Source organism: Mauremys mutica, chromosome 14, assembly GCF_020497125.1.
Source record: "Mauremys mutica isolate MM-2020 ecotype Southern chromosome 14, ASM2049712v1, whole genome shotgun sequence".
NCBI lineage: Eukaryota > Metazoa > Chordata > Testudines > Geoemydidae > Mauremys > Mauremys mutica.
Genome location: NC_059085.1, coordinates 33636486 through 33780664, shown reverse-complemented (window position 1 = coordinate 33780664; position 144179 = coordinate 33636486). Strand labels below are relative to the sequence as shown.

Genomic DNA, 144179 nt, shown 5'->3' with positions numbered 1-144179 from the left:
GTTTATTGATCAACAGAAGATACTAAGCATCAAAATAATACAAAACACTTCAGAGTAGATACTTTCTGGCAACTATGAAAGAGAGAGGACACATCCTTAGCCTGACAGACAGCTCTTTTTAATATGAACAACTCCTCCAAGATCCTACTCTGATGTTTGGTCTCTCACCACTAAGTGTAGGCTCTCTCTATTTATAGCAGGTGTGACTTGCCAGCTGCAGTCACATAGATTCATAGATTCATTGACTCTAGGACTGGAAGGGACCTCAAGAGGTCATCGAGTCCAGTCCCCTGCCCTCATGGCAGGACCAAATACTGTCTAGACCATCCTTGATAGACATTTATCTAACCTACTCTTAAATATCTCCAGAGATGGAGATTCCACAACCTCCCTAGGCAGTTTATTCCAGTGTTTAACCACCCTGACAGTTAGGAACTTTTTCCTAATGTCCAACCTAAACCTCCCTTGCTGCAGTTTAAGCCCATTGCTTCTTGTTCTATCCTTAGAATATCATGCGAGACTGTATCAAATGCCTTACTAAAGTCTAGGTATACCACATCCACCGCTTCTCCCTTATCCACAAGACTTGTTATCCTATCAAAGAAAGCTATCATATTAGTTTGAGATGATTTGTTCTTTACAAATCCATTCTGGCTATTCCCTATCACTTTACCACCTTCCAAGTGTTTGCAGATGATTTCCTTAGTTACTTGCTCCATTATTTTCCCTGGCACAGAAGTTAAACTAACTGGTCTGTAGTTTCCTGGGTTGTTTTTATTTCCCTTTTTGTAGATGGGCAGTATGTTTGCCCTTTTCCAGTCTTCTGGAATCTCTCCTGTCTCCCATGATTTTCCAAAGATAATAGCTAGAGGCTCATATACCTCCTCTGTTAGCTCCTTGAGTATTCTAGGATGCATTTCATCAGGCCCTGGTGACTTGCAGGCATCTAACTTTTCTAAGAGATTTTTAACTTGTCCTTTTTTTATTTTCTCTTCTAAACCCACCCCCTTCCCTTTAGCATCCACTATGGCCTTCCTGAATTCAGTCCCCTCAGTCTAAAAGGGCCAAGTCCAGTGTTGCCAAGACTTGTGATTTGGTGTTTCTCTTAGAGCCCCGGCTGCCAGAGCTGAGTCAATCCAGGAGAATCTGAGCTTTCATTTTAAAAAACAAAAACAACAAAAAAAGCATGCTTCTAGTTTCCACAGTTGTGGAAAAAAGCTAGAAAATGGGACCCAAGTGCATCCTAAAAATTCAAACACGAGCAGGCAAATAATAAGACACTCCCCCATGCATTTTTAAAAAATCTCATTTTTAAACCAATCTCATGATTTTTGAGTGCCTGACTCGTGAGTTTTTAACACATGGGGTTGGCAATATTGTGACCCTTGGAACAGTGCAAGGATGTGCACATATGCCCCAGGACCAGCACCCTGTCTCTCCGCCTACTATATTTAATAGAACATATGGGGGACTGTCACTACAAAAATATTATTTTAAAATACTGGAGTAAATATATTTGGCCACAGTGTGTCTGGGCGCTGTGCAGTCCAAAAGTGGCACAGTGTATCCCCTCCCATTACATCCCCTGCCTGGGCCCAAGCCCACCCGAAGTGCTTGTGTTCACCTCCCTCCACTTAGTACTTCCTCAAAGGGGGCAATGAGGGGTGTGGAGGAAGCTTGGCCATGTGCCCCACCCACCCCCAACCTAGCCATGAGGGGTGTGGAGCACGTAGGCTACGAGTGCACACTGCACTCTCGTGACGGTTTGACTCCCCACTTGCTCTACTACAAATCAGTGTCTTAATGCCCTAATAGAGCCTGTAGCGTTTAACAGCACCACCATACTGAAGCTATTCAGATCAGGCAATATAGAAGAGAAGCAAAGGATGCTAAAGGGAGAATGCAAAATACATGGGCCTCATTCAAAATCCATGGATTGTGTGGGGTTGTGGGCAAGGACCTACAGCGAGAAATGTAACAGAATTATAAATAAATAACGAAAAGGGCAAAGCATACTGAAGAGACGGTCACAAATAAAAAGTAAGCAGCTACTATCCTTCTCTTTCCTGGCCTTGCCCCCTCCTGCCCCCACTCTGGCATACTGAAAGAGAATCAGCAGATGAACACCCGCCTCACCACTACAGACCCACACAGCCACACATACACTGCAGCTGAAAAATGCAGCTCATATGTGTTTTGCTTTCTCTGGCGGCCCCCACCTTTGTACAATAAGCATCAAAGGCGGACGGTGGTGTATTGAAAACTGGTTGTTGTGCGTTAGGGTTCCGGATTCTAAGAAAAAACGAGTGGTCCGTTGCAACCTTTCCAAAAGAGAATTTATGTTTTTCTTCTCCTTCTGTGTGTGTGCGTGCCACGAACATAGCACTAACAAGGCATTTTGGACGCTTCATCGCAGCTGCTATCCCCTTATTGGCATTAACATTCTAGTCAGAAAGGCAGCACATTCAGCCACCTCTGAGATCACCATGTCGGCCTATAGCCATGCCAGCAGGGGAAGCTCATAGAGGATTATGGTCGCCATGCCAGTTCTCCCTCTTGCTACTCTCACCCCACAGACAGACACACACACCTGGAGATCACATGCTTCCTATTTTTATTGAAAGAACGAATTAAAAATTGACAGGGCCGTTATTTTGCTTTTCCAGTTCTTGCTGCAAAGACTTGGCCCTAGCGTATTGGGAAGGCAAATGCTCTCCGCCATTATTTCACATGTTGCGCGCGCGTGCACACACACACACACACACAGACAGTATTAAGTAAGCTTCAGTTGACAATATGAAAGCCCTGGGATTTACATATCACTAAAATGCCACTATAGCATATGGGCCTCTTCTCTGATAGCTTCTGCAGAACAGTACCCTGTTAGAGCACAACATGACCTCTCATGGGATAAACCTGACAGGTAAAGACCTGCCATGCCAAGCTCCAGACTGTTCTTTTTTTAGCAGTGGTATCTGGCCTAGCTTTACAGCAGGCTGCAACACCTGGCTGCAGGGAGACTGGGATGTGCTGTGCTAAGGGAGGCCAGGCTTGAGGCCCTGAGAGTTTCCTGTGCTGGGTTCAACTCTCGATAAACCCTCCTCTTTTATGCTGGCTGAGAGTCACTCCGGGCTAGAGAGCAGGGTTGCATCAACCCCTTTGGGGGTGAGGAGGCCCGGGGGGTCCAGAGTGCATGGACTCCCTGAGGGGGCCCACGGCGAGAAACAGGTGTGCTAAGGCTCAGAGAGGTGCGGCTCCAGGAGGTGGAGGGGCCTGACCCCGAGAGAGAGTGGACCGCCGAGAAGGGCTGTCGCACTGAAAGGGGCACCCCCCACAGACCGCACGGGGCCACGAGTGGGCACGATCTGTGAGTCCGTGACTGATACCAGGCTGGCTGATATGCCAGCCCTGGGGGTGCTATTTTACATCTTTGTATCCTCTTGATGATCTGAGAGCCACCCATAGCGCATCCAGCTGGGCAGGCCTAGCTTTACAATCTGTAGTTCTAATGAATGATTAGGGAACAAAATATGTGATTTTATATAGTGGAAGCCTGTTTCACTTTCTCTACCATCCCCAATCCTGATCTCTGGTGATGCTGAGAGAAGCTCCAGTTTTTCCATTGATTTCAATGGGCTTTGAATCAGGGCCCAGTACTAACAAGATGAACCTGGCTAGTATGTATTATTGTTATTACAGGCAGCACAGGGAGTGACACACACAGTTAAGGTTGTTTGAGACTTTCCATGATAAGACTCTATTTTCAGTTGCTTATAACTTTGTCAAACTTAAACCATTTGCGTCAAAATTCTCCATACCAGGTGTCCGCCTCAGGCTGACTGTTCTTGGAAAGTTTCAGCTAAAATGGTTCAGCCATTTCCAAGAATGTGGTTAGGGAAAAATATGTTTTGCCCAAATAAAAAAAATAACATCCTCCTCCTTATTGTGAACGTCTAACACAATTTCAAATGAGAAGAGCAAGAGTCTCTTTCCTATGCTCTGTGTCCAGGTAAACAGGTGGGATAGGAGTCTGTGGGTGGAGATGGGACAAAGACAGCAGTGTGATAAGAACACCGTGTGTGTATGTGTGTGTGTCTGGGGGGGTGGCGGTGAAGAGGTGGGTTGGGAGGGACAGAGCCAGGGAGGAGGGAGGATAGGAGATGGTGGGGGAGAAGGAGACCTGGGAAGGAGCTGGTGAAGGGAGGGACATTTTTCCATAGGACCCCTTGCTTCAATCAGCGCACAGACCAGACTGTGGTCTGGGGAAGGATCAGGTCACTGTAGAAAATGAGGCTGTTGGCTGTAGGACCTCTGCCTCATTTGTTCCTGAATTTGGCAGATGTGTAGTGAAGGAGGTAAGGGTCTGTAAGAAGAGAAAGGACAGGCTCATGGTTCAGGCAGCTGAATGCTGCCCTGGAGAATTGAATTCTATCCCTGCCTCTGATACAGAGTTCCTGTATGGTGCTGGGCAGAGTCACTTAAACCAAACTTCTCACAGGTGGCCACTAACGGTACATCTATGGAGCCCATAGCAGGGAGCTCCCAGCTTGGGTTGACAGATTTGGGCTTGTAGGGCTCTCATTACTGCTCTTTCTAAAATAGTGTATAGACGGTGCTTTGACGTTGCAGCTCAGGCTCTGAAGCTCACACTGCTCCCTAGGCTTCAGCGCCTGAGCTCTAGCTGGAGCGGCAACTTCAAAGCGCTGTCTCCACAGCTGTTTTAAGAGCACTAGTGCAAGTCCTGCAAGCCCAAGTCTGACGACCCAGGCTGGGAAGCTCACTCCCGTGGGCTCCCAAAACGCTGTGTAGGCATATCCTAATTGTGTGTCGGTCATTTTCTGGGTACCCAGCTGGAGACACCTGCCATGTGATTTGCAGAAATACTGAGCATTCACAACTGCAGCTGAAGTCAGTGGGAGCTCTGTTTTGTCCATATAAAAGTGCTAAGTACTCTGAAAAATCAGGCCCCCGGCTTCTCAAATTGGGCACCCCAAACCAGTTACTTTTACCATTTAAAAAGATTTTGGAAAAGTTCTTGAGGAAATTAATAATTATGTATTCAGTGCAGTGTTGGATGGTGTGCAGTATAATAATGCATGGAACCACACAACGAATGAGGATAATAACAATGATGATTAACTAACTACCCGTTTAATGAGCACCATTCATTGTGTGCTCTGACAGAGACAGAAGTCCTGTGAAAAAAAATGGCTGTATCATAATGCATTATGCACAAAGGGATCAAATTAGTGTTCCACAGGCATCCTTAGTTCTGGCATTTCCTAACTTTTGCATTCTTGACTTTGTAACCTTAACATTCTTTTAGTGTAGGGTTTTTGGGTCTGATGTTATTAATTTGTATTGTGGTAACTCCAAGAGGTAGGGGGCTATAGAATGCTAGATGTTGTACAAACTAATAACAAAGGATGGTCCCTGTCCCAAAGAGCTTACAGTGAGAACATAAGAACAGCCATACTGGGTCCATCTAGCCCATTGTCCTGTCTTCCAACAGTGGCCAGTGCCAGATGCTTCAGAGAGAATTAACAGAACAGGACAATTATCGAGTGATCCATCCCCTGTCATCCAGCTCCAGTATCTGGCAGTCAGAAGCTCAGGGACACCTAGAACATGGGGTTGTGTCCCTGACCATCTTGGTTAATAGCAATTTATGGACCTATCCTCCAGGAACTTATCTAATTCTTTTTTGAACCCAGTTATACTTCTGGCCTTCACCACATCCCCTGGCAATGTGTTCCACAGGTTGACTGTGTGTTGTGTGAAGAAATATTTCCTTTTGTTTGTTTTAAACCTTCTGCCTATTCATTTCATTGGGTGATCCCCTGGTTTTTGTGTTATGTGAAGGGATAAAGAACATTTCTTTATTCACTTTCTCCACACCCGTCATGATTTTATAGACCTCTATCATATATCCACCTTACCAATCTCTTTTCCAAGTTAAACAATCCCAGTCTTTTTAATTTCTCTTCATATGGAAACAGTTCTATACCCTTCATCATTTTTGTTGTCTTTCTCCGTAGCTTCTCCAATTCTAATATATCTTTTTTGAGACAGAGTGAGCAGAACTGCATGCAATATTCAAGGTGTGGGCAAACCATGGCTTTTTATAGTGGCATTATGATATTTTCTGTTTAAGTATAAGACTATGGAGGACAGGTTAATACAACAATCAGATGTGGGGAGCACAAGGAAAAATGTTTCCCAAAACACTAGCATGGTGGTCCCTTCTTTCCTATACATAGGATGTCTGCCCTTTATCTAAATTTAAGAAGACCATTAATGGTGACAGATGAATAGAGAGTATTTGGAACTACAAAAGTGGAGCACATCTCAACAGGATGATAAGAGTTTTCCTCTGATGTACATACATTACTCAGTGCCAGTTTTGTTTTGGAACAGAACAGGTTAAATGGAAAGCTCCTTTTCTCTAATCATCACAGTTGTGAAGAACAAAACCCAGTTCCCAAACTGCTATTTTCTTTAATAAAATCTTTATTTGTCTCATATTAGAAAAACAAATCACCTTGTACCAGTCCACTGAAGCAGCCAGCCACGTACCATAGGGTGTCCACTACAGGAGGGCTCTGAGGCTGGAGCCACCCAAAAAGTTGAGGGAACTGCCCCACTAACAACTTTGAAACCAAAGATTCTTGAGACCTTCTTAAGTTTCCCTATGAAATTCTGTCATGCTTTTGCTAACCAAGCAAAACAACAAAGTACAAGTCCACACATGTCAGAGATCTGCAGGAAAACCTGGGGCAAGTTAAAAAAGAAGAATTCCAATGTTGGTGGGCCCCAGAATTGTGAATGGTGTAATAATATGACCAAGCAACCCATCTAAAGTTCATATAGGACATGTAAACAGTGAGCCATGTCTTCAGAAAATGGATTGGGTTCCTTCTGTGGGGCTGTTGCTTTAGCCAGACCACATACATGATCAAGCAAAACATAATCTCTCTCTTTTCTTGGCCTTGCTTCTTTCAGCAGTCAGCTTGGTCTGAACCTTGACACCAGGGGGTGACAGGCATTACCAGAGAACTGCAGGCTGCCTTCTCACACATGCCGCAATTCGCTTAGACCTGCGTTTGTAGTGGGGTTTTCCCAGCTTTGCTTCAAAGCTGCGAGAGGCCTCTGTGCTTAACAGTGATTTAAAATGCACCACAATAGAAACAGAAAAGCAAAATCACACATACCCAGGGTGTTTAAAAAAATACACATCCATAAACTATACATTCCCTCCTGTGGCAACAGTTCCTGCCTAGCTGGGATCAAGTTATACTGCACTGTTCTGTGAGTTGTCTGTATGGAAACAGCTGATGTTAACAGTATCCTTGAGTAGCAATTGAGGAACATAGGACACTTCTGTGGGAAAATTCATGGAAAGGAGCCCTGCGGGAAGGGGATTGGATGTTCAGCCCCCAGACCACCGTCCTCACGGATCTTCTAGAGGTCAGAAATATCCCTGTACTTCTGCACTGGCTCCTAGACCTCTCCTCCTTCCTGTTAGCACCACTGAATTAAAGCCATACTCCCCAGGCTACAGCTCCCCCCAGAACTCCACTTTTAGGGGGAACTTTACAACATGGAGGAACTCTGCAGAAAAGTTCTTACAGACCCATCTGTAATAACTTCCCCACTCGGGCTTCTTGGTGTATGTGTCCTTGATCTGACACCAATACCTGCACAACAGGCTCTATGTGCAGCATGGATCACAGTAATCACCTAATATAAATATTAAATAATAATTAGAGACAAAATTGAATGGATTGTACCAGTCTACACTGCCAAATGGAGGCATTGTGTGGCTCACAGGATGGCCATAGCAAACATCTAGACCATAGATGTAGTAAGTGATACATTTAATGCTAAGTAATTCAGCTCTGGAACCCACCCCCTCATAATGGTGATGTGTTGAGGAACAGTTCCATGCTGCTTACCCTTTCTTCCTCCCAAGAGATATGCCATTATCTCCTAAAACCCTGTGATTGCTCTGCAAGAAAGAGCGACTGGGAAGATGTATACAGGAAAGTGAGTTTCACAGAGGCCTCTTCAAACGATGAAGAAGTGGTGAGCTGACTATATGAGTCTATGATTCTATATGTCTTTTTGACATTGCTACACGATTCGTGAAGACAAATTCATAGAATGATTGTGTTTATATGTGAGTTACACTGGAATGAACCAAGTTGTGGACTCTGTACTAAGATTCGTTAGGTTTCCCATTATGATTTTAATACCCCAATAAGAATATTATTAATTCTTTTTCTAACTATGCATTTTATGTAGCTTTAAAAAAATCCTTTGAATTTATCTCCAGTCATTTGCAGGGGGATTTTAATGGTGAATGAGACATCATTTTCGATCTCCTTTTGTGGTTCTATTACTGAGGGCACAAGGAGGCAGTGCGCTCTTTGCCAAAAAGCAGAGAACAATGCCCCAGGGAGGCAGGAACAGACTGTTCTTCCTAGGGATGGTATTTTAAATAAAAGGCTTTTATTGTACTGCATTTTCTGACTGTGTGAGAATGGGCTGTGTATTGTGTGAATCTGGTTTTCTGATATTATTTTCCCAGCAATTAGTATTTTCTTTAGTGTCCTGCAGGAATATGTGGATCATGCATGGTGCCTAAATCAAGGAAGAGTTGAATGTGGCTTGGAGAGGGACAGGGTGGAAATGGAGTGCATGAAAGCCTATTTGTCTTCTAATGTGGGTTAAGGGGCAAAGTAGAGTGGGAAAAGATTCTTCCCCGCTATTGTGTTATATAAGACTATTTGGTGAAAGACTGTTCCTTTTCCTTTTCTCTTTTTCTGTTGCCCACCCAAAAATCTAAACATGTAAAAACCTCAGTTTGAATAGCAGAATGTGCATTGCATTCTTCTCCTGCCTGGTGGGACAATATGTGGGATTGCTGTGGTAATTATTTATTGACCTTGAGTAGCCCTGGGAGCTTATTGTAGGAAATTCCAATGTAATGTATTGTGTCAAAACTTTGGTTAATTTATTATTTAAATTAATGAGCAGTTTCTACCCCTCTATCAGTATTGAAGAAGGCTAAGGAAACACTTGATAACAGCATATGTGTTGTGAGGACCACTCTTTTCCTCCAGTGTTTTAATAGAACTTTAAATCATGATTTTTGTTTCAGAGAGAAGAGTTTTCCCCTGCAGCAAAAGCAAGTCTCAGAAATGATGGCTCATTATAATACCAGAAAATTAAATTAAGAGATAGTATATTGCCAAGCATACCGGCTGCTTCTGTTGTGTTCCTTTATTGTAAATGCATAACTATCTTTTAATTTTTTCTTTACTGTGACTAAAAAACAAAAACAAACCCTAATTGAACACCCATTTGTGTAGAAAACATCTTTGGCTGGAGTTTGTTCAAATTTCAATTTTCCAACAACATTTTTCATCAAATTTTTGAACTTTGATGGAAAAAAAGGAAAAACAATGTTGCCATATTTGTCTTGAAATATTTTCCTGTTTTTGTCACCAGTTTTAGAATCATAGCAATGTAGGGCTGGACTGAACCTTGAGAGGTCATCACAGTCCAGTCCTCATGCTAAGGCAGGACCAAGTATACCTAGAGTAGCCCAGACAGGTGTTTGTCTAATCTATTCTTAAAAACCTCCAGTGATGGAGATTACACAACCTCACATGGAAGCTAGTCCAGTACTTAACTATCCTTATAGTTAGAAAGGTTTTCCTAATATCTAACCTACATTCCCCTTGCTGCAGATTCAGCTGATTACTTCTTGTTCTACCTTCAGCAGACATGGAGAACAATTGATCACTGTGTTCCTTTTAACAGCTCCCATGCTTGTGGCTGATGTTTTTCAAATTTCAAAAAACTGATTAAAATATCACCAATAATTCAAATTTTGATGAAAAAATGAAGATAAAACAAGAGAAAATATTCCAGCATTTCAAGACTCCCCGCCTCAATCTATACATTTCTCCCCCACCCCGGTTATACATCTGACTGACACAGCAGAACCCTCAGACAATTCCACAATAGTGCCACATTCTGCTTTGCAATGGACACACATGGTGTCCATTGAAATAAGTGAGAATTCCCTCATTCCTATTGCTCTTCTGTAACAAAGTCTTCTCCAACCTGCCTCTGCCTCAGCTTCCACACTCTTATGTAAGGTGGTGAGTCAACTCACTGGCCAGTGTGCCATTGACATTCTTACCACTACCAGTATTTCATTTTCTTCTCCAAGGGATGCATTTACTGTTCAAATGCAACTCAGTACCAGTCAAGACATGTCCTGCTCCTTCAGTCACTTTCTCTTAAAGCCTCTGCCCTTGCATATCCCAGCCAGGTCTTTCACCTACCTGGTAAAGCAAGCCCACTTTAAGGTCCTTTCCTTGACTCAGGGTCTCCTACAGGAGCCTTCCCACTCCCTGAAGCTCTGACCGTTAAGTGAGCTGCTTCTTGGCCTTCTATCTCACCAGCTGATCAGTTACAGGTGGAGGCTAAGCCCATCTGCCTTAAAAGGCCATTCCTTACTGTGGCACCTTCCAACAGTTATCTGCAGTTGTAAACTTCATTCTCTTGAGATGAAATCTACGGTGCTTACACTTGGAAGAAGGGGGCCAGAGAAGAGAGTTGGGGGTCACCAATTTAACAATCTATCCCAAAGTTGACAGGTTAGGAACCACTAAGAATGGTCAAGCAGAGAAATTTGCTGTAATCAAATTATTGATGATTTTGCAAATGTATGTAATCAGATTTAAAAAAAAAATACAAATTAGACATGATTTTCATTTGCTGTACTAGAGAAAAAAGAAATGTAATGATTCATATGCATGCAAGGCATTACATAAATGATGTAGAAATTACATCCACATATCTCGAAGATGTACAACTTCTGTAGTACATGTGGTCAAATTTGGTAGATAATTTAATTCATATGTTTTGTGGTCATTCTTAAACAAACAAAGATCACAAACAGGGAGAGGGGTCTCAATATACCCTCATGATTTATAAGGAAAACTTTGAGCCTACATAAGCAATACCATAAATTTGACACAATAGATATACGTAAAAACAGACATTTTTGTCTTACAGTTTAATGTAACTGTATCCTATAGCAACAATCTGAAAACTCAAGCAGCTGTTCTTCAAATAAATTATTTCATGAAATCTGCTTCTCAATTCTTTTAGTCTTTGGAGGGGAAACGTCCATGTTGGCTTGATTCAGAAGGAATTCCTGCTGAGGAATACACACATGGTCCCAATGGAGTTGAGAGAGCTGTTTATGGAATAAGGTGCTACCCATCATGTGAAAGGGGATCAGAATCTGGCCTTTTATCTCTAGAGGAAAAGGAGAAATCCGCTTGTGAACTGGAAATCTGAACTTCTGTTTTGTAGGTTACCCTGTTCCATGCCAATGTCTCCTCTAGGTAGAAAACAAGCGCCTGTTAGCTAAAGAGGCTAAGTCATTGCTGCTGTTAGACATATTAACCTCGGGGTGGATATCAGCTACCTCTGCAGAAGAGCACGCCCAGACGTCCCTTTGCACCTATCCCCTTAAATACTTTGCGTCCTGTCTTGTAATGTAGAGCTCATACAGATGGATTCGCAAGGGTTACCAGGCAGATGGTTACACTGCAGCAGAGCCAGTGCTCTCCCACAACTGCATCCCTCTCCTCCAGACCACATGCAATGGATTTAGATCTCCTCTCCACTTACAGACACAGAGGGAACAATCACACTTAGATTTTAGTTTCATTACTAGCTGAATATTAGATGTTTAGGTGTGTAGTACAGCATTTTGTTTGAATATTGGAGTCTGTTGTGTATTTGGTCGTCATGGTTTTGTTGCTATGGCAACTGAGTTAGATTATTATGGGTTAGCTCAACCGGTTCAACCGGCTGAGGAGCTCTCTGTATATATGTAAATAAAATGGAGGTTTTGGTTAGCTGCCTGCTCTCTGGCCTCAAGTGATTGCTTCCTACACCGGCTGCCCCAAGGATATAACACTGGCGACGAGGGTGGGATTCCGGTGCTGCTCCAGTAACAGAAGGAAGTAGAAGTTAAGGTAAAGAACAAACAAACAAAAAAGCTGCTTGTTGCACTGACTGTGAAAGTGAAACTAAAAATCATGGCTACTCTGACCAGGCCCCTGGAGCCTTTTGATGAGAATACAGAGCAGTGGCATGTGTATACTGAGCGTTTTGAGCTTTTTGGTATTGCAAATGACATTACAGAAGCGAAGAAGGTGCCAATATTCTTAACTGTTGTAGGGGCTAAAACCTACTCTCTGCTACGCAGCTTACTACACCCTGTTAAGCCTGAGACTAAATCTTACAGTGACATTGTGGAAATCCTGGGGTCTCATTTCTCCCCAAAACCACTGGTAATTGCTGAAAGATATAGGTTCCACAAAAGAGACCAAAAGGAAGATGAAACAGTTGTACAATTTGTAGCCATTTTAAAAAAGCTAGCAGAACACTGTGAATTTAAAGAAATGTTACAGGATGCCCTGCGTGACAGGTTAGTGTGTGGCCTGTACAGTGAAGCTATACGGAAGCGCCTACTGACAGATGCTCAGCTTACCTTACAGAAGGCTGTTGATATTGCTGTCTCCATGGAACTGGCTACAAGGGAGGCACAATACATCGGTGCACCCCCTAGGGTGCAAAAAGTGTCACAAGAACCGACCCACAAAACTGTGCAGAGTCAAGAATGTTACCGCTGTGGTAAGCCGGGTCATCAGGCATCAGAATGCTGGTGTAAGGACCTGGTGTGTCGACACTGTGGCAAAAAGGGACACATTGAGTGTGCCTGTAAACAAAAGAAAAAGAGGCCTGTGGTCTGGCCGACAAAAAGAGGAACCCTGCATACCCTAGAGCAGACCCAGGATGATCAAGGTGACACCTCATCGCAAGAGGAAGTGCCACTGCATGTTTTGTCTTTGGCAATGGGCTCACATGAATACTGGGTAACCCCGTTATTGGATGGCAAACGTATACGCATGGAACTGGACACCGGTGCAGCCGTCTCACTGATCTCCGAGACTGTGTATAAAGAAAAGCTACAGCATCTTCCGCTTAAGGCAAAAAAACTGTTCTGAAGACGTATACGGGAGAAGCTGTGCCTATGCTGGGCACTATTGATGTTAAGGTGGAGCTCAATGGACAGGTGGCTAAATTGCCACTGTTTGTGGTGAGAGGTAACTACCCAGCCTTAATGGGTAGGTCTTGGCTTGGGAAGATTCAACTGAACTGGGCAGAAGTGCACCGGATGACTAAAGAAGAAACCAGTCTAACCCCTATACTAAGGAAACATGCTGCTGTTTTTGGAGATGATTTGGGAAGTATGAAGGGAATCACTGTGACATTGAACATTAAACCTGGCAGTCCACCAAAATATCTGAAAGCCCGAACTGTGCCATATGCCATCAGGCCAAAAGTTGAAGCAGACCTGGAGCGCCTGGTCACCAATGGAGTCCTAATACCAGTTACCCATAGCTCATGGGCCACTCCTATCGTTCCAATCGTGAAGAAAGATGGCTCTCTCCGGATTTGCGGTGATTTTAAAGTCACTGTCAACCCAGTGTTGTGTGCAGAGCAATACCCGCTTCCCCGCATCGATGACCTCTTCGCAGGCCTGGCTGGGGGACAAAAGTTCAGTAAGATTGATCTGAGTCAAGCATATTTACAGATGCACGTCGATGAAAAGTCCCAAGAGCTGTTGACTATTGTGACTCATAAGGGGCTTTATCGATACTGTCGTCTACCCTTCGGAATAACATCAGCAGCAATATCAAGTCATCAGACGGGCACCCAGAGCAAAAGACCGAACCTTTAGCCCGGGACAGCCAGTTTTGGCTCGGAATTATACTTCCAGAGCTAAATGGGTTCCGGCCACAGTCCTCACTCAAACAGGACCTGTTTCCTACACAGTCCGGACTGCAGAGAATCTTACCTGGCGGCGACATGTAGATCAGCTGTTGCCAGGTCATGCCAGTCCTCAGGACCCATCTGCAGTTGAGGGGTCTGACTTCACCTCTTCTGGTGAGGGATTGAATCACGAGTCACCTGTTTCTGACTGTTCTCCTCCATTACTGCCGGCGGCTGAGATACCCCTTTGCCCAGCACGAGCTGATACCACCTCCTCACCTGTTCGTGCTGCGGACCCTGAGCCCCTAGTGCTTTCGGGTGCAATAACACCAGTAGTTCGCCGTAATCCACCTAGAGACAGAAGGCCTCCTCATCGGCTGGATCTTTAGCTAGGGCAAACCCACGGTTATGGGGCAAAATAATCCCCAGGGTTTAGCCGGGAATGGAGGCAGTCTACCCTCCTTCTCTAGTCTAGTGTGTGTTTTATTTAGGGGATGTTCTTATTAGGGGGGGAGGAATATGTTGTGTATTTGGTCGTCATGGTTTTGTTGCTATGGCAACTGAGTTAGATTATTATGGGTTAGCTCAACCGGTTTCAACCGGCTGAGGAGCTCTCTGTATATATGTAAATAAAATGGAGGTTTTGGTTAGCTGCCTGCTCTCTGGCCTCAAGTGATTGCTTCCTACACCGGCTGCCCCAAGGATATAACAGAGTCAGTGTGCCAAATTCTGCTCTTAGTTACAACTGACTTCAGAGAGGTTGCAAGGAGGGGCAGAAAGCAGAGCCACTGTGGTTAAGGGGGACATTTTCTGCACAAAAAATATAAAAGAATGAATCAGATCTGAAGACTCTAGGCTAGACAGATTAAAATTAGCTTCACAGCTTCTCATCAGCAAAGCTCCACAATCCTCCTTTGCTCCACAGCTATAACTGTGACAAGCAGTAAACCATTTTCCCTTTCTTTGGTGGCTCAGAATGCAGCCCTCCAAGCCTCCAATACGACAAAAAATTGAGCCATTACCAGTGGATTTAGGGTGATCCCCCAGGGCGTTCCTCTTTGTCCTAACACTGTGCATGGATTGTTGCTAGATAATTTGATAGGTGTGTCTTAAAAGGCACCATCCATGGAAAGATACACATCCATGTCTGCCTCTCTGATTTCATAGTAGCAGTCAAGGCACAACAGTAGGATATACAGATCGCCCTGCATATTTTCAGGGAAATATATAACAGCGAAGAAAGGAAACATGAAGTGGCCTAATCCACCACCCTTTGAAGTCAAAGGAAAGAATCTAATTGATGTCAATGAGCTTTGCTCAGGTCCTAAGGGATCAATGGTCCTGGAAATTGAATAAAAATAACAAAGAGCTTTAGATTGTTTTATGGATTGAAGGAAAGGAGGTGGTAAATAACCCCTTAAACCAGGAGGATTTTTGTTCCATGCCCACTGAAAGAAAATCCTCCCTTGTTGACAAAAATTCACAGGACAAGATGGAGTTAACACAGTCTGTAAAGTTCTGTGTTGCGAGCCATAGATCCACTCAACACCTTTCCATGCCTCCAACACTTTTTTTTGAAAAGCCTCTGTGGGCAGGTGGATTTCAAGCTGAATCAGCCAGCTGTGCATGAAGCCAATTTTTTAAGACCTTGCACACCACTGAAGCTGCAAAATACTTTTGTCTGGATAAAACTCTTGGAGTCTAGTGAAGGTTTTGTTTTTTATGTTTTTTTAACCTCAAAAATTAATAAAATGTTTACAGACTCCTAAGGTTATTGGCATGTTGAGACAAGTAAGGAGTTATTTAATCAGTCAAATTGCAGAAAATGTTTTGCTTAATCCACCTGTTGCTTAATTACAGCCCCTTCAAATATAAAGTGGCGAATACTTTTGGGAAAGATTGTGCAGTTAAATGTTTTCTTCATTATATGCACGTACCGGGCTTAGCACCATGTGACCCTCATCCTTGATCAGGAACTCTAGGTGCTACCAAAATGCCAATAATAATAGTGACAAAGAGTCCTGTGGCATCTTGTAGACTAACAGACGTATTGGAGCATAAGCTTTTGTGGGTGAATACCCACTTGGTCAGATGAATATTGTAGCCAGGTTGGTCCCAGGACATTAGAGGGACAAGGTGGGTGAGGATTACTTTTACTGGACCAAATTCTGTTGGTCAGAGAGGCAGGCTTGAAGAAGCCTGAATAAGAGCTCTGTATAATCTCAAAAGCTTGTATCTCTCACCAACAGAAGTTAGTCTAATGAAAGATATTACCTCACCCAACTTGTCTCAGTAATAAACAATGTAGTATTATTAATTACTAAATAATATTTAATGATCATTTGTCAGTCACTGCAATCCCCATACTGGAAATATGGGAAATATTCAGCTTACTCTAAAAGAGTGAAACTCACCCCTAATATGAGGATTTAAATGGGACATAAATGGGATGCAGGCCTTGGCCTGGGTCTCTGTGAAGGGATGAATTTCATCTGGATTGTGTTAACGGCTAAGCAAACCTCTTGCATTACCGTTTCTGGGAGAGTCTGACAGATACTATTTGTTAAGAGCTGTGTGATCTCAAAGGTATTTGCAGTGCACAACAACAACTTTATTGGTCCTACAAACTATTCACATGACTGGGCCCTAGCTGGGGGAGAAAAAACATAGCAAAACTGAGTTGTTGATAGACTCTCAGGTTCAAGCAGAGAGAATTTCAGAGATCCCTGGCTTGATTTTTGACAAGTAAGATACAATTGCTAAGTGTAAATTTATATTTAATCTTTCCAAAATATCAACTTGTGGGAAAAAATTCAGAAAGCTCTAAATCTGGAAAAAACAAAACTAAATAAAAACCTAAGTTTTTTTTTCTTTAGAAATGATTGTCTGTTTGGAGGAGATGTTTATTTAATTATCAGCATCAGACATCTCTTTCCTGTTTGGCAAATGGGTACCATTTTTTATTCATTTTGATTTGATTAATTAGACCACAATGAAGACCCTGGAATAAAATGGACTGGTTACTTCTTTTTCTTTTATTTGAAAAATAAACATTTGGTTTGAGACCACATTCTTCCACTAGAGCACATGAGACTATATTTTCATATGCTTTGATTTTTGAAGATTTATTTGTGAAATGTCAAGCATGTTTCTGCTTAGCTTGCCTTGTTTGCACTTATGATTTCTTTTTTATTAATGTGTATTATCAAACCATGGCTAGTTTTCTTTAGAAGTAATGAGTGAACTACTCTGTGCATGAACTCTCGGCTCCTGAATGTTCTGTTGACGGGAATACACTCAACAATGTTAGAAGAAGAAAATAAAGAACCCATCAAAATAAAATGCTCTTCAGAGACTTTAAACCTTCACATCTTAGAAGTTATAGCTGGCATCTCTAACAATTGTTAGGGATTTTCTTTGTTTTGTCTGAAGACAGATTTCATGCTCTGGATGAGAAAAATCACTTTGTTGCTGATCTAATAGGAGTCAGTTAGTTCCAATGTCAGTCCTTCCATCCAAACTTTAGGTGCTCATTCATATACCACATGATGATGGATGCTAGATACTCAGATAATGGAGGGGAAATCCTGACTCCGTTGAAGTCAAGTGATTACATGAGAATTTCATTTTTCATTTAACAATGAAATTTTAAAAAGTGTCTAGTCCTTGTAGTTGTGGAGAAAAGCTTGGAAACATGAACCCTAAAGGTTGAAAAAGCAGAAAAATCTATTTTTTAAAAATCCTATGACTTTTAGGGCTGAATGACTGATTTTTGAATGTTTGGCATGAGTGGATAATACTATAAGATAAGTGTGGCATAGACCTTATACTAGCTCTCTGCACAGCAATGAATTTCATTCACAGAGAGTATGGAGCTGTAGTTTGTAATAATATAAAAAATTCCTAGCACCAAAATGTACCCTACATGGAAATGCTTCATTCCCTCCATCTATGCCCAGGACGGTAGGCCTGAATAGCTCTGTAACAACCAGCTGATGAAATTTCCTAAGGTATCTCAGAAACATTTATTCCTAAATAAAGGAACTAGAAAGAGTACTGGTTATTTCAGCACATGAATTGCAACTGAATAAAAATGTTACTTAGCCATGGCCCCTAGCAATTCTGCTGATATAGTGTACGAGTTCTCAATATTTGCTCTCCCAAGGGGATTTGAAAGAAAGCCAGAGCTTTGTTCTTAAGAGTTCATCTAGCTCCTGATGTTTAGTCCCCAGCAGGATGTCATGAAGCTGATTGTGAGATTGCAATTGGTTTGGGGACAACTGGCCAGGCCTTCAACATACCTCCAGCCCTATACACAGGGAAGAGAATTGCCTTAGTGTCTTCTGAATTGGACAAAGTGCTGCAGATGTTCCTAATGTGTGTCTTCAGCTGTTTTGCCCTTCCATTCTTTAGGCTGGTGCTGGAGCTGGCTCAAAGTTTCAAGGTTAATCCCTTAATTATCATACTTAGGATCCAGTCCAAATCCCAATCAGTCTTTCTACGCTGTTTCAAGAGAGTTAGATGGGGTCCTTAGAGAGAAAATATGTCCATCAGTTATCTCCATTTACTTCCAATTATTAATTTCTACTCTTCATTTATATTTCATTAGACTGAAGAAAACCTCAAATCATCACAGCAGCCACTTACATCTCTTAACAGTGTGCAAAATATTTATTAAAATCATTAAGCCCAGTGGTCCCAGTAGCTAATTACAAGAAGTGGATGTTTATGGAAATAAACCCGACCATGAAGATTTAACTTAAATGAGTGCTAAAACCCCCTTGCCTTTGGAGATTTTTGTTTTTCATTTTTAAAATTTGTCATGTTGTTTTGTAAAGCGTCCTTGTTATTTGGGTAATATTGGCACTGTTGATAATAACAGACACTGTTTGTCTTGGACAAAGGCCAGTATTCTAAGTATGTATCTAATTTGTCCAGACAGTTTTAGGTTCTCTTGAATTAAAATTATAAATTTAACATAAAGAGTTGTAATCTAATTACAGATTACAATGCCAAAGGAGAAGACTCTAAAGAAATAAACTTTGACATTAAAGGCACTGTACAAATGTACTAAGTATAAATATATACCATGAATAAAGAGATTCAAATAGAGGTTTCAAAGGATTTGGAGAAGTTCATTGATAATTATTTACTTAGGGGGAAAGGATTGGTTGTGAGTTCAATCTTTGAGGGGGCCATTTGGGGATTGGTCCTGCTTTGAGCAGGGAGTTGGACTAGATGATCTCCCAAGGTCCCTTCCAACCCTAATAATCTATGATTCTATGATTCAATGTTCTTTCTTAAGGAGCTCACCCAATCTAAGATCATTAATTTTGCCTGCACAACACATCAAAGAACTTGACAAGTAATGCTACTGGCTTCTTGGAACCTCAGAATGAAAAGAAGCTGCATACAGAACCTCATTAATTCATGACTGCAGATTGCTGGGTTTTGAAAGTTAAAGAGAGATTCGCTCTCCCGGACTGAGCAAAACTCAGCTTTGCTGGAAGGGGGCTCATGTAGCCAGCACAAACTCCTTGATCCTTGGGGCCAATTCTGAATCTGATGCCATTTAAGGCTGTTGACAGGCAGCTTTGAGTTGTCTTTGAGTCCATTAATTGAGTTCTAAACTAGTGCAGGATTGATATGGTAGAGCAGAGCTATGCAACATCCCGTACCTGTCTTGCTAGCTTTTCTCCCCTCTACCATGCCCACTACACTGGGAAGAAATGGGAGGGTGGGGGTAGACGCTGCTGGGCTTGGATCCTAGTGCATTTGTTCTAGCCTGGAGTTTCCCTCTGACAAAATAATTCTGTCTTTACAAATTGCAGCATGTGTTGGTCTTGTGCTTTCTGAATGGTGCAAAGGTGCCAAAAACTGATTAGAGACCCTTTGGAAAATCCCACCCAAAGGGTCTTTGCTTTAGATGCCTTTATAAATACAATCCTCAACTCTTCACCACTGAAATCAATGGTAAAACTTCCACTGATATCAGTGGTGGAGGCTCGGGCACTTGAGTGATCAAACCATTACAACAAACCAAAGGTCCTGCATCCCTCAGCTCCATTTGTTAATTTATTTTTACAAGTGTAGTTTAAAGTTCTTGTTATTTATTTGTTACAGTGTTTCACAGCATCAGATGGATGCATTAGTAAATTCTGTCACAAGGTATGAGCTCTTGCCCTTCTCCAAGCCTCACAACCAAGTACGTGCATAGTTAACGGTAACCTCCCACATGTCATTAGCAGAAGTGTAGATGGCAGCCTTTGCAAATTAAGCTCTCTATTGCAGCACTTTTCCCCTTTCACCATTAGAGGGAGTAGAGAGCTTTTTGCTCTTTGGAGCTGCTGGTCATCGCACTTACAGGATAATACAGGTTGTTTGTTGGTGCAGCCAATACAAGATATCTGGGACGGATTTGAATACCCCCTTAAAGTTCTTTGCAATCCCTGGCTAAAATTATCTGCTGATTTACATTGCTCCAGCTCTGTAGACTTGAGCAAGTGTGAAATTCCGTCTAGTAGTAGATGGCAGTGAAATGTGACTTCAGTGGAGCTGTACCAATTCACACCAGCAGAGAATTTGGCACCATGATCTCAGAAAAAAGGCTGCAAGGAATGAGGGCTTGTTTGGAGTTAGGGTTACAACTCCTGTGGGTAGGGCTCCCTGCCCTAGGGTTTCGGTAATGTGACACTCAGCCATGCTATGAATATCAGGCATGTGGATCAACAAAACATAAATCAGGAAAATTCTCCTGCACAGGGAAACTCTGCAACAAATACTGGCATCCTCTTCATGCATGTATACAATCCCCGTCCATATTAGCAGATGTCATGCGACTGCAGCAAGGGGAGATTAGTGTTTCTTGGGGCTACTCTTAAAGTTCTCTTACATGCATCATTGCCAACTCTTGTTTGCAAATCTCATATCTGGTGATCATCTTAAAGCCCCAGCTCCTGGAATCATGTTATTTCATGAGAATCTCAGCTTTCATTTATTTATATAAAAGCAAGTTCCTGGCCCCTATACTTGTGGACAAAAGCTTGAAAATGAGACCAATGTGAATGTCAAAAGCTCAAAAATCAAGAGGGAAATAAAAAGAACCCCAAATGTGTGTGTGGGGGGGATGAGTTATTTGTTTGTAATTCTCAGTATTTTTAAACCAATCTCTTGATTTTGGGGGCCTGAGTCATTAATTCTGAATGCTTAGGATTGGCAATACTGCACTTGCCAGATTTCATGCTGACTTCAATAGGAGTTCCAGAGTTGGAACATCTGCAGGACTGAGTCCTCAATTGCTTTGTGTTGGATGAGACCCTAATGCAGGGTTTCTGAAACAGGGGTCGCCGCTTGTCTAGGGAAAGCCCCTGGTGGGCCGGGCTGGTGTGTTTACCTGACCAGTCCACAGGTCTGGCTGATCATGGCTCCCACTGGCCACGGATCACTGCTCCGGGCCAATTGGAGCTGCTGGAAGCAGTGCAGACCAAGGGACTTACTGGCCGCTGCTTCCAGCAGCTCCTCTTGGCCCAGAGCAGCAATCTGCGGCCAGTGGGAGCCGTGATTGGCCGGACCTGCGGACGGGGTAGGTAAACACACCGGCTCGGCTCGCCAGGGGCTTTCCCTACAGAAGCGGCATCCCCTGTTTGAGAACCCTGCCCTAATGCCACACTTCAATGCAGTGAAGTCACACATGGTACTATAGAACGTCCATGATTCAGAGCAGTATTATAACAGTGTGAAAACCTACAAAGCTGAACGAGTACTGAAACTATCAGCAGAACTAAGAAACAAGACATAGAAAGTAAATGCTACAAGCTGAGACAGTGGTTTCAAATAGCATCCTGAGGCTTGAGAGTTTAAAGTTGGAAGACAGCCAATAAAAAGGACAAAAGGTCTTGTATATAATCACCCTTGCAGCTGAATATTTATTAATCTTTCAATAGAGCCATTTTACTTTTGATTTTTTTTATTATATGTCCATCATATTTTTTTTTGTCTCCTGCCTCTTTTATAAACTAAACTGAGTGCCTTAAAAAGAAAGGCAGAACAACCAACAACATGCAACATAAAAACTAGTGTATAAGGGTCACCAGATGGAATTTCAGACCTGTTCCAATGTGTGAGTGTGTCACCCTCTAACGGCTGAATCCTAGAGAGGACAGAAATCCCAGTACTATGGCATGCACTGGAAAGTATCCTTTAAGTGAAGCATAGTCACGTGATATCTGGATGGATGGTTGTGAGTTCTTTCCATGCTGACAACCATGAAGTCTGTAAAGCCCTAGGGTGCAGATGAGGTGATGAGCTAGGCTGGTTAGTTGGTTTTGATTGGTCATGTAAGTCACGTGGTAGTGGTTCTGGTTTTCTGAACAGGTGAGCCTACCCTATATGGTTTGGAATATTTAGCAGAAACTATTTCCACTTTGTTTCAGAAGGGAGAGAATACTCCACGTTGGGCCAGTCAGAAAAAACATACTTACGATCATGTTGTGGCTTCTGTGCTGCTCCATGCTTTGGTGTGTGTGTATGACAGAGATTTTTTAGGGAGCATCCTCTTGTCTGCACACTACGGCTAATGTTCTAATGACCATTATAACTGGAGTATAACAAATAAGTATTTATACTAATTGTTGATGCCTATTTGAGATGGTATCCTTCAGCCACACATAGAGTATGTAGGATACATCAACCATTTCAAATACAATTATTTCCTTTAACTTAACCCTGGCATTATAGCAATGGCACACTCATGAGCATAGAGTTACTGTATCATTTGATTTTACCTCCTGTTTTACAATTCACCTTTTGTGGTTGTACAATAGAAAGAGATGTCTCGGTCTGCCAAAGATTTCAGCATATGGGACCATGGGAGACTAACTCTCACCTGTGGCATATTTCAGCTGGCTTTAGGCTGATTCTAACTATGAATTAGTTGGGGGCCATTCCTATATTTCTTGAAAATTCAACTCTTGGGGTCCATGTTTAAGCCCAAGACTTTTAAAGTTACTAGATGTGAAGAACATCTATTTCCCAGTTTAGCAATAATAAGGCCCTTAGTTTTTTATTTTTTTCATGAAACCCCCACAACACACGTTTTTGCCCAGCTCTTAAACATGAAGGAAAGTGGTGCATACTTGTAATCCTTCTGCACAGAACTCCCATTGATGTAAAAGGGACTTCTCCACAGGAGAAGTGGATTCAAGCCCCTTTGTGGATTCAAGCCCCTTTGTTTTGAAATGGTGAGACTGTCATCATCAGACTTTTCATGGGAATGGAAAAGATTGTGATCATGCTAGTCAGAATTAATAATACTTTGCACTAATGCATCTTAGTAAATGGGTGGAGTCTCCGTCCTATTCTCAGAGCAATACATACATACTAGATTAGTGTCTCACTCATTCAACCTCTCTTGGGTTCTCCTTTATTCTTAATTTAACAACAATGCCTAGGTCTTAACCTAAGTTTCCTCCTGAGTTTTGCTGTTAGTAGGGCTTTCCCTACAGGACCCACTGTCCCTAGTCCCTTCTGAGTCACTCCAAGCCTTCTTATACTTGTGGGTGGGAGCTAATTGGGTCCACTTGTTCTGACTGTGAGGATGAGTCAACAAAAATGTATGTTCATTTCAGTCTAGGGTCTTGGCATCTCACTTACCTGTTGAAAGCAACTTTCTCAAAACTGGGCACAGATTTCCCATTCTAATACTCTGTCATCTTTTGTCGGAAATTTGCTTTGGTATATGAAAGTTTTAAACATACAGTATTTAAGTGAATCTAACACTTGTTCAGCAGTTTCAGATCACCACATGTGAGAGAATGTATCCAAAGGGAATTTTCTTTTGTCATATGTTGTAATAAATATCGGTCAGTTCATTCTTTTCTGGTCTATTTTAATTATACAATGTTCACAGTCACAATGAGGCTACAGGACTCAAAGAAAGTATTACAAATGTGCTGCATTTCATGATCATCCATCCATTTCTTTTAAAGTTTACCTCTGCAGTTTTTTTCTCATGATAATCACTTATTATTGTAATTAAGGATATTCAATGTTGCAATATAAAATCAAGGCATCTGGTAGGCATTAGTATTGGTAAAACACTGACCTTTTTGATGCTAGTTAGACAAAACCACGGAGATACAAACATCTCCAATAGATCTGGTGGGAAGAAAGGAGGATGAATACAATACCAATTAAACTGCCCTTGTAGCACCAAGAAATTCAGCAATGTTTTTCACTTAAATACTTTTACTTGAAAAGCAGTTTGGCTTACAGGGGAAAGTTCTCACATTTACAAGTATCACACATAGCTAAAAATCTCCCTTTTAAAAAAAATGTTTGTGAGCAACAAAACTGTTCACATTTGGATCTTAGAGTGTTTTTTCTTTTTGCATTTGAAGCTTTGGTCTATGTCTGACATGGTATTCTGAAAAGGCCAGCAGTCTTGAAGTCCTGTAATAGTTTAGTTTCTGGGCAGCCCATAAGCAATAGATTAGAATAATCTGACTAAAATATGAAAGCCTGAACTTTAATAAGCATTATGATAATTCAGGGGCTAGCATATACAAGCCACATTTTTTACTTAATAAAAAAGCAAGTTTTAGCCATTACTACTGGGTTGCTCCCTTTAGCTCTATAAAGATAGTTGCCTTAAGAGTTTAGTGTTAAAGACACTTTATGAAATCTTTGAATCCACAGAAAATGTATCCTGATGTGTTTTGTCAGCAACCAAAAAGCTATTACAAAAAACCTCTGAAGAACAACAAAACTCACATACTAATAAAGAGTTAAACTCTACGTAGTGAATTGTTCTAGCAGGTTTTTCCTCAACCTAACAGGGCAAGTGTCTGCAGCTCCAAAATAAAGTGGGAAACTGAAGAAAGCTTTGGATTTCAAACATCTTTCAGTAAGGAATTAGTTTAAAAAGACACGCAACAATAAGCCATGAAATGAGTCCAGACACCATAATTCAGGGATGGAATATGCTATAAAACTGGCAGGCTTCCAGCCCAGAGCCAGGTGCCTATTTTGGATTAGATTCAAGTGGCCTTAGGCCACCTAGCGAGCTTTCAGGTAGAATCTGGAAGCTGCTCACCGCAGTATGCCCTGCTTTAGTTCTCTTTCAGGTAGTTGTAAAGGATTCCCAGATGGCTGGCCCCCATCCAAAATAATATGCTTTCAAATCGCATCATCTATATACTGTGATGAGGCAGGGTTGAGAAAGAATGTATCTGGAAAAGAAATACTGAACATGATGCTTTCTTTCTGCAGCTTGTAATGTAGCTGGGAATGGTATTGTTTACACATGATTACAGTATTTGTAACTCATTATGCCTGATACACTTATCATTGAGGGATTGCAAAAGAAGTGCAGTTCCAGGGGAAAAAATATAACCAAATGGACATTGATGTTAAAAAAGTAAGATTGTTTAGAAACAAGTATCGCTAATTTTGTTACTTATACTGTCATAGAATATTAAAAGGAAAAACATTTTTACAATCTAATTCACATTTTACATTTGTGCTCTTTGTTTAACTTTTGTTGCATTTCAGTCTCCTTTGGACAACGAAATTAGGCTAGACAGTTTCATGTTTGTATCTAGTCAGTTTCAATTTCTGGTTTTCAGAATTTTCCACAATGCTGCAATGCTTGCATTGTTAATGCTACAGAGAAAGGTTTTTAGCTTAGTTTTAATCCTGTCTTTGTTAAAAATAAAATGATTGAAAAGATAATGAAATCACTTCTATTAATATTAGGCTTGAACACAATTCATCAACAGAGCAGAACAGGAGTAGTTCCACTGCTTTTTGGGCTTTGCATGTTTTGCAAAGGAGAGGGGCAGGATTAGGCTATTAAGACTCCCAACCCAGCAAACATATATGCACGTGCTTAAATTTAACCATGTGCGTAAGTATTTGCACAGTTAGGATCTCACGCTGTGAGGCTGGGGTTTTCAAAGGAGCCTAAAGGAACCCATTTGTGCCTAATTCCCTCAAGCACTTTTAAAAGGTAAGTGCTGAATGGAACACTTATCTTAATATGTAAGGTCCTGAATTATCCCTATGCGACCCGTTCTGCTCCCATTGAACTCATTTGGAGAGCTGCTGTTAATGTCAGTGTTGTAGGAGTGGGCGCTTAATAGTGGAAACTAATTTTATTTCTTATTCTTCTACCCTCTGCTTCTTATGAATATTAAGATCTCAGGCTTGTTGAAATAAACGTTCACCACCGAATGCCCATGCACGAAGAAATTACTAAACACTGCCATTGCAACACTGGGTTGATAAAATAACGGCTCCGGTCATCAACATGCCCCCAAAAAATCACTTTGGAAATCAGCACTGCACAGTCAGGTGCTAGTTTTGTTTGCAAATTAGGAATTTAAAGAAATGCTGTGGTAAATTAGCAGCTCTTCGGGGGCAGGGGCCATCTTTTGTTCAGTGTTTCTAAAGCAACTAGGCCAATCAGGTTCTGCTCCTTGACTTGGACTCCTAGATACTACAGTAATGCAAATAAAATATTAATAATTAATACTACTATGAATAAAATCCACGGCAAAACAAACTTTGGCAAGAAACTCTCCTCTCTCACAGAAACTAAAAATGAGCCTGAGTTAATGTAAGGTCACATAGCATTATTATTATTTTGGTGGAAAAGAACCAAACTAAACATTTAAAGGCTGATTTTCATTTATAGTTGGGCCCTAAAGTGAGTGTGTAGTGAGGCAAAGGGGCAGTAGGGGCAACGACAATCAGTCTTCAATTCAAAACATCTCTGCCTTTCCAATGTCCAATGCAAGTTTCTCTCCATCATAGTAGTGAAAGGGTTTGACTCTTTTGGCATATGACCAATGGAACATCTGTGCAGTTGTTCCCTCTGCATGGAAAAAAACTCCCTCTCCATGTAGTAGAGGCCTAGAATCCACGTAAGCTGTTGTAACTCATGGGATATAGTAGCAATTGGGGAACAGCTCTGTGCCATGATTCATTCCCCCGCCCCTTGTGGAACTTCCTTGTCCAGTTACTGGGAGATCTGGATTTGACTCACAATCCTTAGTTAGCCAGAACTCTTCTGAAAAGACTGGGAATGAGGAATGGAGAGTGCAGTCGAAATCATCTTCCAAAAAGGACATACTAAGCACACATCAAGGCAGCGGAAGAGGAATCACATTCCTATAAGAAACAGACTGCTACTTAACTGAAAAGGGATATTACAGATAATTTGTGGTTACAGCCACTAACAAGTATCTGTGTTGGACTGAATAGACTCATGAACTTCTTTGCAATTGAGGTTCTCAGTGAGAAGTCTGGAAGTAACAAAGATTCATTGACGTGAAAGAGAGGGACATTTTTAAGAGAAGAATCTCAGGAGCCAGCCAAAGAAGCATTAACTGCAAATGATGAAATTCAGAGGAGAGAGAAAAGCGAATTTTCTTCTTTGCCCGGCCCGTGAAATTAGTAACAAATAGAAGAAAAAACACGTTAAAATGTTTGGAGACTAATCCAAATGGTGATGCAGATTTTCAACGCTCCTGAAAATCATGCCGTCCCAGGGCACTGAACTTTTCATCCTAGAATTAAGACACCCACACCGGTACTCAATAGATACAAGCAGATCCGCTGCAAGAGAGCACATCAGGCATTCCGGTATGATTCTAGAACTCCAGTATTTAGTGATACTAGGCACTAGACCACATGGCTGTTACAAATGGAGCAGGACTGTATAAACTTTGGACAGATCAGGTAACAAAAGTGGACTTTCCAATCCGGAAATGAAATTGAATAGCAAGATAACAGCTCAGCCATGAGCAAGAAGCAACAAAAAGACTGGCAGAAGCGGGTGGGAGACGAAACACTTTGGGCTTCTGTTTGTAGGAAGCAAGTACTGTATATGCGCTACTCAGGGAGGATAGCCATGCCCCCTTCCTGCCTAGTACCACCCATTTTGGGGACTGGGCTGGCCTCGTACATTCAGAAAGCTCCCCTGGGGTTTTCTGTCTGGGGTGTCCTTGTCCAGAGTTTATGCTAGTGTAGATACTGGGTGAATGTAACTGAGACATTGTGCCTTCTTTCTAGCCATCTTATGCTGAAGCATTTTTGGAAATTATACCAGTGTCTAGTAAATTGCAATGTTTGAGCTGTATCTTTGTAACTCCTGAGGCTGAAGAGCCTTCAGCATATGGTGCAAATCAGTATTTAGGAAAGGTGTTTTCAAAGTGGATCTTTGAACCTGCTGGACCGCATGGTTTCTCCTGTGCCATTTCGATCCATTGTATAAATACGGAATTTGGCATGTGCACGACACTATAAACCATATAATTGTTTTTATTAGAGTTCTGTGAGTTTGGAGGTACCTGTTCTTTAATTACACTTGGCAAACTTCCAAGAAAACTCTGCTAAAATGTACTACTTGCAAAGCCTTAACATGGACCACCCACAATGACAGCTTTTATTTTCCTCCTATTAGTGATGGACATTTTTATTTAATTTTTGTCTGCGTGTATGACAGAGCCCGCGTGTACTGAAGCGTAGCTTTCCCCTGTGCCTTTTCTGTCTCTGGGATGTGTCAGTATGCTACGGCAGCAACTTGTGATATTTGGCACCAGTCCAAATGAATGGTATTTGCCCACTTTCTAGGTTGTCTTTTTTGCTTCCTTGGTTTGGAATTCCCCCTTTAAAAAAAAAAAAGGTGGTGACACTGGAAATGCAAGTCAGTTAATCTCTTCTAAAATCTAAGCATTAGCCTTCAGCAATCACTGAAAGAAAACTCCAGACGATTGCTTTGTGAAGATTCTGTTTATCAGCCACAAGTACCTAGAGGTACAGTCTTAGTTCTGGTCCTGAGCTCAGATCTCCTGTGTAGCAGGCCACAGCAAGTACAATACTAACATATCAGCAGGATGACTGGAACTTTTCTCTCAATGCCAGAATGTGGGATATCCAACAAGCACAAATAAATGTGTAGAACTAATCAAATTAGGATGGACATGCTGTGCAATACAGTGAAATTCATGGAAGCAGAAAATTGCTTTTAATATTTGTAATCAAAATCTTTTATGCTGGACAGTAACAGCTGAGTACTACGTGCTAGTTAGATGAAGGAAAAATATAAACACAATCTCTTTGATTCCACTGGGAGTTTGGGGTGCAGTGGGAATGCAGAATCAAGTCCCTTTTCCAGTCGCCATGATTAAAAAAATATGCAAAATTAACTTAGGGGTTTATTTACAGAGACTACTACAGTAAATGGTGGTGAAAACCTATTCCACAGAGATTGTTCTTTGCTGCTTGAAGTTTGTCAGGATTCATAGGATGCAATCCTAGAATTGTGGGTTTAGAGCTCATTAGAGGAAATAGATTCACTTCTAACATGACGTCTCTGAGACTTCTGCAGAGTGTAGAATTTAATACAGAGACTGGGGAAATAGTGGAATTTTATTCTAGGAATCTTCTAGCCCATCACGCTCATAAATTAATAGAGGAACCATATTAATTCAACCAGTAGATGTTTTTGTTACTTATCTGGTTTCTGTGTCAGCTGAAATATAGTTATCTGTAAACAGAATAGCCAGTGGCATAGTGTAGCCCGTGCCATATGTCACTAAAGAATGCAATTAGCCATAATGCAAAACCAACATTAATATAGTGGCTCATGTTATAAATGGCACAATGGCAAGGACTCTTGAAATATGCTTTCTTTGTGCTGTTGTCAATACACCAGGCTATCTTTTCCCTTTCTTGAGACTTTCATAGATAGATTCAGATTCCATGGAAGTAAACAAACAAACTGAAAAAAACATTGCTCTCACTAAGGAGTACCTCTCTTTTAAAATTCAGGGTGGCAATACAGACTAGAAGTGGATGTGCTCTTAACAAAGAGCAGTGGAACCAAGGATAGAGGAGAGGGTCTACTGCAACTTCTGTACTTTGGGATCATCTGGGGATCATTTGAGCTTGTCTGGTGAAAGTTAGAGCAACTTTAGTGTTAATCTGACCTTGGCTAGAGGTGTCCAAAGCCTCTGGGGATATGTCTACACTGCAGTTAAAAATCTGTGCCAGCTGACTCAGGCTCGTAGGGCTCTGGCTGCGGGGCTGTTTAATTGCAGTGTAGATGTCTGGGCTTGGGCTGGAGCCCAGGCTCTGGGACCTTGCGAGGTGGGGGGGTCCCAGGGCTTGGGTTGCAACCCGAGCCAGAACGTCTGCACCGCAATTAAACAGCCCCACAGCCCAAGCCAGCTGACACAGGCCAGCGGCAGGCATCTAATTGCAGTGTAGACATACCCACTAAAGACCATGGCAGCCAAGAATAGCCAAAATGCAGCATGCTCCAGCCACACCCCCTTCATATCTAGTGTGTGCCCTCTATGTCTGGGGCTGAGAGGTAGGCCAGCATCTTTGTCTCTCTGCTGGTGGGGGAACCCCCTTATTCTGGGGACATTCCTCAATGGAAGATGCCCTAGGCCAGATCCTCAGCGGGTATAAATCAGCACAACAATGGAGCTACATTGATTTATATCCATTGAGCATCTGGTCTCCTGCCTTTAAAGTGTGGTATGAAATGGCCTTAGGTAACACTGACTGTATTCCTGGCACTAGCGTTACAGCCCTGTGTAGCTTTCCTTTCACCTCTGTGCGCCTCATCTTACTCATCTGTTGCTGGAGTCAAATAATATTTACCTGCCTTGCAGCAGTTTTGTGTGAATAAACTACATAAAGTTCACAATTTGCTTGAGATTCTTGGATGAAGGGTGCTACAGAAGGGCAAAGGATTGTGATTAGCTGTAGTGTGTGTGACTGTGACTGTGTCTCTTCAGAGTTTGTGACACATCACTACAAGGACTCCGGAGGCAGCCCAGCAGAGGTTTATTGAGGGTGGTCATCTCTGTTGGTGGGGGGTGGGGGCAAGGAAGAGCATTGACTGCAGTAATCCCATTCAGACCAGCAGCAGGTCCCAGGTAGAAAAAATACCCCAGGTCAAAAAAGGAACACAATAGTCTTAAGGAACAGAGTAAACACAATAATCCCACCTTCCCTCAGGGAGGCTCTGACATCTAGCACAGTGATTCTCAATCAAGGGTCCGGGGCTACCTGGAGGGCCGGGAACAGGTTTAATGGGGTCTGCCAAGCAGGGCTGACATTAGACTTCCTGGGGCCCAGGACAGAAAGCTAAAGCTCAACCACATGGGGCTGAAGCCCAGGGCCCCAAGGTCCACCACCCAGTGCTGAAGCCGAAGCCTGAGCAGCTTAGCTTCACGGGGCCCCCTGTGGCATGGGACCCAGGGCTATTGCTCTGCTTGCTACCCCCGTAATGCTGGCCCTGGCTTTGATTTGCAGGAAAAACGAAAAACGTTGAGAACCCTTGATCTAGCAGTCTTTGGCTGGGTCCTGGCCCCAGCCAGGCCTTCTTTCAGTGAGCTAGAACAAGAAATCGGCTCTCCCTCACAGCCTCCTCTCGACTGAGCTGGCTCTCTTCTTTTAATGCCCCCTCCAAGCCTGACAGCTCTTGCAGAGGAAGCAGGATGGGGCTAATTGAGCCCAGAGCATCTCATTAACCCTTCCCTGGCCAGTGTGGGGTTTGTACACTCTATATCACACGCTTTTCCCCTCATAAAAGTTTCCAGGGTCAGTTCTCCTCCCCGCACTCCTGGGTGATATTCTCTGTCCTGTGTTATGCTGGAGGTCAGACCAGAATATCAGAATGGCCCCTTCTGGCCTTAAAATCTATTAATCTATGAATTGATTATAAAGAGAATACTTTTCAAAGTCTTCACTTTCCAGGATGTCTAGGAGGGTCTTGACTAACACGTTGCTCTGTGCAAAGGGCTTGATTCTGCAAGAGGCTGGAGCCAAAGAGTGCTCAGCACTTCATGAAATGCCCCAAGCCCTGAAGCATCAAGCTCAAAGAGCTCTTAGAGAAACAGCTGGGAGAGCACCTCAGAAAGTTCACCCAGTATATTGCCCTTTTGAATACAAAGCCCACTTGCTTTCTCGTTGCTCATGCCCTGGTTGTGTTTGACTACCAGGAATATTCCAGCCAATCTTTTTCCTAGTAGGGAATTATCATGGAAACAGCTGATTGTAAGTAAAATTTGCAGAAAACAAATGCTGAATTAGCAAATGCCAGTCTTTGCTCTGATTCTAATAGTTACAGTCCTCCATTCAGGAAACAGAAACAATACTATGTGACTTACGTGTCCAATCATAAGTAGCCATCACTGCCCCATTTTCAAATTTCATCACATCAAACTAATCACAAACAAGAAGAACAAAAATTAATGGTAAAAGAAATCCAGACAGATTCTGAACAACAAATACACATATGAAAAAAAATCAAACTCCTAGATAAACTGCTGAAAGAGGAAGAGGCTAAGACTGTAAAATAATGTGCTGCTATGAATTATCACTCAGCTCCACTCAGTGGCAACAAATGTGTTGTATGATAAAGAATTTTCTCTAACAAAGAAGCCAAAGCAAACACAATGGCACTTATAGTCAGGGCATATTTGTTCTGCATGCTTGTCAGTCCTGCTCCTGTTAATGTGAGTTCTGAATGTGTTTACAGCCTGCTATCATTACCCGACTGCTAGCACTCATGGATTCTTAGGGGAAGTGTTAAATAAGAAAAAAGTCAAGAAAAAGGAATATTTAAAAATGAGGAAAAAAGAACCAATCATTTAAAACAAACCAACAAAATGGACTAGATGGTGACTTGAACTGCCTTTGTACACAAGAAAATATTTATGAGTAAGAATCCCCTTACATCTCTGCATTGGCTACCCAAGGTATTGGATGTGAAGATGCAAGAGTAGACAGAAGAGCAAGTTAAAAAAATTTCATCAAAACAGTTTTCTGTGGGAAAATTCCATTTTGACAAAACCAAAATTTTTCATGAAATTGCGCTGATTCGGATTAAATTGCATTTAGAAAAAATGTACTTTTTGAATGTCAAAATAACTTGTTTTGACATTTTCAGAATCAAAAGTTTTTAATTTTTTAAGTGACTTTTCATGGTAAAGTTTATTATATTTTATATTAGTGTGTATACACTATATATATATAATTAAAAAGTAAAAAGGGTCAACATGAAACATTTCACATTTATTGAAATGAAATGTTTTGATTTACACACAATTATTTCTTTTAACTTTTTCACACCTTTTTTTTTTCATTTCAGCTTTTAATCTGGGACAACTGTTTTCCCACAAATGTGATTTTTTTTTTGTGGGATGGAAAATCCATTATCTGCCTACCTCTAGTACACGTAGGTAGGTACCCTCTTGCATGTGCCCAAAGCAAATAGATGGAGAGCCCATGGGGCGTGGTGGAAGCTTGGCTCTAACCTCCACAAGTTGTTGGCCAGAGCAGCTGATGTGGGAGTGCAGTAGTCACTGACAGCTGGCATAGGCCATCAGTAAACTACTGCTCCCCAGAACCAGGAAGAATTGTGATCCCCTGAACCATGGTATGTTCCAACAACACTCTTCATTATGGGCTGTATCCTTGTGACAAAATGTACCCCAAGGACAGCGTTTAATGTGTAATGAAAGAGGTATAGGAGCTCAAGCAATTTTTTACATTCATAACTGATGCAGCAAGCCTAGAAATGCTGAGGCTCAGCCCTGGACAGCCCTGGCACAAATTAAGCATGGCCCAAGGAGGATGTTGTTATTTGTATTGTTGTAGTGCCTAGAGGTCATTGTACACACAGGCAACAAAAGAGAGTTCCAGCCCCAAAAGCACTTACAATCTAAATAAGAGACAAGAGACAACAGGTGAAGAGAACAAATAGCCAGGGGGAAAGCAAGGTAATAACGAGACAAAACCAGGCAGCATGAAAAGTAGTGGTAACAGCACACCAGCTGCCTAAACAGAGTAACAAGTTCAATAACCGATTATATCAGAGTACACCGCACATAATTCAGATATGGGGAGGATATGGGTTGACAATATGAGTTGAAAATTACTGAATAGTCAGTGCAAAAGTGTAGTGATCATCAAGGGGTTAACTGAGTTACAAAGTATATTACATGTTGGAGACATGCTCCACCCTTCCCTTATTTGAACTTCCTGTTTAGTTAGTGGATGTTTGTAGTTCAATAAAGCAGCGTGTTCTCAACCTGCAGTAGTGTGTGATTCCTGTGCATTGGGCAGTCCCTTTACAAAATGAAACTGGTATGTGTCCTTAATTTCATGATCCCAGAAAGATGTAGGTTGAGCAAGGTGCATCATTTTGCTACCTTGAGTCACAGTGTGAAGTTTTTCTTCTCTACCTTATTATATGGTAATTCTGTTTGCCCTAATTCCTACTATTTGGGAAAATTGTACATACAGTCACACAAGGATTGAATCAGTTCTCTTCTTTTATTACTATTACAAACTGAATGTGCTAAATCCCCAAGGTGAAATCCTGTCACCATATATATAAATGGCAAAACTTCAATGGGGCAAAGATCTTGCACATAGCACTAGTGGTTATAGATTTTTATCAATTCCCCTGCCTGCTGCAAGAATTGTATTTTTAACTCTTTAAATAAAATGAATGAAATTCACAGCAGCACAACCTACTGAAAACAATCAAATACACCTGTACAGCCAGAAGACACAGTAGGTAAATGGACAGTTGTACATAACTGGACAAATGTATATCTTCTTCTATAGGCCCCAATTCTGCAAGGCACTTAAGCATGTTTTTTAAGTGAATTTCTGAATTGGGGCCATGGAAAACTTGCATCCAATGATTTCTTTTGAATGTTCCCAGCGGGAATCACAGAAAGATCTTGAAGGTTCAGAGAGAAGAAAAGACTGTGTGGTAATATATTTAGCAAGGTGATAATGCAAACCACTGGGAAATATAGAGAGGTGAAGGGGAAATTACATTCCCTGACTGGGGAGTTATGTAATGTTTATAGACAGGAAAGAGTTAGGGATATCCCCCTGGTCTCTGTGTCCAGCCTCCTGCCCCCAACCAATTACAAAGAAAGCTCTGGTGAAGAGGTAGATAAAAGGTATGTCTTCTCAGATGTGAGTTTTCTCCTCACTATGTATTGGTGGTACTGCCAACACTCACCTCAGACTCCATGTTGCTCCCTAGCCTGTGTGCCAACCTGAACAGCTCCTCCTCTAGGTTTGGCACAAACTACCAACTGTTTATTCTCAGAATGTGATCTTTGAACAGGGCTTGAGTGAGATTTTGGATGTCCCAGTGAGATACACATTGGAAAACCATCCAGCACAAAAGGAAAGTCATGAGATGAGAGATGCTTCTCAAAGTGCAGCCAAACACATCATAAACGAGTTTTGTATCAAGTACGGAAGTCAGCTTCTGTATGGAAATCAGCATTCAACATTACAGTCCTCTCTTTCAATACTCCTGTTGTGGCTATATTTCTCTCCCCCCCACCATATAATCAAATGAATGAAAAATAAGGGTATTTGCTCTCCAAATGAATGAGACTCAGAAGCTGGATTGTTATTACTGTGCTCTCTCTCCTAAACCAGCCAAGTTAACCATGTGCTTGTGCACAATCCCAGCTCAGTGATCTCCCCCATCCCCTGGCTTTTTTTTTTAAATTTGGAAATAATTAGAAATATTTGTGCTAATGCTGATAAGGAATAGCGCAGTTACAAATCATAACTAATTGTAAGGCTGAGAAGGTTGTATTACCCTAGCCCCTGCGAGACCCAGCACCCACATTGTGCTAGGTGCTGTACAAATACAGAACCAAAAGACATTCTGGGATTTGCACTGGGTGTAGGGATAATCGTGCCTTGCACTCGTGTAGGCTGCTCTGCCTGAGGCTCTCAGGGTGGGTTTGGTGGGGGCACAGTGGGGTAAGCTGGCATGGCACAGGTAAGGATCCAGGCTAGCTCCCACTCCCGGCCCCACTGAAAATCAGTGGGGGAGGGGGGGTCCTGCTTATGCCAGAACTACATTTTTCCACCCCTCAGTGAGTTGCCGAAAGGGTCACCCAGCAGGTCAGTGCCAGACTCCAGCGGAACCCAGGTGTCCGGGGCATCGCCCCTCCCCCTTACCCCGGCAGCTCGGAGCACACGCGGCTCCCGCAGCCGGGGAGGGAGGCTCGCTCGGCCGCTGCTGCTGCCTCCGGATTGGTCCGCGCCCGCGCTCCCCCGCCCGCGCCCACCCGGCCCGGCGGGTGGGGGGCTGAGCGGAGCCGGGGCTGTCATTTGTCGGCAGCAATTTAAACCCTGCGCGCCGGCCGCGGCTCCCTGCGCGCCTCTCCATGGGAGCCTCCGCCCCGGGGCAGGCGGCGGCGGCGGCTCCGCGGCGGGGCTGAGCGCCCATGGGACCATGCGGGAGACCCGGCCGCTCCTGCTGGGTGTCTGTGGGAGCAGGTAACATGCGAGGTGCCCGGAGGATCATGGACTGGCTCCTGCTCTGCGTGTGGACGTTACCTGTGGCGGTTCTCAACAGCAGCTCCATGCAATTCCTGACCCTCCTGTGGCTTGGAGGCATTGCCAAGGCAGGTCGAGAGCCCTTTCTCTTGCAGTCGCCTGGAGTGCGTCCATGCCGCGCCTGGTGCCTTCTCCCTTGTCCAGTGACTCTCGCCCAATACCCCCTTTTCTCTTTTTTTCTCTCTCTCTTGCAGACCCTTCAGTTGTGCTGCCTCTGTTGCGTGTCTTTTGCAGCAGCTTTAACCAGTGACAGCAGCAGCAGCCTCAATGGACTGAATCATGGTTTGTGTATATATCTATATCTATACAGTGTTTTAAAAGTGCATGCAAGCTTCTTTGTGAAACGGAACATCCAGCCTAACCCACCAATGCTGGTCCTTCTTTTCAATGAATATAAACTGAACCCAGGCATGCTGCTGTGAGCCTACATGCAGATTTCGTATCTCTGGGGCATGGGCAAAATAAATAGGGCACATGCTGAAAAATTAACAATAACAAAAGACTAATTTTAAATGCCAGGAAAATAAAAAAAAAATGGCAAAGAAACAAAATTGCCATTCAGTTATGGAAAAAAATAATAGAAAACCAGGGGGAATTAAGCCATGCAACCCAAGATAAGGGATTGTAGCAATCCAGGAAGGGGGAAAAAAAAAGTGTATAAACAGGATTATTTTGTTGTTGTTGTTGTTCCCAGGTGGCAAAAAATAGTGTTTTGATGTTGTTACCTTTTGGAAGCTTGCAGTCTCTCTCTCTGTATATTTTCACTTGCTGAGAGTGATAAGTACAGTGCAATGCTCACAGGTTTCAGGAAGGGAAAATACTGCTGCAACCCATGTCTGCTGGGGGATTCCCTTCTTCCACCAGCTGCTTGCATTTTTGGCCACCAGCCTGCTTAGTATCCTGAGCTTCTGCCATTGATTAACACCACTTAAGGAAAGTGAAAGCCCTTGATGTATTGTTTCCACTGTCTAGAGCAAAAAGAAACCTATCACTGGCTACGTTTTCAGTGTAATATGCACCCAATAAAATCAGTTCAAGGCAAGGAGATTAATAGTATGCAACATCAGCTACTATATAAGAATATAATATTGTTTTTATAAGGATATATTTCATTTTAAGAAAAAAATGTTTTATTATCAAAGATATGGATATCTTTAGGCATACTGACCAAGATACACATCAAAAGGTAAGCAGTGCTAGGAAGTACGCTACTTTAATATAGTGTTTTAATGTAAACCATGCTGTCACTTGCAGGAATACCTGCGGTCCTGATTCAGCAAAGAACTTAAGTATGTACCTCACTTCAAGGATGTAAGTAGTCATCACCCTGTGAGTAGATCAATGGGACTACTCATGTGTTTAAAGTTAGGCACATGCTTAAACACCTCACTGAATCAGGCTCTGTATTCTTCTCTTCTCCAGATATTTTGAGTTGATCGTATTTTTCTTCTCCCAAATATGCACAGAATTTCTTTCACATAATTTAGCCAAAACAACTGATAAACAAAGACACTGTGACATTCAGCTAGCAATGACTGAATAAACGTTATGAGGTAGCATGTAATCTCTTTCTGCTGAAGGTCAGTTACGATTTGAAACCTAGTCTAATCAAGACACTACAAAGAGATGAGGTCTGACTCTCTGTTAAGGAATTAATAAATTAATCCTTTAATCCAGCTTAACAAATGGAACAATTCTACAACATCGGTTAAATCAATACCAAGGCTATAATATTTGCTACACTCTTGGAAAAAAATAACAACAACTACATACAAAAACCCACTCTTCCCATGTGACAGCAATTAATATAGGGGGAGGGGGACAATCTATAGACTTGCTGGTGATGACAAATGTCTTCACAAGAGTGACTGTGGGAAAGTTCACAGCTATGATAGTCTGTCCCTCTCAGCGGGGCAGAAAGGAAACAAACACTGTATTAGAGTCTGTGTGACTTACACGGAACAGCTTGGAGTTGCTTTCGATGAATTTACGCATGTGTTAGATACATGTAGCCTTTGGATCCTTGGTGCCATGCCCTAAATGAGGAAACTTCATGCCACAGTGAAAACCTGCTGCATAAATTAGCGCTGTGTTAAAAAATGACATACGCTTTATTCATTGAATACAAAGGCTGATAGTCAACATTTTGCCATTACAGATTACATATTTGTGACTCCTGTTGAAGTGGATTCCAGTGGATCGTACATCTCACATGATGTTTTGCACAGCATTAGGAAAAAGAGATCAACTCAAAGCTCAAAGAGTTCCTTGCACTACAAATTTTCAGCATTTGGACAGGAACTGCACTTAGAACTTAAACCTTCTACCATATTTAGCAACAACTTTATTGTTCAGGTACTTGGGAAAGATGGAGTCACAGATTCTCAGGAACGTGAAGTTGAGCGGTGTTTCTATCAGGGATTTATAAGGAACGATAACACCTCTTCAGTAGCAATATCTACATGTGTAGGCTTGGTAAGTGTTTCGTTAAAGCAAATTTAGCATTAGATTGTCATATGCAGAAAATATCTATTTTCATTAAGTTATCAGATTCCTGAAACATACAGGATATTTTTCATGCCATGGACCATTTTGCAGATTTTCCTAACATCATTAGCTGAACTAGCATCATCACGTTTAACAAGAGAGCTTTAATGATAGATGATAAACTCTGTCTTTGTCACACTACTGGTGTTTTTTTGGGGGTCACAATTTTTAAGAAAAAAAACAGTTTGGCAGATGTGTGTAATAAATCCAGGAGAATTTTCATCCATTCTCAGAGTATGCATGATAGCTATATATAGTGTCTAATTGCTCTGATAAGGTAAATGCCCTTCTTGAATTTGTGAGTAGTCCGTATTCTTGCTTCTGTTTTTGGACTCCTTATGCAGTAAAATTTGCAAGATCAGGCCATAAAATTATGAGAAAAAATAAACATTATGTCTAGGATTGTCAGGTACTTGAGGGAAAAATCTGGCACCCAACTCTCATTGAAATCCAGTAGGAGTTTGGTGCCTCCCTTATACTTCTTTTGAAAGTTTTAGCCTTCATTGATTAAACAGTCTTAATTGGTGAACCCTGTTCTGAGTGTATTTTGCTTGCAGTATTTGCTGGTTACCACTGTGTTTTCCAAAATGATGAAAAAAATCTTACTTTTCTTTAGACTACATTCTACATTGTTTTACCTCTAAGGAAGTCTTCATTGATTCATTGGTATAATGCAAAAGAACATCAACAGAGTTAAATAGCTCTTATGTCCTAAGATAAAGGTCTTGCTTTCCATGCAATCCTCCTAGAAAAAATGACTGGTGTGCACCGTGGTAAATATTTGGATTGAAGCAATAGGATTCATGGCATTAGAGTATATGAGGGGATACATGGCTTATGAGGTCAGTTAAGATCTGAAGTCCAGATGAGGTATTGAGTGAATCTCCAATTCCTTCATTGTAAGGATACTTGGATATATGACAGTCATTACTGTATGACAAGACAGAAGAAAGATGCACTGAAAACATTCATTTACCTTGAAAATAAATACAGTTTCATTTTAAATAAATACTTTTTGCATTTTCGTATTCAGCTCCCTGGAAATGGTTGGTCCATAAGGAAGAGCTGTAGGATGTTGTTGAGTGCTGCTTGAAATGGGCTGGATTATACTTTGAATGCCATGTTGCTTTTTCTTTGTTAGTAACAGCTACTAAAAGATGTTAGCATCCTCTGTCATCCAAGCCGTTGGGACAGGGGCTTTTGCTGCAGGTGCTGGGAGTTGGAATGAAGTTTTCTTTGTTTTTTTTGTTATGTTTGTAGTGCTGATGATATCAACAATGACTGAGGTGTTGGTTTTGTTCTATTAGAGTGACTTTATTTCTGTGATCACCAACTTTCTTTATATTTGTTTGTAAACCATTTTCACGTCCCATCATGTTTGTGGTTCCTCTGAGGTAGGTACCATATCACTGACAGTTATTACATTTTGTTATTACATTGTTACATTGGGTAGGCTTTGTATTTAACAAATGCATTATTAGAACTATGCAGAATAATGTTGCAATGTGTTGATTCTTGTCTGGAGAACCAGGGTTCAGGTCTGCCTTAAATCACAGGGAAACTGAATTTAGCAATCTTAACTTAGTCTGAAATAGACCTTTGGTCTTATACCACTGTCTCGCTGTACAAAGTGTCATGACTGGCAGTCTTTGCTTAGGAGAGACCCAGAATTTGAACAGAAGGGAGTGAATATTGTAATTGAATCGATTTATTTCAGCAGAGCATGAGGTGCTTTCCAGTACCAGGCTGTCTCCAGTCCTGTCCATTATTTTTCTGAATTACAAGGTTCACTAGATTTGCCCTAATAACAGATGTGTTAAACTGACAATTGTAATTCATCTTCACTCATAACCTACTCCTAACATGTTATAAAAAGTGCAACCATGCTTTTTCCCCCAACCATATAACAACTTCTACACAACAAATGAATAGTAAAAATAATCAACAAAATTCTCAGTTCCTGAGTTTACTGGGCTGCTTGGCTTAGAAATATGCCATCATCTGTCTGTAATGAAAACACCAAAATCTTTGATTGCGATCCAAATTCAGTAATCATACGTTAAGTCTGGACGCTGTGCTGTGATCAAGGCTACCTCGTGAATAGCCTCCATATCCTCTTTGCACCAACTACTTTTGTCACTTGGTTGCCCTTCTTTCCTATTTGCTTTGTTCACTGCAATTAAACCGAAAGTGGTGTTTCTTCTATATGGTTGGTAGCACTAATCTTTCCATTGTTCCTTTCATTAGCAGTAGCTTCCCTACAATAAAACTGCAGTGACCCATTCTTTCAAGCCTGGAACACCACAATGTGATTTGGAAGCAATTGCATTTCAATAGACTACAGGGACTCTTTGATCTAATTTTGTGGATGACCTACAGTATTCAGTCATTCAGTTGTCTGTTATGTGCCATTGCCTGCGGAGTGGCAATGGACTGTTAGGTTGAGTGACCCTAGTCGAACAGTAAAAAGGAGCAAGGATCTGTTGCTTTGCTGTAGACATGCTAAGAGAAGTTTACATTGAACTATATGTGCCTCAATGAACCTTGGCATATAGCTTAGCAAGTAATAAAATAGTAGACCCACATATTTTTTCATGTTTGTAGACTGTGACCAAATCTTGTCTGCTGTATTAAAGTCAACTTGGGTACGTGGATGTGACAGAGGGCAGAATTTGGCTGATGGAAACATCTATGTTCCTAACATCTTCCTCTTTGACCTCCCTAATACCCACATTGCTCCCATCAACCTTATGCATGGGCTCACGTGCACACACACTCACACTCAGCACTCTGATGACATCACCCTGTCTTTAATCCTCCCCCTTTGCTCCCCATTGTGTATATACAAATTATGTGTACTTGTTTGTAAGCTGCCTTTGACTTCAGTGGGCTTTGGATCAGGACCCTATCCTTGGGCCAAATTCAGCACTAAGCAAGTGTGATGTCACTGAGGCCAGAGGAGTTGCACCTGCTTACGCCAGAGCTGAATGTATGCCTTTCTCTCCCTTTTATTTACATACGTCAATTAGGGCAGTGAAGAGCCAGCTTCATGCATTAGCCAGTGCCCTCCTTTGTTTTTGGTAAGATGTGATTGAATCTTTCGTTATGAGGGGCCTCTTTCTCTTGTCTCAAGTTCTGTTGTGTTTGCTGGTGTCTAGTCAAGGGAAGAGAACAAGGAGGAAAGGATGAATCATGTTACAATCACTGAGCTGTCAGAGGAGTCTGTGAATAAAAGGGTTGGTTGTAGCACTGAGAGATAAACAGGAGATGTATTAATTCAGTGGGAGTTGTGTGTGCATGTCTGAGGGCAGGACTTAGTTCACGGTATCAATGAAGCCACAAAATTAAAGCTTCTCAGTGCAGTCTGGCCACCAAAGAGGCTCGCAGGGAGAGTCATGCACTTGTTCTTCTCAGTCATTCAGTTGCACCCCATATTAGCATTATTGAAGTGACTCCAACAACACCTGTTACTGGTAACGGTTGCATTTTACGTCCAATTAAATATACTGAGACAAATCCCAGGGTACTTACTCAGTCAAACTGCCAGTGAAATCAATGGGCCAAATTCTGCTCTCACTTACGCTGGTGTACATTGAAATTAACTGTTGATTGCATGAAGTTGCTTTAGGCTTATGCAGGTGCAAAAAGACAGAATTTGGTCCAGTAGGAGTTTTGGATGATTAGAAACTGAGCAAGGAACTGAGGATTTGACTATCCACGAGTCAGTAGCAGATACTATAATTATTTTTTCGTTATACCAGAGCAACATGAACAATTTGAACTGTACTTGAAATGTACAATGTCTTCCTGAATTCATCCTATGCTATAATACCATGAAAGAGAAGGAAAGAAATGTTCATTTTTCAGGGAAATCTTCCTGACAATGAATAGAAGCCGCATCCTTGGAGACATTTAAAATTGCACTAGGCAGATCACTAGACAGTGCACTGCAGGGCCGAGGGGGCTCGATGTCTGGGCCAGTAACTGGCCTTTTCCATCTATGTGTGCTCGACCCTGCACCCACTGATTTCAACAGTCCAGGATAAGGCACTCTGATTCTTCTACTGCTTTCACGGTGCTTATAACAAAAGTAATTGAGACTTAGGGTTGGGGTAGTGATCTGCCCTCAGAGGGCAGGAGGGCAAAATGCATACTGTGCCTTCACGGTTGGGGGCACAGTGGCTGGGTTACTGGTGTCATTGTACATGAATATGGCACAATTCTCCATGAAGTTCCAGTTGAGTAGGTGCAGACTCTACATAGGGCTCTACACGGACAGAGTGGTCCTTGAACGTGGCACAAGTCAGAGGACTCATGCTTATAGGAACAATTTAGCCCTCTGGGCCATATCCTTTCTTCACTACCTTTGTACTGCAGAAATGGCCCAGCGAATGGAAATCAGCTGTAGCTTCTCCTACATGGGTGTAGAGCAGGCATAAGTAACTTCTGTGCCAATTCCCCTTAAGCTCCCCGAATGTAGGAGGCGTGTTGGGGCAGGGAGAGGCCACAGCTGGAGTGCACTGAGCTTCCAGCAATCCCTGATCCATTGGGGGTAACCAGTGTAATTTTAGAGAAACCCTTAGGCTGTTCTGAGTTACACCAGGGACACATTATAACCAGTTTCAGGATCAGTAAGCAGCACTCCCTTCAAGAGTCTGGCCCTCAGTCTTGATTTATCATTACTTCAGAATATGTGAAGGGGGTTTATATGGATCAGTTTCTCTGTCTAGCCACAAAACAACAGTGTTTCGCTAGCTGTATCAAAGACTTCCCGTGCAACTTTGTTCCCACAGTTTTCCTAGCTAATTTCAAGGGAGATTACACTAAAATACCATATTAAAGGTCAGGAAAGGATGATCTCTCTGGACAGAGACTTGACCTCCTAAAGACGGGATATCTTTGCTGTAAATAAGGATTTTTATTTTAAACTGATTTTTTTTAACTTGGACTATAGCGCTTATTATCCATTGCTCCTGAGACTTGAGAGATGTTTTTATCTGCTCTTATTGTATTAGATTTTCAGAAAAAATTAAACACTGTTGCTTTTTTTTTTAAGTGGCAATTTCTACCACTCACACCAATAATTGACCTATACAGGATTTCATTTTTCCCACTTTCAAACAGTGAATTTAGTGCTTGAGAAGGAGCCAGATTAACAGAACCAGAGAATAAAGCTGTCTATTTCCTCAAAACACAATGACAGCCTGGGAAACTGTTGTTTAAGTTGCCCCTGTCACCCATTCCCACCCCGAGGGCTGTGTAAATGACACACTGTGGTGCATTTTCTGCAGCAGCGTATTGGAATCATGACAGAGCATTGGTTCTGCTCTGTGACACAGTCCACTTAATTAAACAGATTTAGTGGTGTCTCAGGCCTGGCCTTGGAGGTAGCCCTTCCCAAGGCATAAGAGGGCAATTGTTTTCCCAAAGGTATTAATTCCTTAATCTCTTTGTTAAGCCAATTCATCAATTATAATGCTAGGTTTTTGTGATTTGGACACTTTAATTGAACTGAGACCATGACTTGGTTTCGTATATGCCACCCAAGGGAGGGCATATCCAGTCTGTGCTGTGATTGACAGTTCATTACCAACTCCCTGAGTCATCCAGTCCTTTTGGGGATTTATTTCTTGTAGTCTTAGTCATAATTTATGTTTAAGAAATATTTATCATTGCCATAAAATCTTTGGATACATCATTCAAAGCTATGCATTGTTGGTAAGCTCTTTGGGACAGAAACTGTCTTGTTGTGTGGACAGCACTAAACACAGCGGGGCTCTGATTCATGATTGGGGCATCTAGACACTATCTAAATAGTGTTAAATGATTTATTATTAATTATTATTATTCATAAGATTTGTTTGAAATCTGCAGTGTCCGGACATTGTCAGGATAAATCTTGGGACAGATGCCCAGCAGGTGTAAATCTGCATAGTCCCAAAGGTGCTGTAGATTTCCTTATCTGTGCTGCTAGTCACACATCTGGCAGAATTTTAAACACCTGATCGATTTGCCATGGTTTAGGCTCATTGTTTACTACTTCCACTGCATTCAGTAGCAAGAGTAAACAACATACTAAGTCATTTCAACACTGTTTATATTTAATTTCACTTTCTGATTCTCATGGGTAAACGCAATGTTGCTGGCGTTTCCATTCACAACTTCTCAGGGGACTGTTTAAATAAAAAAAAAAAAATCTATTTTCAATACATTTGTTTTTCATAATTGCAACACAACATTTCTTTTATTGTTGGGCCACATCCTCAGCTGGTGCAAATTGATATTGCTCCACTGAAGTGGAGCTTGTGTTCGCTACAGAATTAACTTCAGTGGCGCCCCAACTTGAGTCCCAGCCACACAAAGACCCTTAACTTGAGTGAAGTGGCACTTTTCACTTGCATTGGCTGGCCCATCGGGGGGCATAGGCTCAACAACTCGTCAGGTGCTAACACAACCACCCTGTGGAGCTCTGCCCATTGCCATCATATGAAGATCTGACCCATTATATTTTGGATTGGGAGAGCTCCATCTACTAGAACCTCCCCTGGGCTTGGGCTTGGGGTGTGCTATGGACTGCCGGGATCTGATCTGGATATGGATAGAGACCTCTTTAATGTTTTTAATGAAGTAAATACTAATGGGAATTGTGTGATCATGGGCAGGGGTGAAAGTAACTGAGGACACTTTCTGGTATGGGGGGGCGGGGCCTTGTGTGGAAGGGGCAAGACTGGGGGGTCAGCATCCACCAGCCAGCCCTTGGCCCACGCCACACCACCCGGGGCTCCCGTGTTGATTTAAAGGGCCCAGAGCTCTGGACACCACCGCTGGAATAGCGGCATCTGGAGCCCCGGACTCTCTTAAATCGCTGGCCCTAGGCAGCTGCTCCCTTTGCCCCCCTGCCCGTCAGCAGCCAGGGTGGGGGGGGGGAAGAGGCAGGGACGTTAAAGCGCTGCAGGATTCTTTGCCGCAGCAGCACTTTAGCGTTGCTGCACCCTCCCCCGCTCCCCGTTGGTGGCCCCGCCAACAGTGGGGGGTGCAGCAACATTAAAGCGCTGCTGCGGCAAAGGACTATCCTTAAAGCACTGCCGCGGCAGTGCTTTAATGTCCCTGCTCCTTTTGCCTCCCCTGTCGGTGCCTCTGCCGGTACGGACCCTACCAGCAGGGCCCCCGACAGGGGAGGCAAAAGGAGCAGGGACATTAAAGTGCTGCCGCGGCAGTGCTTTAATGTGGGCTGGGTATGGGCCAGGTGGGTTCTTACCGGTACGGAGTACCGGCCCGTACCGGCTCACTTTCACCCCTGATCGTGGGAGACTTTAACTTCCCAGGTATAGACCAGAGAACAAGTCCTAATAGTAATAATAGGGATCAGATTTTCCTGGATGCAATAGCTGATGGATTCCTTCACCAAATAGTTGCTGAACCAACAAGAGGGGATGTTATTTTAGATTTGGTTTTGGTGAGTAATGAGGACCTCATAGAAGAAATGGTTGTAGGGGACACCCTTGGTTCGAGCAATCATGAGCTAATTCAATTCAAACTAAATGGAAGGAATCAAAAAGGAAACAAATGGAAGGAAACAAAAATAGATCTGTGACTAGGGTTTTTGATTTCAAAAGGGCTAATTTAATTTTGTAAAGGATATTAGTTAGGGAAGTGGGTTGGACTGAAAACTTGTGGCTCTAAAGGCGGAGGAGTCAAGGTTGCAGAAACTATCAGAAGCCTGCATCCCAAGAAAGGGGAAAAAACTCATAAGCAGGAGTCGTAGACCAAGCTGAATGAGCAAGCATCTCAGAGAGGTGATTAAGAAAAAGCAGAAGGCCTACAAGGAGTGGAAGATGAGAGGGATCAGCAAGGAAAGCTACCTTATTGAGGTCAGAACATGTAGGGATAAAGTGAGAGGCCAAAAGCCATGTAGAGTTGGACCTTGCAAAGGGAAGGAAACCAATAGTAAAAGGTTCTATAGTCATCTAAATAAGAAGAAAATAAAAAAAGAAGTGGGACCGCTGAACACTGAGGATGGAGTGGAGGTTAAGGATAATTTAGGCAGGGCTCAATATCTAAACAAATCCTTTGCCCCAGTCTTTAATGACGCTAATGAGGAGCTTAGGGATAATGGCAGTATGACAAATGGGAATGAGGATATGGAGGTAGATATTACCACATCTGAGGTAGAAGCCAAACTTGAGTATCTTAATGGGGCTAAATCGGGGGGCCCAGATAATCTTCATCCAAGAATATGAAAGGAACTGGCACATGAAATTGCAAGCCCATTAGCAAGAATTTTTAATGAATCTGTAAAATCAGGGGTTGTACCATATGACTGGAGAATTGCTAACGTAGTTCCTATTTTTAAGAAAGGAAAAAAAATGTGATCCAGGTAACTACAGGCCTGTTAGTTTGACATCTGTAGTATGCAAGGTCTTGGGGAAAAAAATTGAAGGAGAAAGTAGTTAAGGACATTGAGGTCAATGGTAATTGGGACAAAATACAACATGGTTTTACAAAAGGTAGATCGTGCCAAATTAGAACCTGATCTCCTTGTTTGAGAAGGTAACAGATTTTTTAGACAAAGGAAACGGTGGATCTAATTTACCTCGATTTCAGTAAGGCATTTGATATGGTTCCACATGGGGAATTATTAGCTAAATTGGAAAAGATGGGGATCAATATGGAAATTGAAAGGTAGATAAAGAACTTGTTAAAGGGGAGACTACAACAGGTTGTACTGAAAGGTGAACTGTGGAAGGAGGTTACTAGTGGAGTTTCTCATGTATTGGTTTTGGGATCAATCTTATTTCATCTTTTTATTACTGACCTTGGCACAAAAAGTGGGAACGTGCTAATAAAGTTTGCGGATGACACGAAGCTGGGAGGTATTGCTAATACAGAGAGAGATCCTACAGGAAGATCTGGATGACCTTGTAAACTGGAGTAATAGTAATAGGATGAAATTTAATAGTGAAAAGTGCAAGGTCATGCATTTAGGGATTAATAACAAGAAGTTTTGTTATAAACTGGGGAAGCATCACTTGGAAGTAACAGGAGAAGGACCTCGGAGTATTGGTTGATCACAGGATGACTATGAGCCGCCAATGTGATATGGCTGTGAAAAAAGCTAATGTGGGCTTGGGATGCATCGGGTGAGGTATTTCCAGTAGAGATAAGGAGGTGTGAGACCTCATCTGGAATATTGTGTGCAGTTCTGGTCTCCGATGTTTAAGAAGGATGAATTCAAACTGGAACAGGTACAGAGAAGGGCTACTATGATGATCCGAGGAATGGAAAACCTGTCTTATGAAAGAAGACTCAAAGAGCTTGGCTTGTTTAGCCTAACCAAAAGAAGGCTGAGGGGAGATATGATTGCTCTGTATAGATATATAGGAAGGATAAATACCAGGGAGGGAGAGGAATTATTTAAGCTCAGTACCAATGTGAACACAAGAGCAAATGGATATAAACTGGCCATCAGGAAGTTTAGACTTCAAATTAGACCAAGGTTTCTAACCATCAGAGGGAATGAAGTTCTGGAATAACCTTCCAAGGGGAGCAGTGAAGGCAAAATACATATCTGGCTTCAAGACTAAGCTTGATAAGTTTATGGAGGGGATGGTATGATGGGATAACCTAATTTTGGCAGTTAATTGATCTTTGACTATTAGCAGTAAATATGCCCAATGGTCTGTGATGGGACACTAGATAGGGTGGGATCTGAGTTACTACAGATAATTCTTTCCTGGGTGTCTGGCTGGCGAGTCTTGTCCACGTGCTCAGGGTTTAGCTGATCGCCATATTTGGGGTTCAGAAGGAATTTTCCTCCAGGGCAGATTGGCAGAGGCCCTCGGGTTTTTTCGCCTTCCTCTGCAGTGTGGGGCACGGGTCACTTTGAAGTCTTTAAACAACAAGTTGAGTACTTCCGTAACTCAGACATAGATCAGGGTTTTGTTACAGGAGTGGGTGGGTGAGATTCTGTGGCCTGCGTTGTGCAGGAGGTCAGACTAGATGATCATAATGGTCCCTTCTGACCTTAAAGTCTGAGTCTAGTTGACAGTGCCCCTTTAAATAAAACCCTGAATCTGACTTGAACTTTTTTGGATAAATACATTACAAGCAAGGTTTCCCTCTGTCTTTCTGATTATGTCACTGGGAGCAGGAGCTTTGGTTCTTTCTTGCCTTTTCTTATCCCATTTCAATCCAAATTCTGTTGCGGCAGGTCTAGCATAAATTACGATGTGCTAAAGGCATTTCCCATTGATTTGCACTGACAGTGATTTGACCAGCTATGTGATGGGCTGATGAAAGCAAAATTATTTTTGTTTCAAACAGTAGAGCTTTTTTGAAAATTTAGATGTAGAAATTTAAGGAAGCTTGAAATCATAATACTTTGCATTAATAGAGTGTTTGTTAAATGGGAATCTCACAGCAATTTATAAACAAATTAATTAAGCCTCAATACATGCCTATGAATTAGATGTGTTATCTAAGAAGGTAATCCTGGCATATTGCTGTTTGGAAAAAGTCATGTAACATATTGTGAGCAGTATTGTAGCTGTGTTGGCCCCAGGATATTAGAGAGACAAGGTAGATGAGGTAATATCTTTTATTCGACCAGCTCCTGTTGGTGAGAGAAAGAAGCGTTCGAGCTTAAACAGAGCCATTCTTCAGGTCTAGGAAACATACACAGAGTGTCACAGCTAAATAGAAGATGGAATAGATTGTTTAGCACAGTGTTTCTCAAACTTTTGCACTGGTGACCCCTTAGCAAGCCTCTGAGCGCGACCCCCCCTGATAAATTTAAAACATGTTTTTATATATTTAACACCATTATAAATGCTGGAGGCAAAGTAGGGTTTGGGGTGGAGGCTGACAGCTCGTAGCCCCCAATATAATAACCGTGTGACCCCCTCAGAGGTCCTGACCCCCAGTTTGAGAACCCCTAGTTTAGCATAAGTAGTTGTTACAGATATGTTACAAGTTAGTAACTTTTAATTTACCTCCTTAGAAGTTGTTAATATTCAGGGCTGGAGAAATGCAAGCCAATCAGATCAAAGAAGGGAATCTTGAATGGCTGCTGCTGGAAACAATTATTGCCCTATCTTGTGATTCACAATTGTTTTTCCTCATCCTGTATGTTATTTTTTCTTTTATAATGTTCATCTATAAGGTGGGGAATCTTTCCAGCAGTTTATACAGTAAGATGTAAATTCTGCTCTACCTGTTTGAATGATTACAACACTGAATATATATATAACAATAATACTTCTTGTCCCTAAAGGGAAATATTGACCAAGGAGAATATCTGAGGTCAAGAATTATTAGTATTGACTTCTATAGAAGCCTGTATGTACTTACTATAAAACAAATGGAATGCTGCCAGTCAAGTGTAGCATCTGAAATAGACCACATCACACTCATTTTAATAAAAAAAGTAGCCTGGCGACATGCCATTGGCTGCCCTGGCAGGGCTCTTGGCTATCTAAGCTGGCCCTTAGATGGTGGGACGTTGGGTTTTTTTATCCTTTTGTGGCATTAACGTTTCCTGATCTCCATCTCTCTCTCTCTGTCATATGCACACAATTTTAGCACATGTGGCTTTATCCTTTGAGGTGTTGGGTCTCTTTGTTCACAATGGGACAACTTTAGTGCAGTGGTTCTCAAACTGGGGCCGCTGCTTGTGGCGGGAAAGCCCCTGGCGGGCCGGGCCGGTTTATTTACCTGCTGGGTCTGCAGGTTTGGCTGATTGCAGCTCCCACTGGCTGCGGTTTGCCGCTCCAGGCCAGCAAATCCCTTGTCTCCTGCCGCTTCCCGCAGCCCCCATTGGCCTGGAGCAGCGAACCACAGCCAGTGGGAGCCGTGATCAGCCGCACCTGCGGACCTGGCAGGTAAACAAACCGGCCCGGCCCGCCAGGGGCTTTCCCTCCACAAGCGGCGGCCCCAGTTTGAGAACCACCGCTTTAGTGCATCTGGTTGCTCTACATATGTTCAGTGAAGCCCTTCTGCATTGCAGCTGATTATTACTATTAATAGAAATGTATTTATAAGACTTTTCAATGGATTTACACAAAACACACTAGAGCTACACTAATGCTTTCCTTTTGTTTTTGCAAACCACTGCACAGTATGGCATCCAACTCATATAAGAGAGTAATAATACATTCTGTGCACAGCAGATGCACAAAGAAAATATGGATCACTTCTCAGACCTGTTATCTTTCTGCCATGAGAGAGAATTGTTTTATAAAACTGAAATAAAATTAGATTTTCAAAGACAAAATTAAGAACAGTTCTGATTTTTTTTCTCTAAATACATAATTATGCAAGTGAAAAATATGAGTTCTAGGCATTTAAAAATAACTATGTCTGGAACAGGCTTGTTTTATGTACCACATCTTCATTATTTCTGTGAGGTGTTTTTTTTTTTTTTTGGTAGGAAGTCATTATCAGAACCATAAGTTTTAAATTAATCTAGTCAAAACCTCAGGAAACATTTAAAGTTAATATTGTAATCAGAAATGTAATACTGTAGGTAAAAATGAAAATGGTCACAGTGGAGGAAATCTGTGAATGATGCAAAACTTCGAAAAAGTGGAGTGGTGGGAAAGTTTCTGATTTAAAGGCGCAAATTTGGGTTCACAACACTTGTTGTTTTCACTTTTGACATCTAGGAGTCAGATGGCATTCACTGGTTCCAATGAACATGCGTATGGAGATTAGGGCTTGGGTTCTGGGATGTGGTGGAGCTGAGCTTTCTGTAGTTTAGTGGGGATTGTAGAGGAGACAGAGGGGAGTTCATACCTTTGCACTTCCCGGACTGTACTGTCTGCAATAGCTCCCTACGTAGTCCTCCTACAGCCCAGGCTAACCAGAGCACACTCTTCTGCCATCTGGCTTCTCATTGTTAGGAGGGCAACATAGGGATGTTCTGCTGTCCTTATGTCATCAGGGATATTGCCCGGTGTAGACAATTGCTGCCTTGATGACTCCTGTATGCCCACAGAGCTCATACTGGGTTGCAGAAGACTGCAGAATCAGGGCACTAAATGTATCAGTAATCATAATTGAATTCCTGCTTGAAAGCTGTGCCATAATGCATCTTCATCCAGCAGACAGGTCATGATATAAGACATCAGAAGATGTGGGCTGTATTCCTGGTTCAGGCACAATCTTGATGAATAACCTTGGGCAACGTGCTTAAATCTTTATAAGCCTGATGTCCAGAGATTCTGAACACCCCTGGCTCCAGCTGAAGTCAGTGGGAGAGCTGCAAGCACGCTCCAAACTCGGACCCTAATCTGGCTCAGATTCTCATTTGTAATGTGGAGATAGTGATGTTTAATATTTAAACTGCTTTGAATGTGTAGCTCTCAAAGCACTTTATAAAGGAGTCTATCATCAATGGGAATTTTTTAAAGTTTGCCATGAGATCTTGGATTCGATCTGTACTGTCAGTTTTCCCAAAAATAGTGCATTCTTATTGGAACCGTTCCTTAGATGGAAACCTCCACTAGTATGAGTTTAAGCATAAAAATACATTAGGACATAACAAACAATGAAGCAAAGCAGCTATATCTTCTCTGCAGAACAAACAAGCATGAATTACATTTCCAGAGATAGTTTAATAATTCTATTTGCAGTCATACTGCAACTTTGATAATTTGGAGGTGAATTTTTTTTAGCTTACTCCTGCGCTGTACTTTAGGGAACAGTACCGCACTGACTATCTTTTCTTGAATTTTTAGAATTCTGTTTTTCTTGAGCAGGCTAATTCACATACCAGTTACAGTTGTAAAAATATCAGTAATAAATAAGTTTCCAAGTTATATTATATGGTATGAAATCGACATTAGCAGGGAAAGTGTGTTGGGGATATTCAGTAAAACGTAACTACATCCCAGCTAAATTCCACACATAGGAACACACATAGGCCAGATCCTTAGCTGACATAAATCAGTGTAGCTCCGTTGACTATCAGACCATTTGGCCATTAAGTCTGATATCCTGCCTCCAGCAATAATAGCCAGTACTGATCACAAGAGAGGAAGGAAACGAAAAACAAAAACAAAAAAACACAAAATAAAAAGAGCATCATTTTCAAAGACTAGGGTAGATACCTAAATAAGTGGTCTGATTTTTAGAGCTGCTGGACGTGTACAGCTCTCATTGACGTCACCTGATCTATAGCCCTTTCAAGTCAGTAGCAAGACTCTTGTTGATGCCATTGGATTTTGGGTCAGGTCCTACAAATGGAAGAGTTTCCTTCTGGCCCCGCTGTGATCATGTTTCACATTGAAGCAAGAGATGTACGCTTTCTGTAGCACCGATTATTACTTTTATTATTTGGTTTAGCAGAGAGACATTGTGCACAACTGAACAGATTGCCGACTCATTGAGAAGGTGTGGAATGCTGGTAGAAGGACCTGACACAGGAACCTCGTAAATAATCCAAGGTAGCACTTATTCTCAAATTTCATTGAATCAGAAGTGAGACTCAGGAAAAATAGCCTACTGAAGGACAGGGAAACCCATCTTGCAGGCTGACCCCATCCTGTTCTCGTGGACTGTCCTTACTGACTAACAATAGGGAGAAGTGAAACCAGGCAGGAGGTCAGCCAGCTGAGAACCAGCTGCTGCTGCTACTATTGGTAGACTACACTGAAATGCTTGGCATTTGGTGCCTGGCCTTGCCAGATACACTTCAGTGTGTTACTGTCAAGTGTATTGATGCTGCAGCCAGAGTATAGCGAGAGGAGGAGTGAAAGGAAATGCACTGAGAACTGCCAGCAACCCTAGGAAGGGAAGCCAAAGAGTAAGTCTAATAGTTTACAGGACCAGATTGTGCCCAGCTCCTGTTCAAATCCCATTGAAGTCAGCACTCCTTGACTTCCTTGGCCTTTGGATCAAGCCACAAGTGTGCTAGGGCAAGGAAGGTTTTTAGGAGTTTTGCCTCTGGACAGTTGTACTCACATGAGTACAAGGACTGTACAAGGCTATTATGCCTAGCCAGCCTAATGGGAAAATGGAGGCTGCAGGACACAGCCTCACCATCTTCCTCACTGGGCAGGAGAGCTGGATGGCTGCAGAGGGGAGGGATGTTGCACCCTCTAAAAGGTGCAGCTCCGGCATTCTGTACCAGGGAGCTCTGGGTGGTTATTTTATAATCTGAGGCACAATAGCTCCTGCAGCTTTCTGTGTCCTGGACTATTTCCTTCAGCACGGTGCCATTCACAAAGAGTGCAGAAGCATTCTTGGCCACAGGGCCGGCGCAACCCATTAGGTGACCTAGGTGGTTGCCTAGGGCACTAACATTTGGGGGGCGGTGACTGCGGTGGCCCAATCTTCAGCCACCCTGGTCTTCGGCGGTATTTCGGGGGCGGGACCTTCCACCGTCTCTGTTGGGGGCGGTATTTTTAGGGGCGGGACCTTTCGCCACGTAGGGCACCAAAAAAGCTGGTGGTGCTCCTGCTTGGCCGAGTAGCACACATTCAGTGCAAGTGTCATTGAACATTATATTGCACCAATCAGATAGTGACAAAGGGCTGCTCTCTCCATAAACCCGTGTGACAGAATAAATACCACTGTAAGGACAGTCTGGACTGAGTCAGCGAGAGAGGCTGACAGACTACAATGGTGAGCTGAATCTGGGGGTCAGTCAGACTTGGGACATGATGAGCTTTACATTGCAAACCTTATATCAACATGCTTGTGGCCTTTCGGATGAGTCACCCTGACTATTGGTTTGGTTCTCTTTGGTAAAGCCTTTTCTTGAAACCCTGTTTTGTGGTATCCAGAATAATAACTTGACAGTAAACAGGATGGCAGTGAATTTGGAGGAGTTGAATTTGGTTGTTGTGGCTGTTCAGATGTATCACTGAATAATTGTAAAGATTACCAAGTGAAAAAGTAAACATGACACTTTAATAAGTGGAGAGGAAAAACAGAAGGAAAGAGAATATTACTGCTGCCTTAACACTCAGTATGAGTGCTCCAGAGAGAAGGACTCTGCTATATAAACCAGTATATATTCATGATATAAATCAATAGACTGTATTTCCTTTGCCCTGTTTCCAAACTGGGTTAAATTTGGGCACATTTGTGTGCAGACAAGCACAGGGCATTTGGCTGTGGTATTAGGTTTCATAATAATCTCCATACACAAAAGCACCTAGAAGTCCTGCAAGATGCTACATCCTCTTAGTTAACCATGTGACCGCTTTAGTGCCTCTGGATACCCTACATATATTCAGTAAAGGTTTAAATGCTAGCCTATATATATATATATATATATATATATATATATATATAATGACTATGCATCTGGTATGCTAATTAATATGAATGGAGATATATATTTAAATGGCACCTAGTATACCAGATCAGTGCTAATCCTTTGCTTTTGCAAACCACAGCACATTGTTGGTATCCAACCCCTTTAAGAGTGTAACATGGTCTGTAGATAACTCTCATGCAATGCTTCTCAGCACTGTTATCATTTGCCAGTCAACATAATTGGTATATCACCAGAATAAAATGAATAATGTTTTTAAAAATATTTTTTCTCTACACACATAATTATATCTCCATTAAAACAATGATTTGCTGGGCATAATGTTCTCCTTGTAGTAGTTGAATTGATGCATAGCCAATCGTTAAGCATTTCAATAGCCTGTGTGCACACGTGCGTGTGTGTATATGTGTATAATTTTATTTATATATATATATATATATATATATAAACTGCTATTACTACAAGGAATACTAAAAATGTATATTAAAGGAACCATAAAAAGTCCATTAATTAATCTTGTAACAGTTAATGGAATTTATGAAGAATTAGACATATTTAGGAATGGCAAATTCATATGAATTCATAGTGATAGAACACATTTTTAAAAAGAATGTGAATCTGTGGCCCACTCTAATCCATTTGGTGAATTCGATGTATAAATACAAATAGGAGCACTGGAGACAGTCAAATATGGTATCTCAGGGTGAAACTCTCAACAGGATGGGGAGTGTAGTTTAAACCCAGTCTTATCTCACTCTACTCCTACTGCATGATGGTTCTCAGTGAGGAAAGTTTTGATTGATTCATAGCAACTGAAGTGCAGTTTAAAATTACACTGCTTTTAATTTCCTTGTTCCTGACAGATAAGGAGGGTGGGCATTTCCTGATTATATGGTATACATTCAAAGCATTTCAGTTCCTCTGGGTGCTATTTGTGACTAATTTACTTCCATAGAACTTTCGCATTGCTGGTTTTATACTGTGGGAGGAGTGTATGCTGTGAAGAGAGGAAATGTTTCACAACAAGTGGTCCTTCTGGATTTTCCTCTGTTTATGTTACCACCTGGAAAGAAGAAAAGGTGGAATAAATGACTGATGCTCCAGATGGACTGCCTGAACAGTCACATCTTTAGTCATGACACATTAAGTTGAGCAAATTCATGCTGTGAAGTGGCATGATGGAACAGAATTGCACTTCTAGCAGCACGACTAAAGATCACAGAACAAAACACACAGGGGCAAACACTGCTTTGCCTCTCACATGCCAGCAGTCCCATTTGAAGTAGAAGTAAATGAGAATGGAATTCACTTTAGCCAGATAAAGACTGAATAATCTGCCTTTGGGTGGGTGGTGTGTTGGGTATTAGAGTGAGGAGGTGAAATCCATCCAACCACCAACCTGGGACCTGGGCTGCAGGTGTTGCTACTCCAGCCTATAGCTTGGAGTAGCAGTGGTAGCTTCCTTGTAGTGTGGGAGGGCCACCGGATCTGTGCAAACATGGATACAGTGGTCCCTTTCCCACCTTGCTCCCAACACACCTCCATTGATACCTGTTAGGCCAGTGCAGAGACCACCACTCTCCACATCCATTCTGCTGGCATATAGCTCCTTCCACATAGTGCCAACGCAGGGCTTAACTGGGGCCTTGAATTAACAGGATTTGTCCACAATGATTCAAGTGCCACTGAACTACAACAGAAGGCTTGACATTGTTTTGTTACCTCAGCAATGTTGTGCAGGCTCCAAGGCTAGTAGTTTCAAGGGTGCCTGAGGGAGTTAGGCACTCTACTCCTAGACTATTACTATGAACACAATAGGTTAAATAGTTATCTGTTATAATCAGAATATGTATTTGAGGTTAATATTCAGTTTCTCCAACCAGAAATAGTATGGAAGTGTAGTATTTAGTACACATCCAAAGAAGGATGCACAAACAAAAATGCTGGAGTAAATGTTCAGCTAGGCCTCTCCGAGGTCTCCACATTTGTAAAATTATGTGCACACATACTGGCACCCACATTTTGCAGGTGCATATACCCACTATAAAGCCAAACTCTTGTGCACTTTAAATATTCTAGCATTTGCACACATAGAAATGCTGGACTGACACCTGCAAAACACATGGATGGCAAAGGGTTTTGTGAGTAGAAATTCTAATGCTTGCATACACATGGGTTATTAGTGGACTTAAAGTACATGTGAAAGTCTTAGAGATTTATATAGAGTTTCTTGCACCACAGTTTGAAACCAGAATGAGCCAACCAATGCAAGTCCTTTTTAACACTAGTATAGCACTCCTACCATGGGAGTTTGCATTGAAGCAGATGGTTATGCAGATGTGAGTACATCAGTGCACAAAGCCTATGTACGGACAGAGCCTTAGTCGTTGCAGATGTTGGAACCTGCAAAGGGTGGATGCAAATATGTTGTTCAAGTGATCTTTGCAGGTGAAAAGCTGAGCAGAGCCTTTTTCACCTTTAAACTTGGACGTGCAATGTTATGCATGCACATTTTTCACATTTTGTCTGTCATTCGTAGGCCACTGGAGTGCTTTGGCACACTGACTTTTTTCCTTACTAGCACACTGAATACACCATGATTCACAGCCAGGTATTCCAGATGCTTCAGCAGCTAGGCCCTGCAGCGCTTCTCCAACTGCCTTCAGTTCTCCCAGTGCTCCAAAGCCTTCCAGACCTTGACGCTCATTACCCAGCTGCATGGAACCTTATCCCTTCTCCTGACCTATGACTGTTCAGCAGATGGAAGGTTAGACACTTTGGAAATTTGGTCTCCAAAGTGTTTCTGCTGAAGATTTTTAATTCTCAAGTGTTCTTAAAAGATACATTTTAATACATTTTCAGGGATGAGGAAGATATTGCGTAAAGCAAAAGGTGGAATTTCTTCATAGACTGGCAGGACAGAGGTAAAGTTACATGAATTCACATTTTCCCTGTTCCTCTCCATATTAAAGAGTGCAATCAAGATGCAGGGTTAGGATTTGTGATATTAAACAACATATGAGGGCTTCAGGATTGGGCCCCAAATAATGACATGAGAGATGGGCCGAAACCCCCAGCCTCTGAATACCCACTGAATATTAAGGATATTCAGTATCTGAACCTATGTCACAATTGTACTATTGGCAGAATACTGTAGGGAGTTTGAAATCTGGATCCTTCTCCAGGTTTGACTATTTTTGCCCTGAACCCATCTCTTTGTTACATTGATCCTCACTGTTTTAAGCTGTCCACAAATTCCACACAAAGTATAGATGGTGAGACTTCCATACATTTGTACTGAAGTTAGAAACCTTTCCAGTAGATCGATCTCTTTTTTTCTTTAGACCAAACTGTTATTAGAGCTGGGCAAATAATGAATGTCAGCTGACAATTCTGAAAAATTGTTTACCTCTTCCCCCCCCCCAAAAAAACCCCCAAAACAAACAACTTTTGAATTGAACCCAACCCAAAAATTTTTGGTGAACCAAAACGTCCAAAAAAAATGTAAGTCTGTTTTGCTCCACCCATAAATGAAACATTTTGTTTTGATTTTGTGTATTTAACATTTTAAATAAAAAAAATAAAATTAAAGGAAATTTTGAAATAAAAAGTTGTTTTGAATAAAAAAACAATGTTTAATTTCAAAAGTGTCAACATGATTTTTCTCCCCTAAACAAACAATTTAGAGAAATTGACACAAATTTGTGAAACTTTTCAGTTTCACCAAATCTGCATTAGTGTTGGCAGAAAAATGTTGCCCATCTCTACCTATTAGACAGAGAGATTCCCTTGGAAAAAAAATATTGTTTCCCAACTTTTATCCATATCATTCTCTCTCCCTGCACTGGGAGTCTCCTGCATCATTGCAGGTTCCACAGAGCACCGGTGGTCCATGTTTTGGGAACCCAATATACCAGACAATACATTTAGAAACACTTTACTGTGTAAATGCTTTAACAAGAAATGCAGTTTACATGCTTGAACCAAACAATCTAACAAAGCTTTGCTCGTTGCAATGGGAACTAAAGACTTCCCCTCTTGGACTGGCTTATGGACCTTTGTAGAAAAGGGGACTTTTATCTTCTCCACACAGCTTCTTTTCCATCCTCTGTTCCTCCCATCTTCAAATCTCTATAGGATTCAATGTGGCTGATCTCTTCAACTCAGTGAAAGGAAATACATAAATGCTCCCACACAGTTTATCACACTTTTCATAACAACAATCCCAGCCAAACAGCATGTTGTAAAAGTTGCAGAATGTCACAGACATATACTCAATACAATATGTTACACTGAACGTACCCTTTCATTACCATCTTGGTCTTGTGGGGCATTTAAAAAAAGAGGCTATTATATGGGTCTGAATCACAACCACATGTCTGAAACCTGTAAACTTTGAGTGTTAGGAATCCAGAGATGGCCTTAGATCTGAATGATGTGGTTTCAGCCCCTATCTAGATACTCTGGGCCAGATTCTCAGCAGGAATAGACTGTGTGGTTCAGTTGATTTCAATGAGACTACCTTGATTTTCACCAGCTGCAAACGTGGGCCAATATTAAATCTAATAATACTACAGATGTTGTTGCACTGGCACTTTATTGAAAATTATTTCTTACAGAGTTTTCCGGTACACTAATATTAAATACATCCTCAGAATAGGCCAAATTTACCCAGAGAGTAGCTCAATTGATTACAGCAAAATTCCACCAGGGATATATTTGGCCCATGTCATCCTGCATTTCAATTATTATGGGGCAGTTTTTGCGGAGGGTGATCTGAAGTAGCATCTGTAATTTTGCACCTGTGTTTGAATTGTGGCAGCACATCTAATTACTTGCCAGTGGTAGCTACTTGATTCTGGGTAAAATAAGGTCGAGGTGCAAGAACTCTTCTTTGTGCCCACAAATCATTTTGCTCACATAAAATTAGAAAGGCATATTTTAGGGGTGCAAATTGTTCTCTCAGAAATGAGGTGTGTTCGTGACATAGAATCAAGATGAAACATACCCAGTTTAGTTTAACAAATAACTTCCTTATTCCAGTGCATGCTTTGTATTAAAATCTGGATGTTATAAGATGTTTATGTGGCTTACCATATATCTAAAAGATACAGCTATCATTTTACAGGTTTCTCAGTGTGAAAAGCCATGAGAAAGGGATGAAATCTTATTTTAAACTAGTGGATCTTCAGCAAAATAATGGTGCTGTGCCCTGCAGATTTAGCACAACTTGAATTGCATCCAAACAGAAAGTTTTACCACTCTATCAGAATTCAAAATCAAAATGGGATTCAGCTGCATCTAGAGTTGTATGCTATTTCACATGGGTGATTACACGAAAACAGAAGGAGTGAAAGTGAGGCTCCCTAAACAGATGCCAAGTAAGCTAGCTTTGTGTGGGGGATATGAAGTGGAATAACCTATCTTAGGTACATATATAGTTCCCATCATTGTAGTATCTGAGCTCCTCACAATACCCCTATGATTAGGGGGGCAGTGCCTTTTCACAGAGGGAGAAACTGAGGCACAGATAGGCTAAGTGACTCGCCCAAATCACATAGACTTTGTATGGTAGAACATGGAATTGAATGTGGTTCTCTTAAGATCCAGGCTAGTGCCCTAATTTTTGAACCATGCTTCCCTTCCATGTGTCCTCTGTTCCGGGGGGCAGGGTGGTGGTAAACCAGGTATACTTGTTTTATGGGTGATACTCCAGGCCTACCTGTTCTCCACAGAGTGGCTTTTGGCCATTGCCTGGTGTAACAAACTCATGGCAAGGGGTGTTTCAGCAACAACAAAAATTTAAAGGTTGGGAACCACTGATTTAACCTCTTAATAAGTAATACCCCCAGACACACACACATAACCTGAATCCATAGTTATCGGAGCTGGCTGAACTATTCCTAGAAAAATAAAATTAGGTGAGTTTAGTTGGATGTGTTTCATTGCAGACCCTGGCCCAGATTCTCTGCCAACAGCTAGCAGTGTACCACTCTGGCCCTACACTGCCCACATCTTGCAGCCTTCACTAAAGAGGATGTAGCTGAGGCAAAGAACACGAGGCCAAAGCACCCTTGTGCTCTGGCAATCTCAGCTGCAGGAACAGCCCCTTGGTGCCCTTGCAGCTGGCGCAATTTAAAGCAGCCCTGGACTGAGAGCCCCATTGTCTTCACAGACAGTGCACTGCCAGAAGCCACTTTTATGTTATATCCAGGGAGTTCTAGTACGAGCACCTCTCCTGGTCACATGTCATGGGGAGAGAGGCAGCCAAGTCACTTCCAGTTTTGCCAGATCTCACAATTTGATGATGAGTCTCCTGACATTGGCTATCTTTCTTAAACCCCCAGCTGCTGGAATCAGGTGGTTACTTGAGAATCTGAGCAGTCATTAAAAAAAAAAACCCAAACACTAACAATAATAATTAATAATAACAAACATGTACATTTCTAGTCCTCCTGGTTGTAGAGAAAAACTTGAAAAATCCCCTAAAGGCTTGGGAACCAGAAGGGAAATATGAAGAACCACTATTTTTTTTATTTTTAAAACATTTCATGATTTATAAGCCATGATTCTGCAGAGCCTGACTCCTGATTTTCAATGTCTGGGATTGCATTTCTGATGCAGAAACACATTCCTATTTGGAAACATTAAAGCAAGCCTCTGATGAATGCTAAATAGGCATTATGTAAAAGTATTTGCAACTAAGGTCTTTAACATCTGCCAGCAATTCTCTAGCTTAACTTGTTCATTTTCTATTTTATTATTTTCAAATAGTTTGTGTTACTTTTATGTCTATAACAATTATAAGAGGATAAAATTCACAAAGAGAATATAACATTAATAGCACACATCACAAAAACCATTAGGACAGATGTATTCCATCCATTTGAGAACTGTCAGCCATACACACCAAAGAAATATAATCCTAATAATACATTTTTGTTGCACCTATTCACGGGGGTGGATGGAATAATTCATAGCATATGTTTTATTGTGGGTGAAATTCAGCCCTGTTCAGAGGTCCAGCACAAGACCTATGCCTCATTTAAGTCCTGTTTGGAGGGCTTGAGTGGGACTTAAATGGTGCACCAGCCCAGTGCTGGAACGGGTGAATTTTAGTCTCTTGGAAGGTGGTGTTCTAATCACCCTGTCAGCACCACCTAAAGGCCCTGATCCAGCAAACCACTCAAGCATATCCATAGCTTTAAGCACATGAATAGTCCCAATGATTTACTAATGTACATCTTTAAATGGGCTGCTGGATCAGGGCTTTCGCTAACTTGCATCCTTATGTCTAGTTTTCTTGATGCACCATAAGTAATTAATCAGCTGTAAGACAACACCTGACAAATACTGCACTGTCTCCTTTCAGATCAAGTAAGTGAAGCATTAGTACATTCATATAATAATCCCACTGTTTCCTGTTTGTTTTGTAATGGGTTTCAGAACTGTCATAACGAATAGAATATCTAGATTTTATTTTGTCGTCACTGAGGCCTTGCTTAAACAGTCCATCCCCAACAACCTGTATAACTGTCAAACCTACAGGGGTGGCTCCAGGCCCCAGCACGCCAAGTGCGTGCTTAGGGCGGCAAGCCGTGGGGGGCGCTCTGCCGGTCGCCGGGAGGGCGGCAGGCAGGCAGGTTGCCTTCGGCGGCATGCCTGCGGAGGGTCCGCTGGTCCCACGGCTCTGGTGCGGAGGGTCCGCCGGTCCCGCGGCTCCACCAAAGCCGTGGGACCAGCGGACCCTCCGCAGGCACGCCTGCGGGAGGTCCACCGAAGCCGCAGGACCGGCGACCGGCAGAGCGCCCCCCGCGGCATGCCGCCGTGCTTGGGGCGGCGAAATGTCTAGAGCCGCCCCTGCAAACCTAACTTGGATCTGTTGCTCATAGCTAATTGACTTCTGGATCCATTGGATTAGAACAAGCAAGAGAAACATAGGTTTCAGCAGGCAAGTTTGCTTGTGTTCAGACTGCTGTGCTGGGCCACCTGTGATAGAATCACTAATGATCCATATAATCTCGGATGCAATCTGTCAGACTTGTTCACATTTACAGTACAATTTTTATAATATATATAATGTAATTTCTAATGTTTAGTCTGCTTGTAAGGAATAAGAGGTGCAGATAGATATGCGCAGGAATTCTAATTTGCATTTGCTGCAGAGCAATAATCTTAGTATTATTTCTAGAATATGTCATCATTACCTTGCAATAAATGTCAGATTAATATATTTAAACACTGCTGAGGCAGTTCAATTACCTTAATCAGAACTGCAAATTAGACTATTTCAGTATTTGCTACGTGTTGATAGAAGCAGGATGGCACAACGATGTTTTAAACAAGTTCAGTCAACTGCAAAAATACAAAGGCACTATTCAAAGATAACTTTGCCTTTGTTCATATAGGAATAATTAAAGGCAAGCAATTTTGTTACCTTGGTTCAACAATTGCCAAACGTTCAGAATAATACTCGTTTTGTGCAGTTTAACTGAACAGAGTAGTCTTTCATGATGAACTCAGAATGGTTGTTTTAAGGTCCCACTCTCCAGGGACCATTGATTTGGGATAGTAAAATGCTATGTTGCTAAAATATCTTAACATTTTAAAGTTTAAAAATATAGGCAGTAAGTCAGCTATGTTATGCTTGAAGAGAGAGTTCAGTATTTTTATGATTCATCTGGATTTGAAAGAAAACTTGACTGCAGTCAACTCGTAATCCAGAATCGGTGGCCAGTGGCTCTCATTTTTCTTTCATGTTAAAAATATTTTAATAGTGCATGTTGGACATTAAGTTAACCTAAAAATTCAGAAGGAGGGGGCAGATCCCCCAAGCTACTGGAAATTAGCATAACTCCACTGAGGTTATTTTCACCAGCTGAGGACCTGGCCCAAGAAAGTATCTTCTGGCCTTTTTAATTTCCTAATTCTGGTATCATCATCAACAAATGCTACCCACAGTGCAAAAATCTCAACACTCTGTCTGAGGGATGGATGAATTTGTTTGCATAACATAAAAACTCAGGCAAAGTTTAGTTAACTTACACTCTTTGTTTCTGTGTTTTTCAATGCCCACATGCCTTAGCATTACCTGGTTTGGCACAAGATCTAAATGAAAATTAAAATTCTGAGCATCACTTGTAGAATCTCTCACCCAAGTAAGACAAGTGTACTCTTGGAAATCTCATGAGAGTCCACTCCTACAAAACCCCGGGCCAGATTTCTTGAAAAAATTGGTTTGAATACATTCTGAAAAATGACGTATGTGGAGAAATCTGACTTTAGAGGGAGTTCCTGGGTGCTTGGTACTTTTAAAAGTAGCTCACTCATTTAGGAGCCTAAATATGGGTTTGGGAGCCTCGCTTTAGTCTGCTATTTTTGAAAATCATGAGTTGTGTCCCTAAAATTTAAATTTGTAACCATGTTTCAAAGCCTACTGAAGTTTATCCATCACTACCTTTTCATGTCACTTAATTGCAAAGTTCAGTAGCAATGACTGCTTGTTATCAGCTTTGGTGAGCTACCACTGCTACTTTGCTCAGGCTGCTTTGCACTGGCTAAAACATGCTTCACCTAACCTATGCTTTCAGCAGTGTAGGTTCCTACTTTCTGCTTTGCCAGATACCTTGCTTTTCATTTTCTTCAAGCTAATTCCACACCCGAATCTGCTGATTTGATTATGCTATCTAAAATGTTCATCTGTGGGCCCAGACCCGACAGGTGCTTAGCACCCCAGCCCTCATAATGACATGTAAGGATTCCAGATCAGCTTAATCTCTTTTTGCACTTTAATTTCTTGAATGATTTCTCTTATGTGTGTAGTATCGTTTCAGTCATGCGTATTTTTCAGATTACCCATCTGGCCCAACACAAAGCATATAGTAGGCATGAGAGTCAGTTTGATCACATACTCTCTAAAGAAGGGAGAGTTTGTTACTGGATTGCACACATGGTGTTGGGCTGCTTTAAACACCCTGGTGTTAGGATGGGGTGGCCACATGTCTGTGAGGGTCAAACCCAGAAGAGAAATGCTGGGTGACTCAGTGGGACTTAGCACCTCCCTGGGGCTTTCTGGGAGAGTGCATGCTCTAGTCATGCCTTCATCCTTTAAGGGCTTGATCCAGAATCTGCTGAAGTCAATGGGAGTCTTTCCACTGACTTCAATGAGCTTTTCAGGCTCCAAATGCATGGATAGTGCAGTGCTGTCGTTGCTGGCCTGGGTCCTTCCCCATCTCTGTGAGGGGGATACCACCATCTGTGGCTATAGCTTGAAGCAATGGCTCTCCTCCTTTACACATTGTGGCTGACCCCTGCATAGAGGTACAAGTGTTATTTTGCAGAACTCTCCTTCTGTTTGCACACAGTCTAGCATAGTGGTTCTCAAACTGGGGACTGGGGCCCCCCAAGCGGTCGCGAGGTTATTACATTGGGGGACGCGAGCTGTCAGCCTCCACCCCAAGCCACGCTTTGCCTCCAGCATTTATAATGGTGTTAAATATATAAACAAGTGTTTTTAATTTATATGGAGGGAGGGTCGCATTCAGAGGCTTGCTATGTGAAAGGGGTCACCAGTACAATAGTTTGAAAACCACTGGTCTAGCATAGGGGGCAGGGGACAGTGTTGGCCATAAGGCTAGTAAAAGTTGCTGGCAGGTAGCTTTAATTTGTGCAACTGGCTTAGGGTCCTATGGAGCTCCACTATGCCCCCATCCTGCCTCCCTCTTCCAGAGGGCAGACACAGGATCCAGACCTGTCATATCTGAGCCAGCAGGGAGTTCGCCTCTGACAAGGGAATTCTCTGATAGGCAGTTGAGGCCCTTTGTGCCTTCTGACTGTGCCAAAGGGCCAGAAACTGAGTAGAGAATCAGGCCTTAAAACAACAACTTGAGTGACACTAGGATGAAGTGCAGCCAATAGCATTCCCTGAGCTTTCCCTCCAGTCTGAGTGAGAAAGCATGCGAGCATTCTGTGATGTTTCAGTGTCCACATATTATTATGGTGGGAATTCAAGGAATGCATGTACTTTCCCAGCTAGATATCTACTCATTTTGGATAAGAAAAACTATATATTTTAGATCATCTTTCCTCTCAGGAGGTTTCTATTGCAGGGAAGTTCTTCATTTATCTTTTCCTTTTGCTGTAAGCACAACAGAAAGTTGTACTTTTAAGTTCAGTCTCTTTCTGTTATGTGCTGTATCTCTTGTTATGGTTAATCTGTGTTTGACTCGATATTGTTTTGTAGGAACTGTACGTTGTGGGAAGTAACACAACAAAAGGCACTGGACTTATGCCCATTGAAGTCAATCAGAGTCTTTAGACTGACTTCAGCTGGCTGTGGATCAAGCCCCAAGTCAACTGCCTTTTGAAATAGTGTGTGCAACATTGGAGAACATTTAATGGGTTCAAAAGAGCTCACACTTAACACTCCCTTAAGAAAGATTCTTCACGCTGATTGCATCCATCTCTATGCAATGTTAAATTGTTTATTCACTAAGTGCAGTGTTGCTGTTAATATATCAGGATTTGCTAACAGTTAAAACAAAGTGGTTATAGGCTTTTTAATAGCTTCAGATGTGCATGCATAATGTAACATCAAATGAAGTGTTATAGGAAATAATTGTTGTTGCTTAGAAAGTTTTTGTACATATATTTTAGTACTCTGGTACAGTCAAGGTGCTCCTGTTATCATACAAAAAGTAATTGTACTTGACATAAGTCTGTGCTAGGTAGTTTTATTTGTTTAGCAGCTATTGCAGCTGAGATGTTTGATTGTCCTCTGTGTCCTTAGTTTTGAATTTCACATTGTTTCATTTTTTACCACATTATCTGTGTCTGGATGATGAATCTGATGTAACTCTTAATGCATATGGATGAGCTGTTGCCTGTAATTTAATTAACACATAATGATGGTGGCTTTATGGAAATATTGAATCTGTAGCCACAATGCTTTCCTCATGTGGGGAGGGGAACAGACTCCATCTCAAAATCTCAGTTTTTAAATATAGACAAGAAAACAACAGTTCTGAGAAGTCCGCTCCAGGATGATGAGTCTTTCAGCTGCCACTGCAGTACATATCACTAGGGCCTGGCCTACACCTAAATATTAGAAGACCTAACTATATCGCTCACTGCTGTGAAAAATTTTGCTCCTATGTCACATAGTTAGGATGACCTAACCTCCTCTGTGGATTCATTTCGGTCAGTGGAAGAATTCTTCTGTCAACCTAGCTACCACCTCTTGGAACAGTGGGCTAGCTACATCGATGGAATCCCCCTTCTGTCAATGCAGGAAGTATCGACGCTGCAACAGCTCAGCTGCAGTGCCCTAGGTGTGCTCCTGTAGTACATTCATACCATGGTCCTACGGCATCTGTGAAACGGTGACCATTCTCCACTCCCTCTGATGTCACAGTGGAATACAAGATGTCTTGCATGCTATTTCAATGAGATGCAAATCACCCATTCTTGGAGAGAAAACATTTTAGGATGTGATGTTCAAACACATTCAACTTCGGTCTAACTCTTCTACTGAAAGCAGTGAAAGTTGTACCAATGACTTTAATAGGAGTGGAATTAGACCAATGCTGAATGTTTTTGAAAATCCCACTCTTAATCCCTACATAGTAATATAATATGAGTGAAGAAATCCTAAAGCAGATTTGCTTTCTATATTCACCATCTCCAGCTTTCTTTATGAGGTTTCCCTTCCTTCTGAGATTTACCAGGAAAATCTTGGACAAATGCCTCAGTGTTAATACCCCAATAATATAAAATTTTATTAAGAAACATCTCAAACTGAACATTTCTTTAACAGATCAAAGAACTAAGCAAACAATGAATAAGAAATAATTTATTTAATGAATGTTACCTTTTTTGCCTCGTCAATTATCTGCAAATAGACTGATTGATTAAGAATTTGCTGAATAATTTCTATGAATGATCCTTGGTTTTAAGCTTGTTCACAAGCTAATACTGGATGCTTGAAATTTGAGCTGTTTTAGTAAAACACTTAGGCCAACCTTCCCTCCTTACATATTCCATCCTAAATCCTATCATCTACCTTTCCAAAGGTCTGAGAGAGAAGATAGGCCTTACAGTGTTTTCAGAAGGATAGCAAATGTAGGTTCTGGCGGACCAAGATGGTAGCAAATTTAATTCAAAGACTTTTCCTGGGCCTTGCCTAGGTAAGCATTTTTCTTCAAACTTCTCAACTGGTGCCACTCCCCTCGTGACAGCAACAGTGAAAGTGTAGATTGTCTGCTGGGGACCATGGACTTTTAATCACTGTGTTGTTTGGACTTGGTGAAAATGTTGACACTTGTAACACTGCTTCCTCTGGTGGCTATGACAGTGGGAAATTTGAAGACAAACTGTAGTGTAGACATAGCCATGTAGAATGCCCTGCCCCTTCTCGTCTTAAAGGGTTGGATCTAAAACACGCTTAAGTCAATGGAAAGACTTTCCATTGACTTCAGTGAGCTATGGTTAAGCTAAGATTGGGTATGCACTTATATTAATGCTGGTCCTGGCAATGCAAAGACCTAGCTTCCATTTATCCATGATAATTTTTACTAGTTATACCCACACATCTGCTGAAGTTGCTAATGAGGAGAAACATACTGGATTTAATTCATGACTTCACTTAAACTTCATAGTTCTTTTGAAAAAGTTCCAAGCTAAGAGAGAGATTGGGCTAGAGTCTCTCCCCTTATTTCTGTCTCCATTGCACTGCTCTGTCAGTGCAGAGTGGCTAGGACCTGCTCTTAATTAGCCATCTGGAAATTATTCTGGCATAGGAGAGTCTCAGATAGCATAAAGGTAGCATAGCTAGCTCCCCACCTTAAACCTGGAATAGGGGATTATATCAACAGCAGGCACATCAGGGGAAGGCATCTGTGCTCATTTCTCAACTGGCATATACCCTTTGAGGACCATAACCTGCTAACACAAGATTGAGCAGTCCATATGCTACTCTAATTTACATCAGGTCTGAAGCTAGAGTAGTTGCTGCTTGAGAATCCAGGAGCTGTAGCCACATATCTAACTGACCACTTGAAATCCAGTCCAATTTGTGCATCTCCAAGCAGGAGAGATCGGGGCCAATATTTTGTGAATTATTAGAGATCAGTTAAATATGAATACTGGAAGCTTGCTCACAAATTGTAGAAATGACCCAGCGACCTATCTTATAAAGACTGATCTGTGCCGCAGGACTGCATGAAACTAGATGTTGTGTCAGAAAAAAGAAAAAGTAGATATTATTCATCTTTCATAACACTTTCCAATTGGAATAATCCTTTCTGATTTACTTTAAAACCCAAAGGGAGTACATCTCATTTGAGGATTCAGCCCTGGTCTCTGCTGGAGAAAAATTTGCAAGGGCTGACTGTATAAGGTTTTTAGGTCACTCACCAACTGGTTTCAGCACATCAAAATCTTGCAGCAAAATGAATTCAGCACATGGGCCCGAATTCAATTCATCACACATTTCTGGAATTCTCAGTCCACCCTTGTGATGTTAAATATAGAAATTACATTTGGGACTAAAACTTGATGTACATCAGGGACAGTTTCTTACAAGGAAAATGTAGAAAATCCTCTATTCCATATGGTTTGAATAATTTATTAAATGAATCCTGTAGGGGTAATTTCAGACGTGGAAACCTTTAAAATGGAGAAATAAAAAACAGATTTACTATGTTTCTGTTTTCCAATAGAAGGTTGTAAAATCAGTTAGCAGATGCCTAGTTATCAGTGCTGAATAACAGATGATTGCATGGAAGGTCTCTTCTTCCCGAACTGCATTTGAATTGTGTCAGTTCTAAATATCTGATGACATAAATCATAAGGATTAAAATATCTGTTCTCTCCCCTATGCGGAAGTGCATTGCCTTGTCCTGTTGTGATCTGACCATTGAAGATTGCCAGTCCATTGAATTGGGCAAGCAAGCTAGCTAAATTCAATATGAGAAGTTCCTCAGTCCTGATCTTTCATTGACAGACGTGTTATTGCCTCTTCCTTATAATATGTTGAGCAAATATAGGATGAATGTTTGTTGAATGTATGTTGAATTCAGGAAAGAAGAAAAATGTCTATCACAATATGATTTCTGTTTATGTTCACAGCAACTTTTGGGAAGGAGAAGATTCTCACAATTAGGGTTATAGGGAAGAGTTATTGTTAAAATCTTGGTTGAGTTGTCCATCTATAATAATTGGTAATTGACCACAAAGGGGAAAGCACTTATTTTCCCTCTATTTGGAAAAAGACAGTAATGAATGTCAGTCAGAGGGCTGGTGTCTGATTGGTGAGCAGTAAGGACCTGTGTAACTAAAATTTCTGATAAATCTGTTTCTTGTGGATATATTTGATATCAATGATAGCATTAACTTAGTAGCAAACACTACAGTTAAAGCAATGAGGATTTCATGTACAACTCCCTATTTTCTGAAAAATTCTCCTCCTGGAATGAAGCTCTGGAAGTGCAGAAAGTCCACAAATCCCAAAGAAACACCCTGGTGAAATCAGGTATTGGTTGAAGTCCCTCTTCCTCTTTATCCTCAAGTCCTAGCCAGTCTCCACATAGGAGCTCATGTAAGAAAAAAAAAATCCATTTCAAAATGGGTTAGATGACGCATATCCAAAATGTGCAATGCTAGGAGCATAGCTCCACCATCTAACATCAGAAAGCATTCTTTGCAAGGAGAGGTGGTATCATGGGCTGAGAGTGCTAATATACAGGGTGGTTGCACTTGCTTCTCTGCACATACTTCTGGGAAGCTGTTCATAGAGCTGAGTGGTTCTCAGGGGGATGCCACTTTTGGCAAAAATGCCTCAGTGACCTAAAATAAACTTTGTAAGTAATATTACATATGTACTTATCTAATCAAACTTTTTCTTGCCCCACTTGGCTACACATTAATATTTGCTGCCTCCATCTCTTGGGTTTTTACTTGGTAAAAAAGAGTGTTTATTACAACAGCTTTTACAAGACAAGGGAATGAACAGCACAACTGGTTTATGAGTTGAATGTAAATACTTCCTCATTGCTACCCACATTTCTGATGCTGCCTCTGATCCTGGAAACACTTAAGCATATGTGTAGCTTTATTCATAGTCAATGTATGAAAAATACAGTGTTTTTCTCCCCAACCTTAACTCTGCCCTCTAGTCACAATGAAAGGGGGAAAATGTGCTAAACACAAAATGTGTTGGTAAAAATCATTTTCATCTTCTCTGGGAGCACAGTACTAAAATGACCTAATCATAATCAAACTGTTATTGAGTAGCATTTTTTCAGGGTAGTGTTAAGATTGTTTAGCTGCTTTGCCTTTCCATTTCCATACCTGAATGTGCTCAGATTTCTTTAAAACATCACTATACATTGGAATTTCCTGCATTTGTAGTACTTTGGAATAATTACAAATCCCTCTAGTTTTTACTCTTAATTTACTAATGTACCCTCAGCCTGAACACCATTTTAAGATAGAGGGTTGTTTTTTTCTTGTTGCCTTGGAAAATACATATATACCGGTATTCATTTTTAATATACATTGTGTACCAATCCTGGTTAATATTTAATGTGATGATAGTAGTTTAGTGCTGGTGAAAGGTGATACACTGACAACTCTGCAGCCTGAAGTCTTCTATGTATTCCACAGAGCAAGAACTTTAGGGCTCGGGTTGCCCCAGTACAGCTTTACAACATCACCCCACTAATATGTCTACTCTGTCTTGAAGGAACAGCCTTAAGGCTGGAGAGGGTATTCATTGACCATAGTCCTTCAATCCTGGGTTTCTGTGCTGAGGTTGAAAAAAAAGTGCCAATTAGTGGCAGAGACTTTTCATATTTTAGGACAAAATTCTCCTCTCTGATCCACCCTAGTGACTAAACTTCTGCTGTGAGAGATGAAGATTCTGAGATTCTTTGAGAGCAACTGCAGCATTGTCTTGGACTAGAGTCTTCTGGAACGCAAGCAAATTGCTGGGGCATGGAGTTCCATGATTAGTCAGACTGCAGCACAGCAAGTGGAATGGAAGATTAACCGCTAAGGAAATCTGTTGCTGTCAATTTGAATAGGGGGTTCAAAGATTTAATTTTCCTGAATCTGATGTCACAGAGTGTTGTTTCCTATGTGAATCTGTTAATTGTATAGACCTCTTTTAAGATTCCAAATGGAATAATTTGCTTTGACAATGTTCTAAGGTATGCTATTTTTTTAAAAAAAGGAACGCTGTGCTTCATAAAACCATCTTTGTTCCCTTCTTGTCTATGCAGCACAATCTCATTCTTCCTGGTCCTCTTCTACTGCACATGATGACTATATATCCAGAAAACCAGCTTTCAAGCCTGAAAATGTGTTAAAAGGCTTCTTTTTGTATAGGTGACTCTGCAATTAAGAGAATAGGATCAGCTACTTAGAAGGAATCTAGTGCTGACAAGTGGACATAAATATATTGTTGTCAAACTGCAAAATATAATGTTCTTTTTTTTAATTTGCCTTTTTTTTTTTAGTCAGGTTTGATAAGAATGCAGGAGAACGAATTCCTTATATCTCCATTACCTCAGCACCTAGCACAGGAACACAACTACACATCACCTGCTGGACATCACCCTCATGTATTATACAAACGGACAGCAGAGGAGAAAGTGCACCGGTACAAAGTAGATTCCAATTCCAATCACTTTTCCCTGGGTCATCACAGAAAGCACACACACCACAAGTATGATGATCAGGCGAATGATTACCACCATGGAAGGTTTCAAAAGCAGCATTTTTGTGGACGTCGAAAGAAATGTATGTAAGGAAACTTTCTCTCTTTGTTTGAGATAGTAGTTCTTAGAGACTTGTAGGTGTTTCTTTTAGTGTGGTTTGTAACCACTGCTCTGATGGGAGCTGAGTATTTTAAATAGTATTGCTAACAGAGGAAATGGCCAAAATGGAGGGCAGATACAAGGAGCTGGATCATGCATTTAAGTTTATGGCACTGTCCATCACTATTATGACAACTCCACCACAAATCAATGAGTGACTTTCTTAGGAATGTGCTGCTCAACTTAGATGATCCCTCACTCTGGTTTTCTTGAGACTGATTTATTTTGTAATGGGCCATTCCTTTTTCTGCTGGTACTTTACCAGTACCAACTCCCTGCTCTATTTTCTCTTCATCTGAGTTATGCGATTAGTCTGGAAGATGGAGGAAGGGCATTAGGAATCAGTGATTTGGCAAAAGAGGGGGAATAGGTCTTTCACAATCCACCATTTGATAATGAATTAATCAGCAACTGAGATGATTCAATCAGAACCTCCCAAGTAAATTGTTTAAATAAAATTCTGGAGTCACCTCTTAAAAATGTATTGAAACTACATTATCCTACCAAGGTCCATTGTGAGGCCTTCATGAGGACCTCAACTTGAAGAATATTTAGGAGCTCCTAAGCTCAAGAATCCTATAGCTATATTTCTTATGTTCACTTGATTCTGTTTGAAAGCTGATCTGCCTCTCATTTGAGTTTCATGACTAGAGCCCCAGCAATTGAAAACAGTAACTGAAAAAGTTGCATCAGCCTAAATATGTCCTCCCCAATTCCTACTTGAGTTTGGGGACGACAACAAGAGGGTTCTTTTTTGAATGGGAAAATAAAAAAAGGGTCTTGAATGGAGAGGAGAGGAACACACAGAAGGAAAGAGAAGAAGAGAAAATGGGAAGAGAAAAGTGAAGGAGGAAGGAGTGAAAGTCTCTTAGCGTTCTGCAGGAAAATATTGATCTGGTTGAGAATTACCCTTTTAAAGATTGAGAAGTCTTTATATTTTCAATCATTTCATGTTTTTCTTCAATATTGCAGGTCTCTCTGCTACTTTCTTTCCCCTTCCTGCTGAATCTCCCCTAGTCTAAGAAGCCCCAGTACATAATTCTTGTACAAACCCATGGTCATCCTGTTTCAATCCTTTTTTTTAACTGCTATACAATGACTAATGTGAATGGCAGACAGCAGGGGCTACTTTAGAAAGTGAAGTGAGGAATATTTCATTAGCTCATGGTCTTCTCATTTTCCATGACCATCAGGGCATTTTTTTAAAGGTTGTTCACTGATTACAAAACCTGTATGATATTGATGGCTTTGATAGAGAGAGTTCCAGGCTCTTCCATGCTGGCCATTTTATCTTATATGGTTCCTATTCCTGTAGTACCCTAGCACCTCACAATAGTCAATACATTTATCCTCACAGCACCCATTTGAGGTAGGAAAGCACTGTTCTCCTCATTTTACCAGATGTGCAGAGGGTAGGTGATTTGTCTAAAGTCACAGAAGGCGTCTATAGCAGAGTAGGGAACGGAACCCAAGTCTCCCAGCCCCTATGCTAAAGTCCTAATCAGTGGGCCTTTATCCCTTCACGTAAGGGATAGAAAGGACTCACAACTCCCTGTACTTTCAAGGAGACAACACAGCAGGAGTAATTTGGACTTGTGGCTAATGCTCTTGCAATTAAAGTTAACAGGATTTTGAAAGTAAAAATGGTACTTTACTGAATCTGTATCCAAACATGGTACTGAAAGAGGAAAGGCGGTGCTGTACGGGGGTTGGTTACACTTTGAAGGTACGTAGTTGCTTATATTGCTGAATAAGTTTCACTGGCCTTTCTCCTGTTTGTTAAAGCAGTGGTTTCTTTACTTTTTCATGTAGCTTGGATATAGCTCCCTCCTGTTTAGCAATATAGGACGGCCATCGGTACTTGACATCTATTTGCGATCCCAGGTTGAGCACCCCTATGTTAAGTGCACAAAATTAAGCTTTCAGTTATGTTGACGTTTTTACTAGTGATTGAATTAAATTTACAAGCACAATGACTTTAATGATGCTGCGTGCAGGAATCAGGCGGGTTACAGGAATCAGGAACAAGACCTTTATATAAATAACACCTGAAAACTATGTTGAAAGAACATTAAGGCTGCAAAGTCAAATACTCAGAAGTTAGGAAATGTTAGAATGATAGTTGCTCAGACAGCCATAGTCCAGCCCCATTGTGCATATGCACTATGGTGCAGTCTTTAATTATATGATCACTTGCTGTTTTTTTCCATCAGACCCCTGCCTCATTCAGTGCACGATGGACAGTGCTCACTTAATGAGAAGCTGTTCAATATTTTGTTTTCTTCTCATTGTTCAATCCAGGGCCTCATGCCTTGTTCACTGTACACTATTCAAACTCTGCTCTGAAGACAGAATTACTAATTTTCTCATGAGTTTTCTGTGGTGTTCATTGCTATAGTAGCATAGTGTTTCACAAATACAAATTAATCCTCACAACAGCCTTGTGAAACTAGGTGGTATCACCGTCCCCATTTTGAAGATGGAGAGCTGAGGTTAAAAAATGTCCACTAATTTTGGTTACCCAAGCTTATGCGCCCATGGCCTGATTTTTCAGAGTACTTGGCACTGCAGCTTCCATTGACTTCAATAGGTGCTCAGCTCCATGGCCTCAAGATAGGCCTATATAAAATGAGCAACACACAATTAGTGGCCACCTGTGAAAAGTTTGATGGAAGTGACTTTCCCAGTATCACACAGGGACTCTGTGGCAGAGCAGGGACGGGGACTTCAGAGCAGGGACTACAAGTCCACAGTTCTCCAGGGCAGCATTCAACAGCCTTAAACATGAGACCTTCCTTTCTCCTCCTGCCATCCCCTGCCTCATTCACTACAGATCTTCCAACTTCTGCAACAAATGAAGCAAGGGGTCCTACATACAACAGCCATCTTCATTATACATCCCCAGAATAGGTCCATCCAGGGCATTGAATGAGGCAGGGGTCCTGTGGAAAAAAATAGGATGTGATGATACAATTAAAGCCTGTAGTATAATACATATGCACAAGGGGGCTGAATTAAGGTAGCACAGGCAAAAGGCATGTCATGGGCAGAAGGGCCATGTCCCTGCTCCAACCAATGGTGGTGGTAGCTCTAGAGTTTCTCAATTACATGGTTATACAATATTTTTTTTATTATAGGCAAAACAATGTATTTTTCCTTTACCACATTCTAGGAAACAGGTGAACCATTTTAGCTGGAACGCTCCAAAACATTTCAGTCTCATGTAGACACCTGGCATGGATAATTTCAGCCCCAAAACAGGGTCTTCTAATGGGATGCACCAGGCAACCTTAACTGTAGATGGCCTATACAACAGAGTTAATAAATCCCTGTGCCAAATACACAATGGCACAGACCGGGACCCAGCTTGCAGTATAAATTCATTCCATTTATACTGCAAAAATGGAATGAATCAATCCATTTTTGCAGTATAGGAAAAGAGATTATTAGTATAGTGCTGCTTGCAGAGGTATATGCTTGAAGACTTAAAGCTTAACCCTTCTAACTTTTTTTAGTAGCTATGTTGAGCGTGCAGTTTGTAAGCATGAGTGGAGCCAGTCAGCCATCTTTCAGATATGTCATCACAGGCTAAATAGTTTGGAGCACAAGAGCTGAACAGATCACGTTCCGTAAATCATATTTGAGAAGAGCTGCTGCTTCTTAATAACTTTTAGTAGTAGTAAAGCAGGTGCAAAGGGGAGATGAGTCTCGGCAGTGTTGCCGAGAGCCACTTACAGTACAGGCAAATATAAAAGAGACTTTTTGTGAATCAAGTGCAAACCACTTGTACTGCCTCCTAAACATGGAATTGCTCTACATGGGAAATAAGCTATGCATTTCGCTGTTAGGTGATGCATGTCTTTACATGCTTTCAAAAGAGGAAACTTCTCTACATTGTTAACAGGATAATAATGCTTGATTGATATTATAACTAAAACATCATTCATTCATTCATTCATGTTTTGAAATATAGTTCTGATTAAATGAATTGTCAGAAGTAAATCACTAGGGATACTGCATTGCTACAACTCATATCTGCTCAATAACAGCATATTGCTGCCTACAGCTTGTTCACTTAGAATATTAAGGACCAGTCCAGCATTTATTACTATTATTTACTTTTTGTAATATCTGTAGTGCCTGGGAGCCCCAGTCATTGACTTGGACCCCATTGTGCTACTTGCTGTACAACCACAGACCACAGAGACACTCCCTGCCCCCAAGAATGTACAGTCTGAGTAACAACTAAACAAGTATAACATTCCAACCACCACAAGCCCTGGGAGGCCATAGATCAAAGCTCCATCTGAGCATAACTTATTCAGCTTTGAGATGGCCTGCCTTAGAAGACTCTTAAATGAAACTGATTTTGGGATAGACAACTGATGCAAATAAGCTTCCCTACTTACCATCCTGTTTCCCTTGGATTCCTGGTGTCCCCGTGTGACCAAGAAGGAGGTAGATACCAACCTAATTCTGTTGTTGGAGCAACTGTCAGACACAGTCACAGGCAGGGCTTCTAGACAACGGTTGTTGTTACATTTTTTAATTACCTGGGGCTCCATCGCTCATATCATGTTTCATCCCTTTTGCCACAAAGATTTGCAAGGACAACTCCTGTTATCTAACTAGCATTTTCAAATAGTGACCAGTGGGCTGAATTCTGGTTGCCAGGGGCAAATAGGCTTAGGCAAGAAAATCCATAAGCAGGAAAAGTATGGAACAAAGTTTCTCTGCCCTAATTCTGGCTTCCTCAAAACCCAGAGAGAGGGTTGACTCTGCAGTCCTTCCCTACACAAGTAGAAGGCATGCCAAGCTTTATTTCTCAGGAAGTATAGACCGCATGTTTATGCACATGGCTTCTGATCCAGCAATGGTCATTATTTTTCACTCTCTGAATATTGTGCTCCAAGCAGGAGTAATCTGTGTGGAGAGTCTCCATGGGGGGCTGTTGCCAGTTAAAATACAGGCACACAGGGACTCTGCTTTTGCAGCATATCTAGTTTCTGTACCTATTTGGAAGCATTTATTAAGGGAGGCAGAATCTGGCCCATATGCTGTGTTTGCAGTCAATGCACAATGTGCAAGAAGGTGACAAAATGGTCAAATAGGATATAGCTATTCAGGCAGAAATACTAAGTATTTTCCCCTACAGCACATGAAACTCATTTTACTAGATTATTCCTTTCTCTGAATTGCATATTGTATTCAGTTTTTTTCCTTAAAGAAGAATGAATCAGATCTTAATTAATAATGTATTAGAAGAACTCACCATCTTACAGGCCATATTAATCAATACCTGGCTCTTGCACAATATTGTAAATTCATTTAGGGCTCCATTCCCCAGATACTTTACTATCTAACCAAACTGCTCATAAAAATGACCCGTTTTGAACCCTTTCCAAAACTGTGTTCTGTTTCTCTTTAGACACACCTAAGCCACCCACAGAGGATGCATACATCCTATCGGATGAATATGGAAGTTCAGCAAGGTTCAAAAGATCAGCTGTTAAAACGCAGAAAAGTGGAAGTCTGAATGTTGAAACGCTTGTTGTGGCGGATAAAAAAATGTTGGAGAAGCATGGGAAGGACAATGTAACCACGTATATCTTAACAGTTATGAACATGGTAAGAGCTGGTGTAACTGAAGTGCCATTGGTTTTGTACTCATCTACAGCTGTGGAAAACCTACAAGACAACCAGGAGCAGGGACTTTAAGAAAAACTCCCAACTTGGTGAGACTTGTGATAAAATCACAAAAGTTGGCAATACTAAAAACTCGGCTTGTTAAATCCATTTTTGCAAGTCCACATGTACCAGCCTAGAAATCCCTGCTCCGGGCCAATGGGAGTTGCTGGAAGCAGTGTGGGCCAAGTGACATACTGGCCGCCGCTTCCAGCAGCTCTCATTGGCCTGGAGCAGCAAACCGCAGCCAGTGGGAGCCGCGATCGGCCGGACCTGCGGACGAGGCAGGTAAACACACCGGCCCGGCCCGCCAGGGGCTTTCCCTACAGAAGCGGCGACCCCTGTTTGAGTAACCCTGCTCTTGACTGTCATCGAAAGTTGGGTCATGATAACCCATTAATTATCTTTAGTCTATTTTTATTACAGATGTATTTATTTATTACCCTCTCTTACATATTCATGCAGGTTTCTAGTCTTTTTAAAGATGGAACAATCGGAAGTGACATAAACATCATTGTTGTGAGCCTTCTTCTTTTGGAACAAGAGCCTGTAAGTGGTGGTGTTGTTCTTTTGTAGCAGAGTGTATCTGACATTGTTCACAGGGAATATATGGACAAGCTCATGCTATGCAAAGGAAATTCCACTGAGGGCTTGTCATAACATTATAAACCACAAGGGTCAAGTGTGAGATTTTATGATGTCACCAGAACCCTTGATGTTACATTTTCCATATTTCACTGCTCCTAGTTTTTTTTTAATAATAGAACCAGGAGTTTAATTAATTCCCCCTTTACCCTTCAGTGTTTCTGACCATTACTATGGAATCCCCAAGTATTTTATAAGGGCTGTTGCCTTTAGTAGTTCTTCATCTAGGGCATATTTTTATCAAGAAAACCAAATCAAGAGATCAAAGACACTTGTACCTCATGCATATTACCCAGTGAAAACCGAAATGGGCACAAATTCACAAGTGAAATGATTTCCAAAAGGGGAAGCCAAACCCTTAAATCATTTACTTTGCAATTAAAGTTTAAAACAGTTTATGAATCACCTCTTGCTATTGAAATACTGTGGGGGATTTTCAAAGACACAGTTAGGTGTCCAGCTCCTATTGAAAGTCTTTGGGAATTGGGCACCTAATCTCCATCTGTGCCTGAAAATATCCCTGGGCCTGTTTCTTCAGCTTCATTTTATAGTTATGATTGATTGATTGACTTGAAATAGTCATGTCAGGCAGGTGTGTCAAATACATAGTGACATAGGAAATGGAGGGATGACATTTCTTCACATCTGGTCATATAACTAACTAAAGTAATTCCCCTTCCCCCGATCCCAGTTCTTCTTCCTTCAATCACCTTCCTCAGCTGCCGGTAGAAGCATCTTATTTCTGTGTCTATGAAATATCTGTAGGGTGGATTAATGATCAACCATCACGCGGACCAGTCATTAAATAGCTTTTGTCAGTGGCAATCTGCTCTGGTTGGAAAGAACGGAAAGCGTCACGACCATGCCATCTTGCTTACAGGATTTGATATCTGCTCTTGGAAAAATGAACCCTGTGACACTTTAGGTATGGTAAGAAAATACGCTCTGCAAAACTGATGAATGTCAACTGACAGCATCTTGATTATTAAAAAAAAAGACAATCCCAGTATTGTGGCTAATGAGAATGTTTGAAGATGTGGTAAAGGAATAGTCAAGGTGGAAAGTAAGATGTTAGTGAGAGGAAGGATGGTCCAGCCATTAGGGAACTAGCCTAGGACTTGGGAGAATCATGTTCAGATCCCTGCCCTGCCACAGACTTTTTGTGTGACCTTGAGCGTGTCTTTAGTCTCACCGTGCTCAAGTTCCCCATCTCTAAAATGGGGAGAATTCCCATTTTACATCTAGAATACTTGGGCACAGAGAGGCTAAATGCACTTCCCTACTTCACAGAGGTGCTAGGAGAATAAACCCATTAAAGACTGTGAAATGCTTTGAGATCTACTGAAAAGCTCTATATAAGAGTATTTTAAAAACTTTTAAATTAAAAAAAAAACAAACAAATTGCCAGTATTTTGGCCACAGAAGACATCTTTTAGGATCTCCACTGCATTCAGGGAATTTTCTCCATCACTGATCTCATTTTGCATTTCAAAAATACATCTGGGCTACATGGTCCTTCTTTGTTCTCCCTTGAGAAAGGGAGTGACCTTCAGAAAGGAGCTGTCCCCTTTTAAATGGCTTTCTCAGCTGACTTGACTGACGTTGAGTCACATGTGCTAAAAATGAGCCCGAGTTAAAACCTGTGTAGGCCAGCACCTGCGGAATTAATTCCTTCTGGATCGGGCCCAGTGTGTGCATATATAGATGTGTGTATAGGCCCATGTGTGCACATCTCTATACACAACTCCCTTTTTTTGTTAAATGTAGCTCTGCCTACAATTCCTGGTGCACCATGAACGGAACTTTCCCCACACACCAAAATAAGCATGTACTCACGAAGCATATCCATCACAATGAGATGTATGTATCTTACAGTATTTGAAATAACATCTCTTCTGCCTTTCCCCCTCCCCCAGGCTTTGCCCCTATTAGTGGCATGTGCAGTAAATACCGTAGCTGTACCATCAATGAAGATACAGGGCTTGGCTTGGCTTTTACTATTGCCCATGAATCCGGACACAAGTAAGCTATTTTTATCGTGAGTCCTTCCCCCTATATATATTATAGAGAAATAAGTTTATATATATTATAGATAAATCTTTTCCTCCTGTATCTATATTATAGATAAACATATCAATGAATGGAAATTGAATGTCTGCTGCGATTATGAAAAAGCTGATACCCCACTGAAAAATTCTATAGATCATTTACAGAGAGGGGCCGTGTGGCTAGAACAGGGGACTGTTAGAACTCCTGGATTCTATTCCCATTTTATATGTGTATCCTGTTAGAATACAATAGATGTCATATGTTGTAATCACTGTAAGTCTAAATCATGATCATCCACTCAGCTGCCATGAGTTGAGGAGACCCTACTGTGGCATATCTTGCCACCAGAACACAAAAGGGGGGATCAATGCCACTTCCATGTCACTGTTCTTACCTCTGTAGGATTCTATGGAATCTCCTCTATTGAGTAAGAATTAGGGCTCCCTGGGATGTGAGGGGAGTATCCTGGAGTGGTAAGTGGAGGAACTGATGCCCATGATGCTGTTCTTCCCGCTTGTTGTGGCTATTCTAGTTGATAGCTGTGCCAAAGTGAATCTTGCCTGAGTTACCTGAAGTAACTGTACAGCATGAGTATACTCCCCCAGGGAGGGAGATCTTGTCCCGGTGGAGGATTGACTGCCTGGGTCTTGCCAGAGAAGGAAGGGACACAGCAGACAGCAGTGTGGAGGAACAGCCCCTTTGTGTGTGATTGGATCGTCTCTGACCCATTAGAAGCAATTTCCCTACCATCCTCCTTTGCATCTTACTCCTCCCCATTTAGGGGATGATTTGGTGGAAGGTCTTTATAGACGTTCCCAGGCCACTTGTCACCTTCTTGCAGGTATTTCCACCGGACTTTGATTTCTATAGTAGTAATTCTTCCCATTTTTCTAAGATCTGTTGATCTTCTGCCACTAACATTAGGTGCCTGCCATTGATCTTCTATTCTCTTAGATGTTGACATAGAGCATCTATTCAGAACTTTTTCTTTGTCAATGACAGCGCTACTGGATTCTGCTGTTCAGTTGTTACATGAATCCCTATGATTCTGCATGACTGAACTGGGGCCATTCAGTTTTCATTGTATAAATATACTCTACAGCATACACTATGACCTAATGTCTACATGAGCGGCCGTTTCACAGGTTTCTGTACATCTGAAGGGAAACAAGGAATTAGGGAATAATCCGTCTCTTAATGAAGTCAGTGGGAGTTTTGCCAGTGATTTCAATGGGACCAAATAAGTAAAATATATAGGGCCTGATTCTTCTCACTTACATCAGCACAACTCTATTGCCTTCAGTAGAGTCACTCCTGATATTCACAAATGTGAGAGGAGAATTAGGCCCATGGCATGCTCTTCTAGAATTATTCTTCTCCTATCTTAATTCTCTTTCCTTCTTGTTTGTTATCTTCGTTCTCTTTTAAATAATATATTTGTAGCTGTTAAGTTTTGCTTGTCATCTCTACTGCTTTTCTAATCCTTATATTCTTTGGCTTCTCTTTGATTTACTTCTGTATTTCTGCATCCTGACAGGAAGGATGTCTTTCCAAGCTAAATAAATCTAGCATCCTGGAAAGATTGCCATCTTTACTCTGCAGTAACAGGTAGAAAATTTCCCTGCTGTCATTCATCCAAGCTTGTGTTCCTGAAAGAGCTTTGTATGGGAAAAGCAGAATTTGGCAGCAATGGTGCGTGGAAGCACACGATCCTTAGAAGTATTGCCTGATGATCTTATTAACAGTCAGGTAGCAATACTAGGCAGGAAAGTGCATTTGAAACAAATACAAGATTTCATCATATAAATGCAATGGACTTTAATATTAGGCAATATTAAATTAAATATTAATATTACTTCCTTCTGAAAATCAATGTTACTACTAATGCAATCACAGTTTAATTAACAGCTCCAAGCACACTCTAAAGATTTGCATTTGTGAAATGGTGATTCACAGGTAGGAAAAACATCTGTAAATGAAAAAGTGTATCTAGTTTAGTTTTGCTCATGGGCATGCATTGCGCATAACTTGCAAAGCTGTGCATTATAGGAATGAGTGGCCTGTATCACTCTGTGAAATGGGGCTGAATGAGATTATGTAAGAACAGAATATGATCCTTTACATATGATTGACCAATGCAATGGAATTTCCCTATCCTGTACAGGGAGAATACTCCTGTAGCGGGATTCATTAACTTTAGGGCAGGTTTGTACTGCTAGAGAAGTGCAAAGCACAAATGTAGCTGAGGATCTGACCCTGTAATCCCCAGTTTATAATGGTTTAAAGCAAGAATCTTCATTTATTTTAACATAGGTTTTATATGCAAATTTCCATTATTCAAGACTACTGAGAGCAAAAAAGCAAACGATACCCCCTGGGAACGTCTGTAATTTCCGGTCATTTCAAAGTATTGCTCACATGACAGACCAGTACGCGTTCATAGGAGTCAGCACAGTCCCTCATGCATTCAGAGTCTTTTCAAGTCACTTATCTGATCCACCCCTCTCCCTCGATCTCGGTCCCATTGAAATTAGGGGAAAGTACTGACCCAGATCTAGGTCTGAACTTCGGTTTTGCTCCTCTCTCCACAGTGAACCTCCAGTCTCTTGGGGAAAGTTCAGATCTCTGTCCAAAACCTGCTGCTTTTCTAATACCTAATGATCCTGACTATAAATACTGGATTCATTAAAGCACACAGTGTCTATCTGATAAACTGGTGTGATTGTTCTGAAGTTGTTGAGGTTTATTGTGAAAATACTAAACTAAGGATTTCTTACTATGTGTTTTACATACTTGGTAGATCACACTGGCTCCTTGAGAAAAACTATTTAAAGAAGACCATAAAAATGTATAACAATAGTAGCCTATGTTTTTACCTGAGCGTTTAATAGCTCTTTGGGGAGTCTATGGTCTATTGTGTCATTGAGCATTAAATCTGTGGATTCTTTGGCTGCAAAGCAAGTGAACTAAATTTTTATTCTGCTATTAATAAAATATTTACTCAACTGGGATTTTTTGTCCATTTGCTGAGTGAACAGTATTTCTCAGCAGGGCCAGATCCTCAGCTGGTGGAAGCAGTATGGTGGGCCTACACTGATTTCCAGCAGCTGAGCATCTAGTCCTCCCTCCCTCCCCTGCACACACACGTTACATGCTCAAAACCACCAATGCACCAACTGAAGTAGGAGACCATGAGATTTCTATTCAAAACACACTGAAATTCTCAGATGTACAGTATATAAAATAAATAGAGAAAGTTCTGAATCTGTTAACTTTTGTGTAGCCATAAATTCCACATTTAACATTTTAATGGATGTTTTATTATTATTTATAGGGGGTAGTACCTACCCTATTCAAATCAGGACACTATTGCCTAGACATCTGGCAAAACATCTAGTAAGAGACACTCCCTTACAGTCTAAACAGACAAGATGTACTATGGGAGGAATGGGAAAGCAGGACAATGAAAGGAGAAGTGAATCGCCCAAGGTCCCAGATCGGGTCAGTGGCAGAGGCACTCTAAGCCTGGGCTCTGACTCAGATTTGAGCCTAAGCCTCCCTTCCATCCATGCACAAATCAGTCTGACTCAGGTTAGCAAGCACTCAGGGCCTGGGTGCTAGGACCCTGCTGGGGGCATGAGTCAGAGCCCAAGTTCTGCTGTGACTCCGGTCCAAGTCCTGTCATTTTGCAGTATGGATGCATTAGCACCGCCATGAGACCTGAATCCAGCAATTGTAAGCCCAAGTTTACAATGTAGTATGCACATGCAAGTAAATTCCCAGACTCGAGTTTACAACGTAGTGTAGACATACCTAAATAGAACAGGCCTCCTGACCCCCAGTCCAGTGCTCTATCCACTAGACACACTGCCTCTGTTGCATGCTGGTTCATATTTGACTGTAGTTGAATATGTTTGGTTACCCCCTCAAATTAGAGTGGCAGGATGAAGGTTCTCTATAAATAGACTGTGAAGATTCACAGTCTTGTAAGCTGAAAAGAGACATATGGGGTGAAAGTCTGGCCCCAGTTAGTGGGAATTTTGCTATTGAATTCAGTGGGGCCAGTACTGCACCCATGGATTTGTGCTGCAGATTTAACATGTCCACTTGTGAATGAGAGTTCGATTCGCCACTACCATAACTCAGTCCACATCAGTTGTGTTGCATTTGTTTAGCAATTGCAGTAGGTTCTTCGGTCTGAGGAAAAAAAAAATCTCCTCTGAGCAGAGGAATGAGCCCACCACCTTATTTCGCATGGGCCACCAAACAGCTGGTAGATGATAATTGTTTCATTAGCAAACTGATGTGCAGGAAAGAGAACTTTATTAAGCAGTCTGAGACACTGATGTTACATGATGATGTTCTGGTGTTTGTGTACTGGCCGCCTGCGGGGTTGATTTATGTTCCTGAACCCCTGTTGCCTCGCCAAACTAGATTTGCCCTGAAATTCAACCTTCTTTGTCCAGTTCCATGTAGTGTACTCCAAGAATAAATTTCAATCTCTATTAACCTGGGTTTGACTAGTGACCATTGTTGTGTTCATTTATTTCTGACTGGTGGACTTTGTTGATAGAATTACTGCTATAAAATAACAGCGTTTCTTTCCCCCTAAAAGCCCCACTCATTTGTGGTTCTCTCTCTAGCTTTGGCATGATTCACGATGGAGAAGGAAATCCCTGTAGAAAAGCCGAAGGTAACATTATGTCTCCCACGCTTACAGGAAACAATGGGGTGTTTTCCTGGTCTGTATGCAGCAGGCAGTATCTCAATAAATTCCTCAGGTAGGTCAGATATAAGTCAGGATCTTCCAGAGGAGGGTGGCAACTCTTAAAATTGGCTTTCTTGTGCAAATACTCATGATTAGACATTAAAATTTTACTTTGGTGTGGATTTCATCTCTGTGGAAAAGGCCAATACAAAACCAATGTACCAGATGAGCCCACAAACTTTGGTTTGTGTGGGACATAAGTGGTACTACGGGCCTTTGTGCTGGCTGTCTTCATAGGAATGAATTTCATCCTCTGTGAATATGCTGCAATATTCACTGGCATTTCGTTCTTTCCCCAAACGTTCTTGTCAAACAGGTTTATTAGAATATTAGTGAAAAGTGATTATAAAAGGGGTACTGACAGGGGAAATGAATGAATATTTGTGGATTTTTTCCTGACCTAGTCATAGCTGATTGTCATGCCTTCAATAAGCATATATTACAGAGCTGCTGAAAAAAATGGTATCCCATTATTTCCCTAGCACATTGGTACAAACCATGTATGCTGATAAAAGAGCAGCCTTTAGTTTTAGCATTTACGATCACCAGAATTGCAATATCTGCAACATAAGTTCTTGCTTTTATTACATGAACCCCATAATGGCATAATATGCACACATTGCCATTGAATATAGGAGTGGACACTTAGATACCAAACTGGTTTACCTGACTAGGGGAAAGGAAAGATGACAGAATTTGGAGTGATTTTCTCTGCCACAGTAATATTTCTATAGGAAAATTATTAATCCACTTTGGGGCATTCAAGCATTTAGTATGGCCCAACAGACGCATAGCTGGAAAGCAAATTGTAGGTAGATTGACCTTCCATACTCATGGAACTACAAGCACTAAGGAGGAAGAATGATGGATAATAATATGCAATTTTGGCTTTAACGTGCACAATCAGCCAAAACCACACAATGCTGATTGGTCTCTCAACTAAAACTCTGTGGACTTTTTGTATGGCCTTTCACATGAAGAAAATGCAGAAATGAGACACTGCACATGTGGGTTCTGCATCAGATCCTGTGGTCCGCTTCTGGAAAGCATAGTCTAGGGAGATCTCCTTGCTCTTGGTTACACTCGCATAAGGAAGGGAGAATAGGAAATTGACACCATTTACATCTAATATTACCATAATCCTAGAGCCTGGGAATTCCTGCTTCTTAAAACTTTGCAGGTCAGGCTACCAACAAGAAGTCAACATCTCTTGGCTTCTGCAGCAAGTATTCTCATTCAGTGCATGCCTACAATGCTCGTGAAAGGTACTGTATGCAATAGCATGTGTTTTTGCTGTTCTGTAGCAAATAAAAGTCTTTTTGATTAAAAAGCTCAACATCAGGATTAATAAATATATGTTCTCATTATAGTACAGCTCAAGCTGCTTGCCTGATTGATGAACCTAAACAAACAGGACAATATAAATACCCTGATAAACTGCCAGGGCAGATCTATGATGCTGATACCCAGTGCAAATGGCAATTTGGAATGAAAGCAAAACTATGCAACCTCAGTTTTGTGAAGGTACCTGTTAATATCTTTTTGACAAAGTTAGAACTGACATTAGAAGACTGTAATGTTCTATAAATGAGTGCAAGGAGTACAATGAGCAACAAGGTCTGGATTATTTCTAAACCTGAAATTGCTTGTCATGCTTGTCATATGCTCTGAAGGCTCTCGCCTGTTAGGGAGTTTCATGACCCCAGAGGGAGCTTCAGAAGGGACTGTGCCTCTGAGATGCAAAATCTTTCCAGGATCTGCAAAAAGCCCAGGCTGAATGCACAAGCTTCTCCATTCATTAGGATGCTACAGCATGCTCTTTTCTCCAGTGACCAGGGTGGTATGGCTACAACTCAGGGGAAACTAAGTGCTCCAATTGTGTCAGAGAGTATAAGGAAAGGAAGATTTTATATGCTCCTTCAGTCCTTATGCATTTGCAAAAAGGCCTGGCACAATATAGCTTGTCTTGAGAAGATTATTTCAGAGTAATAAAAATGCAGCTTTCCATCCTTAGCTTTTTGATGTAGGATGTAGTCATATTAACCCATTATTTATGTAGGTGGCTGTTCCGGCCCCTTCGATTTCTTTAAGAAAGGTGTTCTGTTAAAATCACAATATGGTCATTGTGACGATGTGTTGTTATTATTCATTATTATTATTATTATTATTATGGCTATGCTGCAACATTTGGGATTATTTTATGTTAACCAGCATTTTGCCAGGTGACAACAATTTTTTATACACAGTGTGCTTCAAGAAAATTGTTTCCCTCCACATTTTTAGAGGGCCTGTAGAGTTGTTCATGTTCTGCCCTTGGAGTTTTAATAGCTATTTGATTCTTTTATAATCTCGCCTTGAAAAGACAAGAAAATAATCAGAAAACCAAACTTGAAAATGTTCTAGAAATATGAAGTCAGTAGACCAGCATGTATCACTATGCTATAAAATGTAGAACTAGTTCTTCTTTGTTCAGAAATGGGTCTAATTCATAGGGCTTTTGTGCTAGCAAAGGAATGCTTTGATGAAGTGTCACTCAAGGAAAACTTCTAGACATCAGCATACAATGGGGGAATTCTCTGATTTTTTTCTAGGATATATGCAAATCACTCTGGTGTCATAAAGTAGGTCATAGATGTGAGACCAAGTTCATGCCAGCAGCGGAAGGGACAGCTTGTGGCATAAGTATGGTAAGTTACTTAATTAGTGGAGCTACAGTGTTCTAACTTATATTAGAATACAGTGGACCAAGGGCCTGATCCAACTCTCATTTAAGTCATTGGAAAAAAAATAGAATGCTTTTAATAGGAGTTAGAGCAAGGCTGCAAATTCAGGTCTGGCAGAAGCAGCATATATTTTACTGTATCTGCTTATGCCAGGAATAAATTTGGCCCATAGTCTATAGATGTATTATCTTTATTGATCAGCCTATTGGAAGGAGTCTGAGGATATGTTCATTTGCTTTACCATGACACTGTAATTGCAAGTATGAGAGATAATAATAATCGTTGCTATTGGTGCGTGTGATTCAATAATTACTAAAAAAAACAGGAGTACTTGTGGCACCTTAAAGACTAAACCTGTCAATAATTACTGATATTTTATTTTACTGTAACATGTAATTTGTATTAGATATTGTAATTTTCAAGAGCCTGATTTGTTTCCTTGCTATATTTGAATATTTTTCTTCATTTTCCCCTTTCTCTTATTGCAATAATAGTAAATTAATAGCTAGAGGGGAAAATGGCCTCTAATTTTTATATGCCCAGCTCTGAATGTCCGGGGCTGATTTAGAGGTGCTCAACACCAACAGCAGCTGTTAACATCAGCTGGAATTTTTGGTACTCGTCACTTCTGAAAATCAGACATAGAGTATCTGAAGTTGGCCATCCAAAATTGAAGCACTCAGTATTAGAGACCACTTTTTAAAATGTGGTCCTCAGTCATTTCAACGCTAGACTCAAAGCTAGACAAGTGCTAGAGCTTTCTTTGTACATGTCATCTTATTTATCTTGTTACTACCCAGGGCCCCAATTCTGCTAACACTTCTGTGAGCCATCCCATTGAATTCAATGGGACTGCTAATTTCTATAGAGTTAAATGAATGCTTAAGTGATGGCAGGATTGGCACCTGGGTCTTTTCTTCTCAGCAGCCTACTAGGTAGCACCAGCTGTGATGGGACATTTGTTGACATTCTTTTGACAGTGGTGTCGAAGAGGCCAATGTGTCAGATATGGAGATCATGGACCCAAGCCTGTTAATGGCCAGTGGGCTGCGTGGTCCGAGTGGTCCAAGTGTTCTCGGACCTGTGGAGGTGGAGTCACCTATCAAGAGAGACACTGCAATAACCCAAAGTAAGACACTGATGTGGAAAGGTATTGTTTTTATAACCATTATTTCTGAGGTAACAAAAAAGGGGAAAGAGTAGATTTTGTCGCAAATTCACATGGGGGTAACTGCTTCTGAGCCTCTCAGAAAGCTCCACAGTACACTGTGAGTAGTCAGTTACAAATCATTGGGATGGAGAGCTCTGAAAGAGGGAGGATATTCCGATATCAGGAACGAAGGGCCTGTCTAAAGCCCACTGACATAAGTGAATAGACACCCATTGACATCAGTGGGTTTTTGATCAGGCCTGACTTAGTTTTAAATAGAACTGGTTGAAACATAGCAAAATATTTAGAATAAAAAAGGGACAACATTTTGGCAAAAAAAAATCCAATGTTTTGACCAGCTGTATTTTTAAAGTAGCTCTAATGTCTATTTTAATCTATACATTTTACTGTAATATGTGTGTGTGTGTGTGTATATATATATATATATATATATATATATATAGCGTACATGCTCCCACACTGCCTTCGCAACTTTCACTAATGTGTACCTTAATTGGCATTTCTGTCCAAAAGGCAAAGATTACATTGGCCTATAGACAGGGGCGGCTCTAGGATTTCCGCCACCCCAAGCAGGGTGGCACGCTGCGGGGGGCACTCTGCCGGTCGCCGGTCCCGCGGCGCCGGTGGACCTCTCGCAGGCACGCCTGCGGATGCTCCACCGGCGCCGCAGGACCAGCGGACCTTCCGCAGGCACGTCTGCGGGAAGTCCACCGGCGCCGCAGGACCAGCGGACCTTCCGCAGGCGTGCCTGTGGGAGGTCTGCCGGAGCCGCCTGCCGCCCTCCCGCGGGACGCCGCCCCAAGCGTGTGCTTGGCGCACTGGGGTCTGGAGCCGGCCCTGCCTATAGATTGAAAAAACCCTCTCATTGCTTAGAATTACCATTTCAGATGAGTGATGAAGTGCTATCGATCCAGCATCTTTTCCAAGTATTCAATTCAGTTTAGCTTGCAGGAAAAAAAAGGTTCACTGGTTTATTCTGGACATATCTCTAGACAGGCATAGACACACATGCTCTCCATCATAGCCAATAAAATGATTATTTATAGCCAATAAAAAGACGAAAATATGACAGATTTTATATGAAATGGTAAAGTAGCATACACACCTACTATATAACGTTATAGTAGCACACTTCACATTTTATATTATGGGAACATGTGGGTTAGTTATAACAGTCTCTGTTGCCCTTCAATTAATGGAACTAATCCTTAAAAATCTATGGCAGGGCACTTGCTTAACATTTTCTGTTGTGTCTCAGTGTTATTGGATAGACACAGGATTCATGGTATATATGAATTCACAGCTGTCTCTAGACGTGCACAAATGGGTTCTCAATGGAGAATCACAGATACATTTGAATTTTTTTTTAGATTGGTCCATTTGTGTCAAAATTTAATGCAGGTAGATAGATTTTAGTTTTTATGCTGATGTTTCCATGGGATCTATGTATATACTGTACTATCTATCTACTTAGTTCTCTTTTCTCAAGTTCTTATATGGCTATCTTGGCACAGCACGGAATACAGAAGGGGTACCTCTACTAATTGAAATGTTTCAACTAGCTTGAGTACTTTGACTTACATTTCAGCCAGTGTTATAAGTAAACCATTCCAACAGGAACAGTGTGTGACTGCAGTATATTGTATTGAAACCATCAGTAAGAAATGTGTGTTACGGATTCTGGTATGAACACATGTTATGTTCAATGCCAGTACTTGATCTTGTCTCTGCCTACTCTAATTACATTATGCTAGTGATAATTCACTTAGAGCCAAGAGGAGTAACTATAAATCTCTATCAGAATTAGACTTATGAAACCCCAACACTATAAAAAACACTGTCTACAGAACATCCTGTTCCAGGATGAACAAATACACATATAGATGTATTTCACATCCCTGACCAATAGTGCTTTTAAAATAAAGGTGAATGCATTGGAAAGTAGTCATTAGCTAGTTAAAATGTGGAAACACAGTAAAAAAATTATGACACATTCACTGTATTCTGTGCATGTGCACATGCACAAAATCCGAATGATTCAGACTTAAATCTTCAAAATTCCTAAAATTCATTTCTGTTTCCCAAATCCAAACTGCATGTGGAAAATTAAATTTGTTCCTCCCACTTTGATTTTTCAAAGGTTTTGGATGACACCAAGGCATTCGGCTAATTTAGCCGTAACTGTTGGTGAAATTCAGTCTTCAGCATCATGAGTATGCCCCACTGAAAATTCATTTCAGCCCTCAAAATAAGGCTTCTAAATACATGGCCTGATTTTGAAAAGCATTGAGTTTCCAGTGACTTCAGTAGGAACTACTGCATGTTCAGTGAGTTTAAAGATCAGATCACTTATTTGGAGCTTAAATATGAAGTGAATTTAGATTCCTGGTTTTTCAAAATCTTGTCCTGTTTGTGTGCGCACGTCTGTGTGTGAGTATGAGTCTCTTCCTGTAAATAATACCCAACCAATTCAATTTCCTTTTTGTGGACACTTGTAACACAGTCACTGTGGTCCTGCCCTAGAGTCTTTTGAAACATAGTCTGAATGACTGTCTGAGTTAAGCATGAATTTACACTACCAAACACCTACTGAGGTCAGCTATAGTACATTGAGAGCTATGCAGATTTGCTAAACTCATTACATTTTTATAAATTGCCACAGCATAATTTCAGGGATCTGGTTTTCATACATCACAACATTTTACAATTAAGATAGTTTCCCAAGAAATAAATTACATCATTTAATAGTTCAGCTGGTCTCTTTAGTCTAAATAGTGCCCAAGAGATTTAAGTTAATACCTGAATCATATTGGTGGGATTGCATCCTACCTGCTTCATAATTGTGCGCTGGTCGCTAAAATATTAGAATACAGTTTTAGGCAGGTGCATAATAAAAAGACTAAAATAATAATTATTTATTAACTAAAACAACTTTTTATTCTTTTGTATTCAGTTATTTTAAGAATGATCACAAGCACTGAAAAGTTAAAGTAATAATGCAGTTTGAAACAGTAACTAATGAAATTTTATAAGGACCGTGAAAGAATTCTGTAGACCATTGACTTCATATAGGAGAAAAGGCACTTTAGCATTGTAATACTATTAATAGCATTTGGGCCTATGCTGAAGTGTGCACATCTAGATGTAAACTATTCCAAAATTTGAAGGAGTTTGGAGCCAGCACTTCATGGTCTAGTTACCATTATTAACTGTTCAGCATTGAATACCATCTCTGGAAAGAGCTGTGTACAGATCATTGCAGTGTATTGTTTGTATTCCATCTGTCAGCTTCAAGTGAATAGTCATCCCAGATCTTTTAATTGTTGTCACATCTGCTCCAACAAGGTATTGACTACATGTCTATTTGGTTGGTTTTTTTGCAGAAGATGTGACTTCATAGTCAATCATTTAGCTATTACTATAATGATGGAATGTGCATATGGTAACACGTATATATACCAGTAGGGCTGCTTAAAATTGTTTTGGAGTAGAGGCATTGGCTTTGCTATGGATATCGCAGATGGGCAAATTCATTTAAGTCAGACTAATAGTATTTTTGTGCTTGGACTCTTTGAGATGGTTTATAAATTAGTCTTTGGAGTCTATTCTCTGCAGCCCCTACTTCAAAACTCCTTGGGTGTTTTGGTATCCCATTTGTTCTTCCATTGTCTGAATCCAGAAAACACCTAGACATGTGAGAAACTTTACTCCTATGTGTGAAGTTATGAATCTGTGTGTGGATCAGGGCCTTCAATTGTAAGCTCTTCGGAACAGAGACTGTGCACTCCTATTTATATTGTGAGGTGTGTACCACACTATTTGGTTCTGCTAAATAAACAAAAACAACAACAATAATATCATTTGATCAGTACATTGAAATGTACATGGATATCTCTGTGCTTAGCCTCTCCCTGTCCATAGGACAACAGAGCCAGCCTTCTTTTTTATAAAGATTATCCCTTTCACATAGTAACAGCTCAGGGTTAGATTGTAGTGAGCCCTTACTTAGCACCCAAGTTCTCTTGGACAGCCCATGTAAGGGCTTCCCAGAGGTGAGGTTAGTTTATCCCCTCTGAGAATGACTCATTGATAAGTGGCAGAGACAGGTGAGGAGTAAGTAGAAACCTACCCATACCCTGCCTCCCACTTACTCGCTGACCAGCAGTTTGGCAGAGAGTGGAGTGTACCGCCCCATTTAAAGGTCTGTAGCACAAATGGAAAACTCGACTGCTTCTCTCGTGCTCCTCTAGGTTGGTGGAGCTTTTTACCATCCTCAAATGCAGAGCTGGGGCTAAAAGCCACAATCTAACCCTAAATTATTCTGTTATTTTGCTTGTTTGGTGACTTTAACTTGAGCAGGGACGTGCTTCCTTTCACTCACTTACATATAGAGAGTCTTGTTCCCTAGGCCAGAGGAACTAAAATAAATCATACATACTGTAAAGGAAAGACATCTGAACAGAAATGAGTATGGGCCCAACAACTTTTCCTACTTTATTCAGCCAAAACTGCCATCTATTACACTCAGTCAACATATATACTCTCTGAGCTGAAGAATAGTTTTGGCTGAACTGAACAGCTGCCAATCAGGATGGGAAACATGCCTTAGTTCACTATAGGCCCAGTGTTAAGATGGCTAGTAATGATTCTAGTCCATCCCTGGGTGAGGTCAGTGCAAGATTGTTCCCTAGAGCACATTTCCCTAGTGCTCTGCCCAGTTTTAAATGGGCTAACAGATGGATTTCCACCATTTCCTTTCCTTTGAGAGACTGTTCTGTAGTCCAGTATTCACTAAAGACTTCTGAAAAAGCCAGCTATTGTATTGTATTGTATTGTATTGCCTTCAAAGCAGTATGCTGATTCAAGACATGAAAACAGACTCCAGCTTGTTTTACAAATGTATGAGGATTAGAATGTGGGAATAAGCAAATAGTATAAAATATAATTGCAAAATGCACCTGGAATCTCTTATCCATACTTTACCTAGTTGTCCCCTCAGCATCACTCCACAATTGATTCAACAGGAAAGTTTGTTAACATAAGTTACAAGATATACTGGACGTTTATAATACAGTGTGTAGGGATTTAAACAAACTACTCCCATTATCTTAGTTAGGAACTGTGCAAATACTGCACCAGGTACATTATTCTGAAAGTGTTTCCCTTGATGTTTGTGTAACATAGCCAAGCCAGTCACTAAAAGACCATAACATGCATTCCAAGTGTATATTTTCCCTAACCTCAAACCATCATTAGACAAATGTATGCAGGTGCAGAATTGGAACAAAAGCTCTACTTACATCTGTTTCACTAGAAGCAAGGCTAAGTGGAATAATACAAAATACTTGACAATGGTGAGGCTGCTGGTTTGCTGAGAACACAGCTTATCATACTGACCAATACCGTCAGATTGTTTCTTTGTATGCCCCTGTCCATCTGTCTATTACCATCTATTTCCTCTTGTATTACATTTAGACTGTAAGCTCTTTAGGGTAGGGACTGTTTTTTTGTTCTGTGTTTGTACAGCACCTAGCACAATGGGGTTCTGGTCCATGCCTGGGGCTCCCAGGTATTATGAAAATATAAATAATGCTGACAACAATAATAAAATCATATTGTTTCGGGCACAGTGGTCTATTGGAACACTGCAAAATTGTACATTGAATCCATAACATCAGTAGATTTCTATGTAGATCTGCAAGGAATAGAGAGGAGAATGAATACAGTAATCAACTGCTCAGCTCTCACAGGCATTCTGAAAAAAAGTAAAGCTAACATTTTTAATTTGTTTATATTTATATACACCCAACTAGCAGTTAAATCTGCTTATATAATTAATATATGAATACTAGCAAACTAATGATATAGTTTATCTTCATACTAGTCCAAATTTAGGAAAGCATCACTATTCAGAAGAGTATTCAAGTGCACAATTAAAGTCCATTGAAGTCAGTGTGCCTTAAACATGTGTGTAAAGTTAAACATGTACATAAGTGCTTTCCTACATCAGAACAACTGTGCACAATCGAGTTGAGCTGCTGGATAACTATTTAAAGGAACATATCTACATATCACAGTTTTAACAATATCACAATGCAATTGTTCATTCAGTGTATGTTTATTAGTTTTATGTTATCTGTTAATTTTTCCTTTATTAAGAATTATTATGGTAAATAATTATTGTTACATACATGAGAATTCCTGGATCACAGTAAACTGAAAACTGGCATATAGCAAGTCAGTACATTGATATTGTTTAGTTCTGCAGGTCAGTAATTCTGAGATCTGTAATTGTGTTGACAAATCAGATCATACATGCAAATAAAAACACCCTGACTGGCAAGAGTTTAATTCAGTGAAAACATTATTTACTTCTAGATGGGCACATGGTTAAATTGATATATAATGATCCAAGCAGATAGAGTTTGTTGACTACTTTGCTTGGTTTTGGTGATAATTAAAATTCATTGTATCTTGAGAGAAATCGTCACCTTTTGGGTCAATAAGTTGTGCTGTTTAGCTCAACAGAAGTCAATAGAATGGGGCTTCTTAATGAACTGTCACTGAATGTATTTAACAGGTATCAATCACATCCACTTTTGGTTTTGCAAAATATTCTTTTTTTCTTTCTTTGTAGGCCACAGTATGGTGGCAAGTTCTGTCAGGGCTCCAGTCGTATTTATCAGCTTTGCAATATTCAGCCATGTCCCCCCAATAGTCTGGATTTCCGTGCCCAGCAGTGTGCAGAATTTAACAGCAAGCCTTTCCGTGGATGGTACTACAGCTGGAAGCCCTATACTAAAGTTGAAGGTAATTTGGCCATGGTTCCGATTGACAAAATAATTTGCATGAGGCAGGCTACCTTGTTATAATTCAGTGATATTCTCTGGGCCAAATGCAGCTCCTCTGTGAGTGTGTGGAAATCCAGGGAGGCTTCTGTGGAGCTGCACATGCTTTCTAGCAGGGTTGAATTTGGTCTCTGGTGTAACATCACATGTAAGAGTCTGCGAAGTTGTCTTTCATTGTGAATTTAGCGCTCTATCCTCTGTTCTCTGACCATGCTGTCCCTCACTTTTGTTTTATATTGTTTTTTTTTGTTAAAACAAAACAAAAATAAAAAACCAAAGCAAACCCAAACAGCAAACCACCTTTTCCCACGAATTTCTCTATATGGGAACCACCAACTCCTACAATAACATGCCAGGATCTTCATTCATTTGGAATGTTCTCAGATTTCTAAATGTAACAGTAAATCAACCCTTTCGAGTTTCCTACTGGTATATTCTCATGAGAATTGTTGCTGGGGTTTTATAAGACTCATGGCTCAGTAAATATTCCTTCTCTGTTGCTCAACTTTAAGTTTATTTTTCCTGCATACGCCTCAATTTTGTAAACATCCGGTATCATTATTAGGATTTTATTGGGTAGTTAATAGCTACAAATACTTCCCCGTAGTTTCAAAGCACAGTGAATAATTGTGATTGCTATTTCTTAAATGAAAGTGGTGGGTATATGTCATATTGTGGCTGCTTTGTCTACAATTCACAGAAGTTGCCTTCAAAAACCTCGAGAGGGCATATTTTTACATACATACATATATATTTTTAAATATGCTTTTATTTGTGGTCTGTTTAAATATTCTTTAGAGGATAGTCAACATTAGCTGGGAATACAATGATTTAAGCCATCTTTATTTATACAGACATGTTATAAGTAGTTTGATTACTGGTTAGAAGCCTGCTTTCTGATATAATCATTGTGGGTGGGAGGAATGTGTAAAGCTAAAGAGGAGTGATCTAGTTGGCGTGGGTCTCAGAACTAGGTGGCAATGTTTATTGCATTAAATCACTCAGATGATGTATCTTATTTAATATTTACTATCATGGTGACACATTTATATTAAACAGATGGGCCAAGAGTTTCAAAAATAGGAGCCTACTTTTAGGCATTAAGGAAAAAATTTTCAAAAGCCCCAGAGGGATTTAGGAGCACAAGTACTGTTGAAAGTAAATAGGACGTACACACCTAAAGCCCCATATGTGCTTTTCAACATCTCCCCCTAAGTCTGTATTTAGACTTAAGTACATGGACTGATTTTCAAAACTGCTGAGCAGCGTTTACCTTCAATGGAAACTGCTGGGTATTGAAAATTAGAATACTTGGGGTATGTCTACACTGCAAAAAAACACCCACCTCAGCAAGTCTCAGCGCCTGGGTCTACAGACTCGGGTTCACATTACAGCACTAAAAATAGCAGAGCAGATGTTCCTGCTTGGGCTGGAGCTTGAGCTCTGAGACACCCCACCCCCGTCTGGGTTTCAGAGCCCAAGCAGGAATATCTAACACTCTATTTTTAACAACATAGCATGAGCCCTGTGAGCCTGAGTCTTGAGACCAGGGATCTGAGACTCACTGATGCGAGTGTTTTTTTGCAGTGTAGACCTACCCTTAGTTAGAAGCCTAAACATATATTTAGCAGTCTAACTTTAGGCTGCTGTTTTTTGAAATCTTGGCCATAGTGCTTAATTGATAGCACGTGACTCAATAATACTGTCCAGTCTATGAAAAGCAATCATTAGAATATAATTATTGAATTTTCCAATATAGAACCAATCAATTCCCTTGTAGGCATAATGTGTGATCTGTGTAGAAGAAGGACTTGATTGCCAGCTAACTGTGCGTAGGGATGGCCCTATATCAAATGGCACCCCAAGCAAGGAGTGTCTTTGGTGCCCCTCCTGCCCATTGAACTTTTGAATACCTTATTTTTTATTGCATTTGTAGCCCATTTCACAACTTTAATGCACAACTTGCATGCATGATTTATCCTTGTCATATAAGACAATACATTTGCATGCTAGGATCTGTAAATCTGTATTTATTCATGCCATACATAAGCAAATAAAAAAAATGTTTCCTCTAACCTTATAGAAACTTTCTAATTTTAAGCATAGCTGAAATGTACAAACATCAAGAAATTGAACTATACACCAATGTTGGATGGACCAGTATTAAATAGTGTTACAGTAGGTGACAGCTTTAGAATGTTAACCCTAGTCCTTTAGTTCAAAAGGTCTGTGTTATTCTGTTTCAGTTATTTTTCCATCAGATTTGCCCCTTGCTGCTAACTAGATTGCAACTGAACATTTCACTTCCTTTACTGAGCTCCTGAAGGCTTCTTTGTAGGCATCTTTTACTTTCTACAGGGGGAAACAGACAGCATTACGGAGAGCAAAAATCTATGTTCCGCAGTCTTAGAAAGTCATCAAACATTACGTGTTAAGCATGGCAAAAGTAGTAACAGTATTTCTTTTATTTTGTTTCATAGACAGATGTTTAATAGATATCTCTGGTGTCTCATTAAATATCTCCTTTATGAGTTACTACTTGCACTCTTCAAGTTTTAAAACACAACTACACTTTCACAATTACACAGTAAAACAAGGTTCACAATATCGCATCTGGGCTCTCACTTCACTTCAGTTAGTAATTATATCTCACTGACTAACTGGCTATTCCCTGCCCCATATATACCTATGAGGGGATGGCTGACAACATTCTAGGGGAATTCTGCACCACTGCGCATGCGCAGAATTCATGTCCCCCAGATATTTCTTTGCTTTCCCACAGAAAAATGACTTTCTGACAGGGAAGCAAAGGGAAGCTGCAAGAGCAGTCACACACCACTCTCTATCAGCACAGGTACAACATTTCAGGCACCCAGAGCAGCTGGCAGAGAGGTAAATCACCATGGGGCTGGGAACACCCCAGACAGGGGCTCCTACTCAGGGGCTGCTAGTCCCGGCTGGGCTGGAGGCAGGAGAGGATGGGACTTCCTCTTCCCCTGCAAGGAGTGGCTGGGGCCATGTCAGACCCACCCCCAGAAACCTTCCCCAGCTGCAGGACACTCAGCATCCACCCCTGCTAAGCCTCACCCAGTACATCCAGAACCCCCTAGACCTCCATACCTGAACCTCACCCCAGTGAAACTCAACCCCTGCATCTGGAGCCCCCTTGCACCTAGACCCCCCTGCCTCTGGACCATCCACCACTGAGCTCCCTGCACTCAACCCCCTGCCCTGATGCACCACCTCCTGCACCACCCTGAGCCCCCACATCCAGACCCCCACACTACTGACCACCAACTAGCTGCACCCAGACCCCCACCCCACCAAGCCCCTCTCCCCCACACCCAGACCCTCCACTGAGCCCCAACAACATTCACCTGGAACCCCCTGCAGAGTCCCATTGCCCCTGCACCTGGAACCTTCCAACGAGCTTCTGTGCATCCAGATCCCCCCCACACCTAGACCCCGCTGAGCTGCCTGCACCCAGATTGTCCCACACAGAATCCTCTCACCTCACGCCTGGATCCCCACACACTGAGCCGCTCCACACTTGGATCCTGCCTGGTTGAGCCTACCTGCCCCACACCTGGTGAACCCCTGGACATGGCCCCAGGGTGTTTCTGGGGCAGGCCCAGGCCTTGTGCTGTATTAGGGTTGGGTACAGCCTCACTGCTGAGTCCATGTCCTGGGGGAGGGGGTGCTGCAGGGTGATCTCCCACCTTCATGCAGCCAGTGGCCTGTGCTCCCCATTGCCATGCTGGAGCCTTTGAATTAATTTATTGACAAATAAAACTTGCAGAATTTTAAAATATTGTTTGCAGAATTTAAATTTTTTTGGTGCAGAATTTTTAATTTTTTGGCGCAGAATGCCCTCAGGAGTAGAGGTTTGAGGAAAATGTAGTTCTCAGAAAGCCTGGAAGGTTCCATGATATTCTACAAAGGTCCCAAAAATTCTAGAAGGTTAGTGAAAAATGAATCCAAATATGGAACACCTGAAACATGTTCCTTTAAACATTCTACTTTCCCTTTTGTAGCTAACAAAGCCCATTGTCCCACCCTCAAGCTCAGCACCCAGGTGCTCACATGGGTCACCTGCCCCTAAATCTGGCGCTGGCTGGGTGGATTGCTTTGGGGGGAAAATGTCTTTTGAATTGAAATGCCAGGCCGCAGTCCTAGCTTCCAAATAGGCTGATCATTTGTGCCAACTTACATGCTCTCCATTTTTAATTGAAAAGTTAAATGAAAATATTACAAATCCCCAGCCAATCTTTCGTAATAAAAAATGAAGCTTGAACTGTGGACAAGTGGCTCTGAAATTTGAAGCCACATCAGCAACAGAGGTTGGAGAGACTGAAGTAGAGCTAATGGAATTTACATGTTGTCATAATAGTATTAGATTTTAATTATGTGTCTATGTGGATTGCCAAATCCATGCGTTAATTTAAAGTAACAACATATAACCTATCATATTTGTCTGTTCTACCCATTCTGGGGTCCTAAAGACATGATAAACCACTCAAGCATGATCCTTATGGTTTCAATTGTCACCAAAACTACAGGGTGGAATTCAAGCATTATAGGTGTATAATAAACATTCCATTAAACCCTAATATGAGTTGGATCAATACAGTCACACAGGAAATTCTAGTAACCCATCATAGCTATACAATAACATTTCCTGACTGACCACGTCACATGCAGAGTTCATAAAATTTATGCATAGCTGCATAGCAGCTCCATGTCTATCACAATAGTACTTTGTACCTCATTGTGTAGAACATAAGAACATCCATACTAGGTCAGACCAATGATCCATCTAGCCCAGAATCCTGTCGTATGACAGCTGCCAATGCCAGGTGCTTCAAAGGGAATGAACAGAACAGGCAATCATCGAGTGATCCATCCCTGGTTGTCCACTCGCAGATTCTGGCAGTCAGAGGCTAGGCATACCCAGAGCATCAGATTGCATCTCTGACCATCTTGGCTAATAGCCATCCATGGCCCTATCCTCCATGAACTTATCTAATTCTTTTTTGAACCCCATTATAGGTTTACCCTTCACAACATCCCTTGGCAATGAATTCCACAGGTTGACTGTGCGTTGTGTGAAGAAGTACTTTCTTTTGTTTGTGTTAAACCTTCTGCCTATTAATTTCACAGGGTGACCCCTGGTTCATGTGTTATGTGAAGTATATAACACTTCCTTATTCTCTTTGTCCACACCATTCATGATTCTGCCATATCCCCCCTTAGTCTCCTCTTTTCCAAGCTGAAAAGTCCCAGCCTTTTTAATCTCTCCTTATATGGAGAAGCTGTTCCATACCCTTAATCATTTTTGTTCCTCTTCTCTGCACCTTTTCCAATTCTAATATAATCTTTTTTGAGATGGAGTGACCAGAACTGCATGCAGTATTCAAGGTGAGGTGTACCATTGATTTATATAGTGGCATTATGATATTTACTATCTTATTATCTATCCCTTTCTTAATCTACTTGTCTCTTCATGTTTTCAGAGGAAGATAGATGTAAATTGTACTGCACAGCTGAAGACTTTGACTTTTTCTTTGCAATGTCCAGCAAAGTGAAAGATGGAACCTTATGCTCCCAGAACAAATATGATGTTTGCATTGATGGAATTTGTGAAGTAAGATAAACTGAAGTTTCTTTCAGTAACAATGTCATTTTTAAGTGAACAATAGACTCCTTAATAGAAAATGCAGCTGTTACTTGAAATTCCCTTGTGTCTGAGTCCTTCACTTCTGCCTTTTGCTTTCAGCAAGTAGGGTGTGATCGTGGACTTGGTTCAAAAGCTGCTTTGGATGCCTGTGGCGTTTGTAAAGGAGATAATTCAACGTGCAAGTTCTTTAAAGGCCAGTACTTGATCCAGCACAAAGCTAATGGTAAGGAAAGCTATTCCACATGATTATCAGCACATTTCTCGGCTGGATCTCCATGTAGTATATATGACTCTTTGCTCATTAGGTCAGTGGCTCAAAGTCCAGATGTAAACTGAAACTCACGGGGAGAGTGAGAGGAGAGTTCATATCTCCGTTGTCCCTAGGCTACAATAAAACTATGACCATAAGTCTTCCTTAGTCAAATTGCAAGTATTTTATTGTTACTTAAGCCACTTTCCGCACTCACCTGTTTTTTTAAAGCAGTGGTGGGCAACCTGCGGCCTGTCAGGGTAATCCACTGGTGAGCTGTGAGAGAGTGTTTACAATGACCGTCCGCAGGCATGGCTGCCCACAGCTCCCAGTGGCCGTGGTTCACCGTTCCCAGCCAATGGGAGCTGCAGGAAGCGGTGGACAGCATGTCCCCGCGGCCTGCGCCACTTCCTGCAGCTCCCATTTGCTGAGAACAGTGAACTGCGGCCACTGGGAGCTGTGGGCGGCCGTGCCTGTGGACAGTTAATGTAAACAAACTGTCTTGTGGCCCGCCAGTGGATTACCGTGATGGGCCGTGTGTGGCCTGCTGCCCACAGGTTGCCCATCACTGGCTTAAAAGGTAGAGGGTTTAAGGTCGCAGGCGAGTGAAAAATAGCTGAATTATTTTGTCTTGAATGAGATTGTGGAAGATATAAAAAATTGTTCATAGACTAATGACAAATATGCAGGTGCTTCTTGTTCTATTAGGAACCAGAAAGAATGTATGTATATTTTGTGATGTACCTTGATTGGAACCTTTCAACTGGGTTCTGTGGATGGGCCAGTATTTAGTGTGCAAGTCTGGGACTCAGGAAAATCATCTTCAGTTGAGACAGGAAGGATGGACCAGTGGTTAAGATCCTACTGGAGGGGTTGGGAAACCCAGGTTGAATTCTTTGCTCCCCCGCAGACTTCTTATGTGACTTTGGTCAAGTCACTTAGTCTCCCTTAGTTTTGCCATGTGTGAAATGGGGATAATAGCACTTCCCTAGCTCACAGGCATGTTGTGAGGCTAAATACATTAAAATTGTGAGGTGGTCAGATGGGACCATGTCAGTAATCTAAGGTGTAGAGATATAGCATTCAAATGGCCTGGGCAATTACAGAAGCAATAAACTACTGAGAATTTATAGTCCAAGTGATTTGTAGTGTGTGACCAGGTTGCAGAATGGGTGTAATTTTGGGTGAGGGCCAGCATAAATCCTTACTGTATGCATAGGTAAAACACAAATTCATTCCAGTGGAAATGGCCTGTATATAAGTCAGATCCCCAATAACTGAAAGATCTAGTTCTGTATAAAATCTTGCACAAACTCTGCATTTTGTTGCATTTCACCCAAAAAGTGCATTGGTCCCGTTACATTATAGGTATTACAGAGAAAACGTGGTAAAACAACTGAAACAACTTGATTGTTCCTGATATGTATTAAAAAAGAATTTGATTTTTCTTGTCTTCAGTCAAGAAGAAAAAAATAATAGAATTCCAGGGACTAATTCACCCACTGAGTTGCTCTAATTATAAGCTGGTGTAGAACCTTTAAAATCAATGTTGTTACACTGTCATAAATCCAAAGCAACAATTTGATGAATCAGGACCGCTGTCTATATAGTCCCTGGTTTACTCAAAATAAGGAACTTAATTTTATTACAATTGGGGAAAATATTGCTTAATTCTTTCATTGTAGACTATTATCCAGTGGTCATCATTCCAGCAGGAGCACGTAGTATTGAAATCCAGGAATTGCACATCTCTACCAGCTATCTTGCAGTGCGCAACCTGAATAAGAAGTATTATCTAACAGGGGACTGGACAATTGACTGGCCAGGAAAGTTCTCCTTTGCTGGGACAATTTTTGATTATCAACGCTCTTTTAATCATCCAGAGAGTCTATATGCAGCAGGGCCGACTAATGAGACGCTCGTCTTTGAAGTAAGCTTTCTCCTGTTTCTTCTATCATTGATGTCTATTACAGAATTAACCACGACAGCTTTAGCTCACGGCTGTAGCTCTCAGACAGATTAAAGAATAGCATTGAGTCATGGTACTATTCAGACTTAATTGTATAGTCATGCTAGACTGAAAGGCCTTTCACCAGTTTGTCGAGGTCTGGGATTTAGTAAACTGTCACAAGGCTAGTGAAAAGGAAAATGTGTAAAACACACTACACCGCGTTATTTCTGAGTTGCCACACAATTGTAATGGAGATTATAGCTTCATTCAATAAATGTTATACAATAAAATTCAGTGACATGCAAACTAAATACCAAACAGCATGGTAAAGCGTAAGAGACACATTTTCAAATATTTCCTCTGAAGCTATATGCACATACAGGCTTTTGTGCATGCGGATTAGGTCATTGATTGTCTAAACACTACTCGTGGGTGCCTACGCAATTTCCATTCATGCAGTTTTGTAGCTAACACCATGTGGGGGGAGAGGGGGAGATTTTTCACAATCAAGTTACTATCGCCTGGTCTGTCTGCTATGTGTCCTCAGATCAGTGCAGCAGAAAGTGAACTTAGTGCTCATGTCATTTTTGGGTTGGTTTCGTTTTAGAATTGCAGCACTTTTGCTCTGGGTAAGGAAAATCCTTTTCTTACCGAGTTGCTTTACCAGACTTTCCTTTAATGTGTCCCAGAACACTTGATGGCCAACTGCTAGTTGATGATAGTTACAGAGGCCCTAGCTACATTATTTTACCTCTTTCCCTGGAAATCTCTGACAAGTCTCTGGAACCTCCAGCTTGTCCATTTGGCATGTTTTGACTCATCCTTCACTGTCAGAGTGGGGAAGCAGCTCTTCCCCCAGGGAGTTCAACTCTTTCCCACCCCATGCACAAGTGCTCAGATTAGATCACTACCAAATGCATTATTTTGCCTTCAGTGCACATGTGGAGGATGACGTTCAGTGTTGTACATCTTTCTCTGAGGCAGCCGTGTCTGGTCCTACACCCCATTACATTCAAAATACTTGTAATTTGAAAAAAGTGGTATCCTGCTGAAACTTTGCAGCGATGATTAACAAGTCTAAAGCTTCACATCTCACCTCTCCTTCATTCCTCTGTGCAGTAAAACGAAGCCACAATAAGATCTCTTTACACCACAGTGTGACATTTCTGCTTTCTTGGCTTCTTTCAGTGTTAGCCAGACCTTTACATTTATTTAGTATAGTTTTTATCTGGAATATTTAATAGTTGAGTTAAATCTTACTTAGTCTTTAAAAGGCTCTAATTCAGGGAAATATTTAAGTCTGTGCTTAATTTTGTCCTTAAATCCCATCGAAGCCAATGGGATTTAAGCCCGTGCCTGAGTGCTTTGGTTTGGGAGGGATTGCTGAAGGGGGTCAAAAGAATTTTCTTATGTTGCAGTATATCTTGATATTTTGTACTTTTTAAAAGCTACTAATTTCTTTCATTCTCTGTCTGTTTGTCTATTGACATGAACGTTTTAGCCTTCGGAGGGAAACGTTTCAGATGCGAAGCCCGGACTGTGCAGTCATGTCCAAAATAGCCTTATACCAAAGCTACTAGTATATGTACAAATACTAAGAAATAGTACATTAAAATCCTGGGAATCTAATTCATCATAATGCAGTGTAATTTGAGCTATATTATTATAACCCTGAAGACTGAAGTATGAATAGTAAATTGACATAGAAAGTGATCTGTTTTGTTGCAGATTATGCAAATACTCTGCAAAAATATATTTTAAAAACCTGGTTTTAATGCCAGATAACTCATCTATTTTCATCCTATCAAATTATGCTGAAGAGCTTCACTTAGGTTTAACATTTAACTTCAGGCTATTGCTCCTCTGAGAGCTTATTTAAACTTCCCATGTATTTTTATTGAAATACCTACACTACTAGCATTGGCAACCAGGGACTTTAATGACTAGAAAAGTTACAGTGCATGTAGGGCTATGTATTCCAAAAATATATAATCTATGGACTGTTATTAATATATATATATATATATATATATTTATCCTCTATAATTTAAGTGACATTCAATGGACTTTATTCTTAAGCAATGCAAAGCATGTTGCTTTCAAAGAGGTATACTATTTTGGCTCCATCAATTACTCTAAGCTATGAAAAAGCCAATCCAAAATATAAACAAACACAAATCCATTATTAGAAACCAATGTAAACCTAAAATGTAACATGACAATTTACTATTTCAGTACAAATGATGAAGCAGATCCTGCTTCAACTATAAATACCTAAGATAGGCAGACAGCATATTGCAAGGGGTATTTGAGCATGCTGTTTTTTAAACTCTCATGCACCTTTTCAGAGAAGCATGCACAGCAACCTTGGGGGCCCAATCCTGCCAACATTTTTCTCACAAGGGTTTTTATTTCCATGAAATAAGCATTTGTAGGATCAGGCCCTTATATATTGACAACTTTCTGTCTAAAAAATTGGGTGTTCTTTTTAAAATGTATATGATACTTTATATACAATGTTGTTGTAGCCACATCAGTCCCAGGATGTTAGCAAGACAAGGTGGGTAAGGAAATTTCTTTTATTGGACCGACTTCTGTTGGTGAGAGAGACCAGCTTTCAAGCTACAGAAAGCTCTTCCTCAGATCTGGGAAAGGTACTCAGACCTTTCCCAGACCTGAAGAAGAGCTCTGTGTAGCTCGAAAGCTGGTCTCTCGCATCAGCAGAAGCTGGTCCAATAAAAGAAATTACCTTACCCATCTTGCGTCTATGATGCTATATAATTGTCAGTATTCTTCCAAGGCCCAAGAGCAATTCAATTACTAGTTTCTGGAGAAGATTTCTGTAGGAGGGCACAATGGGTGCCCTTGTAAAAACCCACAGTGCATGTATTACTGGTGTTTGCATGTGTAAATTGAGTAAATGTATGCACATATAAAGGAGTGAGGTTCCTACATCTGTGCATGCCAATGCAAGGTTTTATGAGTGCACCGGTTGCATCTTCAGTATGATCCTTTGCATGGTAGATCCACATTGCTTGAGCTTACTTATCTGTGCATTCCAGCACTCTCCAAAATGTCTCTATGAGATCCAGTTTGTACAGCATGAACCATGTTTTAAGAGATGGGAAGGCGATTGAAGCAAGATGAATTCATATTACATTTTTTGTTTGCTGACAATTTTTAAGATCCCTGGATTGTTTTTCTGGCACATACATACATTGTTTCCTTTTTACTTTCAGGAGATAAAGTATTAAAAATCACTGAAGGCCACATTAAGGAATTACCACATTCCCTCAGTAAGGGGCATCACACACTTGCACAAGTTCACCTTCTTCCTCTAAACGGGAAGTATCTGGGATCAGCCCTTTATCCCATGACCTTAACCTGTGCCTGCCTGGCTGTGCTGGCTGCAGCCCTGTGGGGCCAGATAAAGGTTCCATCCACTCGTTGCCCCTGCCTCCTCATTCCCAGCTTATCTATTTAGATAAGGAAGAGCAGAAATGGGGATGCTGCTCTCCCCTTGCCTTGGGCCGTGCAAGGAAGCAAGTGGGACCTTATGCCTCCTTCCCTGCCTGGATACATTAAACAGTGACAATCTTGCCCTAAGATTCCACTAAATATTTCATGAAAAATGCACCTAAGGGATTTTGGTTTTCCACCCCATCAAACTTCAGCTGAGCACCTCATTTAATCTAAAACTTTACAGTATTCATTAAAATACTATTCACAAATTGGTGTATGGCAAGAAAAGCATGATGCAGTGCTTTTCATATTTATATTGGAATATTACAAATATATATATATATATATATAATTATGGGAACCAGTCATACCAAGGAAGACAAACGGGAGTGAATCTATAATTTAGCTGGGTTGCGGGGCAGAAATACGAACTTCCATGGCCAACTATTTTTTGGTGGAAGAGAATAAAATTGTGATGAGAACGAGGAATGAAATGCATGAGGGCAATGGTGTTTCATTACATGCTTTGTTAAAATTGCAAAAGCTCAATGAGATTTCAAAATCCACCAGAGGTTTTCCAGATAGGGCAGTGAGTGGAATCTCAGGTGGTAAAGTGCAGCAGTTACTCTGTATGCCAGTGCTTCATGGAATCAGTGCAAAGTCCTGAAGTTACAGTGAGTAATATTTATAGTTTGCTGATTGTGGGTTTACAGAAGCCAATGAAAACTGAAACAACAAAAGCCCAGATTCACTGTGGATTCACAACCTAGCTCCCCAAATGGCCAGATTTTGGCTGGATGAAAAAATAGACAAAGCTTTATTGTGGTAGAAATGTGATAGTTAAATGATAATCTGGGATCAGGAATTAATACTAGGCTTTTAACATATGGTTTTGGTAAGGCAATTGTGTCATCTTAAGTGGAGACATACTAGAATATTTTTAAATTAAATTCAATGCTCAACACTATTACATTTGTCTGAGATTCAGACATAGGTAATTTAAGGTCACCTGGTTTCAATTTAAAGACGTTGTCAGCGTTTTTCAAAGAATTTAGCAAGAGATTTAGCTCAAGAAAGAACTTATTGTGGGTTCAACACTCCATTTGCCTAGTCTTAGAAATCAGGCCTGACAATGGTGGGAAATAAGCATTGAAAATATGTTCTCCATATTAGGTTAGCATCAGTAAGCAAAACAGCAAGGAGAACTTGGTCATCAAAAATTATGCAGTTTTCCAAAGGAGCTTGCAATGGGTCACTGACTTCCAGTGGCTCAAAACACTCAGTCACTTCCCACCATTGGCTAGAATTGTGGGTAAGGGTTTAAACTAAATGCCACTATTTAGTGGGAAATTTATCATAGATGTGAGAGAATAAAGTAGCTTGACCAGGGTTGGATAAATTGATTGCAATTCAAGATAATGTGCTACCATATCACCTGCTTTATATCCATATGTGAAAGCACAGTGACTTTCTCAAGATGATATGACGTAAAATCATTGGGAACATTAAAGTCTTCAGCAAACATACCTGAGAGATTGAATCAAGGAAAAAATGAAAATTCTGTGAAAGATGATGGGTTTATCTCAACAGCAATAAGTAGCAGATGGATGGGATGTTTTACAAAGAGACGAACATTCACAGGAAGAGAAGGTGCATGTAGCTTCAAAGCAGGAAAAGATGTCTAATTAAAACCAGTAAATCACTTCCTCTTTGTTGAATGGGAAAAAGGAAAGGAAGCCAGGTGGAACGACTTTACAGATTATCTAGCTGCCACTGGGAGACAGCCAGGTTGCAGTTATAAAGCGTTACATTTGTTATTAGCTACTAGATGATAAATTTGTATTGATTTCCCCTAAAGAGAAAGTGAGTTGAAGAGAGCAGAGATGTTGCTTATAAGATACAGATGTAGATCCTACATAAGGGATAAAAGGATCCTGCTTTGGTGAAAAGAGATTAGCTGGACAGTATCCCTTAAAATCGTGCATTTAGCATGTGAACAGTAGAAAGAAGGAGACAGAATAACAAAAGAGGATAAATCTGAAACAGCTGCAAGTAGGAATGAAATCATACAGGACTTTCCAAAGATACCTCTTGTTGATTTTTAAATGACCTTAGAGGAATTGGCTGAAGAGTCCTGATTTCTCATAAGCTAATTGTAAGATATTATGATGCCATCTAGAAATTTTTAAAAGGATATAAACCCTTGTGTTTCACAGCTTAAGCCAATTCTGGTCTCATTTACACCAGTGAAAACAGAGTAAATTCTGTAGAAATCAGTGGAATAACTCAAGATTTATGGAGGTGTAAATGAAATCAGAATCTGGCTCAGTATATTGAAAATTAACAGGAAGTAAAGTTTTTTTTGTATAACTAAGCTGCCAAAGAAATATATTCGATTTGTAACCTACTAGGAATGCCAGTCTGTTAAATGTCAGATTGGTTCATGATAAGTGAAAACTGCAATGTTCTTTCCAAGAACACCACCAGTTCAACAAGATACAATTTTCCCCACACAGAAGCCTGCAGACTTATTGGTCTACCATCACTGGTGATACCTCACCTATAGAAATGACTAATCAGTCCCAGAGATGGAAATGACCACAAAAATCTGGATCCATATTTAAAACTTCTCAAAATTCGGGTGAGGTAGGATTCAGCGTTTTGATTCAAGTCCATCTTTGAACATTACACAGATGCAGTATGAGAAAATATAAAAAATATGTAGTGATGCTTGCTGGTTCTAAACAGTTGACAAAATGAATGATTATTTCCATAAAGGCCAGGTAGGCAATAACTAGCATGATAGCATTATGTGGTTCTTGTTTTAAAATATATTTATTTCTAATTACAACTTTTGTCTGCCTGCCTTTCCCAGAAATAATCATAGTTTTCTCGACTAGCTACAAGCACCACTTGTAAGTTGGCTTGTATATCGTGCACTGTCAGGCTTTTATCGTAAGTCAATGAAATTAATAAATATATTAAGAGTGGCTTAATTTATGCTTGTTACATGAAAACCCAGTTTAAAACTAAAAAAGCCAGTCCTAATAAGGATGTGTTGATAGGCATTTAAAAGGTTTGACTCACAAATTTAGGTATTACATGGGAAACCTGGGATAGCAATGAAAAAAGGGCCTTGAACAGAGAAGCAGATGCACAGCTGGTTTAGAAAATTTATTGTTTTAGCTTTGAAATCAAAATTAGCAGCAAAAGAAAAGGTTTATTTACTCAAGAGAATTCAATTTATCCATTGTTTTAACATTTTATGCCCTAAGCAAAAGCTGCAGTTCTCTTTCTTCAGAATAGATTTGGCAGATTCCAGGCCATAGAGCCTGTGGTTTTCAGACTCAAGAAGCTGTAAATTTTATAACTCTGCGCCCTGCGGTCCGAGCTGCTGAGTGTTGTGTCTGAAGTCAGGTGGTTGCTGTGTTAAAGGTAGACATTAAACAGTTCTATAGAGGACCTGGAAATGTTTAAGAAGGTTGTTTGCCAGCTGTAAATTTGGGAGCAAATGCCAGTTGGCTGAAAAGTCTCTGGAATGAGTCCAGTTAAGTAGACTGAAACTGGAGGTCTTTCCAAATTTGTAGGTCTAACAACTTGGCTATATATGCAGACTTTAAATATTGGGTTATTAAGGAAGGGCTTTATAGCAAATGTTTGAAAATATGACAGAAGAGCTATGTATATGCTTGTTTCTTTGGCAAATTGCAACTTTCCTTGATGATAACTTATATGAACATTACACAATACATTTAACATGAATGCCATGGAATATAAATTATATTTATGCAATTTTCAGTTGTACAATACTTGGTCTGCAATATTTTAATACAGCTAGATTATGTCCCCTGTTACTAGGCTGAGCAGGGGTATAAGGAGGCATTAGGTCCCTCTCTCCCCTTGCTAAGCATACCCAGCTCTTACATCCAAATTTGATGCAGAATGCAGTCCCTGTTCTCCCAGTATCTCCTCCTGTGATCAAGTGGTTAGGAGGCTTCTAACTTATGCTGCTTACTGGCCAGAGTAGCTGAGCAGATATAAATAGGGAATTAATGTGTACCTTTTCACTGGCTGCAGTAATTTGTTCTTCTTTATTCAGCTTCCCTAACAGCTTCTAACACTTATTTTTAAAACCATCAGCAGTCCAAGGCTGCATGTAAAAAAAAATACATTCATTTGAAAAAGCAAACATTTGTAGAAATAAATAATATGTCATTAGTATTGGCAGTGCCACATAACATCAGGGTCCTATTGTGCTGGGCACTATATAATTACACAGTGGACATGATCTGGGACTCATCAATGTGTTACTGGCACCTTTCCTCTTGTGGGAAGGTCAGACAAGGTATGCTGTTTTTACAAAAGCCTTTATGAATCAATTTACATGTCATATGGCAGCATTTGGTCACCTGAGCAGGGTCACTGAATGGGCTAATCAGAGCTATCTCTGGAGACTGCAGTAAATAGAAAACATCCTTATGTGTAAGGTCTTTGGGGCAGGGACTGTCTTCTTTGTTTGTAAAACATGTAGCACAGAGGAGTCCTGGTTCATGATTGGGACGCTTAAATGCTACTGCAATAGAATTAATAAATAATAGTAATAATAATTATTATTATTATTGAACTGCTTTTGTATGCCAACAAATCCTTCACAGTAGCCTTTCAGTTTATTTTATAGGCCAAGCTGGTAGCACTCAGTGACCTGACATGACCCACTGTAAGACCCTTACTCAGATGCTTATATCTTTGCCAAACTTGAATCATTTGGGCTGAGGTTTCTGCCTCAGGATTTGGGGGAGGGGAGAAGGTTTGTTTTCTTTTTTGGAAAATTTCAGCCAAAAGAGTTTAGCCATTTCTGAGACTGAGGATGGGAGGGGGTGGGAATAATGTTTTGACCATGTTAAAAATTTGTAGTGTCCTTTACTTGGAAAGCTGTAGCACTCCCCGGCTTTGGAGCAGGGATTTGAAATTTGGTATGGAGGTGGCCTTTATGTCAGATTTTCCCTTTGAAAATCTGCCCAAATATGGCCAAGTTATAAACCTTTGAAAAAAAATCAGTTTGTGCATGTTCAGAAGAGACTTGCCAGGGCACCGTAGTTAAATTCCCCAAAGATTCTGTCTGCACTGAGCATGTTTCAGCCAGGGCTGAATAGGACTTTCCCTGCAATTGTAGCTCTAGGATGCTGTGGGCAGGACATGAGCACCAGAACTGAGATTGGGATTCTCAGTGCCCCCTTCTGATGCCTGGGCAGCAGCATGTTCAGTCGCACGTTTCCAGAACACCAGACATGGGGTGCTGGTGGATATGGCATTGGCCTGCCCCTGCTGGCATGACCTCATATGCACAGTACATGCGAGGTCACACTGCACGGGGGATGCCATTTTAAAGACTGGGCATACCACTGGCATGGCCATGCACACATGCTGGGCATGAGAGGTCATGGTGGCAGGGATGCGGGAGCGAGACATTATGGTGTCCCCCACATCTGGTTTTGTCTCAGTACCAGATGGAGGACAAATATTACAAAAGCAGGACTGTCTGGTTTAAGACCAGATGAGTGGCCTGCCTACCAGGCAGTGAGGAGGAGGAAATTGCCTGATTCAAATGCAGATGGGACAAGAGCCAGACCTGGGACTGAGTCAGGGAGTCTGGGTGAACAGGAGGGAGACTGTGACTGGAGGTTGACAAGAGCGTGAAATTGGACATAGGAGTTGCCTAGAGCCAGGGCCGGCTCCAGGGTTTTTGCTGCCCCAAGCAGCGCAAAAAAAAAAAAGCCGCAATCATGATCAGCTCTACTGCCGCCGCTTCACAATTCGGCGGCAATTCGGTGGCTGGTCCTTCACTCCCAGAGGGACTGAGGGACTCGCTGCCGAATTGCTGCTGGAGACCCGGACATGCCGCCTCTCACCGTTGGCCGCCCCGAGCAGCTGCACACTCCCTTGCAGAGGCTGGAATGGAACCCAAGATCCCTGCATCTCAATTCCTCTGCTGTCAGCAAATATTTGAGAAAACCACTGGAAAAGCTGTGTCTCTCATCCCTCTGTAGAGCTGGTCTATATAGCAATTCGCAACCTACTATTGTTATCAGTTACTCTGCTAGCTGAGGTGACAGGGATCTTTGTGGTGGATCTAAAAGTTCCAACCCTGCTGGTGGCTCGTGCAGGTGTCAATATGGTGCTACATGATAGAATTTCTGTTTATTCAGTTTGCTTTTTAAAAAACCTAGCAAGTTATACACATTGACACATTACCAGAGTGTTATTAAGGTTGCAAAGTCAAGCACTTGAAAATTAGGAAATGCCAGAAATAAGGTTGCAACACTAATTTTTCCCTCCCTCACCCACTCCCTGCATGTGCATTCTGATACAGTCTTTAATTATATAATCATATGCTACCTTTTGAAAGGACCCCCGCCTCATTCAGTGCACAGAATGGACCTGCTCTGGGGACAGAATAGGGCTGTACAGTGAAGGAACCTGTTTGTCTGTAAGACTCCTGCTTTATTTGATACAGAAGCTGGAAGGTGTGTAATGAATGAAGCAGGGTATTGTAGGAAGAAAAGGGATGGTCTTACATTAAAGGCAGTAGAATGCTGCTCTGGAGAATTGGATTCTATCCCTGCCTGTGCCACAGAGTTACTGTGTGATGCTGGGCAAGTCACTTACACCAAACATTTTACAGGTGGCCACTAATGGTGTGTTTCTCATTTTATGAAAGTCCAGCTTGAGATCATGGGGCGGATCTCTCTCTGCTTCAACTGAAGTCAATTGGAATTGTGCTTTCAATATATACAGTGCTCTATGATACCTACAATGAAAAAATCAGGTCCTAGGTGTCTCAGATGGGGCACCAAAAATTAATGGACATTTTTGACTTAAATCTCTCTGTGCATCAGATTCCTATCAGTAAAATGGGGATGATACCACCCTGTGACTTTACTGGGGTGTTGAGAACATTATTTAATGTTTGTGAAGCACTCACATGCTACAGCCATATGCCAAAATGAATAGTTCTGCCTTCTGAGCATGGGTTGATCATTGTGCAGTAAATAAGGCATTGAGCCACACATTAAACAATGAGGATAAAACTAAATATAAAATAGTGTCTCATAAAGCAAACATCACCCATTGTGTGCACCAAAAAAGGCAGGGGTCCTGTGGACAAATAGTACATGATCATGTAATTAAAGACTGTATCATAATATATATGCACAGAAAGGCCAAATTAAGGTTACACAGACAACCTTAATTCCAGTATTTCCTAATTTTTGAGTGTTTGACTGAATAATGTAGTTCTTCTGTGTAGTATTACTAGAAGGTGACACTTGATTCTATCTTCATATGTATACTATAAACATTAATATTGACTATTCTTTAAAATGCGACAATGGATAATTACTTTAAATACTATTACATACATGCATACTAAACATACCTTAGTGTTGTCATGAATCAAACTCTGTGCTCATAGCCATATGTTGTTTCCACCACTGGTTTCACATAAAATACCCAAATTTAAACTCATCTGAGTATTAGGTGTTTTGTATCTGAATCTTGCAATAAACCAGAGTATGCTATTATTCTGCTGGATGAATATATTTTGCCTGTTACAGACCTGAACGCCTATATTCCCAGTTTGGATCAATATCAAGATTCACACACTGAAATAAAATATCTGGCTAGTAGCAATGGAAAATATATCATCCATTTTTTTTTCTGCAGATGTAAATAGCACTCTGTCCAGATCCTTCATATGTTCAACGTTATTGCACTGGAGTTCGTGTACATTTCTTCTAATTTTTTCACTGTCATGGGTCATTTCTTTTTTCCAATATATACATTTTCTGAATAGTTTAAATCCCTTGACTGCCTTTAAAAATTTATTATGTTGCTCTTGATCATAAAAAGATAAAATGAAAGTTTGCTGCTGGTTTTTGAAACCCGTCTGCTTAGCAGTGACTTCTACCTACATAGATCTATTTGTGCAGACATTTGGTGATACTGACTGCCCACTATATTTCACTAATGTCCCTGAAGTAAGTTATTAACATAGACTGGAATCCTATTTTAAACTGTAATGCTTATCAAAAACTGTGGTTAGGAAGTGAAGTGAACTGCACCTGCTCTATATCATTGTAATGGCCATATTGTTCAAGGAGTAAAACTTAATAGAACACTGTAATTTTAGAAGTATTACATATGAGGCACGGTTTCTATTGAACATGGATATTGCTGTATTTTAGCTGCCAAAACTCCCCTATCTAAAAGAAATGTTATAAAATGGAAATTTCTGCTTCAATTCAAATTTGAGTTCAAATATGTGTCAGGCTTTTATGAAGCTTGTAATTTTTTTGTTGTTGTTGTTGGAATGACTGCAGTAAATTTTAGGAAGTCATTCCCATGAAAGGTGCAATGTAATTCATCAGTAATATATTAAATATAGTGAAAACACACATCGAGGAGCACCACCAGCAGCCAGACCACCTGAATGAAGTGGCCACTGCATTATTAGAATCAAAGACATGTTTTCTATAAAATGTCTACTGTGGGCCAGGTCTTCCCAGACCAAAAATAGGATGGGTGATATGCCAGTGCACAAGGGAGCGATACAGACTTCCCCATCTTAGACATACTTGGGCTATGATCCTTGTCATAGCTCCATTGACGTCAATCACCCTCTGCCCAAAAGACTTTTCACCAGCAACTGCATTTGCTGTGGATTTACTGTGTGACTATAAGCATGCAGGAGTACCTGTTTAGCAGCAAAATAGCTATTTTGTGTCTCCAGGATCCAGAAGCAAGAGAGACATCTTCAACCACATCGACTCCAACCCTCACCCACATTCCTCCTTCACTCACTCAGACTCTGTTTCAGCAAGGTATTTAGCACTGAATGCCTTGCTGAATTGGAGTTCAGTGCTGGAAAGGATCAGCTAGCTTAACATCCTGCATAGCACAGGACATGGAGTTTCACCCAGCAACAGAGCCTGGGCTTCAAACAAGCACCTGAATCACCACAAGAAGAGTCCAGTACCGGTACAGAGCCCCAGTGGATTCAGGGATTCATGTTTTAAAGAGGCATTTATTCTGAGTAGCCAAGGAACATGTGGGGCAAGACCATACTGAGAAAAATATTTGTCATGGTGCTCTTGGTGCCACCTCATACCAGCAGATGCTATTTCCACTTCCTGAACCTGATCTGACTTCCACTGAACTCAATGGAGTCTTTCCATTGACTTTTAAGGGTGCTGACTCATGGCCCACATTTCGTGCACTATTCCACTGTGATCCCTGTTACGTGAAGTGCCATCCCCGCCAAGGTTTGGCCATATCACACCACTATTGGAACCAGGACATTTCAGTGTTACAAAGGTGCATTGTATGTGCAGGAGTTAGTTCTGAATACTCTTTCAGACATGTAACTTGTATAAAAATACTCCATATAGACATCTTTAAACATTCTCAGCTACCTTAGGAATTCCAGAATTTGCATATTTTTAATTCCCCTCTTTTTCCCCCCTAAACTCTTTAGATCCTGTTACAAGGCAAACATCCAGGTATTGCATGGGAATACACATTCCCCAAGATCATCAATGAGAACAAGACATCTGCCAAAAGACATAACTACTCCTGGGTGACAGTGCAGTCAGACTGCTCAGCTTCCTGTGGCGGGGGTAGGTAGCTTTCCTTCATCCCATCCTTTCTTTCTTTCATTCCTTTTTAAAACACACTCCACTCCAAATCTCTGTAGCTTTGTAAAGGTCTAAAACATCTTGTTAGGAGGCAATATAGAGCATGTGTAAATTTAATTCCAAATAGCTGAGTTCGTCAGAGTCTAGCTCTGAAAGTCCATGTAGCCAAATGATAAACTTTTTCTCTTGTTTTCCAGGAAACATTTTATTATACATTTATTTATTTTTTCTAAAACCTGGAAATTCTGTCATTAAACCAAATTCTGGGACAAAGAGTGGAGACAGGCAATAGGTATGAGAGAACACGTAGAAAGAAAATCTAAGCAAGGCTCATGTAAATATTTTGTAAGTTTCATTGACAGATTTACCAACAAATCAGTGGAACTACTCATGGAGTAAGGTGCTATTCAGCATGAGTAAGGGTATCAGAATCTGCCTCCCTGAAATTAGCACATAGGTAAACTCTCTATTTAAAAAATAGATAGCAGTACCCAGAAATGTCTCTGTATTTCCCAGATTTCTCTTTGTTGTGCCCACAGACTGTATGTAAAGTAAGTTACAAAGTAGAAAAGTGAATCTATGGAATGCTCTTAAATCATTTGCAGCCTCGAAATCAATGGACTATCTGTATATGGAATGAGCCTAGTATATGTTCCACAGAAAGTTTCAATGGGGTTATTTGTGTGAAGTAGGGTGAGAAGACTTTGGCTCAGAATAAATTCACTTGCAAACAAGAGCATACAGCTGTTTTGCACATTTACCAGTGTGTGTTTCAGAACTGCTTCAGAAGGCCCTGAAGTTCCAAATGGTTTGGGTTCAGACAAATGCAGTTTTCCTATGATTAACTCTTAATATGTTGAACTCATAGGGAAAGTTCCCAATTGACTTTTCCAGCAAATATGGTTCAAAGTAGATATGCACCAGGAACAGCAGCCTCAAAGAATGTAAAGATAGCTATATAAAGGTAGAATAAAAAGTTGACAAAAGGGTTTGATGGACCATTTCTAAACACTTGAGAAAAGCTCTAAGGAATTTTCTCTGCTCGTTTCTGCAGGTAGATGGAACTCAAAGAGTGGCTTTGTATTTGAGTCTTACATTTTGCAGATATCTGCCTGTGGTTTAAATTCTGCCAATTCACTGTTTGTCTTAAAAATGTTATATCTGACTTCAGTGGCAGTCGTCACACCTATATTGCAGAAAAGTGAATTAACATTAATACAAGTGGCCAAATTGGCCCCACCCATGTTACTCCATTGACATCCGTGGAATTGTATTAGGGATGAGTCTGGTCTATGTTATTTAACCTTCTACACTAATACCCTACATATAAGGAAAAAATGTAACAATTTATTTTATTGTATTTCTTTTTGATATTTCCTTTAGGGCACATTACAGCAAAAGCTATTTGTTTACAAGATCATCGTACACGAGTTAATTCGTCCTTTTGTGGCCCAAGGACAAAGCCTTTAACTGAAACAAAACTATGCAATGCTAATCCGTGCCCAGCATAGTAAGTGTTATTTATTCCTGTAGTGTTTACTATGTGTTTGTGTTTGCCATACTTTCTGATAGGCACATAGAACTGTATATCCCGCTAATTGGCTGAACCTACCACAGCCATGATTGTTATATGAACTCAGCACATTTAGTGAAGTGAAATTTAATGGGATTTGTTTTCCTATCCAGGAATATGTTGGTGGGATAAGTCAAAAAGATTTGCACTGTGGAATGGCCTTGTTTTAGTTAAAGTCTATAGTTTGTAATAAATTTAACACCCTTAAAAGTGGTCCAGTAATCGTTTGAAATTTCCTGCAAAAATTTAAAATTATAACACAGGACATTAAATCCAAATGGCAAATTATACAGTAGAGGCACAAAAAAATAGAGATAAGGTTTAAATAGCGGTAGAGTATCACGTGAGAGCCCCATATGCCTGCTTCAGCAGTTTCTTTGGGTTCCCTTTAGCCACACTATTGTCTGAATACTAATTTTAAGTAATCTTCCTAACCAAACAAAATCTGTTTGTATATGACTTATCTTCTGCCAAATGTATTTTTATCCAATGGGCTCAATTTCTTATAGACGGAAAAAAACAATCTCTGATGTTTCCAGCAGTCCTTTTTAGTTATTTATAAATGCCTTAATTTTGACTTGGCATTGTCTTCATATAATGTTTCTAAAATATAACATTTATTTTAATCATGCAACAAGGCCACGTATGCAACTGCCTTACTATTAATGGGAGCTTTCCATATCCTTTGAAGCGAGTATGTCATACATACTGCTAATAAGAATTAATGGTGAATAAAAAACATTTTTGACATACAGCATCATTCGTCCATGCTGCATTAAATTGATAGTCTTGGATTCAGTAGTTTAAGATGGAGAGTTGATGAATTTTAACAGAAAAACAGATTGTTTTGTCGCATAACACAGAACACAAAGTTCAGAATATTTGGCATCCACTAAATGCATATTTGAGCTATGTATAGGGCCATATCTTCAGCTGGTGAAAATAGCTCCCTTGAACGCAGTGGAGATTATATCATTTGAGGATGTAGGCCATAATGTTAGTGTGCAATAGCTTCCAATCCACTCATGCTGTAAATGCCCAGATATTTATTGAGAAATCAAAGAATAACAAGTGGTAAGTAGCAAATAAAACATATATAAATTTGGTAGGTATAATAGGCAAGAGAGAAAGACAAATGTATCTTACTTATCATTTAAGTCAATATGATATTGACATGCCATTGTAAAAAAAGAAGACAAAACTTTAAAGTTCAAGGACAAATCTTTACTGCACAATGAGAACAAAGACTCATTAATATGAGAAGGAATAAAATTACTACTCAGTACATGCAGTAAGAATACACAAAGGCGTCAGAATTGCATATTATTATGATTGGAGTAAAGGGCTGCCAAATCTAGTCATAATTATTATTTGAACTAATGGACGATACTCTTGAAACATAGCCAAGATACTCTTGGAAAATGGCAGTTTACAAGAGGGCATAAAGCAGGTTTATTGCACTCTTACATATGAAAAGGTAGATTTTCTAGACACCTACTGTATGTAGGTTTTTAAAACTAACTCTTTCTTTTTGGCTGGTTTACCTATCAAACTGATTAGTACCATTAGTATAACTAATTAAAACACATAGAATTGATTAGAACCAAGACCTTTCCAGAAGCATATTTTTCAAGGTAGGCTACCAAGGAGAAGACAGTTCTTGAATCCTAGTACTGACCAGATTTACTTGAAATAAGTGTTATATTATTTTCCCAATTTGGAAAAAAAGCAAACATTTATTTCCTGACAATGCTATTTTCAAAAAGCAGAAAGAAATCCAGGCTGAGTGAAAGCAGGTTGTTAGGTAGGATGAAAGTCTCAGATTTTTCAGATTCCCACTAGAGAGAGTTAAAAGGCAACCTCCATGCTTCTTTACTGCTTCCTTAGAAAAGCCTTCCGAGCTTTCCATATCCATTTCCATATTTAGTCCAACAGCAGCAGACCACCACAGTCCTGAAATTGTATGGAATGCCTAAGGTGCATGATGTGTGTGTTAAAATTCCTTTGTCCTTAGATTTGGTAGCTTTAAACTTCCCACAGCTTTTGGTACCCACAAATCTGGATTGTGACTCAAGAATTCTTCTTTTCCCAGAGGAAATCTTCCAAGGGAGGCGTCACGCATTTTTAAACATGCACATTAATTTTGATTTCATGCAGATCTGAAATACAGTCCAGTGAATGGTGCTCAACTTCCACATAGTTACAAGAGTTCAAATACTTTCTGTTTGATATAAGCAGCTGCTCTGGTTACCATAGGGCTTGTGCTGTGATAGTGCATGGGAGAGTTGGTGGCCCATGCAGTTATGAGTTAAAAGAGACCATCTCTATGGGTCATAAAGTGTGAGAATTCCTGTTTTAAAAGATTCAGTTTAAATTCAGTGCTTGATATTTGGAGAAGGTTTTGAAGACTTGTTAATTTGCTTGGATCAGTTCATGGTTCTGCCATAGGCAGAGGATTTGTTTATATGTTTCCTTGTGCTCCCTCCATCTGTTTGTTGCATCCACCTGCTAGCTATAGTCTTTCACGTAGATTGTGAGCTCTTTGGGACAGGGACTGTCTCTTCGCTATATGTTGTACGCCTAGCACAATGGGGCTCTGCACTCTAGGTGCTACTGTACTACAAAGAATATTACTCATTTTCCAAAGTGAACCCCGAGTGTGCAGTTCAGCAATACATCTGAGGACCCTGTGTGATTTTTAGAGACGATATCCATCAGTGAACCTTGTCGGGTGACTGGAGGATATATTTGCCCAGTAGTAGTCAGCTGGTTAATTTGCTATTGTTTTATTTAGATTTCAGATAATCTTGCTGGTTAAGCTGCCAAAAGTATTTGTCTCAGGACATCATCTAAATCCTCTGAACTCTAATGACAGGAATGTTGAATTTAGCAAGCCATTTCTTTCTTGCTTTATTTTAAAGATCCACAGAACTTTGTAAACAGATTTATTATCCAAAGCAAAGACAAGATAACAATTGAGAGGAAGACTAGAATTGGGCAGCACCAAGAATATACGTAGGTCCATGTGCATTAGCCTCCGTGTGTTTATACATTGGGGGTTGCATGCATGGAGGCTGAGCATCTGCAAAACAGTGCTTTTGAAAATTTGGTCCTTAGTGTTCTCCTTCTGCCATACTGGCTTCTCCTTCAGAGTCTGTTTTGGTAGGTCCTCGCTTTCTTTTCCTACAGTTTTTTAGGGTTTCACAAGGTTTTGTCCTTGGTCTCTTCTTCTCTTTCCAGTCTCTCATTTGCTCACAAGCCTTCAACTAATATCTCTACCTGATCACATCTGACCTGTTTTACTCTACCATAACCTGTCCCTCTCTCTGGCTGTTCCTGCTGGAAGTCTCACCATCAACTAAAACAGAACATGGCTTGAACCCACCAAGTTCCACAATATTCACCTGTGTAACAGCATGAGATTTTAGTGTGCGCTTTGTTCCTCTCCTCTCTCCTTCTGTTTGTTGCACTCACATGTTGTGTCTTGTTTCATAATAAACACTATTTGGGGCAGGGAATGTGTCTCTCCATGTGGTTGTACAGCATCTAGCACAATAGGATCCTTAATCCTGATTGAACCTTAGGGCATTGCCACACTGCAAATAAAAATAATAATTACTGGGAGTTTTTCCTGAGCAAGGGCTGCGAGATTTATTCTTGTTGAACTTCAAAATGTTCATTGCAAATAGATTGCATGAGTCCTGCACAGGAATATTGTCAAATTATCTAACGGCAACACCAGTCAAATGGATTGAATAGATTGGATTTTGCATTTGAACTTAGTCCTCGCTATACTGATTGTACAGGGTGCATTATAAGTCATGTGCTTGTAAGAAATAAATTCATTCTCTTCTGTAAGCTGGTCGACAGGTGAATGGAGTGTATGCAGCAAGTCTTGTGGTGGAGGGCAACAAAGTCGCCCAATTCAATGTGTCCAGAAGAAGACTTTTCAAAAGGAAGAGGTGGTAGCACATTCTCTTTGTCCAGTCAGCACTCCAGCCCAAGTACAGATATGTAATACCCAAGACTGCCCACCTGAATGGAGCCCTGGACCGTGGTCTCAGGTAATTTAGAGAAATAGTCAGAATGTTTTCTTTTGCCAGAGTAATAGCAATATTGGTACTGAGTCCAGTGACAGAGGTAGTTGGAATGAATGTGTACAGAATAGTTTTCTTCACATAGTTGTATCCTGCCTACTTTGGAAGGTCTGTGTAGGAAAATAATAAGGACAATCTAATTTGTTTTTAGATAGCGACCTTACTAAAAGAATCAAAGCATGGCTGGTATAAGTGGATGCATGGACTTGCATCTGTCTACCCTAATTTGGGATTTGTCCCTCAATCAGCGGAAGGAAAAGGAGGAGCTTCCTAGTACCCACAAACACAGCCACAGGATTCTCTGATTTTCTGAAGGACAAGACTCTGGTTTCCTTAAAGTCATAGACCCCGCCCCCCACCCCTTTCTGACATTAGTTCATACAGCAATATTAACATTTTTCAGAGAAGAAATACACCTCTACCTCGATATAACGCTGTCCTCGGGAGCCAAAAAATCTTACTGCGTTCTAGGTGAAACTACATTATATCCAACTTGATTTGATCCGCCGGAGCACGCAGCCCCGCCCCCCCGGAGCGCTGCTTTACCGCGTTATATCCGAATTCGTGTTATATCGGGTGGCGTTATAATGGGGTAGAGGTGTATCGACAGAGATACCACTAATGGAAAAAGAATGGGGTTAGAATGGCACATGAGTGCACACACACATTTTTGAAGTGCAGGCAGATGAAGTTATGTTTTACTCAATGATACGTGTAGTAATCACATATTTACTTTTGTTAGTGTAGCCCATTCCAAGTAAGTAATTTAGTAGTGCAGTAAATTACTATTAGTGGCATAAGTCAGTAGCAGTGGGCCCCCAGGCACATTTCTGTGTGTACACACCCTTTTTCAGAAACGCATGAAAAACATGAACACTCTGAAGTTAAAAAGTCATTTCTGCTATTTTTGCAGTGATGCTGGTGCTGGCACGCGGTGAATGTTAATTTAAGGGTAAATGAACTGCTGTGGGAACTGACACTGTGGACCTTTGTCAAAAGAAGCAAAGTCCATTTTAAGTTCTTCTGTCTTCATTTAATGAGCTACAAGAGTGATATAAATCTGTTGTGAAACTACTGTTTTTTAATTCTGGTACTCTTTGTGAGAGTTAGAGAGGACTGGATCTAGGTGGTCACTGTCACAGAGGACATAATGCCTTTTAAAGAGAACAGAACTTCTCATTATCCTATCACATTGCACAAGAAGAACAAAGCTATTCAGTGGGCTGCAGTATTAAAACAGTCAAAAAGAATTACTATTTGCTTTTCAGTGTATAGGCAAATCTCTGGAATTCGCTGTTGCAGGAGGTTATGAAATCAGATATTATGGCTAAATTTTTAAAGAATATGGACAATGTTTTCAACACTAACAGAGTTTGCAGTTACATAAACAAAAATAAAGGAAATAAAATATCATCTGACAGGACTTAAACTGAGTCCCTGCAATGAGTTGAGAAGGAAACATGTACACGATTCCCTAATTGGCAAGATATATGATAGAGGTTTCTGAGACTTTAAGATATATGGATATCACCTTTTCGTGCTTTCCTCTGAAACCATGAGGCTAGAAACTTCCTTTATTAAAAAAATGAAAGCTGAGCTCTGCATATATTCATGCAGCTCTAGCAACTGGTTCTTTAAGAAAAATCACCAGTTATCAAACAAGTTGGTGATACTGGATTGGAAACTGAGAGAAACTGCATTTATGCAAGATCAGACGAGCCAGTGGTTAAATGTAGTGGCTCTTCTGAATGATACTGCAAAGTTAGATCCATTTGGCTTTTCAGATAGATATAAAGATATTGGGTCTGATTTACCCTGCAATACTCTGGTTTTATGCTGATGTAACTTCACTGTGCTCAGTCCTATTACTCTATCTTTTTACCCTTTTCAGTCTCTTAACGTACAGGCATCCCAACTGGGAGACAAGACAAATATACGGTAAACTTGTAATTTATCTTAATTTTAAAAATAATAATACTTGTCTCCCTTTGAATAATCTAAAAATAATTAAGTTTAAAACTTTATTTAGCTTTGGTCCTGAGACCGAAGGAAAATATTTATAAACACAAAGGTATCAAACATCAAAAGACGTGTTAAAAGGTTTTGTGTTTGTAGAACTATTTTGTAAATGGTTTGTTTCTGCATCTTTTTCTTAGAAATAAAAGTGTCAATTCTAGTTCCCCACTTACCACCACCAGCTGGGAGTCTTACAGGATGTATTTCTGATATCTTAATGAAGGTTTGGGGTGTTCAGTCTTTAACAAAATCTTCCTTTGTCCACAGTATTCATTAGCGTCAATAACTAAAAAGTTATCAACAAAGATAAAAAAGGTGAAGAGTGGGACTAAAGATAGCTTTCCCTTCTCAGTTATTCATCTTTTACTTTTGGCTTTGGTGTTGTCATCTCACTAGTCATGCATTCATCAAGGTTATTCAGGACCTGAATTTTTAATGTTAAAAACAACTATAAAAATATTTCTTTGGGGCGAGGGGGAGGGCTGGGCAGGGCTTGAGAACCTTTCAGATTTTCTTTTACATCATACAGAAGCAAAAAAAAACCAACCACCAATATTTCCCCCTTTGCTATACATCTGCGAATTTGCTGTTTTGGTTTGGGATTTCTAAAAGCACTTAAGAAAATTAGGCAAAACTCCTATCAAAATATAATGGCAGTTGGGCACATAACTTCTTTAGGTCTCTCTGAAAAGCTCAGCCTCCATCTATCATGTTGCAAACTTTAAATAAATACATAAAAATGTATCCCTCATAATGTCAAATCTCTTCACAGACAGACAGGGAGAACGCAGCTCAGTTTATGTGAAGACCACAAATCCAAGCTTTTAAGCGAGCACAGGTTTCTGCGCACTGAGTTTGGATAGACTGTTTTAAAAATATCCATAGCCTAACATGCACTTTGGTAGCACAGTACACGGGCTTTTACATGCATATTACTAACTTAATGAACTCTGGTAAAAAAATAACAAACAAAGCAAGTACAGGATGGTAGGAAATCTGCAGTTATCTCAGGGCTTTCACAATTCTGCAATTTCTGCTCTAGAATATATTCAGTTGGTGCATTTTGTTTCAGCCACAAAAAGCATATTTTAGATTTTAAATCAAATAGTAACAAACAAACAAAATAAGAATAACTCAATATTTATAATGTTTTCTAACCACAGCCAAAATGTCCCAAGTTCCAGTCATGGCTTTGCCAAATAACTTGCTTTGTGACTTTGACTAGCGCTGGCCCTAGCATAAATTGGAATAGCTGACTGTGGCCCTCAAGGGCCCAAACACTAAGGCCTGGTCTACACTAAGGGGGGGGGGTCGAACTAAGGTACACAAGTTCAGCTACGCAAATAGCGTAGCTGAACTCGAACTACCTTAGTTCGAAGTACTCACCCGTCCAGACGCCGCGGGATCAAAGTCCACGGCTCCCCCGTCGACTCCGCCACCGCCGTTTGCGGTGGTGGAGTTCCGGAGTCAACGGGAGCGCGTTCGGAGTTCAACATATCGCGTCTAGATGAGACGCGATATGTCGAACTCCGAGAAGTCGAACGCTAGCCGCTGACCCGGACGGTAAGTATAGATGTACCCTAATTGAGAATTGGAAGAGTACAGCTGCCATCTACCTCCTCCCATCCTCTATGCCAGGGTGGGGTTTGGGTAACATAGGAACCCGCTAGTGTAGCTTTACACTTGCTGAGAGCTCCTTGCACTGGGGGGATTCTCAGGTGGGTCGTTAGGGCCAGATTTCAGCCCTTCTGTGTTGCCAAGGGCTGAGAGAATCTCTCTTTCTGCTTCAGTTCCCCATGTATAGAACAGAGAATGCTTATCTTCCTTACTAGAGGGCTGTGAGGGTTAGTTAAGGCTACACAATAAAATGTTTAACTCCAGGTTTGAAAAATGAAAAGTGCCACAGAAGTATGTTTATTACATTACATTTTCCATAACAGAATTACAGGTTTAAGTTAACAGCAGTGGCTACAGATAAGATTCATTATGGCTTCTGTGTTCTGCTGTAAATACAAAAATGTCAATTTTAAGTGCCCCAAACTCAAATGAATATTTCTTTCTGCCAAAGTGTTCCAAGACCTGTGGGAGAGGCATTAAGAAACGGGATGTCCACTGCAAAAGCACCAGCCCTTCCAAGCTGAAAATCTTACCAGAAAGTATGTGCAGCAGAGATCCCAAGCCAGAATCCCAACAGACCTGCGTACTAGGACGATGTCCCAAAAACGATCGGCTCCAGTGGGTGGTTTCTTCTTGGAGTGAGGTACCGTACCACAATCCGAATGACTGACTTGCTCTCTGCAGAGCTTATAAAAGAGTACTGAAACACTGGCATGCATGGAGCGTATGAGAGAAAAAAAGTGCTATGGATTCAGTAAGGGTCATGATCTGATGAAAATACAAACTCTGGATCAGACATTTATAAGGGCTTTGCCTGTAACTAATATAGTCTAATTTTTAAAAAAACGACTAGTAATTTGCAGGACCTTACTTTTTAGGTGCCCTACTTAAAACACCTGGAGAGGCCTGATTTTCAGAACGTGTTAGGGCACCTTCTTAAGGTGTTTCAATTTGGGTGTCTAAAGATTGAGGCAAAGTCAATTTTGAAAATGTACGTCTTCATGTCTCAAAACACTTGGCTGTATCCTGCTGTCAGTGTGTATGCCAGACTGCCCCTGGCTTCACAGTGGTTTCCAAGATGGCATAATTTATACTAGTATGGAAACATTTTCCCATGATCTTTATGTTTTTATTTTCCACGATGCATTCATATTCCACAAAAGTTTGTCCAGTCTTTAGTGGAACTGATATTAATTTACAGCAATGTATTATTTTAAAAGCATGCACTTCGTTTTTTTAGTGCTCAGCCTCCTGTGGCCCAGGTATTAAAAAGCGGGAAATGAAGTGCAGCGAGAAAAGCCTCCATGGAAAATGGATCACTTTCCCTCAGCGAAGGTGTCGGAACATAAAGAAACCAAACATAGAACTAGAAGAGGCATGTAACAGAGGGGCTTGTCCATTGCAGAGGCTATACCGCATGGTGTCCGGATGGTATTCCTCACCCTGGCAGCAGGTATGAGAAAAAAAAGTCAGCCTGGGTTATTTGGAGTAGGTTACTCCTTTCTCTCCCACCTCAGTGCTTTCCATTCCCAATGCCACTTTCTCTTTTGGCATTTATGGAGTCAGTAGGGAGTGCACAGTCCCTTCTGTGTGGTAGATCTAACACTGTTCTCCCACTATTGGTCACTGTGGAATGGAGAACCTCAGATTCACCACGTGGGTGAATGTACCCTTAATGATCAGACCAATAACCGTCCCAGTTCAGTCCTCTTTGAACACAACCACACATTGTAGTCAGCTAATGTCAAAGTTAGAAATATCAGGCCAAATTCTGTTCTCCATTACATCCATGTAGCCCCATTCGGCTAACGTGGTAATAGGGCATAATGTAACCAATGGGTTGGAATGGCTGGTATGTAGGGCAGTCAGTCCCAAAAGTCCACTGGGGCATGGTGAAGCCAGTTTGCAGACAGCATGGCTGTTTGGTGAAACACCTTCTGAATCATGGGTAATGCCCAGGGAAACTGCACAAGCAGACCATGCAGAGTTGTGCAGCAATTCCAAAGAGAGGGCTAGAACATAGTATAATCAGCCATAATGGGACTGTTGCATCTTAATGTTGATAGCCCACAGGTGTCTTCCGCATATAGTCATAAGAACATAAGAATGGCCATGCTGGGTCAACTAATGGTCCATCTAGCCCAGTATCCTGTCTTTCAACAGTGGCTGAAGTCAGATGCTTCAGAGGGAATGAAAAGAACAGGGCAATTATTAAGTGATGAATCCCATTATCCAGTCTTAGCTTCTGGCAATATTCCATAGAAAATCTTGGACCATGTCGATATTTTGGTATGATGTAGCTGGTTCCATATTACTGCATTTTGGTGTAGCTAGTTCCTTTATGCTAAAATTGAAGAATCTAATCTGTTACTTGTGGTGTCCCTAGCCTCTGCCAGAAGCTGGGAATGGGCTGCAGGGGATGGATCACTTGATGATTACCTATTCTGTTCATTCCCTGTAAAGCATCTGGCATTGGTCACTGTTGGAAGACAGGATACTGGGCTAGATGGCCATTCTTATGTTCTTATATGTGCTGCAGCTGCACTACATTCTATGCCATTTCCAAACTCCATCTTTCCACTCTTCTTGAAAGTGCACTATAGATGAACCATTACATATCTATATTCTCAAGTATTAGAGCATCTGCACAGATTGTCTGGAATTCCTTAAATACTATGATTAATTACTGGATCGGCCTGTATTTGTTTCTACATTCTTGCAAACAAGCTTCTGTATTTCTGGAACTTATCTAGATTCTGAGTCACATATCTATGAGACACATATTCTTTAACATTGTATACTTGCAACAATGTATGCCTGACAGTTGTAATCAGATATACCCATCACATCTGTCTTAAGGACATACTTTTCATGAAGCACGTGCAAGTAAAAGACTCACTCACTTTATAATACTTCAGAGATCTTCTTGAAAATACTTGTTTTTTTCCCCCGATATTTCCACAATTATGGCTTCAGTGGGAATTTTACCTGTGTTGGGACAGCACAACTGGGCCCAGAGAATCAAGTTTCAAAAGTCATCTCCCATTTAGGTCCCTAAATAAGTAACCGGATTTTCAGAGGTGTTCAGTGCAAGTTGGATACTGGGCTCTTTTGAAAATCTGGCACTTGCTTTAGTGGCTCAATGGAAGCTGAGCTCACTTGAAAATCTGGCTGTGACTGTGGGGTGTTGAGCTCTTTTGAAAATTTGGCCCTTAGGTTCTTTACAATTAGTAGGCCTCATCCAAAGCCCTGGACAGTCTTTCCATTGACTTTCAAGGCCTTTGAAGACCATCTGTGTTATAGAATGTGGCTTCTCCTCTATCCTTTTCTGCAGTGTACAGTAACGTGTGGTGGGGGAGTGCAAATCCGGAGCGTTCAGTGCCTCCGGCAGGGGCAACCAGCAACTGGGTGTCTGCCACATCAGAAACCAGCGGTGTCTAGAGCCTGCAATACTAACTTCTGCCCAGCTCCAGAGAAAAAAGGTAAAACACCAAACTCTGTGTTGTGAATTACATTCAGTGGTGGGTTTGATTGCTTGGAATTGTATAGCCTGACAAACATCACCTTTGCCAGGTACATTCTCAGAATAGGTGTGTAGGGGGTTATATCTTCCTGTGTAAATCCCACATTTTTCAGTATCCCCATTGCACTCTGCAATATATTAAATTCGGAAGTGCATCACCTCTCTTTTCACAAGCAGACATAAGGGGCTAACTGCTAGGTCTGATATGTTCAAGAGGGACAGATACTTTTAAAAGCAGGAACATGTTGAATAATAAAGGATATGTACCTTTTTTTTTTTTTGAGTTCAGGTTTGAGTTGTTTCTCTGTTTTCGGTTAAGTAAAGCTCGGGCTGCACTGTGCATTACCTTAACTTCCACCCTCTTACAGTGAATTCTGCTGATGGGCGCATCCCATAGAGACATTGGCATAAAGTTAAAATAGTGACTTTTCTGTAGAGCAGTGGCAAACTGTTCTTGCTGCTGCTGAGCAGAGGCCCCTCATAGCTTCAATTTTCTTCCATTTGTCTCTCTCTGGCTCCCAAGTCATGATGAATAATAACAAAAGTAAGATTCAATATGTACAACCCTGAAGTTTTTCCTGTAGCTGTCACTTATGGCCCAGTTATGCATTGTAGGCCCAGCTTACAGTGCTATTCATCCCAGCATCCCAAAATACTTTACAAACATTAATTCTCAAAAGACCCCTGGGTAAGGAATTTTAGCATTATTATACCCATTTTACAGATAGGAGCTGAAAATAGAGGTGGTGCCCTGGTTAAAAAAACAAAAGCCAGAGCCAGGTCATAGTTGACTTTCTTCAGGTCCTAGAGCAAGGTCATAGCAGCACTTGCACAAGAACACAGGCATCCTTACTCCCTGTCTCCTGCTCGAACCATCAGACAATATTCTCTCTCATCCATATTGACTCCTGGAGCTTCACTGTGTGTGGAAAATCTGTAAAACACATTGATATGTCAGTCACCAGGCCTTTGGTAAACATACTATTGCATGAGCCCAAGAAGCAAGACAGATACAGAAATAATATCAATACTGTTTTATTTGCGGGGTGTGCAAAGTACAGCCTCAGGATTCATCAGTCAGCTGCAACCAGCCTGGGTTGGAGGAATGGATGAATCAGGCCTAAAAGGGATAAGTAAATAACTGACTGAGTTTGAAAAGTGACTAAACAGTTCTAAAGACTCAGAAGTTAGTTCCAAATCTTCTGGGAAGTTCTGCTGTGCTTCAGAATTTGTTTTGTGAATGTATTAAATCACTTTCTGTCATGGTATAGCAAACCCATCACCCCCCAACATGCCTCCCCCCAGCCATATTTCATGTCTGGGCTGGTATCTGTTATTCATTTTGGTCTTGGCCAGTTTCTCTCCCTCCCCACAGCTGTAGAAGCTCTTTCTCCTGTTTTGTAACTGGTTCTTCAGACTCTGGAGATCAATTATCTCTCCACTGCTCTCTAACGCTCCATCCAAACCCATGCATGGAGAAGGGGCCAGCCGTGCTACAATCACGTGGCAACAAATCACTCTCAATTAACAGCCGCACAGCTCCAACTCTGTGAGCCATTAGGGAGAGATCATGGAGAAGAAATAAACATTTCAGGGAGCGTTATCATGCTCTCCTAGACAATTTGGGTCTCCCCTCTAGCAATTTTTTCTCATTTTCATCACTCCACCAGAGACAGCAACAGGTACTGTAGCATATAGCCAGTAAATCCAAGATACTTGGAGCATCTTAAAAGGAAAACTGCATTTTTTAAAGAAATTGACGTTCATGAAAATGAGGAACCATACTAACTGGAATCAATGGGAGTCTTTCCGTTGACTTCAGCAGTCTCTGGATTAGGTCCTAAGAGTAATTCTTTTCAAGTGCCTAAATCCCATCTTCAAAAGGGACTTACGTGCCATGGGTTCTGTTATGTTCCATTGACTGTAAATGCTCCCATGTGCCTACGTCACTTTTGAAAATGAGATTCAATCACTTTTTAAATTTTACCTTAAGTGACTTAGGAGCCTGACTGGGTTGGCGAATGTGCTATGAGAACTTTCCACTCATCATTCTGCATATGCCTCTCAGTCATCACTTGCAATGCCCTTCCCCCTCAAGTCATAGTCCTCACTTGAGCATTCACTGTCAGACTTGGTAAACTGTGTGATGGTTTTGTCTTGGTATGGTGGCTAATGGGCCAAAAGGTGCAAAGCTGGGACTATCTACTTCCTACTGACATTCAAATTGGAATTTGAATGCTTGACTCTAGGGGGGGAAATGCTGCAGCAAGGTATGTGCCACCTACTTCCCAGAGTGCAGTTTGTCCAACACCAGTCTGTTATTATGTGACATTGCTTGCAATGTGTTATTGGCACGGGGGGAAGCATTTTATTAGACAGTGACGTCTCATGTCAGACTGTGTGCCTTATGCATGCCATCTTTTGAGGGGGTTTCAAAACAAAACCCTTAAACATTCTTTAAAAAGAAGCCAACACAGTGAAGTGGCAGCTATTAAAACAGAGGGGTGTGTGGCTGTGTAACTCTGGTGTTACAGATATGAGGGAGTCTGTATGGTCTGAGAGTGAGCTCATTTTCTCTGTGCCACCCCTTTAGTAGCTGATCTGAGAACACAGGCAACAGTAGCTAGATTTTTTGAGTAAAAATCTTTGTAAATTCCTTTTACTGACCATGTGTACAGTAGTTGTGAAGGCAGAATGGAATGTTTTCCCATGCTCATTTAAGAGTTCAATTTAGCTATAATTTTTCTAAACCTCACTTAAAAGTCTTCATGCTTCTCATGCGTTTTGAATTCGTTTATAAATCATCCATGTGAATCATCACTATGTACTTGAAAAGAAGCATAAAGCAGTGACTGCAAACATGTAGAATGGGATGCCCATGAAATATTTTTTAACCAACTGGGCTGTACGTGTGTGACTCATATACAGAAATAAATGAAGCAAAAAATTCATCTGCATTTTAGTGTCTGATTTTTTTTTAATTAAAGGTGGAATTTTCAAACACACATAACGTTGGCCTAACTCTGCTCCCATTAAAGTCAATGAGAATGTCACCACTGAAGTGGGAGCAGAGCAAGGCCAATGTTAAGCATTTTTGAAAAATCCCACCCTAAATTACCGTGTCATATAATCTGATCAAGAGCTTGATTATTATATTGGGGGCCCGGTTCAGATTTTAATGAGTGAAACATGCCTATAAATGACAGAATTTAGATGTCTCCATTTGAGGATGCAAACTTGGGGTCTCAAAAGTAGGGATCATACAATAGATTTTGCTTTGTGGATGCAAATTTTAACCCTTCTGTGCACTTAGGCTTAGATAATTGAAACTGAACCCTCTTCCCCACACCCATAAAATGTGGGTACATGTATGTACACAAGCAATTTTGCGCACACACATACAGAGCTTGTGGTCTGAACATTTAGATTTATTTCTATAGTGTATGTACATACACACACTCTCAGAGCCTGAACTATTTTCTCTGCACATCAAAGGAAAGGGTAGAGTAATATTCATTAGCACAGGGCTCTGTGGTGGACCCATTTGTGTAAATAGTTGGTTTTATTGCAGTGGTTATAATCTGTAAAATAATATAGTGATAAGGGATGAAATCTTGGCTTCAGTAAAGCCAATAGTGAAACTCTCATTGACTACAGTGGGCCAAGGATGTCACCCTATGTTATTTTTGAAGTGTTGTGTTATAAACTATTTCATTTGCCTCTCATAATGCCACAGTGTATTACATCAAAAATAGAGCTAATAAATTAAAAAGAAAGTGATATTTAAAAAAAGAGTGTACAAGGCCTTCTTCTTCTTTAACTGGAATCATCCCTCATGTTTACATCCTCGGCAAGTGTGTAGAAATCAATAAGCTGAAGTACTGCCTAATTTGCAGAATTGCTGAAATACACGCTAAACATATTGATTGGATTTCCCTTTTTCAGATGATCCCTCTTGTCTGGATTTCTTCCCTTGGTGTCATCTGGTTCCCCAGCATGGTGTCTGCAACCACAAATTTTATGGCAAGCAGTGCTGTAAATCATGCACAAGGAAGAACTGATTGCAATATTTTATTGCAATCCTGCAATGTCAGGATTCTCCCTTTTGGTTTACATTGAAATTCAATTGACTTTAAGGCAGGACCTGGTGCCACATAAGCCACTGATGGAAGAGAGATGTACGGCAGAGTACCTTTCTAGGGGATTATCTGAGGTACAGTAATTGTTAGATAAATGGTGATCCAGGACTGTTTTTTTTGCTGATCTCCCTAAAGTACAGAGTAGTATGGATCACTTGAACACTCCCAAACAAGGGTCATTTCTTCCCATCACTCTTTAAATATGTCATTTTGCACTGTCATATGTGATAAGGAAGAAAATAAGGTAAGCAATGCTCATCCGCATAATTTATTGGAATGTGAGCAAAAGAGATTGAGAATTCCGTGCAAGAGGTTGCAGTGTGGCAGCATAGTATATCTCAGTCTCTCACCATTGCTTCTTTTCAATATTTGTTATGATAATGTCCATTCAAAGTAAGGAGGAGATTTACTACCGTTCTCATGAGAGAGAGGTCCATATGGCTGTAGCTTGGAGCATGCAGTGTCACACATCACAGGTGTTGTAACTACAATAAGTAAATAGTGCACTACTAAGGTAAATGGTGCTTCTGTATTACACTTGCTGCTGGAAAAGCAAGTTTGGCATCATGCTAATGTTTTTATTGTTTTGAAAAATTACACTTTCTGCTTAGTGTAGAAACTCAGAGGTGGTTAACTAGCAACTTGAAATGTATTCCTAGAAATATTCAGCCAGTAGAATATGTGAGACTTTTAGTATTGCTGTGTAATACAAGTAAAATAGAATTTCACATTTTGACTAATTCAAGGAACTCAAAGATTTATTGAGCTCAATGGTTATATAGTTTTCAACATTCTAAGCACGTTAGGTAAGTTATTTTAAGGTTTAAACTTGACTTTTTAAAATAATAAAACTTCAAAATATGTTTTTCAGAAACTAAATTGTTTAAATGCCAATATGCTTAAGAATAACTTATTTTTATCTCAACTTTCTCTGCAAATTTTGGTTTATCAGTTAGCAAAAGAGAAATAGCAGGAATAGGATAGTCTGTTAATTCACACACACTTCTCGGAATGGTTAACTCTTGATACATGAAAGATCATCAATTGGAAAAAATAGTAATCTAAACAGAAAAATCAAATTCAATGATATTTTTAGACATTTTGATAATCCTCAAAATACACTTTTTAAGGTCAGGCTCCTTAAACATTTTATAGCACTTGCAATGATATGTGTAGTCATTCAGTATCCAGCAGTCAATAGATATCATATATCAAATGGTACCATTTAAAATGTTTCTGCATTGGAAAAAAAACACCCAAGCCGTTTGCCAAAACCATTGTAACTGAAACAGGACTGTGTCCTACTGTAATTTTCTGGGGAGTGGCTATAAGGGACATATTTATCTAATTCCACCCAATCCCACAACTTCTTTTGATGAATGTAGCTCAATTTTCCTGCTTTTTAAAGTATCATTTCAAACTAGGATTAGCCATCTCAGCACTAATGCCAGACAGTGGTCAGTTAAAATTAGCAGTTCCTTTTGCAACAATTTAAATGAAAAACATGTATTCTCTGATACTTTAAGAAATGTTGATTGGAAACATATCTCAATCAACTAGGCTCTGTCTTGATATTGGACTTTGTATAATTATAACTTTTTTTTCTTGGAAAACTGCAAAGTTTTTTTTGTTTTGTTTTGTTTTTATAATTGTGTCCTTTTATTATTTGATGTAAAATAATTAATTTATTAATGCATAGCTTTTCCTTTATATTTCATCACTTACTTCCTTAAGTAAGTGACAACAGTTCAGAAGAGAAAATGATAGTGTCAGAAAGTATGGATTATGGTGTAAAAAAAAGCAAAAATATAAGTGTAATATTTAATTATTTTATAAGTTTTATAATAAAGTACTCTAACGGTTTCACTATATTTGGAATTGTACAATTCTTGAATAAAAGATGGAGGGTATACATAGATGAAGAGTAATGTAAATGGTGTATGTTTATCTATACTAATGCAAATAATCCCAGACTGTTCTAGATTAAGACAAATACAGTATCCTAGGCTGACAAGCCCTGTGGCCCCTCCCAAACGCCATAGTCCCACCCCTGTGCTGTTGACCTGCCTCATGCTGTGGATTTACCCAAGCCTGCTGTGGTAGAAGGAAGGCCTGCCTTTACAAGAACTGTCTACTGGGCAGATGTAGGGGGAACGACCACTGCTGGCTGGGCCCTTCCCATTCCACACAGCATTGCTCCCTATCTGCAGCCCCTCTTATCCAAGACTGGGTGGGTGGGTTTGGGAGAGACTCCCAACACCAGTCTAGCAGAGCCCTGATGGGGTGGCTGCAGAAAGGGCCCTTGTCCAAGTGTCCTGAGTCAGGATGATGTTTGTGAGGGATTCCCACAGCAGTGGGTTTGAGTGTTAACAACTCATTATGATGAATGGGGCACAGTTCACTTCTCTCAGAGGTATTGTTTCAGGCTCTGCAAAGTCAGGTGGACATTACTGTATCAGTAACATTTGAGTCATATTTTCAAGCGTTCCTTTGCCAACATGAGGGCTAGAAACAGTTCCTCCTCCCACCCCCCATGAAGCCAGATAAAGCATCCCATTAATTCTGGGGACCTGATCCTGCAAATAATTAGCATGTACAGAAATTTACATATAGGTATAGTACCATAAAGAGAGACGGGGGCTTCAAATTATGTTACAGACATATTAAGATAGAGTGTATGTCTAAGTACCATACAAGAGAGTCATGGGAGAATGGCTGGATTTTTTTACCCTTTACTTATATCCAGGACAAGCAAGAATCTAGAAGTCAGTTGCCAATATAATAGAATCATGGAAGATTAGGGTTGGAAGAGACCTCAGGAGGTCATCTAGTCCAACCCCTGCTCAAATCAGGAGCAACCCCAACTAAATCATCTCAGCCAAGGCTTTGTCAAGGCGGGCCTTAAAAACTTCTAAGGATGGAGATTCCACTACCTCCCTAGGTAACCCATTCCAGTGCTTTACCACCCTCCTAGTGAAACAGTTTTTCCTGATAGCCAACCTAGACTTCCCCCACTGCAACTTGAGACCATTGCTCCCTGTTCTGTCATCTGCCACCATAGAGAAGTGGTGAGCCTAGCTCCATCCTCTTTGAAACCCCCCCTTCAGGTAGTTGAAAGCAGCTATCAATGCCCCCCTCACTCTTCTCTTTTGCAGACTAAATAAGCCCAGTTCCCTCAGCCTCTCCTCATAAGTCATGTGCCCCAGCCCCCTGATCATTTTCATTGCCCTCCGCTGGACTCTCTCCAATTTGTCCACTGTGTAGTGACTATGGATTACACAGATTCTGAGATAAAATTAAGAGAGTTTCAACTAGGACATGGTAGTGGGAATTCAATGCAGCAGGATTGATGCATAACTTTCAGGAATTAGGCCGGATATTAAATTCCACTTGAAATTGGAAGGACATATGCTGTTCACCTTTCTGGTTGATCCATCTGAAAAGCACCATAGTTTACTCAACAGAGTGAGCACAATGTTTCTGCCAATTTGACTATGTAGGGTAAAAAGTGCAGCTTGTTTGCATTACTATTGTGCAATGAATGGAGTTTAGATTTCAGACATTAAAAGGGCCTGAACTGATACAGCTTCATGATTTTATTAGCATGATGACAGGACAATCACAAAAAAACCTCCTGTGTTCAGGAGGTCATGGTTGGTTCATTTGTTCTCCTTGGACTATTTGCTTTTTCATCAGTTAGCAGTTGCACTAGGTAAGAAACTGCATTTGCTATCACGAAAAATGTCCCATTATCTTACTTTACTTGCCTGTAGACCATCTTAATATTTTTCAGTAGGATCTTCCAGTTGTTGGGACAGAAGTAGCACCTGTGTGTGCTCAGTTTACATGCACAGAAATAAAATGGGTCACTGAGGTACAATTGCACACTTTGATGAAAGATGAAGTTGAATATAGTGACTCACCCTTCATTGCTCCAGCATGTCTGTTTATCTGCAAGGCTGGGGGAGGATGGTGGGTGTCAGTCCCTTTCCACCAAAAAGCAATGTTCACCAGTATATCCCTTTGCACCCCACCAGGCCCAAGTGTTAGGAAAGGGGCCAACAGATCTGCTGTCTATACCTCCAATAGTTGTTGGAGCTACTGCAATCTAATAGCTACAATTGAACACTTCTGAGATGTTCCAAACCTCTCGAGTCCCCTAGTTCACCGCTCAGCTATTCAAGCTGAGCACAGGATTTGTTTCAGATGCACACTGCACTTCGGAAGAGACTGCAGTTTGCTAAGGGAGCTTTCCTATTTTAGCTTTTTCTCATTACTTATTTATTGATAGCACCTGAGGGGAAATAAGAAACTAAGGCCCACCAAGTCTTTCCCATGACAATAACTTGTTGGCTGATGGAGATGCTGTTTGCATTATTTTTGTTACTATAAAGTACCCTAATCAGGGGTTTCCAAAACCATTTCTTAGGGTGGACTCTATCTGAATAGACTGTCCCATGGACCTTTTCCCCCACCCAACTGCATAGGCCAGTCCCTTGCCTATTCACCATCATATGACATCTCTGTCAACACTTGCTTACATGGAACATTTATGTTAGGATGATATTTAATGTGCTGTTACTATCTTTTAACATTGTTTAAGTCAGGAGGTGAAAATAAAGGAGAGTAAGAATAACGTGACCAACCATCTCTTGAATAACCACCTCCATTGGTGCACAGTTTAGGAGCCACTGATTTCAGTTATTTATTTCCACAAAAATTAGGACGCTGAATTGTGCTCTACTCTGGGACAGCCATTTGGAATTAAAATAGACTGACAGCTGCCAATGAATAACAGTGCTGGAGCCAAACATTGGAAAAAAGACAATATTGCATAAATGTGTTTGGTTATGCTGCTGGAGGAATCCCCAAATTAATATATATCAATATCTAGAATTGCTGAACCCTCATGCTGATAGTTGGTTTGCAAAGCTTGGCAATTTTCAATGAGTTAGTTGCTCCAAGGCTCACTTTACAAAGCAGAATGGCGGCTTTTGAAAGAGGAACGCCGGCGTTTCCCATAGTCAGATTTCATCACACTGCTGAAACTGAACAGATAGTTTATCAATGGCTTGATTGTTTTAATCAAACTCAACTACCTGAGGTGCCTGGAAGTCATGAACTGTTGCTGGAGGCAGATGAGCATTTTGCTGTATGTGGTTTTACAGCAACATGAGCCAAATTGCTGGTTTCCTTTTTAAAGTGAATCCTGTTCAAAAGCATCAACACAATAAATTACCGGCTTTATTATTTCTATTGTAATAGCCCATAGGTGCCACACAATCAGTGACTGGGGCCCCACTGTGCACTGCACACATACAATGAAAAGACCGTCCCTAACCCAAAGAGTTACAATCAGTTACATTATGAGAAATAAGGAGTGGATGCAGCAAGCAGACAGGAGGAGCACAAACTAAGTGAGATCATTATGATTGTGTAATAAAGCCTTGGTCATAGTACACCAGCTGTCTGGCCACCACCGAGCATTTTGTGGGCCTCACAACGCAGGTGAATTTTAAGTGGGGATTTGAAAGAGCACAGTGCATGAACCATTGAGTAACGTAGCTTTGTCTTTAACTTTAGAAAGCAATGCACAACACAGCCAAGGTCTGAGAGGATAACTGAGGAGAGATGGAGAAACAAAGTGGGATAAGCAAAGGAATGAGTCAAAACAAAAAGAGAGTTAGAGATGAGTGCAAGTTAGGTGCTGGGTCATAAATAGAGATAATGATTATCAGTAGTGGAAATTAATAAACTTAGAACTTTCAGGGAGTTATCCTGTCAGTAAACGGACTGCAAAGAGTCTTGGCATGACAGGATCTCTCAGTTCCATCAAAAGACATTTGAAAATAAGAAGTTATAACCGCCAAAAAGAACGTCCTGAATGCTTCACTAGGCAATCTCATGTGAAGAAGAGCCAAATCAGTCTTGATTTCCTGTCCATTTCCTGCACAATGTATGACATTCTTCACAGAGGTTCTCAATCTGTTATTCTTCAAAACTGCTGAAGAATGTTAGTCAATGCTGAGATGTCATGCCTGGACCTTCACTTCTTTCAGAAGTTTTACTACTTGGAGTTACAAACATTACTTGACTCCCATCAGCATAGCCATTGGCTGACAGAATATAGGGCAAATCTGTACTTTTGTCTTGCTTCATCTGTCTGCTGAATTTCTGCAGAGTCGGATCCAGCAGGCTCTTTCAATGTTTGGACTTGCTTTTGTTTAACCTCAAGCCACTTTAGCTCATCAGCCCATAAAAGTGAAACTAAAGCAGAAGGCTAAATTAATCAACTAAATAGCTAACCATTTGATTTAAATAATGCACCTGAAAGACTAACAGGGTATAAATAAAAGTGGCAATGAGATGGCAGAATAAACAATTTAGACAATTTCACTCGCTAGTAATGGCCATCCACAACTCCCTGGCGGCTGCTTTCTTCCACCACTTATAGTTATGCAGTTAACTCTAACTAGTGAAAATACATTTTTGTCCCTCCAGACCATAGTGTACATTCATTTTAAATCTCTCTTTTTTTAAGAAAAGCCCAAACCCAAGCCTACATGTAAATTAAGTTAGAGTCTGAATTAAAAACACGGTGTCAAGAACATTCAGAATTCAGCTAGCAATTCAGTCTCTAAGTTTTCCTTTTGTGTATAGGTATTGTAATAAGGTATTGTACTGTTGGTATATGTTGAGAGCAGGAACAGGGAATTAAAATGTTTTGGAGCCATTTCATGCAAAAATGGTTGGCAGGACGAGAAGGCTTTGCATTATCTGGAAAAGTAAAGGTATTTCCTTAAGAAGGAAGGCTTATATACCAGATCTCAGCTACGGGTCTCAAATTCAAGCACAAGGGGAAAATACTTCAATAGTCTCTAATGGTTCATGCCAAATAATGTAAGTAAAATGGTGAGACATAGTTTAGAAAACCACCACCCATAAAAGAACTAGACAACCTAATTGAAGTGATTTGAACAACCACAAATGAGCCTAGTGGTTTGGGCAAATGATGCATATGGGAAAAAGAACACATCTGTAAAAGTGTCACTCAGTACCTCTGTCTGCTCCCTATCAGAAAGAGATGAAAAAGACTGTATGGGTTGCAATGGACAGATAAAGAAATAACTGTACAGGAAACAGTCTTCTGGACCTTCTGGACCTGGATTCTTCGTGGAAGAATATTTCAGATTGTGAATGAGACAAAATTCAGTTGGTATTGATATTTGTAATTATTCATTTATATTGCAGTGGCTCCTGGAATCCCCCACCAAGACTACTTTCCCATTGTGCTAGACACAGTGTCTGTCTCAAACAGCTTACATTCTAAATAGACAAGACATGCAAAGGAAGTAGTCAAATTTCCATTTTACAGATAGGAAACTGAGGCACAGAGAGCATGAGTGACTTGCCCAAAGTCACACAGGAAGTATACGGCAAGGCTGGGTTTGGATCCCATTTCTCCTGAGTCCCAGTCCAGAGCGTTAACCTTAAGACCATCCTTCCCCTTATACATCATGAAAAATAATACCTATCTTTTCTATAGTAGCTATGTAATATTTCATGCAATTAAATGATACATTACATATTTTTATAGCTGAACATAGATAAAGTATTCAACCACAAAGCGACTCGGTTTTAATGCCTGAATTTTGCCCACAGAGGCAAAGACATTAAGATAAGCCTCATCATTTAGACTGATCCTCCAGGATTAAGTCAAGCCACTGTCACCCAATATTTCAGCCTTAACATGGAATTTCTGTGCTTGTCAGGATTTAAAATGGTCTCTTAGCATCATTTAAATGACTTCAGGTGGCTGAGGATGAATTTAATGTTGTTTTGGTGTGACAATGTTCATTAATCCTCTCATAATGATGTATGAGAGCTGACACAATAGCTTCTTTGGAAAAGGTTTATGGGAATTTTTATAATAGAAGTAAGTATTAGCTCAGATCATTGCTTTCCATGGAAAAGCAATCAGGAGGGAGGGTGGTAGGAGGAAGCTTCTAATAAGATTCCCTCCCTGAGATCTCCCCATGTCATCCTGTCTAACAGGAAAGGCCCATCCCAAATCAGGTATGCACTGCACAAGGATGCCTCCACATTAGCTGTGGACCACAGGTGCTCTATTGCAATCATGCTACCAGGGACGTGTCCAAATCACATATGAGCCTAGGATTGCAGAAGGGCCCTAGGATTTTCTGACTAATTTTCAATGTGGTTCAGCCAGCCTCCAGCAGTGGTCTGCCCACTCCCTGCTCTCTACCAGTGTAGGAGACCATGTCAAGAGTTCTCTGCAGGGGCCACAGAGATGGGGGACAATGATATGGAAGCACAAAGTTCTCCTATGTGGAAGGGGGAGAGAAATCAACTCAAATACTGTCCTGTCTGGATGCAGATCTAGGGATATGACCCAGTCCATTAAGAAAAGCTACAGGACCCATTGAGTACAACAATTTGCCTATCCATATTGGAAATCTACTAGAGCAGATTGAAATCTTTTCTTTTCTTCATCTTTTTTTATTATTATTATTTTATTTTCAATAACCAAAATTGTTTTGATTGTTTTTGGTTTTCCACAAGTGAAAAATGTTCACTTTACTTCTGTCAGAAAAGCCAGAAAAAGTGTCCAAAGAAATGAATTTTGATTAAAAATAGACCAATTTTCATTTAAAAAACCAATATATTTCATCGTGCTTTATGCAAGGGAACAAGCCTGCCTGGGTTAGTCACAGCATTAATGACTTATTGTTCTTTTTCTAAAACAATGGAATCACAACAAGACATTTACCATAGATTTTCCCCATCTCCTCAAATAACTGAACTCATTAAAGAGATTGAACTTTCAAAACAACAATTTTAACAGTATAATTTTCTGGGGATAGGACCTTCAGATCATGTAGTCTGACCTCCCGTATATCACAAGCCACCAACACCCCCCAGTCACCTACACACCAAACCCAACAACCATAATTAGACCAAAGTATTATATCCTTCAGGAAACTAAACTACTGTATGCCACACACGGAGAACAGATGAAACTAAGATGCACCAATGTCCAGTTAATAGGACTGTCTCAGCATCAGCAGTTGCAACTTTTCCAGCAGCTGACATCACCTGTAAGCAAAAGGGCATCTGCTTAGATTCTTCTTAAAATTAATTGTCAAAGGTTCAAATACTGTCTCACGTATTACTGGTAGGGATACTGACAGAATCTCAGCTGATATACCGGTAAATGCTATACCGACATCAGCTGAAGATCTGGCCAATAATATTAAATATGCAGAAGAATATTAAGTGAAGTAG

At 40.8% G+C, this 144179-nt stretch overlaps 1 protein-coding gene across 3 annotated transcripts; it reads left to right on the top strand.

Annotated features, from left to right (window-relative positions):
• The first annotated feature begins 36118 nt into the window (after positions 1–36118).
• Positions 36119–135669, top strand: ADAMTS18 (ADAM metallopeptidase with thrombospondin type 1 motif 18). 3 transcript variants are annotated; one of them, XM_044987846.1, is made up of 23 exons: positions 36119–36350; positions 36477–36564; positions 38441–38757; positions 72628–72910; positions 78416–78615; positions 79138–79221; positions 80083–80242; positions 81234–81339; positions 86010–86147; positions 87505–87658; positions 88726–88821; positions 89838–89986; positions 96666–96838; positions 102390–102520; positions 102653–102776; positions 104489–104733; positions 117749–117890; positions 119292–119418; positions 123341–123545; positions 127663–127854; positions 128452–128664; positions 130546–130693; positions 134680–135669. In XM_044987846.1, exons 1-23 carry the CDS (start codon positions 36171–36173, stop codon positions 134793–134795), a joined length of 3771 nt encoding a protein of 1256 aa, XP_044843781.1. In that variant the 5' UTR covers positions 36119–36170; the 3' UTR covers positions 134796–135669. The 3 variants fall into 3 exon arrangements, with proteins under 3 accessions (XP_044843781.1, XP_044843780.1, XP_044843782.1); XM_044987845.1 differs by having other exon boundaries at positions 36119–36564; XM_044987847.1 differs by lacking the exons at positions 36119–36350; positions 36477–36564; positions 38441–38757 and having other exon boundaries at positions 72842–72914.
• Positions 135670–144179: the final 8510 nt, after the last annotated feature.

What these genes read in the sequence shown, in the direction of transcription:
- ADAMTS18 (XM_044987845.1), top strand. Translation starts at nt 36,171, where the DNA reads ATGGGACCATGCGGGAGACCCGGCCGCTCCTGCTGGGTGTCTGTGGGA. An exon ending in GCCCTATACTAAAGTTGAAG is followed by an intron (nt 96,839 to 102,389) that starts GTAATTTGGCCA and finishes TCATGTTTTCAG; the next exon opens with AGGAAGATAGATGTAAATTG. An exon ending in CCCAGCTCCAGAGAAAAAAG is followed by an intron (nt 130,694 to 134,679) that starts GTAAAACACCAA and finishes TCCCTTTTTCAG; the next exon opens with ATGATCCCTCTTGTCTGGAT.